A 144,179-nucleotide genomic window follows, 5' to 3' on the forward strand; every position below is an offset into this window, starting at 1 on the left:
CTTCCTCGTCAACTCTAGATCCAAAGAAACAGAGAAGCCTTGAAGCATCCTGTAACCCAAATGCCACATTTTATTGCAAAGAAGATGTGATTGCATGCTAAGAAGTTGTCGGTTTGAGAATTCAGGAAAAAGAAATCACGTTTCTCTAGAAATTATATATGAAATATGTGCTTTGATATCTCTACACATCATGCTCCTGCAAGGTTTAATTTTCTTCCTGGATTCTCAAGTCCAGACACCTTGAAAAACATTTCCTCATATTGATTTAAACCTTGATTTTCTTTTGTAGGAACTAATAACTTGGTATTATGATGACCAGGAAAGCATTCACCACTTTCCCTGCCTTATATCAAAAACAACTCACATTACCATAACAGTGACTCTCTAAACCCAAATTCCAAGCCTCTAATCCCTGAAAAAAGCTTAGTCAACAAGACAAAATGTTAGTCATGCATTATTTCTAACTGAAGGGAGGAATTATACACTTCAGATTATTTGGAAATTGTGAGATATTGAGACAAATTGGTCAGACATAAACAGATGAATTTGTCAGCGTGCTTTAAAATAAAATCTCTATTCCAAAATAATAACTAGAAAATAGCGTGTGTGTGTGTGTGTGTGTGTGTGTGTGTGTGTGTGTTTAGGTTAAAAATTGATACTCAGAAGCTATTGACATCAGCCATTAAACATTTTTAAAAATTGGTAAACTGCCTGTATCTTTCCTATCCACAATGTATTTGAATAATTCTTAAAACGTAACAATTCGTTTTATTCTGAAGGTTACCGATTCTTTTTAGGTTTCTAATGCAATTTTGTCCATTAATCCAGGCTTTGAAGATATTTTAACTTATAATTCTAATATTTTGACATAGACGCACACCCGCAGAATAGAAGAGAAAGAATTGGCTTCAAGTCTTTTCCTAAAAGCATGACCTCTGGTTTCCTGATTCATAATGAGATTTTTTTGAAGGTTTAAAAGGTACCATTATTTTTATTTAGCGATCATATTTTATGTCACATTTCAACTTCTGTGCCTCAGATATTTGTCACCTCAACGTGGCTTTGTCAAGTCTTCATTGTAGCATGGCTCCCTTTTCATTCTGCACATAATGAAAAAGAGCACTGAGGGAAAACTGACACTTATATGAGTTTATCCTGAGGTAGGGATCATTTACACTGTATCAACGATATTTCAGCATCACACTGGGTACACTGAATTTCACAGATGAGAACATTTAAAATTAATAATGCTGCTGTTCGAAAGAAAGCTAACTGGGACAAAATGGCCGTCTCTTTTCACAAGATCTCTTTTGATTTAAGTGCGTGCTTTGAGTATGATTAAGGTAATCAACTTTTTTTACAATGAAAAGGAGAACAAAAATAAATTGAAGAAAACAATATCATAAATAAAAGAAACATTTTATTCATTGCAATAACAATACACTATAATATGATAAATGCATAATAAAAACATTTGTAATATTTTATTTTGTAATTATGCTTACATGCCTATTAATTTTTAATAATAATTGTAAGAAAAAAGTACTCATTTAGATACAAATACGTCACATCACACGCAATGGATTGACTCTGCATTAATCAAATACGGACATTTACAGATTAGTCTTCCAGTATCAAAAAGGAAGACATGTAGGAGGATGCTCTTCAAGGGAGGATGGAATTTACAAAAGAAGGACTGTCCTCGCTAAAGGAGGATGATTGGTCACCTTAGTATGATGCATAGAAGGTGATTTGTTTTAAAGGCTCACACACATTTCCTGCAGGACATCATGTGCCCATTAGTCTGCATGTTTGCTTCCTTCTTCTGGATATAGGGGCAAGATACACATAGGATACTGTCCATTGGGAGCCCACAGGTATTTGTTCACCCTGTTCCACTCCCTGTTGACTCCTTGGTTCATGCTAGTTCTCTTTTTAAGATCTTTTCAGACTCAATGCCCCACCTTCTTCAAGGAGCCACCACCAACTCTTCCTACACTGAGCTCCATGGATTCTTGGTTTTTGTCTCTTTAAATTTAGGGACCATGTCTTTAAAATCTTACACTCTTATAGTGCTGGGTGCATAGTTAATTCGTTTTACTTTTGCATTTATTCAATCAATAATTCATGTTTGTTGAGAGCCTTCTAACTGTGAGGCATCACTCTAAGTGCTTATGAAGGCAGCAGTGAACAACACAGTTACTACATCTTATTTAGCATAATGAGTGAACCTTCAAAAAAAAAGTGTTCCTTAGGAAGGAACTGAAGATGTGCTGTCTTCATTTCTAGCCTCCTGTGACCCCACAGAGGTCCTCTTTGCCCTTAGACTCCTCTTCATCCATCTGGGGTTATATATCCAGGTTCACCATCCAGAAAGTTGTCAAGGTGGTGGGACACAGCCACCGACAGAGTCAGGACGCTGGGACACATCTTTGGATGGTCCCATATGATCACAGTGTTAGGAATTTGTTGTGATCATCTCCTCCTTACCACATTGTTAAGAAAGAGATTCTTGTCTTATAGAGATGACCAAATACTAGATATCCAACATTGGGCAAATAAGGTTAACCACCTTTATAGGCATATACAGTCACAGCCCAGGGGAGGAGAACATTTCATATGTTATACAAGGTTACACAGGGACTGTACTTAGGGACGGAGGAAACCACCAGGGGCTGTGTGCAGTCTTTATAGAAGTAAGAGAATGAGGCACCCCTGATTCCCATGGAGGGAAGTGATTGACTTGTTTCAGTAATTCTGTGGCTGGCAGGAAGTGGAAGCCCACTACTCAGGGAAGTGTAAAGACTATGCCTGGTCCTTATGCTAAAGGAGGATTGTTGGCTAAGGGTTCTTATCCATGGTATCAGAGTGTTCAGAAAGAAAATTAGCTGTTAGGTCATTTATGTCCTTTCCAATTTCACCAGATGTCAAAGCAGCACATAATATTGAACCTAAATCTTAGGTCTTATATCTACACACTTGTATTATACTACACACTTGACACACAATGTTTTGTTTAACTTTTGTAATAACCCCCCGTAGATAGTTATTATTATCATGTCTCACTTTACAGTCCAAAAACTCAAGTTCACAGAATTTAAATGACTCCAGGTGACTTACCAGGAAATGGAAAATCCAGGATTCCAAGCTAAATCTCTCTCACAGTATAGCTGTGACATATGTAGTGATACAGCTTTTGAGGGAGGATTCTTTACAAATCATACCGGTCCACACTTCTGATTAACAATGCATTTGAACACCAGATGTAAATGAGGAAGCGAGGTGGACATTCTTGATATCTGTAGCACCTACTTAGTATCTTCTGAATGAGCTGCAGCTCAGCAGATGGGAAGCCCTTGGGTACAGTGAGTACTTTGGTCCTTAAACAAAGTGCTAATTATTTTGCAAAACCTCGACATGTTTAATTCCCCATGGATTATGTGTCCTTTCAGTTTAATGAAGTTTTCAGGCAATCTCAGGGAGATACTTTAGATAAAATGTAGACCAGTGACTTGGAATGATTCTAATCAACTTATATATGGTGATTTTTGCAACCGAGCTAACCATTTGCTGATATATTTGCCTACAGTAGTTTACCTTTTATATGAGAATCAGACTGACCACACTAGAGTGACATTTTGTATTGATGATCTATCCAAAGAATTTTACAAAGGAAGAACTTGGGTTGTTTCTATGCACATGATATACATAGTATATATCCTTTCAAAAATAAAGGGTATCCTCAGGCTTAAAATACAGTAGCATTAATCTTTTTCCTCCTCATTTATATTGTGGACTATTCCATTAAAGCAGTACACAAAATTATTGAAGGGACTCTTTTGTTCATTCCTTTAGCATTAGATGAACTTTTAGGATTATTTCTTATGGATTGTAATAGTCAGCTATTGTTGCCATAATACTGCATAACAAGAAACCTAAGCATCTCAAGGGTGTAAAAATGTTATAGACTGAATTGTTTCGGTCTCCTTAATATCCATATATTGAAATGCTACCCCCAAATGTGATGGTATTACTAGTGAGGGCCTTCAGGTGGTAATTAGGATTAGATGAGGGCAAAGCCCTCAAGAATGGGGTGAGTGCTATCTTAACAATCCTGTGAGAGCTTGTCTCTGACTGCTCTCTGCCATAGGAAGAGGAGCAGACGGTTATCTATGTACCAGGACGTGGGCTCTCACCAGACACTATCTGCCAGTGTCTTCATCTTAGATTTTTCAGCCTCCAGAACTGTGAGAGTTTGCTTGTTTGTGATTTAAGACACTCAGTCTATGGTATTTTTGTTATAGAAACCCAAGCTGACTAAGACAAGGAGGAAGCATTTCTTTTTCTTGCTTACAGGTCTAAAGGTCAACAGGGGCTTCAAGCTACCAGGTGATTTGCTTCAGGAAGTTCAGGAAGTTGGCTTCATGGGTCTCCAGAGACCAGTGGCTACTGGAGATATATGCTTTTTTCATGATGAATAGCAGGAGCACAGGAGGGTGAGTGGAAGCATTTGCTGTCTCTTATGACCTAGACTCTGAACAGGTACACTGTTACTTCTGAACAGGAAGAGGTCCAGAAGTCATATAACATGGGATCGAGGTCCAATCTGCAACAGAGGCATTTTTTCCCCTCCTATAGGCTTTTTACATGGTGCCTTATGATTCATATATATATATATATGGAAAGCCATTTTAAATTTAATTTAGGTGGGGCTAAAACTCTAAGAAAAAGAAAAAGGTGACCAAATTTACATAAACGTAACTTCTTTATCCTCAAAGCTGCTATTTTTCTGATTTTTTATTTATTTTTCTCCCAGATGAATCACAAAGTTGTGTTTTAAAGATATCTCTCTTGTTTAGGAAAATAACAGAGCTAAATATTCTGCATCCTTCTCCATAGAAAAGATTGGACATTATGGCTAACAGACCCACTCTGTGATGGAGAAGAGCAATTAGGATTCAGCATGTACCCACAGTGTGATCATTGTGGGTTATTGTCTTAAGTAAGACCTTTTGCCTTGACTACAAAATCTCAATATTGGCAGTATAATGTAGTATAGGTGAAAATTCAGACATCCTCATGGTTATTAAACTGTATAGTCTATTACTTATAATGAGCAAGAATTTTAAGTCATTGCAGCTTGGTTAAGACAAACAAATGATTAACTTTGGTGAAGTTCAATGTCCCTTAATTTACAAAATTCCCAGCTACGCCTCTCTATGCTATGTGGTAGCTAACTTCAGACATGATGGTCAGACTTGGGATGGGACAGGTGATGTTGACATAAGGAGGATGTTCCTGTGTGAGAAGAAAGAAGTTGTGATCCCTGTTCTGCCTTACTAGCAGAGGGACCGTGGGGGGTCATGAAAAGTTTTGGGTACAGAGCCTTACTTATGGAATGAAGATAACGATGATGCAGAGTGTTTTCAGGTTTAAATGAATTAACCCAAGTGTTAAATATTGTGATGACAAAACATCATAATGTAGACCGGGTTTTTCTGGCAAGGGGCATCACTGCAAAGCTGCAGCTTGGCAGTGTGGTCTCTGGAACTGGGTTGCTTGCACTGAAATCACTGCTGGACCCTGGAGAAGCAGTGACCTCGCAAGAGTTCATTATCACTCTAAACTTCAGCACACTCATTTATAAAATGGGAAACATCACAGCATCTACCTCAAAAGGTTGTTGCTCTAAAGAGAAACCAAGAAAGGCATGAAGGGTGCTTAGCATGACACCTGGCATATATTAATTGCTAAATAAATGTCATCATCTAAAAATAATGATTTTCATTATTTTGGGGTATGTATTAAATTTTGGTAACATAGAGCACCCCGGAGAACATTGTATTTTATTGAGTCTTAAAAACAATGCACTTTATTTTATTTTTGGATAACGACTTTAACCCTTTATGATGTTTAATTGGCTTTTTAGACTTCATGATATGAGATTTGAGTGGCAATGGGAAAAAAGTTTCTAATTTTCACCCATCCTTAGAGAACATCTCTTTTTGTGGACACAGGTGCGAGCATGTTGTAGCTCCGCCTCCTGACTGAAAGCTCAGAGGGTGGCCAGGCTGCCTAAGAAACAGGTCCTCGCATGTGTGGAGAGGTGGGAGGAGGAAGACAGAGATTCCAGAGGATGATGACTCTCGGGTCAAGGATTAGACAAAAAATTTAATAAACTGCATTAGTATGAGCTCAGTCATTTCCCTGCAAGGTGACAGGCGGGTGCAGTTTTTGATTTAAAGCCTTCATTAAAGGAGGTCATTTAAAGAAAATGAACTTCATCTCTTACTGACAACCAGTCTTAAAACCGTTTAATCTCTGATGAAGTTTAAATCAAATCTATTTTTGGATACCTCAGGTTAAACTTGACATGTTGCCTCACTAGAAGAATTAGGCTGGTTTTATGAAGCCTCATTGGTTCCATGTATTTGATTGATTCTATGATTTCCATGTATAATCATTAAACTCTAGGGCCAGAGCATGACCACAGTAATGACTATGATAAGGATAATAATGACGACGGCAATGATGAAGATGATGATAATGATGACAATGATGAGAATTATAATGGTGGTGGTGGCCCTGGCCGGTTGGCTCAGCGGTAGAGCGTCGGCCTGGCGTGCGGGGGACCCGGGTTCGATTCCCGGCCAGGGCACATAGGAGAAGCACCCATTTGCTTCTCCACCCCCCATCCCCTCCTTCCTCTCTGTCTCTCTCTTCCCCTCCCGCAGCCAAGGCTCCACTGGAGCAAAGGGCCCGGGCGCTGAGGATGGCTCCTTGGCCTCTGCCCCAGGCGCTAGAGTGGCTCTGGTCACAGCAGAGCGACGCCTCGGAGGGGCAGAGCATCGCCCCCTGGTGGGCAGAGCGTCGCCCCCTGGTGGGCGTGCCGGGTGGATCCCGGTCGGGCGCATGCGGGAATCTGTCTGACTGTCTCGCCCCGTTTCCAGCTTCAGGAAAAATAAATAAATAAATATAATGGTGGTGGCACTGACCCTGTGCCTGACTGCATCTCCCACACAGCTCTCAAATTCACCAACTCTGTCTCCATTGCCACAATCCTGTCCAGGCCGCTAGCTTTTTCACTGGAATTTGGTGCAACAAATACCTGGGCTCTATGTCCTCATAATCCCTGGCCCCCGCCATGCGTTCTGACTACTGCTGCCTGAGTGTTAGCTTCCGGGAATGTGAAGTTGATCACACTCTCATCCCAGCTTGAAACTCTTCATAGGATCCCCTGAGGATTGTGTGTGTGGGGGATTTCAATAGTTCAAGATGGGAAAAGGTAGGAACCTAGTGAGCTTTGAAGATAGAAGCAAGAGATCATTCTGGAAAGCTGAACAGAATTGATCAGGAATGGCCATATTAACATTAAGGAATTTGGTCTGGACATTATTAAGGGTGAAAGGGGGTGCCAGCTAACGTTTCTGAACAATGCACACAGTAATCCTTTCATATAAAGTGTTACACATGTTTCCACACAGAGAGAGGCCCAGAAAAAAGTTCAAAGATATTAAGAGTATTTACTTCGGAGTAATGGGACTTAGAGTCATTTATATAAGGTCTACCGGAAAGTTCTGTCCGTTTTTGGAATAAAACAAAATACAAATTTTTCTTACCGTCAATAAACTTTATTCAATAATATAATTGCCATTATTATTAATGATTTCTTGCCAGCGTGAGGGTAATTTGTATATCCCATTTTTGAAAAATGTTTTATCTTTTGATGCAAAAAATTGGACCAGTGCTTGTTTGATATCTTCTTCATTTTTGAATTTTTTGCCCTTCAAAAAATTTTGTAAGGACAAAAACAAGTGATAGTCGGAGGGTGCTAAGTCCAGGGAATATGGTGGATGCAACAGACATGCTTCTGTAGCATTTCTTCCTTGATGAAATTCGTATACAATACAGTGGCATAAGTGAACTTTATCAGTAGCCATGGGTACACTATCGCTTCACACATAAGACTAATGTGAATCTACTTTGTTTTAGTTAATTTGCTACGTCAGTATGTATACATTAAGTGATAAAAATAGAGAGGCACACATGCGCCAAATAAACATGTGCTTACGTGTTGAAACTTGTTGTGACAGAAATGGACAGATCTTTCCGGTAGACTTTATACTTTCTTCTTCATGCTCTTTGATATTATTCTCATTTTCGATGGTTCTATAGTCTCAGATTTTTAAACATTGAAGTTATTGTCATTTTTCAAGCAAAATAAAACAAGTCCTGCACTCCTGTTTACCACACCACAAGGCAAATTAAAACAAAGCATTAATCGGGCTTCTGCACATTAGGTTCTCGTAGTAGCCACGTCTGTAGAGCCCAATGAACTGTTTTATTAGGTAGGCTTCCCATTGTCTCTGATCTCTAAGTGTCTTGCCTGCAGAGATCTTCCGAGTCTCTTCCTGGCTGAATTGTAGTCACTGCCAGTGCGTCATCAACCAAATGGCAACCTAATTCTAATTACAGTGTTGTTATTGCTCTTGGAGAACTGAGATATAAGAGCCATCTTTTACCATCCTGGTTAGGGTTTTTGAACCCCCTAATCAGAGAATCAGTCACTGGCTTTGTAAACTTGGCTAATCTGTGAAAACTGTTGGAAGTGAACTGATTAGAAACCTTCCCATTGTAAAGCCCCGGCTCTTCAGGACAACTGATGGAGTTGTTGGGTTTTTTAGCTCTGAGGGAAGTTCCTAATGAAGCTGGGACAGGAGGTGAAGTAGAATTTCAATGTAATTGGGATGTAATTAAATATGGGTCACACAGATAATTATAGCGTTCTTCTAATTAAGATGCTTTATTACTTATAGCCAATGTTCCCTTAAAAATTGTTATCTGGAAATGAAGACAGCCCATCTGATCATTCACTCCTCGTTGTCTCATTTGTTCTTGAAGATCTACATGAATATCCACACTTCTCAGACTTATTATACTTACTTTTCAGCATGGAGGCATTTTCAGAGGACAGAGGTAAATCCATTTCAAAAGCAAAATTGTCTGTAAAAACTAAGGGCAGGGCCTGGCTGGGTAGCTCAGTTGGTTAGACATCATTCTACATGCCATGGTTGTGGGCTTGATCCTGAGTCACAGCACATACTCTCTCTTTCACCTTACCTCTCTCTCTAAAATCAATAAGTAAAAAAAAAAAAATTTTAATTTATAGAACAAAACAAAAAACCGAAGGACAGGCCCTGGCCGGTTGGCTCAGTGGTAGAGCATCGGCCTGGCGTGCGGGGGACCTGGGTTCGATTCCTGGCCAGGGCACATAGGAGAGGCGCCCATTTGCTTCTCCACCCCCACCCCCTCCTTCCTCTCTGTCTCTCTCTTCCCCTCCTGCAGCCAAGGCTCCATTGGAGCAAAGATGGCCCGGGCGCTGGGGATGGCTCCTTGGCCTCTGCCCCAGGCGCTGGAGTGGCTCTGGTCGCGGCAGAGCGACGTCCCGGAGGGGCAGAGCATCGCCCCCTGGTGGACAGAGCATCGCCCCTGGTGGGCGTGCCGGGTGGATCCTGGTCAGGCGCATGCGGGAGTCTGTCTGTCTGTCTCCCCGTTTCCAGCTTCAGAAAAAAAAAACAAAAAAAACCGAAGGACAACACAAATATCCTTATATGTGATGGCATTGATTAGTTGCATTTCCTGAAAAATACTCCTTGGAAATCAAGAGTTAACGTGTTAGTTTGTGGAGGCTGACTTAATAAAACTCTGCTGATGGGTGGCTTAACAACAGACATTTATTTTTTTATTGTTCTGGAAGTCTAAGACCGGGGTGTCAGCAGGCTTGACTTCTTCAGAGGCCTCTCTCCTTGGCTTATAGAGGGCCACCTTCTGCTGTGTCCTTCCATGTCCTTTCTGACACACACATCCCTGATGTCTCTCTGTACGTCCTAATCTCCTTTTCTCATACGGACACCAGTCATATTCGATTAAGGCCCATGCTACAGTCCTCGTTTTAACTTAGTTATCTTTTTAAAGGCCCTCTCTCTAAATACATTCATTCCCATCCTGAGACATTACGTGTTAGGACTTCAACGCTGGAGAGGAACAAAACTTTACTAATAACAGATGGCACCAGTTAGAAAGAGTAAATGGACAAAAAATCCCCACAAGTAGTAACTATTGCTTGGTGTCTTAAGATATCAAGAACTACCAACTTTTTTATTTTTTATTTTTATTTTTTTACAGAGACAGAGAGAGAGAGAGTCAGAGACAGATAGGGATAGATAGGGACAGACAGGAATGGAGAGAGGTGAGAAGCATTAATTATTAGTTTTTCGTTGCGACACCTTAATTGTTCATTGATTGCTTTCTCACATGTGCCTTGACCATGAAGCTACAGCAGACCGAGTAACCCCTTGTTCGAGCCAGCGACCTTGGGTCCAAGCTGGTGAGCTTTGCTCAAACCAGATGAGCCCGCACTCAAGCTAGCGACCTCAGGGTCTCTGACCTGGGTTCTCCGCATCCCAGTCCAACGCTCTATCCACTGCGCCACCGCCTGGTCAGGCAGGAACTGTCAACTTTGAATAGAGATAAATGTGAATGTTTTGTACCCTCAAACAGAACATTGAGTGTTCTCCTGAACCAGATCATTACTCTCCTGCTGTTCCTGAGGCTTCTCCAAAGGCATTCCTGCCTCATACGTTAGAAGTGGCTGGAGCAAGAGCTTTGCTGTCAACTGAGCTTCCTGCAAGTCTCAGCGCTCTCCCTTGTTACCTGGAGACACCTTGAGCAGGTAACTTAGCATCTCTGAATCTCAGCTCCCTCATTCAGAAAATGATGTTATCATACCCCCTATCTCCTTTCTTCCAAAGCGGGTGGGGTGTTTTATGACAATCAGCTAATGGAACAGTGAGGCTTGAATTGGTGTTTGAGCCTGAATCTTGGCAATTCAGGCGTACTTTCATAGAAAAGAATGATTGGATATCAAACTGTTTCACAATAGGGAAGCATGAGGACACAAATTATAAGAAATTGGAACTTAGGCAATACGGAACAGGTAATGAGTCTGAGGAAAATGTAAAAAAAAAGGCAGGAAATAATCTTAATTTTTTTTCCTGTTTCATTAGACAAAGGATCTGAGGGGTCTTAAAGAGATACTTATGATACAATAGAAGAATGCAAATAATAAATTTAAAACAATCAGAATAACTGATATTGTCCATGTCGCAGCAGATGAAAAGCAGAGAAAATTGACCTGTAGCCTGATGGGCTATGAGATAATAAACAGTTACTAAGTTTCCTTTTGTTTTTCTCTTACTTACATGGTGTGTGAGGCAAAAGAGGAGCTTCATCATGGGTTCATGTGACCCTTACTCTCCATGATGGGACAGGAGCTTATGTTCTAAGACAGCGAAGTTATGTCGAACACAATGTTTGAGAAAAAAAACTCAGCACAGGATGTCTTATTGGTCGGTGATCACTGACCGATCACCCCAGATCTCCAGTGAAGAGAAGACCCTACAGCAAATACAGAGGTCTGAGCCCAGCCTCCAGGGACTTCAGTGCAGTAGGTCTGGGGAAGGCATAGGAACTTATATTTTTCAAAAACTGTCTCAATCTGTCAGGTCATTAGCCAGGCATGGAAAGCATCGATGTAGGATAGACTCAGGTGATCTTAGTTTGGGTCCTTCCCATTAGCAAACACTTGAGTACAAAGAGTTTATTTGAGAGATGAAGGAGACGCTGATAGGGCAATGTGGAAATGAGGCAAGTAAGGAAAGACCCCTCAAATAGTGCCTCAACCAGTCTGTCACCATGATAGGCAAGCAGAGCTTCATCATGCTGGGGAAATCTGCAACACAGAGTAGAATGCATGCTTCAAAAGCTAAGGAGTGGGTGTTTCTACACTACATCCCTGGGAGTCACCCCTTGAGGGCTGCTCCTAGAGGCTGGCAGCTCCCTAGCACTCCCAACCTTCTTTGTAAGTGGCACAGTGTGCTGTGGGGGCCAGAGAAAATCCTCAGGCGAATGCATGCAGGAGGTGCCAGTGGGAATTTGCCTGGTGGACACACAAATGGTAGGGGTGAGTGTAGATGCAGCTACCACAACGCAATGCATCGGCCACCCCCTTCACCACTACTCCAGGAGCATCAGTGAAATAGAGGGGATCATTTCCATGCTTGAGAGCTATCTACATGTCTGCCCCTCCCTAGAGCAGGGTGTACTGCCTGTGCATATGGGATTTCAGGCCTAGGCACAGAGAGAGGGGTCTGCAGAGAGGGTGAACCACTGCATTCCCCAAACACCAGGCTCTGCTAAATGGCTCAGTACGTGAAGGCTTGCTTTTAATTTTTGAACCTCATTTTTCTCCTGAGAAAATTAAGAAAAATGTCTTGTCCTATCCTTTTCCATTGATTATCATGGGCCTTAAGTGAAACTTCATAAAACTGAAAGATGGTGAGTAACTAGGAAGTATGGCTTAGGTAGAGCAAAGGACTTTGCAGGTAGCTGGGTCTGGCTCCGCTCTGGCACGTTAGCTGTGTGCTCTTGGTCAGAATACTTCCTGGGTCTTAGTTTTCTCATCTGTAAAATGGGAAAATGATAATGTCTACATGGCAGGGCTGCTGTCAGAACCAGGGAAGGGAGGAACAGAGGAAAGGAACACTCTGCCAAGGAAAGGATAACGCTGGTTAAGGAAGGGGAAAAGTATTTTACAAATGGTTCTTTGATTTGTAGAAGGTTCTTATCTGCAAAGACAGTGGTCTTCCTCAGTTCATGTTTCAATGAGAAGATAGGTCGTGTCAATGGCAAAGTGCTGAACATGTCAGTCTAAATCAGCCCTGTATGTTTCCCTAAAGCAGTGGTTCTCAAAGTGTGTGCCAGGGTGCATTGGTGCGCCATAGAAGATTTCCAGGTGTGCCCTATGGTATTCCAGAGAAATATATGCTTGTTGGGGACCAAAAAACCAACAGGGTGTTTGGAGTTTAGATTTTTGGGCGATAGAGGTGTGGAGAATTGGCTATAAGCTGACAGTCTGCCCAACCCCCCACCTCACTTGCCTGCTTAGGTTGCAAAAGGCTGTTAAGCTGTGGTGCTGGATTGTTTACACTACCCTCCATGTTCCCCGGAAAGACTGGAGGCAAGTTTCTTCTATCCTTTGTTTAGTGTAAAGTTAAGATGATATATATGGTGGGGTTTTTCTGCACTCAACACAATTAAGAGTAAAAAGAGAGGAATTCTTCAATGTATTGATGAGGAAATGAGAGTCTGCCTATGCCCAAACATTGAAGAAATCACTAGGACACATCAGGTTCATGTTTCTCCTAAACACAAGAATGAAAAAACTTAACATATTTGGGCTGGGACCTGCCGAATTTACTAAATCATACTAAGAATATATCTATATGTATAAAAAGATAACTTTTTTGTAAATTTTTAATTTTTAACCTCTCTTTTTTATGAATTCTAAAAAAGCATAACAAAAAAATGTAACATAAAAATGTTTTTAATGTCAGAATAAATTTTTTGTTATATTAATTCATTTATTATAAAAGCACAATTGGGGTTTATTTTTTTCTTTAATATTTGACTTAATTAGTATAGCATACTTATCAGAAATTTGTATATAGTGCACCTACAATTATTTGTAGGATTTTAAATGCTCCCCCACTTCAAAAAGTTTGAGAACTACTGCCCTAAAGCCTTGCTCCCAGGTAGCACTCTCCCAAGTCTTTGTTCTTCGTGTCTCATTTCATATTCTCGTCTTCTTCCTGAGCTTGCTCCTCAGAGAGACAGGGAATTGTTGCAAGATAGTCTGGAGCATGAAAGAGTCTGAGAGCCGACCAGCATTGTTCATGTATTTTCTTCCAGAAAAAGTGAGAACACCCCTAAGGAAGCTGGATTAGCCCCCTCCAACTGCCTATGGGCCATTTTTAAAAAAATTGATTCAGCAACTAATATCATTAGCTCAACAGCTGTCTTGTTAATCTTTAGACCAACAGCCAGATTTCAGACTGCCTTCCATTTTACACCGTCTTCTGTGAAGAACAAGACAATAAGTGAAATCTCAAAGTCAAAAGTAGAGTGCTAGTCCCCCAGAGACCTGCGATGTGTTCTTTGAGGCCTACCTTCTAAGGTCAGATCTGGGCAACTTTTTTCAGTTGGATGCTCACACATCCACAGGCAAAGAAAGTAAATGCATTTGATTCTCTCTCTCTCTCTCTCTCTCTCTCTCTCTCTCTTTTTAAATACTGAGCAAAATTAAGAACAGTTATCAGCCAAAGAAGGAGCACAAACTTGACCAACTCAGTTGCTGTTAGTAAGAAGCATCCATGTTTTCACTGAACTTGGGGACAGCCTTGAAATTACATCACTAATTTCCCAAGAAACCTGGGCCACCCCTAAACCAAACTACTGACAGGTAGACTTTGTTTTCAGTGTTCTTACTATCTTTTCTTGATGCTCTCAGGACCTAATTCTCCATGTTACTGCAAGGGGCACTCTCTCTCTCTCTCTCTCTCTCTCTCTCTCTCTCTCTAAGTGGTTCATACTAACTCTAGTTCTTTCAACGTTGAAGAAGTGAGAGCCATAAATAGAAGTGAATTTCCTTTTCCTGTCATCCCACCCCTCTTCCCTGGGTTAGAAGAAAAAAGCCTTGGATCTTGAGAAGTCCCCCTTGCTGTGTCTTTGTGACCTAATAATTCATTTGGTTCTTTTGGGACCATCCATATAACGAGTGTGGAAAAATGTGGAATGAGGCATTCAGTCTTATTTTCCCTAAATTCTGATCTCCCTACGTGGCTTTGGGAAAAGGCTGGGGAGGGCATTTCCAAATGTGTCGTAAAAGAGTTTGCCTCTGGTTTGCTTTGTCTGGGTCAGACCCAGCCAACTTATGCACCAATGGGAGACCATGCACCATGTTGGGAGACCAGGTTGACAAGAGCTCTGGAAACAGAACATGGTTTAATGGCGCTTGCTCCCCTCCTGCCAGCTAGGCTGCACTTGGTCACTCAGGGTATATGTTGCTACTCGGAGAAACAAACACTAATCAGCTCTTCTTCCCTAGGAAGTTGCAACAAGGTCATGTTCTCCATGTCCCCACTGGAAAACAGGATCGTGCACTGCATTGAGCATGTGACTTGGGGGCTACTTGTGAAAGGGAAATGAATCCTCTCATCATATCTGCAAGAAATAAGAAGCTCTTTAGAATCATAGATATTCTTTATTACAACTCTGTGACAGTGTAGAAACCTCAAATGCCTTCTGAATCCTCAAAGAAACGGCTGTTGATAGCCAGTGATATTTGCCTGGTGTTTATTATGATATTGTTTCTTTGAAGATTGGGAAACAGTTTATCGGGAAAAACAGTTGGTGTCCTGAAAGGGACACTTGGATGGGGACTATGGAGACGTGAGTGTCAATCCCCAAGCCTGCAAAGTTTCCAATTTTAACACCTGTAAAATCAATGGGTGAGATTATCTCTAGGATGCTTCCAGTCCTGACATTCTTGGACTATGCCTATCTCTGGTACCCTGAATATTTAATTAAGTAGGGTTTTTCATTCTCTAGCCATGTTAGATAAATGAAAGAACTTACTGTAGGAAGAGAAAGTCTCGAGCTGATAAGGGAAACCTACCCACATCCCAGACTTCCTTATGTTTGTTGATGTCACAACAAGAATCATTGTGGGTAATCAGAGGAAGACATGGAAAAGAACAGCACAAACCAGGCAGAATAGTATATCAGTGCATTACAGTTTGCCAGAGTGTGCTTGAAAGTTAAGTCTTTCATTACATAACTTTTTATCCCTTTGTTTTAAATGTTCCATTTGGGTTGGCATGTTTGATGATTTCCTTTGCTTCAGAGATGAGCACATTGTCAATAATCAGACTAAAATGCCAGGTATTTTTTCCCCCCATTGATTTGAAAGAGAGAGAAAAGGAAGAAGGAGAGAAACAGTTTATTGGGAGGAAGGAAGGGACAGAGAAAAAGAGAGAAGCATCAACTTGTTCCATTAGCTGTATACTCATTGGTTGCTTCTCGTAGGTGCCCTGATCAGAGATCGAACCCATGACCTCGGCACATTGGGACAACACTCTATCAACTGACCCATCTGGCAAGAGCCCCCCAGGTATTTTTTAATTTAAAAGGTTGAGGTTACGATGCTAGAAGAGAAGGCTGAGCAAAGAAGCTGCTATTTAAAATATTTAGAGGATAAGAAGGTATGTGCCTTAGATCAGTGGTCCCCAATCCCCGGGCCGCGGACCTGTCCGCAGAGAAAGAATAAATAACTTACATTATTTCCGTTTTATTTATATTTAAGTCTGAACAATGTTTTATTTTTTAAAAATGACCAGATTCCCTTTGTTACATCCGTCTAAGACTCACTCTTGATGCTTGTCTTGGTCACGTGATACATTTATCCATCCCACCCTAAAGGCCGGTCCGTGATAATATTTTTTGACATTAAACCGGTCTGTGGCCCATAAAAGGTTGGGGACCACTGCCTTAGATAATGAGATGGGAGTTAATTTTGAAAACCTTACTGTCCTGATATAGGCAGCTTTCTTTGTAGATATAAACATCTACAAAGGTTTGAAAAATTAGGAAGCATGTTGGGATCCAAACCAGAGCATCCATGTCTGCCCCTTTTCTGTAGAGCCGTGAGCCTCAGGTAAGCGCTTCCCACTCGCTGGCGTCATGAGCTGTCGGTCCATCTGGGGTGAGTGGACGGGATAGCACTTCCTTTCAGCTCTGGTCACGAAGGGGTCCCGCAGCTTGTTATGAACAAAAGGAAACACATATTCTCCTCCAATTGGTTTTAAAATGAAAAAAATAATTTTATTATTAAATAGTGTAATGGATCTAACTTATTATTTTAAAAAAATCAGTTGTACTTGTGGCATTGTTAACTAAAAACATGCACATGGGAGTCAAGCAGTGGGATAATTATTAACCTAGGAGGCCCCTCTTCGCTGCTTGGGTGCAGAGTATTACAGCCTGCAACGTGGAGGTTTAGCTTTGCCGCCTCTGAGCCAGAACGCGGCTGCGCCGTGACACCCCTCCGAGGTTCTGCCTCTGCAGACGCTTTCCCTGGCGGATGCTTCGGGTCATTAGCTAAATAAGCTCTTATTAGTCGAATTTTAGAAGGAGCAACCTGAAATGGATTATGTACTTTGTGAAAGCTCTTCTAAAATGCATGTGACTCACACACTCAAATAGATACAATGTATTTAAAAGGTTATTTTAACATAGCCTTGATTTTCCTTTTTTTTTTTTTTAAGATCAAAAAGATCAGTTTTATTCATGATAGAGAATAGAGATCTCTGGGCATTCCTTGGCCAGTTTGCTCTCTACCGTGTGCGGTACTGGCTTGAAAAGTCTCTTGTCTCCAGTGGAAACTTGGAGCAAAGGGAACCAAGTTCTCCCTAACAGGGGGAGTATTCAGGTAGGCATCTTCCCATGGTAGTACTTACAGAGATGTATTATAATGTTGTCCTCCAGGGGGCATTCAATCTTCAGCAAAGCTCCAATTGCACAGGAAGGTCTTCACAGCCAGTTAGCAAAAGCAGACAGTCTGGCTTCCCTGTCACTGGAATACAGGAGTTGTGGGGCCCGTATCCTGAATTTCACATCTCAGGTTTCTAGACTAGTCTTGACACTTTCTAGAAAGACTAGGGTGGGCACAAAACACCCCAGGTCCTGGGATGAGTGTAGCCTGGCCACGTTGCTCTGATTGCACGACAGCAGGTTTTGGATTAGCTGGACCTCATGATCCATGCTGATATCTCTTTTAGAGACAGTTGATAAATTTAAAAACTGTAATGCTTTCTAAGGACAGAAAGGTGATTTCCTGGAGGCCCAAAGGTAACCTAATATGGTTTGGAGAAGGCTGGGTGGGTCAAAATGGCAAGAAATACCTCCTTCCTACTTAAGGCCCACAAAGGGCTTTTCTCCCCCTGTTATTTCTAAACAAAATCACCACTTAGGAGCCTGCAAACGTCTAGGTCTGGGAAAGCAGCACTTGGTGCAGTGGTTAAGAGGTCTATACGTTCTAGAGTGGACTGCCTGGGTTTCATTTTCTGTGCTACTCATTTATTTACTTGTTTAATTACTAGGGTCCTGAATTTATTAAACTTCCATGTTTTTCATTCCTCATTCACAAAAGACTATCTCACAGGGTAATTGTTAGGACTACTTAAGAACCTCAAAAAAGTACTTGGTGCATGGTGAGAGTTCCATAAATACTTGTTCTTATTCCTGAGCCTGGGAATCCCCGTGGGATAGCTTCACCTTGTCTCTCACTCTCCCCTACATAGACTCCTCCACCCCAAAGACCTCCACGCCTCCCTGCACTTTCATCCCTTTGCTCCTCTGCTTTCTCTCCCATCTTCAGCTACGTCACCATTTGATGATATTCCACCCAAATTTTAGAGATTATTTGTAATGGCACCTTAACCCACTCCAACACACACACACACACACACACACACACACACACACACACACACACACTTCCTTAACCCACCCCAACACACACACACACACACACACACACACACACACACACTTCCCTACTCCAAGAACCAAACGAGCTCTCTCCTGTCTCTGACCAATATCAGGGACATAATATCTTGAGGTATATACATTGGTTAAAACTTACAGAACTGTACACTGAATATGGGTGCATTTTTAAATATGGAGATTATACCTCTTTAAACCAACCCAGTAGAAACATAACGAGAAGATCTCAATCTTTGGACAGAGGAAAACTTCTTGGTTCAAATTCAAGTGCTCCTACTTTCTACCGGCAGGTCATCGAAACTCTTTCACCTACAGTTTCTTCCTATGTAAATGGAGTACAGTTATCACTTTATCCTCTTGTAGAGAGAGAGAGTTGAGAGACAGAATGGCAGGATAAAAATGCCTTGCACAAGGCTTGTACACAATTGATGCCACATGATTATTAGAACCTTCCTTTTTTTTTTTTTGTATTTTTCTGAAGCTGGAAACGGGGAGAGACAGTCAGACAGACTCCCGCATGCGCCCAACAGGGATCCACCCGGCACGCCCACCAGGGGCGACGCTCTTCCCACCAGGGGGCGATGCTCTGCCCCTCCGGGGCGTCGCTCTGTTGTGAACAGAGCCACTCTAGCGCCTGGGGCAGAGGCCAAGGAGCCATCCCCAGCGCCCGGGCCATCTTTGCTCCAATGGAGCCTTGGCTGCGGGAGGGGAAGAGAGAGAGAGAGAGGAAGGAGGGGGGGGTGGAGAAGCAGATGGACGCTTCTCCTTTGTGCCCTGGCCGGGAATCGAACCCGGGTCCCCCGCACGCCAGGCCGACGCTCTACCGCTGAGCCAACCGGCCAGGGCCAGGACCTTCCTTTTTAGCATAGCTATTTCTATGTTTGTCACGCACCCCTGTCCACCCGAAGGTAATGTTGAGGATAGAATATGTGCTACCTTTTTCTTTTCTATGTTTCTAGCATAGAGTAGAAGTAGTGTATTTAGCTATAAAATGGCCTTTATAGCTAAACACCAACAACTTTTAGGTAACAAACTCCCAGAGGCAGCCCAGTTGATTGAGCTGCAGCAGGACAGTATGCTGCGTGTTATCTCCTGGGTTTACTAAGGCTCACTATTCTAAAGTCTGACAGATACTTTACTTAGTAAATAACTCAGCTATGGCTCCCTGGTGTACAGTAGAATTTACTAACATATTTTTCATTATGACAGTTCTTTAGGTTTTACCAGGGTTGTCTATTTTTCTTTATAGCAATGAAATGACCATACTGTTTTCTTGACCAATAAGTCACTCCGTTTTCCATGGTTCAAAGTTAAGCTTTTATTTGGTTTTTAAATTAAAAAAATAAATTTCATTATTAAATAGTGGAATGGAGCTAACTAATGTTCATAGAGTAGCTGACTCGGGAATATACCACTGGGGGTACAATGAAGGGGTGGATCACCTAAACTAAAATCATTTGTTATGTTGTCATGTCTGTTAAAAGTTCAACAGTGGCATAATTCAAAAAGAAACTGAGATACAAAGTTTTAAATGTTTACAATGAATGGGAGAAGTACACCACTTATTCTACTGCAATCGCAAACAAATTTCTTTCCCAGTGCCGGTCGGTCGGTTTGGGGACTATACCACAGTGCTAATGTCGTCAGGTTCATCTGCTTTCTTTTGCCTACTTGGCAGGGACTTCAAGTATTCAAGGTGTCTCCGGGCATCCTCCTGATTTTGCCTCACGTAATACACCACATACGAGATCACCATGGTGAACCAGCCAAACATGGTGACCAGCATGGCATAATCGGTGGTTTTTTTAGGGAGGTTACAAAGGTCAGCATCATTGGCAGCATTGAGAAATGGCCTCCCCGCATGTTCATCCAGCACAGAAGTCTTACAGATCACATTATGGGCTGTCTCATGATTGGACGCCATGCTCCGCAGCACTTGTTGGAGAGTACAGTCACAGTGCCAGGGGTTGTTGGCGATTCTGGCCCTGGCCTTCAGGTTATTGAAGGCATTTTTGTGTACACTCTGAATCCGGTTGTCAGACAAGTCCAGAGTCTGCAAAGTTTCAGCTACTCCTTTGAAGGCATGCTCATCAATAAACTCAATGCCGTTTTTGGACAGGTTGAGAACTCTTAGTTGGTGGAGGTCCTTAAAAATCTCATTGGGAATAGAGGTGATCTGATTGGAATCCAGATACAATAAGACAGTTTCAGGAGGAAGATCTCTAGGGATTTCTTTGAGATTTGCGTTGCTGCAGGTGACATTTAACCCCCCAGAGGAAGAACAAAGACAGCCCTTGGGACACATACTGGCAGAATGAAAGCACAGTATCATCAGCACAAAACTTTGGAGGAGGAGACACATGGAGAGAGAACGGGTCAACCACAGGTCTACCAGATTCATGCTGGAATGTCAGCATAATCACAAGCCCATTCCTCATTTACTCCAACAAATGAGCGTGGCAGTGGGTCCAGCCTTGTCCGCCTCGTTGGTTTCCTTCTCGCGAGGTTCAAAAGGCTGCCACTAACACGTGTGTCTCTTCATTATTTCTGTCCTTGCTTGGATACCTGAAGGAAAAGAAAGCAGATGAAATTAGCCTTTTTGGAAGAGGAAGTAAGTACAGTGCAATTAAAAGTGCTCTCAGGCGTCTGGCATTCTATGTGGGCAGGAGGGTTGGTATGCAGATAATTTCCATTAACACCATTGGGAGTTATGGAGTTATCTACGTAATGGGAATCTCCTGTTCAAATCCCAGTTGTTGGCGAAGAAAACGGTCAATGAATAACAACGTTCCCAAGTTGTCTGATCTTGTTTTCAGTTGTGCAGAATTAAAGCAGCCAGTCCGGATTTCTCTTGTCTCTTCTGGTTCTTCCCCTGAACCCATTCTAAATTCTACTGCAATAAAATTTAATGACACCTTTCTCCCTTTTTACAATAACATGCATTAATGTAATTTAGCCCTGCATTTGAGTGGCAATGAGAAATAACAATAATGCTTCACAGGTAATGACCACAGAGAGCAGTAGTATCTATGATGGCTTTTCGATGGATTTCCAATTTGGAATATTTTCTCTAAAGAAATATCTTACTTGAATTAAGAAATGAATGCAGGCCCTGGCCGGTTGGCTCAGCGGTAGAGCTTCGGCCTGGCGTGCGGGGGACCCAGGTTCGATTCCCGGCCAGGGCACATAGGAGAAGCGCCCATTTGCTTCTCCACCCCCCCCCTCCTTCCTCTCTGTCTCTCTCTTCCCCTCCCGCAGCCAAGGCTCCATTGGAGCAAAGATGGCCCGGGCGCTGGGGATGGCTTCTTGGCCTCTGCCCCAGGCGCTAGAGTGGCTCTGGTCGCGGCAGAGCGACGCCCAGGAGGGGCAGAGCATCGCCCCTGGTGGGCGTGCCGGGTGGATCCCAGTCGGGCGCATGCAGGAGTCTGTCTGACTGTCTCTCCCTGTTTCCAGCTTCAGAAAAATACAAAAAAAAAAAAAAAAATTAATGCATGCATTCCAACCTTCACAACAAAGTGTTGCTAGGGACTGACAACCTAGGGAGGCTCTCTAAAGAAGCAGCCTCCCCTGTGACTTCCCGAGATCACACAATACCGGTGAGGTCGCCCTTAACTGAACTTTCAAAGGATTTTCTCTCTGTCTTCTAAACACCCTATCCACCCCCCTAATAGATCTTCCAATATGACACATACCTCCAAGCCCTTTTAAAATATAAAAAAATGATAAATAAGAAATAATAGCCTCTAAGCCTTCTCCAATAGACTATTTTTTTCTTCCCAATCATAAACAGGCTGGGGCAAAAGTAGGTTCACAGTTGTGAGTGTGCAGAGTTTTTATTCTTATATTATTATTTATTAATTATTGTATTCTTTTCTGTATGGACAGTTGGAAATTTACTTTTAGCCCATCTTGTATATTATTAGTGTTTTAAGGGGGTCTCAGAAATTGCCAAAATTAAGAAATATAAGTTTCTGAGCTTACTCAAAAACGGAGACAAGAATATAAATTAACCCTCAAAACTGCTCTCTCAAATTGGAGGGACAGGCATTGTTGGGGCCAGTTTGCAGAGCAGGTAAGCCGATCTTGGCGAGATGATGTGACTTGCCCAAGGTCAAATAGCGTGTAGGTGGTAAAGAATGGACTCAAGCCAAAGACTTTGTTCTGACTCATTAATCTCACAACCCTTTCTCCCAATTCCATCTGTTCTATGAGGAGAGTCAGGACCCAGGGAGCACTGCTTGTTGTGATTTCTGATTCTGTTATGCTGCAGCTCTATCCCAAACGGGGGATGCCATGGAGCTTCATTGAGGGGGCTCCCTGCATTGTGTAGAGAATCCATGCCTGACTTCAGAGGACCCTCTCTCAGGAGCAGAGAAACAGCCATTCATTCCTCTTAACGTAGTGAACAACAAACCTCTTTCAGCCTGAGCAACAAATGACTGCGCAAACGTATCTTCTCTAAAGATCCCAGATGGATAAATACAGAGGGAAATGACTCCAAATGTTACCAAACTTGCAGAAGAGAAGATTAATGTGAGCTGAAAACATAATGAACTGGGTTGTTAATCATGGGGAAAAAAATGAAATTGGCAACAGCAGAATAGTGTGGATGTGCTTTTGGAATCCCGAGTCCCTTAAATGCCAGACGATGCTAAAAAGGACCCCGTGGCTCACTGAGCCATCCATCTAGAGCTCGTTTCATTCGCAGTGAAATTTTCTCTCCCTTTCATGTTTTCCTTCAAAAGTGCTTTGCATGGCATTTAGGGAGTCTAATAATTGTCTAAATGGGGGAGAGAGAAAAAAATAAACAGGTGTGGAAGGGAGGACAGTCAGAGAGGAAGGAAGGTGGCAGAAAGACAAAGCAAAGGATGCTAGGAGCAGTGCATGAGAAGGATCCAGGAGATGGGAGAAATGAAGGGGACTAGAGAAAATGAAGGGTGTCTACGTCCTCCAGAACTTCCATCATCTGAGTCTGAATGGCTAGCCTACATTCTCCGAACAGGTGGGAATTCTCCTTTCTCTGGCGGAACCTCCACATCTCTCTCGAGACAGATTAAGAATCTAGCTGTAGAGAAGTGGTTCTCTAATTTAAACTATAAGCTTCCTGAAGGCAGAGACTTGTGTTGCCTCACAGAGAAACAACAGTAAACAAAAAGTGGAAAGTACTCTGGGCCTGTATTGCAGCTGTCATCTTTAGTCACAGCATGCTGCCAGGCAAGTTGTTTTTTTTAAAGATTTTATTTATTCATTTTAGAGAGAGAGAGAAAAGAAGAAGGAGAAGGAGAAAAGAAGAAGGAGGAGAAGCAGAAGAAGGAAAAGAAGAAGGAGAAAAAGGAAGAAGAAGGAAGAAGGAAGAAGGAGGAGGAGGAGAAGCAGAAGAAGGAGAGAAAGGAAGGAGAAGGAGAGGAAGAGGAGGAGGAGGAGGAGGAGGAGGAGGAGGAGGAGGAGGAGGAAGAAGAAAGCATCAACTCCCATATGTGCCTTGATCAGGCAAGCTCAGGGTTTCGAACCAGCGACCCCATTGTTCCAGGTCAATGCTTTATCCACTGCACCACCACAGGCCAGACCAGGGCAAGTTGTTTAACCTCTCTAAACCTCACTTCCCTTGTCTTCCTATAAAGATTCAGAAAGCACCTAATTACAAGGTTGATTTTAGAAATATATGAGATAATCTATGTGAAGCACTTAGTACAATGCTTAATAGTAGTTAAGAATCAATGCTTATTAACTATAGTTACTATTATTCTCCTAGATACATTCCCAACTCCAAGCATAGTTCTTGACACATAGTAATTGCTAAATATCTGTTGTATGAATGAACCAATGAAGTACTGAAGAATCTAGATGTGTTTTTTCCCCCCTATGGTAATTACTTTTATTATTTTTAACATAAACATTAGCCCAGGAAATGTGTATTGGTTTTTATGTCTTAACATGATGGTTTTGGGAAGAATCCTGAGTGCAGACTCCTAGTTGATGAAAGGCAGAATGGAATTCTTTCTTAGTAGGCTCCTCTAGACTTAATTATGGTTTCTTCAGAGTGGTCAATCCAATGGTCATAGTCACAGAAAAGAAATGGTTAGGTTATATCTTGATTTCTCTACATCATAGTCCAATCCCTCTTGATATAGAATCCTTCATGCTCCAAATGGCCCACCTATGCCTTAGATGGCATGCCTATTAGGAGTACAAATTCAGAGTATCCCTTGTATTCAGAGAGGTTGGACTCAAATGAAGTCTTTCATTTTTCTCTCTGTGATGTTTGATAAAAGGGAAATAAAAGTTTTGGGATTGGCTAGATTGCTGAACTGCTATGACTCAGCCTCTAGAGCCTCTACTGTCAGCCAGGACAAAGTGACAAGACACACAGGATACAGAGAGCTGAGCCTTTGGATGTCCAGGAGGCAGACTGTAAGGCCAACAATATTGAGTCAAGGTCATCTTCAGCAAGGAGGACAGAAGAGGTGCCTCTCCCCTCTTGATTCTATTATGCTTAAATACTATATCCCAAAGAATGAGCATCTTGTCATTGTCCTAAACTACTGGTTAGGTCAACAGTGGATCTTGGAACAGAAAGATATGTGGAGATGTGCCTCAGAATAAAAACATGGGGCATTCTTCTGATAGAGATTGTTGTGCAGCAGCATACAGAGCTAGAGGGGAGTCTGGAAACCTACCACTTTCTCCTGCTATTCCAAGCCAGGTCTACCCACAAGCCCAGTAGCAAACAAGCTATCCTGCTGGGGGGCGGGGGAAGTGCCTCCTTACAAATTTCAAGAGTGAGTGGGCAGAACATAAAGAAGGCCTAAGATCCCACTGGTCTGGGCAGCAATAGCAGCAGCAGTCGCTGCCTGTCCTCCTGATAAGGAACAAGTACCACCAATGGGACAGACCAAGTTCAGCAGCATCTTTTCCACTTCCTAACTCACCATCTGCAATTCTCAAACTCCTTAGACTACTCTGTCTGTATCCCCTCATCCCCTTCAAATAGGTCTGGGGCAATCATGAAGCTACTGAATTTAGGGATGCGACATCCAGGGATGAGCTATGCCCCCAAAGAGGGTCATGTTGTCCTTGGACCCATGCCTTGCTTACATTGTCCTGTCATCCATGTTTCTGAGCTACAGAAATTAGTGCTGGGATTGGGTGTCAGCCGTCAAATACTGTTTTCCAGAAGGGAAATACAACAACAGTGCCCATAGCAGACTGCCTGAGAAGACTGATCTTTCAGTGGCTGATTAACAGTTCTGTCTTGCTTCCTGTGTCTTTCTTCTCATCGTTAGCAGGTACTCAGGGCTTCTAAGCTCAAAGCTTTTATGAACTCTTCTGAGATAACAGAGTGCACCAATTGAGAGAGAAATACCAGACAATTACATTCTGTGCAATTCTGCCACCAAACGGAAGAATTTGATTAAAAAGAAAGAAAGAAAAAAAAAGCAAAATGGGAAGGCTTTTCAATTTGGGATACAATTCAAATCAACGAGGAAAAATACTCATAAATTTAAACAGTTAAAATGAAAACTTCTGCATGGCAAAAAGGGAGACCATAGAAAGTGAAAGAACAGATGATAAAATAAAGGGCTGATTGTTTTTAAACTTACAGGAAGTTCTTACAGAGGAATAAGAAACTGATGCAATGGAAAGATGGACAGACAAAAGATGTATACAAACTGGCCAATAAATCAGATGGAACCATTCTTCATCTCACTGACAGTAAAATAAATTCAAACTAACGTACCTATCATCTTGGTTTAAATTGGGAAAAATACCTAATGTTAGTCAGAGTGAAGAACAGAGCGTTCTCAAACACTTGATGAGGGAGAAATTGGGGCACTCCTTCTGTGTAAGCAATTCAGGAATTCTCATCAAAGACTCAAAATTGAAGAACGAGACAGACTGACTTGTACCCATGTAAAGGTCTCCAAAAAGGACCACAAAGAGCAGCATGTATGTAAAGGATTCTTATAGCATAATTCCATTTGTGTAAAATTTTTACAAAGAAGGGATAAATATGCAACTGTAAGTATATATGTTTCCATATGTTTAGAGCATTTCTACACAGATGTAATAGAACCTATTCACAGTGGCTCACTCTGAGGGGTAGACCTTGGGGGGCCGGCAGGCGACAAGGAACTGTCCTCCTCAGTATGGTTTTAACCCCTCGTGATATAAAAGTGTTTTTGTTTTACAGTAAAGATTTAAAACATTTAACGTGAAAAGACAAGGGATTATCTAAAAAACCAACCCAAATGTACACCTTCAGAAAGCAACTTTTGAGCACGTAAAAGAGTTGAGAAAACAACAAATTTTTAAAAGCTGAACACATTTCAACCCGAGACACTGAATAAAATGATGGACCACTGTGCAGGCCCCATACGAAAACAGAACTCTTAACTCACAACCTGCAGCCACGGGCTCTGCAGCAGCCAGCCCAGAGCAGCCACGCTCTTGATCCGTAACTGATGGCTTCCCTCAATTCTGTCCCTGTTTCCAGCTTCAGAATCACCCGGGAAAGCCACATCGGTTTGCCCTAACCAATCGCAGCGGATGCTCTGGTTCTAATTAGCCTGTTGCCAGCTTCCTCGTGCCAGGAGCCTCCATCGCGGCATCTGAAGGTTTTAATTTTTTTTCCCCCCCCAATAAAAATCTTTTACACTTTCTTTCCTGTGTTTGAGTCTCTGCCAAATGCAAGGGATGGTGGCAAAGTCCTTTGCTATAAACAGCTTGGGGAAAAAATGGCCTTTGCTTGTTCTGATTTGGGTAGTATTTATTTTCACAAACACTAAGATTGGAATAAGTGATATTTTCAATGCAACATTTCTAAAATTACTTTATTACCTATAATAGAAATTAGGTACTTATTTTTTTTTAATATGCTCAGATTTTCAATAAACTGTGGGTTGCATAAACCATCGGTGTACAAAATCCCTGACTACTAATTTAGGGAGAGGTAGGGACCCAAATAATTCAGGTGAACAATCTGTATCGGTAATTCTCTCTATTGCTGCTCTTCGAGATCATGTTCATAAATAAAACATCTTAATTCACATCTTTAGCACTAAGGCTTGCCGTACATTTAGTTTTACGTTTCTCCTCACAGCCACCTGTCATGAGACTTCACCAGGGATCCAAACTGGGTATACCTAAATATAAAGTAATTTTTACCCATCATCTTCAACCAATCTTATTCCTGCTCTGCCCCAAGTCACCTGTTCTTCTCTCCTGATTGTTTTTAAACAGGTTTCATTTTTATTCTCCCTTCTATCTCTGCTATGCTTTATGTTTCCTCCATTACATTATCCTGAAAAGGGGGGGGTGGTTCTACACAGCCTGTGTGCAGTCTCACCTTGCTCCCATTCCTTTCAAATGTCAGGTTAAAGTAACACTCTAATCATGTATTCCTGCTGGTCAAAAAGCATTACTGGTGCCCTGTGGTCCGTATCAATCCTCCTTTTCCAATCCTGTCTCCCTCCCCACTTCCTTACCCAGATGCAGAAACCTGAGCTCAGTCAACACAGGTCAATAATCATCAGAAAGCGGATGATGAATGACACTTGAAATACGAGATTTATCAAAAACCATTTTAACTGAAGAGCTCTGCAGCTTGGAACAGCTTTCCTGGTTTCAAATCTGACCATGACGATCAGGCCTGTGAGTCACTTAGACGGCCCGTTACTAATAGCCGTGTGATCATTTAGTTTAGGATATGAACTGATGAGGTACACAGATGCAGGAAGAAACTGAGGATCCTTATATTTAATAAAGAGTATAATCTGCTTGCAGATCCAGAATTGTTTAAGGTTGGGAGCTTCCCAAACCTACAAATTCTCCCTTCTCTAATATCCTAGCCCAGTGGTCAGCAAACTCATTAGTCAACAGAACCAAATATCAACAGTACAATGATTGAAACTTCTTTCGAGAGCCAAATTTTTTAAACTTAAACTCTATAGGTAGGTACATTCCTTATCGAGGTAGCGCCCGCACGTGGTATTTTGTGGAAGAGCCACACTCAAGGGGCCAAAGAGCCGCATGTGGCTTGTGAGGTTTGGGTTTGCCGACCACTGTCCTAACCCCTACTATATTATTTTACCATTTTCTACTCAAATGAAAGGTATCGGTTCATGTTTACTACCAGACCATGAGCTTTCAGAGGGTAAGGTCCGTGTCCAAACCACTTTTGTATTCTCACATTGCCCAGTGTAAAAATTTAATAAATATTTATTGCAATGAATGAGGACCCACTCTCATTTCATCATAAAACAGTTGTCATTTATTTGGCACTTATGACATGCCAGGTATTAATTGATAATTTCATTTAACAGGATGCTACATTTGGAATTCTGACCAGGCTTCCGGTTAAATGGATAGAGAAATCCAAAGCGAGATGTCAGGTTGCCACGTGAAGATTGGCTTACACATGTTCTGGGAGGCTGACAACTCCTTGGCCACTTCGAGAGTAAAAAGCATCAACAGGTACCTAGCCTGTCGCTTCCCCAAGAAGAAAAGAGAGTTGTTACATGACCCCTGGAGCAGGGGGTGCAGAATGTCTTAAATAAGAACCAGGTTAGCTGATTATTGGGTGGTGGAGTTGGTTTTGATGTTGGGGTGAGTCTTTACTCCCAGAGTTTGTCAGACAAGACATGGGGACCTATTTCCTATAAGGTCAGATAGGGCCACCTGGGCGAATGACATCCACGATGGAGAGTATCCTGTGTCCTGTCTCACTGTCCCATCGGATGCCTTGATAGGGTAGAAGGACCCCGGCAACAAGAAACTGAAGGATAGAGACTTAGATTTTGGGTAAGTGACTATCTGAAATATATCCACAACCAGGGGAGACTGATGAGTGGGGTTGGGGAGTGTGAAAGAACCCTGGGAGAGAAGTTATCAGACATCTCTATGAAATAGGCTCATCTTATTAAATCTCTCAGTGAGCCTCTGAGCAGAGTACCTAAAACCCAGTTATGTCAATGGCCTGGGAGACGAAGGGTGGTGGAGAAGCAGAGAGAAGTCAAGCAACTCACCACATCCCCTCCTTTCCCTTTGGGCTTGGAACATAGAGGAAGGGAGAATAATTAACATTAAGTGAAATTCAGAGCATCGGTTAGCCTCTTGAACTATGCATTTTAATTATATTTAACTTGTACTTTAGTTTACATTCACTGAGTTTATGACAAAGTAATTGGAGGACAATCTATTACTTAAGACTAAGTACAAAATTATGAGACCGACTGACCTTTTCATTCAGGAACTAGAGGACAATGATTGCTCACACAGAATAGAGATTGAGAAAATCGTAGAGGCAAGAAGTTGCATTTTATTCTGGATAAACATATATTTCCTTATGCAATCCTCACAATAGCTCCCAAAGGACGTAATTAATGACCCTTGAGCAAATTGAGGCATCAAGAGATTATGCAACCTGCCCACTGTCATAGCTGCTCAGTGACAGAGACAAGATCTTAACTCAAGTCCTTTGGCTTCCAGAGCTTGTGTGGTCAAACACGGCACCACATGCCTTTTTACAGCTAAACTAGAGTAATTTTCTTTCTCCTTCTCAACTGACATCATGAGGATGAGGAATAAGAACCAGGGCAGATTTTACACTGGAGGAATTCTTGCATGCTGAAAAGAATGACAGGTGAGACAGTAGGAGAAAGGGTTTGGTAGATGGAGAGAAGTTTTACCCCAGAGACTCCCTATATGTGCATTACATGACTTAGAGGATGAGATTTGGGACTTCTGTTTTTTTTTATTTTTCACTTTTTTTTTTAGTGAGCAGAGAGGTGGCAGAGAGACAGACTCCCACATGAACCCTGAGTTGGATCCACCCGGCAAGCCCACTAAGGGTTAATGCTCTGCCCATCTGGGCCCATTGCTCCATTGCTCAGCTGTTCAGCAACTGAGCCATAGTTTTTTTAGAGCCTGAGGTGGAGGCCATGGAGCCATCTTCAGCACCCATGACCAACTTGCTCAAGCCAATTAAGCCATGGCTGTGGGAGGGGAAGAGAGAAAAAGAGAGAGAAGGTAAGGGGAGGGGTGTAGAAGCAATGTCACTTCTCCTGTGTGTTCTGACTGGGAATGGAACCCTGGACAACCACATGCCAGGCTGATGCTCAACCACTGAGCCAACTGGCCAGGGCCAAGATTTGGGACTTTTGAACTGATGGTATTTAAATGAAATTTTGGAATTTTAGGTTGTCATTCTAATAGATAATGAGTTTTAGAGATGTTGGCATATGATTAATATATTTTCCATGGGGGATAGATACGAATCTTTGGGGGCCAGAGAATAGACTGTTGTAAACTAAAAAATGTCCCCGAAAATATCTAGGTCCTAGTTGCTAGAAACCATAAATGTTATTTTACGGAAAAAGAGACTTTGTGGGTATGAATAGAGATTTGAGATAAAGGATTATCTTGGGTTATCTGGGTGAGCCCTAAATGTAATTACAAATGCCCTTACATTAAGGATAGTTGGGGTAGTTGACACGGAAAAGAATGAAGCAATATAACTACTGAAGTAGAGGTTACAGTAGTGATGTGGCCACAAGTCAAGAAATGCTGGCAGTCACCAGCAGCTGGAAGCAGCAAGGAATAAACTCCTCCCCTAGAGACTCTGGAGGAAATGGGCCCTGCTTGCAAACTGATTTTGGTCCAGTGAAATTGACTTCAAACTTCCGACCTTCAGAACTGTAAGACCATAGATATGTGTTACTTTAAGCCCCGAAGCTTGTGGTAATTTGCTATAGCAGCCACAGAAAATGAACACAGTAGTAAGTGGGGAACAGAACTCAAAGTCAGTTTTACTCGACTTCCATTGCACTGGGTTAGAGACTTTTGCTACAACTCAATGCCTGGTTGAGCTCAGAGACTCCTGGTAACCAAAGGAAGAAGACAAGAATATCAAAGGACAAAATGGTTATTATCTGCTACAGTGAAAGACGCTAAGTTATTAAGCATCTTTTTAGAATTTTTAGAATTTTTAAAAGGCCCTGTAAAAGGGCTACCATACAACATAATGGACAATATCTTTACATTTTCACTGATGATGCATGTATATTCTTCTTTGGCTTTAGGCATAAGGTGAAATCACTGCTCTGTGAAAGTTTTTTACTTAATTATTATCTAGGGATGATGCCTAGTAGAGATGCATAATGGAACAGGAATAGAATAAAAATGTGGTAGGAGAGTTAGCATGTCCCTTATGATGTATGTGTGTGGGTGTAGGGGGGTTGTTCACAGAACTTATTATGTAAACAAAGTCACTCTAACAGCAGAAAGCGGTGCTGGTAACAATTGTACTGGGACAACAGGCTCAAATGGAAACGGTTCCAGACAAAATGAAACACATGGTCAGCTTATTATATACATCATCCTTAAGAGTTAGGAGAGAGCCTACCTAGTCCAATCTATAGTGGGCCATTTTAAAGAATATGTCAATCCAGAACTAAGACCAAAATAGATTTTTGTTCAGGACTCACAGTCTTCCTAGGCATCAATATAAATTTTCTTCTGTGGACTGTTAATTTTTAATTTTACAAAGAATATTATCAAACAAATATAATTTTTATAAGTTAAAAAGATTCTCTTGAATTCAAACATATTACAAAGCAAATATTTTATTCTTCCTGGCCTTATAAAATATGCATGTACACATATTTTATAGTCACCATTTTTGCATACATAACTGGATTTTTTTCTTTTTTAAAGATCCTAAATTGTCATGATATTTATCATTTTAATACCTGCATAATGCCCTAGAGAATGGGGTTATATATTATATCTATTTAAATATTATTCTTTTGTTAGATATTTTGGTCTTCTGCCATTTTTGCTAATAATTCACCATCAGTGATACAGAATTGAAACGCATGTTTTGAGTCAATAAATTTTTCCTGTCAGACTGTTTTCATAAATTCCTAGAGGTGAAATTACTTGAGTCAAAAGATTCTCAGTTTCTCATCTGCATTCTGTTCATGGTCTATATCATGGAAAGGGCCATTTCATAAAACAATGGGCAATGTTTTTAAAATGACAGAGTTGGTTACATCTGTTCAGTTTCTACTGAATCTGTGTCCACAGTGCCAAAACCAAGCCATGTAGAGTTGTTCCATGGGGAAGGTGGCAGCTCCAGGAAGCTGATTCTCCCTTTCCTGGTTTTAGCCATTGTGTATCTTAGTCATAATGGCAGTAGACAGGACCACTGCCTCAATCCCTTTCCTCCCTGGTCAGAGCACAGCAGAGCAGAGAAGCAGGATACTATTTTTAGTCAAAATTTGTATTTTAAAAAATTATTTATTTACAGTTCCTATAACAATTTCTTAGCAATAGTCCACTATTTTTCTTAAGAGGAGTTACTAGGGAAAAACAATGTCCTGTATATGTTTTTCTGTATTTCATTCAAAGCATTACTGTGTAAAGGTGTACGTATAAGATTGTTTCTTCACTGAGGCACTGTTTGTCATAGCAAAAGAAAAAAAAATTTAAATAACATAGAATTACCCTAAAACTCTATAAGTCCATCACAAAAAATAAAATACGGTACATTGATAATTAAAGGAAAAAATCTACAAATCCTGATTTAAAAAGACCTCAAATATATATCAGGAGAAAAGTATACATGTATAAACCCATTTGTGTAAAGCATAACAGAAAGATCTACACACACACATATAATAATAATGTTATGGAAAAAAATTGATAATCTTACCTCTTGGGATGGTCCTGGAGCTGATGGTATGAAGAACAATTTTTACTTTTTATCTTATGCTCTTTTCTACTATAGCAACTTTTGATGATGAGCATGATCAAAATAACTATATAATAAACAAAGGGATTGTCCAGCAGGCATTGCCTGATAATCCATTTTTTATTAGGAGTTACAGAGATTACAAAAGTATGCAAGACATAGTGTCTCTTCTAACTGGCTGAGTCACCCTGGGAAGGCACTGAAACTTGAATCCCGGCAGAGTGTCTCAATTGTGGTACCACTGGGGGTATCTTGGGCATGCAGATTAACTGCTCAGTTTCCACAACTTTAAATAAGAACAGCACTTATTTCACAGGTTTTTGATATGATTCTGATAGTAGCTACATCGTCGCAGATGCTAGACAAATACTATTCCTTCAAAGAGATCACATACGTACCTTCAAAGAGATCAGAATCAGATTCAGATTTTCCAGGGCTTCTGTGGAATACTAAGTATCTAAGGGCTTTACCAAATGAATATTGTACAGTCACATAAGTCTGAGAAATCCCACCTTTGAGAGTCACAATGGGCATTAGCCTTTCAAAGGTTCTGAAAAATTACAGCAAAATAACCTATTAACTCAGAATTTCCCAAGAGTACTTGGTCCCCCTGCCGAAGGACTCCCCATGCTCCATCATTTTGCAGCATGACCACCCACAGAATATGATAGTTGTGAATCAGATCTAATTAAACAACATTTACTACTACTACGACTACTACTGTGCTCTTATTTTACCTAAATAGTCTGGAGACGACAAGATTTGCAAATAAGAATTTTATTTGTACTTGATTGTCTCAGGCTTGATAATATTACCAAAGAGAAACACCCAGCACTAACTCTGTCTGCCCATTGAAGGCAGAATTGAAAAAGCTAATAATCCACACAGCTATCACTAAGGGTAATTTTGTTAAATTAAGGAAATGCACCTTGATTAAAGCTATTCATGCCTGTTAGTAAATGAAAATGGATGTGCTAAATTACGTCTGAATTTTATCCTTCCTATTTCCTCATCCTCAGACAGCACTTTTATTTTTGAAAAAGTAATTAATGGCATGATCTTTAGAGGCCTTGCAAACCTCACAGAGTGGTCTTTCAAACAAAGGGCTTTGGTGTTAGACGTACTTTAAGTTTGTCTAACTTTGTCATTCAACCTACTTACTAGTTCCTGATTAGTGCCAGTAATTTATGACTTATTAGTTTTAAGAATGTTAGGGTCTGTTCTTAACATTGGACCTTAATTTTTTTTAATTTATAAAATGGGCACGATAATACTTATTTCATGTAGTGTGGTAAATTGTTTTTCAAAAATGGCTCCCATTATTTGCAATCCAGTATTATCCATCCTCTTTTGCAACGTAATCTTAATCTTAAAGCTCCTCCCATAAAGAGGTGGAGTCTATATCCTCACCCCTTTAATCTAGGCTGTCCTTGGGATTTGCTTTGACCGCAGATGAGGCAGAAGTGATATTATGCTAGTTCCAAGCCTAGGCCTCTCTAAGAGGCCATGCACCATCTTGCATCTTGCTTTTACTCTTGGAATAGCCTCTCCACCCCTGGCGCCCCCTCCAGTTACCATGCAAAAATCCCTGGCTAGCATGCTGGGTGATGAGTGATCATATACATAGAAAAGGCCAGTTGTCCCAGCTAAGGTACTCCAGCCTAGAGCCATCACACTCCAAACACATAAGAAAGCCCAGCTTAGGTCCTCAGAGCCAACCATCTGACCTGCATCTGACAACAGATTCGTGAGTGAGCCCAGCCAAGGGCAGAAAAACCACCTACTCACGAATTTGTGAACAATAATAAATGCCATTGTATTTGGGGATACTTGTTATGTAGTGAGAGATAGCTGATACACATGACTATTTGACCAATTTAAAAAGTTAATATATTTAGGTTTCTTATGACAAGGTTTACTGATATTTGTTTAACATATATACACTAATGACTAATTAGAAGAGTATGGTTCTTAATAAAAGTATAATAGAGACTCCTTTCAAGAATGTTGTAGTTGCTCAATGCTGAAGGACATTAGCAATTACATTACCATTAGACATTGAATTATTTCACTCTATTTGCTGACTAATCAATATGTTCCAAAGCGTTATGGTAACCTCCAAGTAGCCCATGTGATACACACATGAAAGATATCCATCCAGTCCCAAGGTCAAGTACAATATTTCACCTTGAATAAAACATTTAAATATTGCTTGCTCACCTTATCCCTAGTGCCTAGCACAGTACCCAGCGTGGAGTCCACATTCTATCTAGTTTGGCCAAGTGGTGAGGAGCAAGGCCTCAGGTGTCAGATGGAATCCTAGTTCCTTCAATCATTTTGCCTTGACTCAGTTTCCTTGTCTATAAAGGATAACAGCATCACTTTCTTTTTTTATCTGCAGTAAAGATTAAGTGAGATTCCTTCGGTAAATTACTTATATAGAATAGAACCCAGCCGTAGTCAGCGCACAGTAAGTGTCGGTTATTTCTCTCTGTTGAGTGATTTCTGTTTTAAACATACTCCCGGACACAGAGCCTGTGCAGCAGTTCTGGGCATGTGGGTATAGCCATCCCAGTGCTCCCCGGTTCTCTCAGACTCTCAGAAACTACTCTGTAACACAGAGATAGATATCAAAGAGACAACTACAAAGAAAGCAGCGTTTCTAGAGATTCGATGAAGAACTTAAATGTCACGTCTTAGCCACTGTGATGAAACGCAACTGAAGTAAATAACACTATTAATTCAGGACCTGTGGCCAGCCTGTTGACACTTATGGCTTCGCAGCTGCTGCTTTGTCTGTAAAAGGTTCCCACCAAACAAAACCCACTCTCTACTACACGGGCACAGAGGGCAGGGTAGAACCCCAAGGGACGGCTTTCTCCGATCTCATTTTGGCCACTCACCCATCACCAAGCCTGCCCAGAGGGTGCTTTCCCACAAATTCTCACCGAATAGCTCAGGCTGAAGACCTGAGAATGACACGTGGGCCCAGATTTCACTTAAAGGTGAATAGAGAACTCTTTTGCACTCAGATTACCGTTCCTCTAGAACCTCATACTTTTACCTTTCCAGAAGCCCTGTCTATCAAACCAAGTAGAACTGCCACCCCTACAATTTGTTAGCAGACAACAAGTGGTGTATACATCATCCCCAACCTTCATGTAATTAGCTCTTGATTTCGCAGTTAGATTCTTTATTCAGTTAAGCATTTTTACATTCCATCTGGAGGATTGTTTAAGATAAAGTTTACCTGATTTATTTAATCCCATGGTACATATTTTTAAAAAAAATTAAGTCCTCTTAAAGGAAGAAGACAGAATGGAAAAACCAACCACTATCTGTAGAACAATAAAGTCATACAAAGAACTCTCCTGGGTACTATTGATTTAATTCTACCAGGAGGATCACCAAACAAGCTGCCTTCTGTTTACCTAACTATGCTAATAATAAATGAGGTGGCCCTTTTTAGATCAATGGATTGCATATAATCTAGAAATATTCTTGTTTCTTCCTGTTCTTCACCGGAGCCTTATCCATGAGTGAAATATAGGTTTCTCCCAAATATAAAAAACAAACTTCCTTTCATAGTAAAGAAACTCCACAAAACCAAAAAGGAAGTCAGGACTACGATGAATGGTTTATCTTTTCCATATTGTGTAGTTCACTGATGTTCCACAGGGAAATGTGCAGCTTGATTTACCTCTGGGAATGACCCGGAAAAATTAACAGCTACCCAAGGACTTAGCTTGTGTCAACAACAAACCGAATCCAACTTTCCGAACTCATTTAATTGTCTGCAGGAGGACTTCCCCTTCCGCCTTACTCAGACACGATATGCCAGTTTATTTTTGTTTTATTTTTTTTGATATGCCAGTTTAAATAAAACTAAATTGGTGTCTCTATCCTAGAATTACTCTAGAGCTCGGTGAAGCAACCAGCCAGGTAAGAGCAGTGAAATGTAAGACACAGTCCAGCCAAGCTAAGAAAGTCAAGCAGAGGAGAGAGAGCCATTTCCAGCAAAAGATACCATAACCCCCCTAGCCAGTCTCCTCTAAATGCTTGCACAATTTTTAAAAAGAAGACCATCCCTCCGTACCTGAGTACTTCTTTCCCTTTCTCTCTTTTCACTTCAGCAATTCATAGTCACAAATTGGGAGTGAGGGGGCCTGTTGGACAAGAACACAGCAAAACATCCACGTGTGGGTTAGCCTGTGGACCATCTGAATGTGTCAGCTGTTGGAACGCCCACAGCTACCTTGGGGCCAACGACACCATAGTTGCTCAGGACATGTTTGCTCAATGAAACATCAGAGAACTAAAAACACAGCAAAAGCTTCTCGAGAACCGAAGGGCTTGATGGGGTGGGGGCTGGAGTCCTGGAAGTGAGCCACCCTCCCTTAGTGCAGACTTCCGACCCCCTCCCGTTTGTATGGCGGTCCCCATGGAAATGGAGGAGACCCACTAATGGTGAGCTGCTGCTTCTGCTATCAGATGCAAAACAGACACAGAAAGCCTCTCACTGGGGAAATGGAGAAGGCAACATCCAGTTCATGGAGACTGGCGTCTAGCAAGATCAGGAGAACGACACCTCTGCTCCCCACCAGCCACCCAGGGATGGCCATGGCCACATGCTTGAAGATGGCTTGTTATTATTAACGTCAGGATGGGTCCTGGTGACCCAGAGGCACTGTCGTCAAGCCTGTGACACTGGCATGGCCCATGAGTTTTAGAAACATATAGTCAAAAGTAGGCATGGGGAGCAAGCCGCAGAGAGAGACTGAATCTGTGCTAAGTGGATCACTTTAAATTTCCAGCACTTCCCTCTTTGCCGGGACTGTGTCTCAGCTCTAGCAGGTAAGCCCGCATCACCGACCTTGAGGGATATTGAGTGTCTGAGTGTCAGCGAGGCCTCCCTGTGCTCAGCTGCCGGGAGCTCCCTGCAGTGGAGACAGCTGTGGCGAGGCCACGGACACCGACTTCCCTCCAGCTGCAGAAACAGATGGCTCTCATCCCATGATGGGGAAACCATGGCCACATGAAGTGCTGATTCTTCTACTCTCCAGGTAGTAGATTCATGTCTGTTTGGAGGGATCCAGGTAAATCTGTTCCAGTATTTATATAGGGCAGGGGCTGTCCTCACCCTTCAATAGCCAGAACTGGGAGGAGTGAATGAAAAGGGTACTCCAGGCAGTAATTATGGGAGTGGGATGGAAATGGTCATTATTCTCTCCTGGTGCTGCAAATAGGCTGCAATGAGACTGGATCTTTGCCTTGGGCACAGAGAACCAGCAGTACCTGTCTCCCTGCGGTCCTTTATCTGAAATCTGTGCCTGTTTTCTGCAGGAGAACATGACTTCTATCTCCTGACCCAAGAAGGACAGATCTCTGGCTGTCTGGGTCAGAAAGTATTTTTAAAGGTTCATCTCTTTTCTATTCATCTATCATTCTAAAACTTTCATAGTTTGTCTTCCCATGTGCACCTGGGACACCTGCGCCCTTTCTGAGTTGGCCAAGATGGAAGAGAGAGATAACACAAAAGAAGAACATGACAGAACTATTTCCAGAGGCCACTTGTGGAACGTCTCCTTGTTTGGCAGCAGCGTACAGTCCAGCGGCCGCATGTGATAAAGCCTTGGGAAATGCAGGAGCCAGGGCTAATTCTTGATTATTCAAACTACAGCTTATCTCAACCCCTGTGTTCTCTCCCCCTTCCAACTGCCTCCTGGGTCCTGGGTCATTTGCACTGCCTGTTATCACCAGCTCCCGAGGAAAGGAAGGGGTAATGAGGGAGGTGGGGGATGAAATGCAAATGAAGCCTTTCAGCCACTTGTTAGCAGCCCAGCGCAGAAGTGTACAGGGGGAGGCAGCTGCAGCTCTTCTGTGGGTTTCAATTCTTCATGCTATTCTTGTCCCCCCTGCTGCCAGGCAATATCGAGTGGGCTGCATGGCAGTGCTCTGTGGGATGAGGGAAGAAAGGAGGGGGGAGCTCCCTCCTACTGTAGCTTCTTCAAAGAAAAAGGAAAAGGAATTATATGCTCAGTGGCAGCATGCCACACAGAGTAGTCCAAATTCTATTAAACAAACTCATGTTTGGAAGCATCTCCCCCCTACCCCCACCCCACCCCCCAGTACTAGAGGAACAGGGATGCTGAGGCCACATTAAGATCAATGATAATGCAGAGGATGCACTGATTGTCATAGTGGCAAAAAGAAAATGAGAAAGTATTCTTAAAAGATTATGCCGGGGATAGCAAATGCAGAAACAAGCTAAGACTGTGCCTCAAAACCTTAAAGAATACTGCAAAGAAAGAAAAGCGCATGAAGGTGTTTAAACCTGCCATCACCAACACAGGTCAGAGGGCAGGGAGCGGATGGACCCCTCAAGCAGAGAAAACGTTCTCCTCTCTCTGAGCTTATGATACAGGAAGGGGCTGAGCTCTGGTTACCAATGTCCTGTTCTGCTCTGTGGTGGACATTGAGACGTGCCACACAGATGCCCCTGCACTGAAGGGCTTAGCCCAGCTGCGGGGAATGCTGGTAGCAGGGTCCTTTGCGGTGGTCTTCATGGCAGAGAGTTACCTTTCCTTCCGGCCAAAGGACTGACCACACCTAATGACTGACCAATATAAGAAGATAAAGGCCTGGCCACTTTGCCCTAATTTGGGTCAGCATTGAAGAGCCAGTCTAGATCCAGGGCTTTCTGTGGGGTTGGCTGAGGCTCCTGCTGGGTCCGCATCACAGCTCAACTTTTCCTCCTCTCTAATCCATGCCATCCCATCCTGTGCACAGATGTTGATCTTAAGGGTACTTAATAAACCTCTTACATGTGGAATCCCATCGCCAGAGTCTTCTCCATTAGAAACTCAACATGCAGTGGTCACTATCTGGTCCTCATCCTGCCTGGGGTGTGTAGCTTATCACTTTTTCTGAGCTGGAGATTCATGTTTGTGTATGATGGTGGTATATATACTAGAAGAGCAGCCATGAAACACATCCAAAAAGAAATGCAAGTTCGGGGAAGGTGAGCAGGAGAGAAAAAGGCTTTTAAAGAGCCAAATGGAAATAGAATAAAGAGATTTGGCTTCAAATTTAATATTAAAAAAAAAGCAGTGTTGACGTAACCATAAGAAACATGGAGCACTAATAAGACACAACTACATCAGTCAAGCAATGGTTATGGCACCCGTATTAGATCCAACCATTGGGAAAAGAATAGTGAAGGGGACAGCATGGTGTTTACTTGGTGAAGGTGAGGGTCATAGTCTGTGTGAATCCTCTACCATAGCTGAATCCATTAATGGGCAAATGACTTTCTTTTGCCTAAGCCTAAGAACATGCTATTTTCTATTGGGGGAACTTTTTGCAGTACAATCTTAGAGAATGCTTGCCACCAGATAAAGATATCAATAGCAGAGAGACTGGACTACATTATTGATTGATCTGGACATACTCTTCCACTGAATGTCAGTAGACACAGCCCTTAGAAGCTATGGCTGAGAGGAATAAAACAGGAAACAATGCAATCAATGGAGATTCATGAAACCAAGATCTTCCTGAATTGTCTTACAGAAATTTCTCATCAGTTGAACTGCCTAAGAAATTTAAGATACAGACAGAAAACCAAAAAACAATGCATGTAGCTATTTTTAAAAAATAGGTGAATGCATGCACCTGTACATATGCATACACATACATACATATATACAGTCTACCACATCCTATTATCAAACGAAAAAAAAAAAAAGCCAGTGGTAGAATAGTGTGGATGGTAGTATAATTCCATTGTAATCAGCAAATACATATATGGTATCAGGAACAACATCTGATAATTTTATAATCACTAACTCATTTTACGCACATAACCACCTTTTAAGAAATTTACAAATATAGCCCCCATTTTCTGGGTGAAGAAATGGAAGCACAGAGACATTAGCTAATGTGCCCAAGGGCACAGAGTTAGCAAGTAGTTAAGCCAAGCCAGAACTGGAGTCCCTCTCCCTCTCCTCAGCACATCGAAGCTGGCCCTTGCAAAGAGGAACGATAGTGACACCACCTAACATCTGGATTCTGTCTTAGGGTTTACCACGTGTTCTACAGAGGTGTGATTGGCATTATAGCACTTCACAAAACTTTCAAGGCTCCTTCTGAGAAGTAGTAGGATGGCCCTTCCTCACTCTCTTTAAAGTTAGGTGTGGCCATGTGACGGCTTTTGCTGTTGAATTCTAAGTAGAACTTACGAATGATTTTTTTTAAGTGCCTTCCCTCCCTTTATCCCACCCCTATGCATCTTCCTGGATCAACGAGTAACTGGGAAACGTAGATACCCTCACTAAATCTTGCTGAATGTGCAGTGAAAATGAGAAATAAGCCCATATTTTTAAGCCATTAAAATGGGGTTTATTTATTACTGCAGCATTACCAAGCCTATCCCCCCCCATTACAGGTGCTTAACCTCTTTCTACAGATAAAGAAACTAAGGTTCAGAGAAGTTTAATAACTTGTCCGAGGTTACATACTAGTAAGATGGAAAGCCCTTTAACAAGCAGAAATTGAGGGCTAGGATCATTTCAGAAAAAAAAAAAAAAAAAAATCGAGCAAAGTAGTCAAGAAGCCACAAAAGTATATGTGAGCAAGTACAAGTATCTGGTGTGGGTGGGAATGTTGAAGTGCTGACCAGGGTAAAACCAGAGTGCTGAATGCCACAAAAATAAGAAGTTCCGTGCAAACTTATTAAATATGTTTATAGAAAGTTATAAGAAAAGTGGAGCAAAGGACCAAAAATTTTCAGAGCAGAACCAGAGAAGTGTAAGCATAGATACAGTATGCGTCATGGTCAAGGCCACGACACCACCAAGAACTTTCTACCAACCTGCCCGATTCCCGAGACTGTGTGGTCCTCTCACTGCCACGCAGGTTGGGACTCAGACTTGCTTTCATGGGAACCAGCTAGACTGACCAGTCCCATGCCATCTGCTTTCACCTTTGGGGCTTTGGCCACTATCAGAAAATACCAACCCTTCCCGTAGAGGGCTGGAACTTTTCCAACTTTATTTTTAAAAAGAGAGGAAAAAATATTCCAAGGGAGCGCTCATCCAGCCATGATCCCGAGTGAATAAACAGCAAGCCGTCTACACGGGCTGATCCCGCGGCGGAAATGAGACCAGTCTAGAGCGTCCCGAGACAGTCCTGAGAGGAACAGGCCCGCAGAGTAAGGGGCAGCCAATGTCCGACTTCACCATGCCTTACACTCACAAGAGCCAAAGAGCTGGCACCAAGATTTGCCTGGTAAATTTCTGGAAAGTGAGAATAGAAGTTTATTCACGAGAAATTCTGCTACAGGTAAATTAAGTAAAGTGGATGTCCCAGCACCACCTAAATAAGCAGAGGAATACAAAATGGAAAATGGAAGTCTGGCCAGGTTGCTCCTGGAGCCAGAAGAACTGATGAGTGCTGGGCTGCAGAGCAGTGGGAGCTGTCCTGCTCTGAGCAGGCAGTGTGGTAGGAAGGAATGGAATCTGGAATTGGCTTCACTGATTCAATAGGGTAGAAACCATGAGGCACCTCTGGGTCCACAGAGCCACAGCCCTTCCGTATTGGACCTTTGGAAATGGCTAGGCGTCCATTCCTGATCCTACAGTCCCTGACCAGGTGCTGCTGTGATGCTCTCTGCGCCTTAAGAATCCAACTCCCTGCATATCCTTGTCAACCAGCCTCTTCTTTATTTCTCTAGTCTAGACCTTGCAAGAGTTTATGCTTGCTCTAAATCAATGGGGCTCCAAGAACTGGGAGGCTGCAACTGCTCAAACCTGGCTCTGCTAACATTTGAAGATTCCAGTCCCTGCTGCTTCCACTTACTCAACAGATGAGGTGACTATGGTGTCAGTGACATGCTGCACCAAGCCAGTGTTTGCCACGCCCCTACAGGTGTGATCTGAATGGTGGTCTCCTTCATAGATGGAGTGAAACAAGCCCTATAACTCATTCATTTCCCTTTCCCAGATCTTGACTTTTCTAACCTCCTTCCCAAAAGGTATGGCTGGAGTGTCAGCATGCCTTGGGACTAAGCATGATTAGAATATATAAGAGATCTCAAAATTGAGATGCCTGGGTTTAATTGGTATAAGAAAAATAAAGACAGATTGTTTTTGTGTATCATTTTTAATATACGCTGCGTAAAATGCCTGTGTAGAGAAACACAGGGTATAAATTAGGAACTCTCAGATCTTGCATTGTTTTGGGTAAACACAATGGAAAAGTAAAATAAAAAAATAGAGAGCTAATCGATGTAGAAGAAAGAAAACCAGCAATCTTCTGACGCTAACATTCTGTGGGTGAACACCAGACAGGATACGATCAGCAATGGGAAGGGAAAAGCCCAGCCCGCTGCGCTGCGTTCATGACAACCCCGGCTGAGAACCCAGACGTTGGGGCACTTCACGGAGGTCCGAGGTCTAGAGGAGCTTTACAGTGAACAATGCCGCGACCAAAGAGAATGTTTGATTTTTCTCAAGGCTGGGGACTATCTTTCTAAAAGGTGGCACCTAGCCAGGAAACATATTTTTCCATCTCAGTGACAGAACTTCCTGGGGGAAAATAAATAGCTCTTCCCACCAGGAACAAAAGCAAAAGGCAATGCAGTTATGCAGTAAACCAGGTGATTACAGAGCAACCAAAGAAGTCCTCCTCCGCAGGCCACAATGTGTGCGCAGGGGTGAGGGGGGAGGGGGGCGGGGCGAAGCAGAAAGAGGAATAAACGTGAGAAGTTATAAGAGAAAGTTGGCAATAATGGGACACAGATCACGTGTCGAGGAGGTCTCAATCCTAGGTAATGTATAGGAAAAACAACATCAGCATGAATTAAATGGATTGGCCAAGGAGGGGTTGGCTGGCTGCAACGTGGTTGCCACCTCCCGAGTGAGAAAAGGCTGAGGGTTAGCTGTACAACTTGGCTACGGTGTAAATGGATCTGGTTAACTGCAAAATTAAGTGAACATTGCACATACTAATATATTAAGTGAATGATTTCGTTTAAATTTTCAATTCAAGAGGCTTTACCTGTTTCAGAAATACTTTGATGCATACCATGTTTTTCAACCACTATAGCTCCAGACAGTGATTGACATTAATGACTAATATAGTGATAATGATGATTGTTATAATTGCAGTGGATGACATTTATTTAGCCACTTCTTTGGACTCTATACTTTGAAAACATTTTTTTTCCATTGTCTTGAGAGAGACAGAGAGAGAAGCACCAACTCATTGTGTTCCATTTCAATATTCCATTTAGTTGTGCACTCATTGATTGCTTCACCTACATGCCTTGACCGGGCTCAACCCCATGATCCCTGGCATACTGGGTCGGCACTTTATACACTGAGCCACCAGCCAGGGCTGGACTCTATGCTTTATAGACATCAGCTCATCCTATTTCACCCTCAGAGCAATCTGGAACGGTGGGAACCACTATCATCCCTTTTTTACAGATGAGAAAATCAAGGCTCCAAGAAGTTTGCTTGAGTCAGTTGCAGACCAAGATGATGACTGCCAGGCCTGAGCTCATAAATATTATAGACTATTTATCTCTCGCTGTGCAGAGGTAATAGATTTGTGTCTGTTCTTCCTTATTAGACTGTGAAGAAGAAAGTTTCATGTGAAACAAATAGGTCCTCATAAGTATATTTTATTTAGCCTTAGTTTTCAAATTGATTTCACTGTTATACTACATATTCACCTTTATGCTTTTTATAACTATCAAATTTACACCTATAATTTTTATGTGTTAACATAATTTAGTGCAATCTCAAAGTATTAACATTAGGTTATCCCTGCCTGAAAGAACTTCCATCTGCACACGTGTGTGCGCGCGCACGCACACACACACACACACACACACACACTCAAAACAATGAAAAGGACAAGCAAATGCCAACCAGAATAGAATCTATATCTTAATTATCTCCCTTCCTAACCTTTTCCTAATTCTTTCTTACTTCCTCAAAAGCTATATTTTTAAAAGTCTGATCCAGACCCCATTATTTAAATTGTCTTGTGTAGTATATGACAAAACCATATAATGAAGAGGACAGAAGACTAGGTTTTTCTCTTCTTGGTCCTATGTTACCTTTGGGTTGGAGCATTCAAAGGAAAATCCCATGATTAATAATAAAGTAGGAAAGATAAAGCTGTATTTCTAAATTAGCATATTTCTATGAACTATTTGGAAATCTGTATTTCAAGATATACAGAAATAGGTCCCTTTTTTGGGGAGCTGGACTGTACTTTGAGTCTTTTGATGAAAATGAAACAAAGCATCTGAGAGATCAAGAATGTGGAGCCGGCTACAGAGTCTCCCTGACCAAATGCAATGCCCAGGCAATTTTTACACAGGCTTTTGGCATTCTGTGTGAAGGCACAAAACATCAATTGTTTGAACAGCTCTGGACTACAGAGTAGGAACTGCATGTTTGTGACTTTGAGTGACAGAGAGGCTTCAGGAAAGTAAAGAGGTGCCCTCTGTGTAACATTCCTGGTCCACCTTTCCAATGAATGGATGAGATGTAAAATCACATTTCTCAGAATCCTCAGGAAGTTTACAATCTCTGCCCAGGGCATCAGATCTCCTCGTAGCACAGGCGTTGCTGTATCCCATGAGTCCAGGACAGTGCCCCATGAAATGGAATGTTCATCTTAGCTAATAGTCATGACATCCATTCATTCAATGGTTATTTATTGGGAGCCTACTCTGTGCCAGGCACCAATTAAGGAGCTGTGAATGCAGAAATAAATACACCAGCATCAACTCCTGCCTTCAGAAGACCACAGACTTCACACAAGCAAGACGGGCACCACTGCCCTATTTGACAAATGGTTCCTATGTCTACATCTCAGTGATGGCAAGGCATCATGGGAGGAAAGTAAGAGCTCAAGGCTGATGGACTTGCAGTGAGATTCTGGGCAGGTGACCCACAGTGCTCTGAGAAGCTGTGAACGTACCTACAAAATAAAAGCAAGACCATATGGTCTCTCATGTATCTCTTTAAGTCTTCACCTGTCAATTATAAATAAAATACAGAGAAGAGACTCTTGTTCCAGCAAGAAAATCTTTAGGATAATCAATATAGAATGCTTGACACTACAGATCTAGGATTTTTTTTTTTAGTCTATATGTCATTTATTTCTGCTCTGATCTTTTTTCTTTAATTATTCTTACTTATTCATTTTAGAGAAGAGAGAGAGAGAGAGAGAGAGAGAGAGAGAGAGAGAGAGAGAGAGAGAGAGAAAGGGGGGAGGAGCAGGAAGCATCAACTCCCATATGTGCCTTGACCAGGCAAGCCCAGGGTTTTGAACCGGAGACTTCAGCATTCCAGGTTGATGCTTGATCCACTGCGCCACCACAGGTCAGGCTCAGATATAGAATTCTTAATGCTGTCCAACACACTCTTTTTGTAAAGAAAATGATGACCCATTTCACTGGCCATCCCAGGATGCTGAGCTGTTCAGGAAATTATTCAATCATGCTAACACTGTACCAAATTCCTAACCAGACTGTCACAGCGGGTGGCTTTCTGCACTATCAGTAGAAACAGAGTGAAAAGGATAAATAACTGTTTATAAATTGATACCCACATGCATTAAGGAACTATCCAAATTAAAAGCTTTTCTGTTATTTTGGCTCTTCAGCAAAGATGAGACATGTGGACACTGAAATTATATAATTTTAAGAGAGGAGGAGGACAACCCAAGACAAGCTATTTTTTTTCTTTCCCCTTGGAATACAAAATAACACCTGGGAAAACAAAACAAAACAAAACAAAAAAAAGTCAAATAAATGTAAATCCCAGAATTCCAAGTAGTCTGGGTTTTTGTTATTTTATAGTTTCCTTGACCTTTTATAAATTTCTTAAAAATCAAAAATATACTGCTCACAAAACGTAGGAGATATTTTATTGCTTCATATTCATATTGAAGTATCCTCTAATTTTTGTGAACAGTATATTATGGAATTAAATACTCAGGAGAACTAATTCAGGGGCCATTTTTCTTAGTCGCCCTTGGGTGAGAAGCTGATTCACACCCGGACCCAGGCCTTTCACCCATTATGACTCCATCTCACCTGAGTCTCAAAGGTGCAGATGGGGGGTGGACGAGACCACCAGGACTGGGAGGCCCCTGTGCCGTAGGGTGGCTTTGTTGCCCTTGTCCTCTGCTGGCTTGTGGACCAGCGGCAGTAGTATTCTTAGAAATGCAGGTCCGACTTGAGACCTCCTTGATGAAGACCTGCATTTTCACGGGATCCAGGGGACATGTTGTGCATGCAGGTTTGATTCTCTCTGCCCAGGCCTCCCTGCAGGTTGAGGGAAGAAAGTAAGTGGGCACTATAGGAAGTGGGGTGGTGGCTGATGGAGAAAACAAAGCTAAGGGAATCTGCTCTTCTGCATGTGACATTCCTTTTCTTTTCCCCAAATTCAGTCCTAGTATCATTCTGTAGACATTCATTTGCCCTTTCAACAAATATTTTCTTATGAGCCCCCTATGTGCCAGGGACCACTTCCCAAGTTGAAGATACAGCAGTGAACATAACAGACAAGGTCTCTGATCTCAAAGCTTCACATTCTGGTGGAGAAGGGTGGGACAAACAAGGGGCAAACAAATCATTCAAAATCAGGGAGCAGCCACTCCTATGCACAATAATAAATCAAAACAGAGGAATGGAGCATGTTAGGGTGTGATGATGTTATTTCAGATAGGGGGGTAGGGGGAAGCCTCTCCAAGGAGGTAAGTTTTTAGCCAAGAGCTGACTGGAGTAAAGAAATGATCTATGAAGATAGTGAAGGGAACTGTGTTCAAGCAGAAGGAACAGAATGTGCCAAGACCCTGAAACACCCTCAGCTTCTTTGGGCACAAGTAACAAGTTCAGTGCAGGTGAAGCAAAGCAGGCAGCAGCAGAGTGGTAGAGATGGCTTTGGAGAGGGGGAGAACACAGAGATTTCAGTTCCATCTTAACCATGATGAGAAGCCACTGAGGACTGTGAGCAGAGAAGCAAGATGGTCTGATTTTAACATTGAGAGAATGATTCTGGCTGTTGTGATCACACTTAAGCAACTCACAATCACCTCTGCTGCAGAAGCACCTACACTCCCAATGGTTGTCCATTGTTGAGGATTTTGTACACTGTATTCGAGTATTTGATGACTGAATAACTGAAGTATACATGAATGAAGGAATGGTTCCAGTACCCAAAATTTAGCCTACCCAAAGGCACGTGATCCTATGCTCTGTCATTCACTAAGACCTTTTCTCATCAGATCTATGTGGATTTGCTACAGGACAACCGATATGTCAAGAGAAAACCTGCCCAAATGTTCCTGGAAAATCTCAACTTCTTAGAGGAAGTCCAGCTTTCACTTCAATTTCACAAATGTCTATGGCATTGACAGGGGTAAATAACTCTGACCAAACAGCAATAAAACAGCATTGAACTCTGAAGCTGACATCTCTACACTCGTTCAAGAAACACAGAAACAGCCATTATTTTTTGTCAAAAACTTATTAGAGCTGGCACAGAAACTCAAGGGTCTCAGTCCTGGGAGAGATATTGAATAGCCATTCAACCCCCAGTAGTTTGATTAGTTTGGCCACAGATTTAGATCAGCTGTTGATTAGTTCAGTGGCCAATCAGATGAGTGGCTGATACATCAGCGGCCAAACGGCTGGTGGTAGATTAGATCAGTGGCCAATGAAATTTGTGATAGATTACATCAGTGACCACTCAAAAAATGGTTGATCACATCAGCGGCCAATGGATCAGCATTTGATTACATCAGCAACCAATAGATCAGCAGCTGATTACATCAATGTGTATCAACCAGAGGTCAATTGGGTTAGTGGCCAATCAAATTAGCAGCTGATTACATCAGTGGCCAATCAAGTAGCAGTTGACTAGATCAGGGGATCAATCAATCAGCAGTTGATTACATTGTGACCAATCAAATTAGTGATCGATTAGATAAGTGACAGGGTAAAAATACTGCTGATTAGATAGTGGCTGATTGGATCACATATTGATTATATCAATGATTGGTTAGATTAGCATCTGATTAGTTTTGGGCCACATTCGATCTGTGTTAGATTATATTAGCACTTGATTAGGTTAGATGATGATTACATTACAGCTGGTTAGCCTTCCAGAGTAGGTTGGAACCAGGTGACAAGCTTTTCTCCCGGCAGCCTTACTAGCTCCATGACAGGTGCACACACCCTTCCCCCTCCTTTGTGACCATTACTAACATTGGATGGACCTTCCTCAGCTTCACCCTCAGTTAGAAGCTCACGGGAAGCACAGTCTTATAGCACAACTCTGGTGATAAAGTATTTTTTATATCAACCTACACACCTACCCATCACCCCAAAGGAAATCATGGCATCCTTGTGTGGTTAATGCCTTATTTTTGGTGTGGTACTAAACCATTTTCTTTTTTGTTTTTTAATTTTATTTAGAAAATTAACTTTAACAAGGTGACATTGATTGGTAAGAATACATAGGTTTCAGGTGAACATTTCTATAGCATTTGAACTGTTGATTATATTGTATACCCATCAATCATTTTCTGTCACCTTATATTTGTCCCTTTTTACACCCTTCCCCCGACCCCTTGCTATGAACTCTCCCCCATGGCTCCTTCCCCTGGTAAGCACTTCACTCTTATGAATGTCCATGAGCCTCAGTTTTATATCCCAACTATGTGTGAAATACAGTTCATAGCTTTTTCTGATTTACTTATTTCACTCTGTATAATGTTCTCAAGGTCTATCCATGTTGTTATAAATGACACTATGTCATCATTTTTTATGGCTGAGTATATATTCATTGTATATATGTACCATATATTTATCCAATCCTCTATTGAAGGACACTTTGGTCCCTCAATATCCATGTCTTGGCCACTGTGAATAATGCTGTGATGAACATGAGGGTGCATGTGTCTTTATGTACCAATGTTTTTGAGTTTGGGGGTATTTTCTTTTATATATATATAAAAGCATTTTTATAAAGCATTTTTTATCACTCTATTTTAAAAAATATAATTACTCAAATTTAATTTTTACTCTACATGTTTTATATAATGGTTAATTGACACTATATATATATATATATATTTATTTATTTTTATTTTATTTTATTTTTTTAGTGAGGGGAGAGGAAGCAGAGACAGACTCCCACATGTGCCCTGACCAGGATCTATCTGGCAAGCCCACTAGGGAGTGATGCTCTGCCTATCTGGGGCCCTTGCTCCATTGCAACCAAAGCCCTTTTAGTGCCTGAGGTGGAGGCCATGGAGCTGTCTTCAGCGCCCGGGGTCAAGTCGCTCTAATTAAGCCTTGGCTGCAGGAAAAGAGGAGGAGGAGGAGGAGAGAGAGAGAGAGAGAGAGAGAGAGAGAGAGAGAGAGAGAAAAGCAAGAGGGGAAGGGGTGGAGAAGCAGATGGTCACTTCTCCTGTGTGTTCTGACTGGGAATCCAACCTGGGACATCCACACGCCAGGCCAACACTCTACTATGGAGCCAACTGGTCAGGGCTCATAGTTTTGGGGGGGTATTTTCAAAGTGCTTCATGCACATTATTTCTTCTCTTTGTCCAACATCCCTGTGAATAAGGCGAAAACTGTTTTTATCTCCAATTTGCAGATGAGCAGATCAATAGCTCATCTTCATGACTAGTCTACCATCAAGCTAAAACCCAAGATGAATGCCATTTCTACTTCACTTTAACATCTCCCCCAGATCCTACTTTATGCTGTAATTCTGAAGCACAGACATCTCCATTCCACACATCTGTCAATGGAGTGTCTGCAGTGAAGCCTAGACTCACACTTTCCTAAACCATGCTTCTAGACCAGCATTCATGGACATGCAAAATTTCAAAATTAACCAAGAACTGATCGAGGGTTGCCACATTGTATTTTACCAGCTATCATCATCATTTCCAAGAAGAAGTGACAGCTTTAAAAATGGAGAGGGAGGCCTAGCTGGTTGGCTCAGTAGTAGAGTGGCATCCTGGCGTGTGTAAGTCCCAGGTTTGATTCCTGGTGAGGGCACACAGGAGAAGCACCTATCTGCTTCTCCACCCTTTCCCCTCTTCTTTCTCTCTATATCTCTCTTCACCTCCTGCAGCCAAGGCTCCACTGGAGCAAAGTTGGCCCAAGAGCTGAAGATGGCTCCATGGCCTCTGCCTCAGGCACTAGAATGGCTCCAGTTGCAACGAAGCAACTGCCCAGATGGCCAGAACATCGCCCCCTAGTGGGCATGCTGGGTGGATCCCAGTCAGGTGCATGTGAAGTCTGTCTCTCTACTTCTCTGTTTCTCACTTCAGAAAAATAAAAAATAAAAATAAAATAAGGGAAGGAAAACATTTTAGAATTAAGGGCTAGTCCTTCCCAAGAAACAACCACTAGAGCATTTTTTATCACTATTTTAAAAAATATAATTACTCAAATTTAATTTTTACTCTAAATGTTGTATATAATGGTTAATTGACACATGTTTATCAACCCATATCTATCTATCTATCTATATCTATCTATATAGCTATATATATAGATATATATATCAACCCATATCATCCCATATATATATGTGTATATATATGTGTGTATATATATATGTATGTACACACACACACACACACACACACACACACTAAATGACGCAAGGAAAAACAGTTATTCCAAATAACTTCATTCCTATCAATATCATCATGAAACCTCCCATTTCACAAAACTCTTTGGCAAAGATGGAAACAGTACTTGCTAGGACTTCTTGACACAGCTTGGAATATTCTAAGAAAACTGAAAGAAGTTGAGAATTCATAGTTTCCATGCCACCAGCTGCTTCTCTGACCGACTCGCTCTGTAGCACCAGGAAAGGAGGGGGTAGTTGGCGGAGTGTGCATCTGGCTGACAGTAGCGAGTGCTTCAGGAAGAGGGGTGCAGCACCTAGAACTGCTGCTAAAACCCAGGGCTGCTGGCATGGGCCTGACTCAGCACCTGCCAGTAGAGAATTCATTGGATCCGGGTATCACGGGATGTACATGGCAGACCTGGTTTTAATAGTCACTGGCTTTGTTTACCTGCAATGCTTCAATGTCTTCATTTAATTTTAACAAAATGACACAGGTTCCTATCTGTATACATAATACCTACCTACCTATACAGGTGTCTACTTATATATGCAATAGAAATCAAGAGGGAAGAGCTCCACAGGGAAGACATTCTACTAAGGTACATAGAAAAAAATACACCAAATACTAGAAAATGTTGAGAGAAGAACTTTTGTCCTTTTTGCTTGTGATATTCTAAGGTGTTTCCACTTATTTCAAGTCATGGAACATAACAGAATAGCTCAATGTAAAATTCTTTTAAATACATTTAAAAAAATTTTTTTCAATTACAGTTGACATTCAATATTATATTAATTTCAGGCACAGAGCATATGGTTAGACATTTATATAACTTACAAAGTGATCTCCCCAAAAAGTATAGTACCCACCTGGCACCATATATAATTACAATATTATTGACTATATGTCTATGCTGTACTTAACATCTCTATGACTGTTCTGTAACTGCCAATTTGTACTTCTTAATGCCTGGATCCATTTTAAATTGTACTTAAGGTCATGCTATTTTATGTAGTCAGGAGGGACAATGGACAAGGCTTGGTCCATGTTGACACTCAAATGTCAGGCCTGGTGACTCTTCATTGATAAAGTTGAGAAGGCTGTTGTCCCATGAGCTAAAGCCAGAATGGAGAAAATCTCAGGGAGGTGGCAGTTGCCACCTTATGGGGCATATTGACACAGTTGGAAGCGGAGCAGCCAAAGAGACCCAAGCCAGAAGGCAAGATTGAGTGTACTGCTGCCACCTCATCCATACCAGGCACCTGGGATCAGTGGAATAGTCTCTTCTGTGTATAGTGTAGACTGGGAGTAAGTATGGAACTGGCAAGAAGTCACTTGCCTGACCTGTGGTGGCACAGTGGATAAAGCGTCAACCTGGAAATGCTGAGGTTGCTGGTTCAAAACCCTGGGCTTGCCTGATCAAGGCACCTATGAAAAGCAACCAATGAATAACTAAAATGGGGCAACTATGAGTGATACTTTTCACCCCCCATCTCTGTAAAATCAATAAATAAGATCTTAAAAAAGAAAAAAGTCACTCGTCGTTATTTGTATCCATCCCACCCTACTGTCCTCTGCCTTTTTTTCTGAGATTGCCATTCAAAACCTCCCCAAGTAGCTGGGGTTTGAAACCTTAACAGAAGCGTGCTTCCAATGTATTGTGGATAAACTCGGGCGCCATTTTTTTCTATCTACGCATTTCACAATAGCCCCTGGAGCATCTCTGGGTTATCATCTGATACAAAGTATGTCTAACAGCGCAGCACTTAGTGACCACTTGAAGTGACAGCTTGAGCAGAAAAGAAATAGGTGACTGCACAAGCTCAGCTTTAGATATCGCATGTTTTTTTTTTCAAGTTATGTATGAGTTCTAGAAAAAAAATAAAAGCAATCTGCGAGCTTTGATTTGAAAAAAAAAAAAAGCAAAAATGTCATGTCAAAGCAATCCTGACTTGACATTTGAGCAGAAAAGATTACTCACTACTGCAACGGTCCTTCGTTTGGACTATTCAAGAATGATCGCTAAGATTCATCTCACATGTGATATTTAAATCTGTCAAGGCTAGAACTAGAATTCCGAGTGCTACGAAGCACAGTAAGTGAAGTAAAACTTTTGAACAGCAAGTGAACCTAGCCCGCTACCCAGTATCCTATGTGCAACCTTGTGGGTCTCTGGGTTATTTGTACAGTCACTTTGGTGAAATGACAAAGAAAGTGACCCCTAAAAAAAAGCACGCTATGAAGTTGTTTATAAATAAAGTTGTTTAAGAAGACATGTGTATATTCTATTACAAATGTATTATTGATCACATAAAAATCTATTCTAGACAACGACATAAAAAGGAGGAAAGATCAAATACCGTACATTCAATGCAAAAATCTTCAGTAGCTGCTAGTGCAGCTACCATAATTGAGTTATACATTTGGGCTGCAGTTGCAGTTGCTGAAGGAAACTGGATAATATATTTTAGATTTTATGTCTAAGAATAAAAGTGCTAGTACCTTTAGACTAACCAGGTTGGAGGTTGAGAGCAGAGATGAGTATGAGCTTCCAGTTCAGGAAGTGGATGGTAGAACTAATGTTCTTTATTAAAAGGTGGGTGGTCTTCTTTAAGTAAACACCTATGTAAAGGGATTTGGTTTTTTATTTATTCTTTACAATTACCTCGAAATTAGGGGGAGACATTTCCATATGCATGCATCACAATTAATTCCTATAAAAATGTTAAAAACTGACCTAGTGACTGAAGAATGAAAATAAGAAATCAGATTGGTGACAGTACATGGCTTGGTGCCACCAATTTTTCAACACCCTGATTCCCCAAATTACTGGCTCTGAGTTCCTAGGATATTACATCATTAAAAGATGTGTCCCTCTTTCTTGATATCTTCTGCTTGCTCATTGAAAAGTGAAGATTATTCTCTTTAAAACATATTTTGTCTTCCAAAAAACGTACTCAGTTTTCAATTTAAGAATTGCATTTAAAAAGAAAGACGTTGCCTTAGAAGATTATCTATTTATTTACTTCTCTATTATCTATCATCTATCTATCCATCATATATATATGTATGTGTGTGTGTATATATATAGTAATTTATACATGTATATACTCAAATAAAAATACCTGTGTGTGTATATATTAGATTCTTTATATCCAAATTTTCCTATAATTTAAAGTATTTACAGAATGACACAGTTGTTTAACCAGAAAGCAGGGTTGTTGTGTTTTCTGGTGGGATGAACATCTTGGTTACTGGACAACAATGTGTTTCAATGGATTGAAGCCTAGAGCTGGAGAGAGGGAGAGCGCACAGTCACCAGGTCTCTGAAAGTGTGTTTAACAATGAGTCATTGTTACTTTATTGGGTTTTCAAATTTATAGTAAGTATATTTAAATCTTGCCTTTAAAATCCACATTTTAACTCTTGGCCTTCCTGTGAGGGAAGGATGTGAAGCTCAAGCTTGCAAATATAGAAGAAAAAATTCTCAAAAGCCCTGAGTGTGGTCCTGGTTAAAATAAATTGCGTCATATTCCTGAGCCTCAATTTCTCTACCTGCAAAGTGGGGCTAGTCTTAATACTCTAAATATAGAAATTATTTTGGTAAACTACAGAAGAGGTGGACGTGGTTTGCTTCCAATGCTGAGCAAACCGTGATGACATACATGATGAAGGAACATTAAATAAAAGAACTGAAATATCCGAATTCTCTGGCTATTTTTCTTTTTTTTTTTTTTTTTGCATTTTTCCGAAGCTGGAAAAGGGGAGGCAGTCAGACAGACTCCCGCATGCACCCGACTGGGATCCACCCGGCATGCCCACCAGGGGGCGATGCTCTGCCCCTCTGGGGCGTCGCTCTGTTGCATCCAGAGCCATCCTAGTGCCTGAGGCAGAGGCCATGGAGCCATCCTCAGCACCCAGGCCATCTTTGCTCCAATGGAGCCCTGGCTGCGGGAGGGGAAGAGAGAGACAGAGAGGAAGGAGAGGGGGAGGGGTGGAGAAGCAGATGGGCGCTTCTCCTATGTGCCCTGGCCGGGAATCGAACCTGGGACTCCTGCATGCCAGGCCGACGCTCTACCATTGAGCCAACCAGCCAGAGCCTCTGGCTAGTTCTTTCTATGTAATAATAAAGACTTCAATGGTTGCTAAGATTCTATTATGCTCCCAAAGCCACACTGACTTTTTAGGTGGATTATGGCTTTCCATTCTCCGAACCTAATGAGGTAGTAACTATGATTATCTCTATTTCATGCTTAGGGAAACTGAGACTCAATAACTCAAAAAACCTGCCTCAAAATCACAGTTAGCTGGGGGGACTAGAAATTCATGCTGAATTTATTATCTCCTTCCAAACACAAAAACAAAAACAAATGACTTTTACCTTCAGCTTATAAAAGTTTTGATGATGCATAATTCCTGATATTTTTATAGCATATATGGTATTTCATGGGATTCCCACCCAACCAATAAGGGACTATCATTAGCTCCATTTTATAGATTAAAAACCCAAAGCTCAGAAAGAAGAAATAATTGACCTAAGATCTAAGTGGCAGAATGAACAAGAATTCAAGCCTTCATAAGAAAAATACAATAAACAGCCTCCTGTGTCACCTACTAGGACCTTCAAGTAAGCAGTGAGATAGGAGGAAGGGGACAGGACTCAAAATCAAATCACTTTAGGTATTTTGGGAAATATACTACTGTCCTTATTCTAGGAGACTGTTTCACGTCTCCCATTTCTGAAAGGCAAAGTGATGTAATGACTTCTCTTTGGAACTGAGCATCTACCAGGAAATGTACATCTTTTTATAATACATCCTCACTTCTCCTGTAATGAAAGTAATAGATTAATTACCAGCACACACAAGATAAAAATGAATGGGACAAAAGAGAGAAATGATTAGAATGGGGTCTACACTGATAGCAAATCATATACAGAAAGGGAAAGGATAGTAATTCAAATAACTTAAAAAAAAAAGATAAATGACATCAGAGTAATGGTGGCATGAGAGATATCCTTGATCTCTCCCCTTGAAATTTCAACAAATTGAACAACTATAACTCATTAAAAGAACCCCAGCTGGGCTCCCAGGTGTGCCTGAAAGATCTTCACACCCAATTAATGACAAGTAGAAAGGGTAAAAATGGGGGCTCTTGCAGTCAGGTTCTAGAGAGGAGAGAGGCCCAGACTGCTCAGCCTTTTGTTCACTGGGGCTCTAAGAAGTGAGAAACCCAGAGTGACTGGGTCTCCTTCTGCTGGGAGGAGTGGAGAGATTGGGGGGAATTCAGTGTGATACTGAACCAAAGCAGCAGAGCATGGTGTCACCACCAGCATTTTCATGGTCTGCTCGCAGTCCTCACTCAAACAGAGACACAAAAATACAAAGTGTGACCCCCTCCCCCAGCCTCCCAGATCCTGCCTCCTTCCCCTTGTGGATACCCAGAGTGTCAGAGACATACCCACAGCTGAAGAACAGAGGTGCTCTGCATCTGGTCACCTGCTCTGTTGAGACTTGGGAGAAGCACCCAAAGAGACTGCCATTGCCAAAGCCATAAAACCCTCACAAGTACAACCCATCATCATCACTGCAGCCTGCCTCTACCTTTGTCATAGTAGCTTCTCAGCAAGGTTCAGCCTGGGATTTTATAGAGCTAAAACTTGTAATCCAATGCCTCCTACTGGAAAAGAATAGAAAAACCTCTCAGAAATTTTTCTTCTATTTTTTTTATTTTCCACTAGTTTTTGTGTTGTTTTTTTTTGTTTTGATTTTTTTGTGTTTTTCTCTTTAATCCTGATTTTAATTTAATTTAATTTTTAAAGTTATTTTTATCTTTTTTTTTGCTTGACTTCTTAATAATACCACTCTCAAATACCCTCAATGCAAAAATAAAGGAATACTGTCACACCTCAAGAAAGAGGTGCAGTTCAAAAATAAAAATTAAAAAAATTCCAGAAAGCAGTCTCAATCACATGGAAACCTTGGAGTCAAATAATAGAGTATTTAAAATTGAAGTTCTGAAAAAACTCAATGAGATGTGAGAAAACACCAATAGGCAACTTAATGAGCTCACCAAGGAGATTGAAACTTTAAAAACAGAGATGAAGAACTCAATATATGAATTGAAAAATGAGATAGCAAGTTTAGCTAATAGATCAGGTCAGATAGAGGAGAGAATCAGTGACATCAAAGACAGTCAACTAGAGATGATAGAAGAAAAGGGAGGCTCAAGAATTTTTTAAAATGAGAGAGCTCTACAAGACTTGTATGACTCCATCAAAAAAAAAAGCAATATAAGAATAATGGGTATTTCAGAAGAAGAAGAGAGGGAGAAGAGAATGAAGTTAGTGTGATTTCTCCTATTTAGAACTGGAGGAAAAAGAAATGGACATTTCTAGTTTGACTTCTGGGCTTTAGGGACTGTGCTTCCCTCTCATCATACCAGGCTGTGTGCCAGGCACTTTATAAGGATTAACTCAAGTCTTACAACAGCCCATTTAACAGGTCAGAAAATTGAGGACCCAAAGGGGATGTTAAAGTCACATAGTTTCAAGGATTCAAACAAGTAATTGATGAGAACTTCCAAAGTTTATGGACAGAGTTATATTCTCAAATCAAGAAGCAAAAATAATACCAAGTTACCTCAACACAAATAGGCCTTCTACAAGGCACATTGTAATAAAAATGTCCAAAATCAATGACAAAGAAAGAATCCTAAAAGAAGCTAGGGAACAGAAGAACTTAACATATAAAGGAGCACCCATCAGGTTATCATCAAACTTCTCAGCAGATACTCTACAAGCCAGAAGAGAAGAGACCCAAATATTCAAAGTATTGAAAGAGAAGAATTAGCAGCCAGGAATACTATATCCATCAAAGTTGTCCATCAAATATTAAAGAGAAATAAAAACTTCTCCAGACATACAGATGCTGAGGGAATTTATCACCAGAAAACCTCCACTTCAGGAAATATTCAAGGGGATTATTCTACTACATACAAAGAATGGAACAACACAAAACTACAAGTAAAAGCTCCAATAAGGTTACAATACAGTGTGTCCGTAAACTCATGATGCACTTTTCACTGGTCACAGAAAAGCAACAAAAGACAACAGAAATGTGAAATCTGCACCAAATAAAAGGAAAACCCTTCCAGTTTCTGTGGCAGCATGTGTGCATGCACAGATGATGACAAAACACCCTGTATACAGCGGAGCAGCCCATGGCCATGCCAGTCGAGATGTGGACGGTACAGAAGAAAGTTCAGGGTATTATGTGGCTTGTTAAATTTGAATCCATGACCAAAGTGCAACGTGAATATCGGCGCATTTATAATGAAGCACCACCACATAGGAATAACATTACTCGATGGGATAAGCAGTTGAAGGAAACCAGCAGTTTGGTGGAGAAACCCTGTTCTGGTAGGCCATCAGTCAGTGACGAGTCTGTAGAGGCTATACGGGATAGCTACCTAAGGAGCCCTAAAAAATCTGTGCATGAGCCCACATTGAACTGCACTGAATAAGTATGAAACTGGGAGAGTTTTCCTTTTATTTGGTGCAGATTTCAAATTTCTATCATCTTTTGTTGCTTTCCTGTGACTGGTCAAAAGTGCACTATGACTTTACGGACACACTGTATAAACAAGGATAATCTGTAACAACAAAAACATAAAAGGGGAGAGGATAAAGGTCTAAAGTAGCAAAGGAGAATGAAGTGCAGAAGCACTTATAAGGCAAAGGACTCCTGTATATATGAAAGTTTCTTTTTCAATAACCTAATGGTAACCACCCAAGAAAATTAACAAAACTGAGATACATAGCTTAAAAAATGAGGAAATAGAGGGAAAAAAGCATAGAATAACACCAAACAGAAACAACTAACAGAAACATAAAGAAAAAAAAAAAGGAGACACAGAGCTACCAAAAAACAAAATATATATAATGGTTATAGAAAATCTTCATATGTCAATAATTGCCCTACATATAAATGGACTGAACTCACCAATAAAGAGGTACAGAGTAGCAGATTGAATCAAAAAGCAAAACTCAACCATCCAACCATATGCTGCTTTCAGGATACACATCTAAGCTGCAGGGACAAAAGTAGACTCAAAATAAAAGGTTGGAAAACAACTTTCCAAGCAAATAATACCCAAAGAAAATCAGGTGTAGATACACTTATATCTGACAATACTGATTTCAAGCCAACAAAGGTAACAAGAGACCAAGAAAAATATTTTATAATGATAAAGGGGACACTATATCAAGAAGACATAACACTTCTTAATATATATGCACTGAATCAGGAAGCATTAAAATATATAAGGTATCTACTAATAGATCTAAAAATACAAACAGACAAAAATGCAATCATAGTTGGATAACTCAACACACCAGTGATAGATTTAGAGAGATCATTCAAACAGAAAACCAATAAAGAAATATCAGCCTTAAATAACAGACTAGACCAAATGAACATAATAGATGTTTACAGAACATTTCATCCCAGAACATCAGATTATACATTATTTTCCATTCTCAAGGATAGACCATATGTTGGGCCACAAAACTAACCTCAACAAATTTAAGAAGATTGAAATTATAACAAGCATATTTTCTGACCATAAGGCTTTGAAATTAAAATTCAACTACAATAAGGAAATGTTATTAAGGTTGGAATTAATGAAGGGATGAGCAGAACTTGATCTGTCACCTGGGGCCCAGTCCCCACCTTCCAAGTAACAGAACTGAACCCAAACAAACAAAACAAAAATAACTGGCTCAGAAGGGGTGCCTGTTAACACATTCTGCTCATGGAAAATGTAAGAAATCATTTTTCACTAGCAGCCATATGACTTTAAGTAAGATCCAACTTTGGGGAGAGAAAAGTAATGAAGTGTGTAATAGTTTTTTCTTTAGAATGGCAAATGGGAAATCTCTTTTATTTTCCATTTTTTTGGTTTGCTCTCTTCAAATAAGATGGATTTAACTAAAAGAATAAGTCTGAAAGAATAGAAAAGAAGTACTAAAAGTTGGGGTTCAGCTCCATGACTCTGAGGGTTATAATGAGGTAAATAAGTGATAATCACCATCTCCTTATTTTATAGATACTGATACATTTATACAATATTTTTGCTTCAATAATAAAATCTTTCATTTTTTCTGGGTCTAGCTAAGACAGCTCGGGTTAATCCAACTATGGAAGACGAATTGCCTAACTATGGGAGCAATTTGCTTCTACTTAGTGAAAGAAAATAAATAAAAACCAAAGGCACAGGCAGTGGTTCTGGAAGCATGTGATGGACATGGCTAAGGAGCGACATGGTGGAAGCAGCAATAAACTTGTACATCAAATTTTTGTTTCCAGCTTCACAACCACAAGGAACTCTTGGGTACATTAGTGGCTCTGTGAACATACTATTAAATAATAGAACTTATTTAATATTCAATGACTGAAAAAAAAAAACTATTGGCAGCAAGGTACTCTAAATTTACTAGTGCTTTTGAAAAAATTTGCATTTATTAATCTCACCAAATAGCATCTTTGTATGTTTACCCAGTGGTTGAACATGTGTGTGTGTGACATATTAAATTGCTCAATCTACAGACAATGTATGAGGACCCTGATAAGTAATCTGTAACTCCCCAGGAATCTTCAGCTACCAGATGGGAACTATTAAACCCTTTCTTTCTACTAAAGACTCCGTGGTACAAAAATAGATTTTTAGAAGGCATTCCAGCATGTTATCCTGCAAAAATTTCAGTCTATATGCATTGAAAAAGAGCTAGAGGATTATACACTAAAATGATAACAGTATTCATTCCTGGCTTAGAATAGTTTAGGGAGGTTTATTTGTTTCTCTGTATTTTCCAAATCTGTAACAATAAGTATTTGTCCCTTTCACAGTAAAAACTAACAACAAAAAACTAAGCAAAAAAACTTAACCAGAGGACTCTATACCCCTACATCAGGAAGGCCCTATCCGTCCCCTGTAAACTTACCAACACAGATCCCTAGAAAATATCTCTAGTAGCTCAACACTGACAGTGCACTGAAATTGTTAGTAACCCAATTATCTGTGTTTATATATGCAGGAGGGGTTGTACAACAGCAGCAAGTATGGCAGTGATCACTACTTCTCTCCCAATTTCCAGTCAGTTTTTGCTTGGCACATGACCACCTAAGATAAAAATCATATCCCCTAGTACCCTTTGTAGTTGGGTGTATTTATGCGACTAAGTTTTGGTCAAGGAAATATAAAGAGCAAGTACTTCCAGAAAATTCTTATCAGTGAAAAGACATACAAGACATACTGGCTCTTGCTCCATCCTACAGTGTGGAATGTGGGTGTGATGAGTGATGGACAGAATTTTACCAACCCTTCTGAACCATAAGGATGGGGGCATGCTCTAGAAATGACAGAAGAGTGAGTTGGCAGGGATTAGACCCCTGAATACATAACATCTATATTTCTCATTCCAGCTCTGGATTGCCAATGCTAGATTGTTTCCAGGTGAAAAAAGAATAAATCTTTAAGTGTTGGTATTTATAAGATAATTTCTTTTTTAAGATCTCTATATGTGTAGTCAAATCTAATCTTAAAGGATATATGCAACTTTGTATGAAAACCAGGATTTTAGCTCAATACAGAATTAGAACCCTTGATAAAAGTCATGATGCACTAAGTTCACTTGGTGAATATCACATATTAGGGATGCTTTGCAACTCATCTAGAAAGTCAGCAGCATCATCAAATTTCCCAGGGGCTGAAAGGGCATGAGACTGGGTATACCTGTTTAAATTGAGTTTCCTTTTTTCTTTTTTTTCTTGAAAAAGAAGCCTTTACTAATAGTGAAAATAAATCACAGAGGTAGAGTTCCCAGAATTCAAAGAGCCCCAGTAGGCATCACTACAAAAGAGTTCAAATTCATTCTTAGTTTTAATGATGTTGCTGACAAAAATTATTAGTGAAACCTCTTTTTTTCAAGCCTAAATCCCTATCTTTGAAAAAAAAAAAGGTTAGAGTTGATATATTTCTAAACTTTCAAAACAGCAATTTCCATTCCACAATATACCTAATATTCCGTAAAACTGTCATGGTCATGAAAAACCAGGAAGAATTAAGAAACTCACGGACCAGAAGGGGAAGCATAGCAACTAATGGTGGGAGATGTGGGTTCTGTGTTGGATCCTGGGAAGAAAAATACATGGTGGTAGGAAAATGGTGACATCCAAGTAAAGCCTGGAGTTTGACTAATAGTGATAGACCAATATGGGAGTTTCAATCATGAAAAATGAAAGCTAATACAAGCTGTGAACAGTCAGGGAAACTGGGTGAGGGTACACAGAAACTCTCTGTTCTATGTCTAAAATATATTTTTTAGATTTTATTTATTCATTTTAAAGAGGAGAAAAGAGAGACACAGAGAGAGAGAAGGGAGGAAGCATCAACTCCCATACGTGTCTTGACCAGACAAGCCCAGGGTTTTGAACCGACAACCTCAGTGTTCCAGGTCAATGCTTTTATCCACTGCGCCACCACAGGTCAGGCTCTACAACATTTTTTTACACTTAAAATCATTCTAAATTTTAAATCTTTATTTAAAATATTACAATATCTACTGATAATCGGTTAAGAGAACTGGTTAATAGGTATAAAGCCAGGGGATTGTGGAAGGGATCCAGTAAATGGTAATATCCTTCCTTCCAAGAAAACCCTTAAATTCCACCAACTCTTATTATTTGGTCAATTCTTTGACATGTACTTCAGTCTTGGTATGGCTAAAAAACTGATTTTCTTATTATAAACTTGTATAAATTTGAAGACTTTTTTTTGTCCTTTTTCTCTTCCATCAATTATCACTTTGTCATCAGCTTTTCCTCATAGTTACTCTTCCTTCTTCCTTGAAATCTTACTCTCTGTAGTCTTTCTAAATTTCCCACCCAAAATTAGATTTAGGATCTAAAATATACAAAGTTTCCTCACAAAGACATTGCATAGTAAGCTCCTTAAAGACAAAACTCCTCTTTTTTTCCATGGTTCTTCCTTCCTTCTCTACTGCCTGAGGTTTCACACAGAGGAAGTTCTCAGTAGGTTTCTGTTAAACTAATTTAAATTAATAAACATGGACCACAGTAAAAGAACTGTTTCACGATTCTTGAATGATTTTTTACCTTCACAAACGTATCAGCATGATGTCAGATTTATTTAAAACACTAAACTTTTATCTCTCTCATATTTATTTCAAAGCACCAAGTTAAGACAGATGTCCCAGTACTCCTGTGGACACTGGATGCCTCCGGGAGTTCCAGGAACTCTGTCCAACATCCAGGATGAAAACAGTGACAGCAACCCTCAGTTTATAAAATAAAAGCACACCTAAGGCTTGGCCAGAATTTTCACAATTGCCAAAAGGCTGCTCACTTATTTCCAAAGAGTATCTGGAAAATCAACAAATTATTATTTTTTAAACTTCTAGGTTCTTTCTACCCATCAAGCCAATTTTAGTGTCTGGTTATAGATTTCTTATACCATATATATTTTATTACCTATTGTTTAACTCTTTTCTGTAGTCATCAGTAATAAATTCTACTCTTTTCTGATAGATAACACTATGTTGAAGTTTGTTTTGGTAAATTATGATAAAAGGGAATACACTGAGTCACTCAGGAAGAAAAACACATCAATAAGACACAGAAGAGGAAATATTCCTTTTAGGAGGACTGAATAAGGAACACGAAAAGAGAGCCAAAGATGGTGACAAATAGTTCAGTGTGTGTGATTTTTAATCACAGCCAAGTGATGTTTGATTTAAAAGTGAAATACTCAGGTCAGTCGGTCTTCCAAATCCCAGTTGGCCGTGGATTGGAAATGGAGCCAGCAGCACTCTGCTCTGGGCAGCTCAGATCCCCACAGGCGTCCCCAAACTGCGGCCCCTGAGGCCATTTATCCGGCCCCCCACCGCACTTCCGGAAGGGGCATCTCTTTCATTGGTGGTCAGTGAGAGGAGCACTGTATGTGGCAGCCCTTCAACGGTCTGAGGGACAGTGAACTGGCTCCCTGTGTAAAAAGTTTGGGGACCCCTGCTTGGGTGTTAGTCAGGACCCAGTCCCCAGAAGCAGACGCTCTACCGTCATCACCATGAATCCCTTGATGTCTCGAGTACACCAGCTTCTGGTTGTGGTTTCACTCCTGGCAACCTACACTCACGCCTTCATTGCAGGAGGACCCTCAAGGTGCTGTGCCCTATGTTGTTTAATCCACTGCTTTTCAAAGTATGATCCATAGACCAAGAGATTCAGTGTTACCTGAGGACTTGCTGGAAAGGCAAATGTTTGGGCACTGCCCCAGACTTACTGAATCACAAACTCTAGGGGCAGCGCTCAACCATCTGCATTTTAATAAGCCCTCTACTTGATCCTGACACAGGCTCAATTTGAGCTCACTGACCACAATTGGAAAGCCAAGTGACTGGGAACGTATATTTTTGGGAAGAGGCAGCCCTTTGCCAACGCCGATAAAGGTGGGAATATCAACCCAGCAGATGCCTCACCCCAGGTGGGGATAAATCAGAGATGAAACCTAAAACTGTCTTTGGAAGTGCCCTGGAGAACTGAACTGACAATAGTAAAACCCTCAACAGTGCTAAGGAAACGTTTTTCCCAAAATTCCGGAAAAGTGGCAATAGGCCAATCTAACTGCTGAAGTGTGGACAAGAATGAGTGAGTCAGGATATGAAAAGTGAAGAAAATATTTCAGCCCAAACTATGAGCTAAAATGTGGAAATGAGGAACAGAGAAAGGCCATGCATCATTTGGTGCTCACGTGATGTTAAGTTGAAACTGAAGATAGGCAGGTGATGAACTTAAGGAAGAAATGGAGAAGTTCTAAACATAAGAAGACTTCTATACAGTGTGGGCTTTATTGTATTGATGATGGATATCTGCTGATGAGTTTTAAGCATGAGAGTGACATGCTCAGAGGTACAGAGAAAGATCCTTCTGGCTGAATTAAGAGGGGTAGTTCTATCAGCAGGGAAACAAAGTCCAAGACTATAGTGATTGTCTAAGCAAGACATAACAAGGGCCTGAATTAGCAGTGGTTTTCAACCTTTTTATACTTGGGGACAGGTAAAAATAGGAGAATTAGTCCGGGCACCATTAAGGCAGAAATCACCGTGAACATAAGTGAATTTGACCAAGATCATTGGGTCTATAATTTTGATACAACATCAGGGTGGTTAACTCTCTTGCAGACTGGCACAGAATTTCTGGTGAACTGGTCCACACACCAGTGGTTGAAAAACACTGAACAAAAGGAGAATACGGACCCAAGAAATAGTTAGGATGTAAAACTGTCAACACTTTGAGCCAGGGGTCCCCAAACTTTTTACACAGGGGGCCAGTTCACTGTCCCTCAGGCTGTTGGAGGGCCGCCACATACAGTACTCCTCTCACTGACCACCAATGAAAGAGGTACCCCTTCCGGAAGTGTGGCAGGGGCCGGATAAATGGCCTCAGGGGGCAACATGCGGCCTGCGGGCCATAGTTTGGGGACCTCTGCTTGAGCAAATGTAGCCTTGAATGACAAGGAGGAACCAGCCAAGGACAAATCCAGGTTTTCTGGCCTGTGATACAATAAATTTAAGTATCACAATTATTTCCCTTTTACTAGTTCAAAGTGAGGATTAAAACAGGCATGCTAAGAATTGCTCCCCTGCCTTAGGAAACCCACATACAACTAATATGGTAAACCAACAGTCAATAGAAAACTTTATCAGGATTAAAAGGCACAGGCAGCATTGATTAGAACTGATACGAAATTGCCACTGATGTGGAGGGGCTAGGGTCTCCGGGATATAGAGGAAATTAAGGGCTAAATGGGGACCCCTAAAGGGAATATAGGTGCAGAAACTATTTATTAATCAGTACTAATGAAATTCAATATTTCAACAACTGGCCTGCTTGCACCATGCATATCAGATGAATATCAGCCCCAGCAAACAAGAATGTTTTTCTCATATTAAATCTCCAAATCTCAGAATGCAGAGTACGGAAGGAGTCTAAAAACAGTGATAAATTAAGTTAAATTAAATCAACAAAACACCAGGCACAATCAATAAGCCCTTTCAGTTAAACACAATTTAGTTATGATTACTTTAAATGGAAAGTTTATGAAAATTTTTAGCCATCTCTTGATTAATAAAACTCTAAGTCTGGAGAAAATTAGACATGGAGACAGGCAAAAGTTTACTAAAAGAACAAACAGTAAAATGAAGATGTATGTGTGTGTGTTATATAACGGAAACAAAAAACATAATCAATGTGAGCTATCAACAACTCAAACTACAGAATGAATTCCATCAAATTACTATTTGGACAGAAGCAAACACAACACCTGACTCTGGTACATAAATATTCCCGTCAAATGCGCCCCTTTTCTCAAAGGCAGCACATGATTTATTAATCAGTACAGACTATTTATTATTCAGGCGCAGCTATATATTAATCAGTACTAATGCATTTTGATATTTCAACAATGGGTCTGCTGGTACCAGGCATATCAGATGAATATCCATCCTAGCAAACAAGCATATTTTCCTTGGATTAAAATCTCTTGACCAAGCCAAAAGATATTTGCAAAATGGGATATTTGCAAGCCCGCAGAAACGGCTTGAAAGAGGTTTTTCCTGGTGTCTTTGTGTCTGGAAGGCCTAAAGTACAACTCAATCTAGTCCCCTCCTCTTGATGCACCAGGAGGAAAAGTGATGAGACGGCAGAGTCAGCACAAGAACTCGGTGCCCCTTGTGCCCAAGGGTTCAGTCTGTTGATTCTTAGAAAGACTCCCCCTGAGTGTCAGATGCACATGCTCACATCTCTCCTTTCCCTCTGCTCCATTTGACTTCAGCTCCTCGGTATCCAAAAAGAGAGAAAGGCCAGTTTTAGGCTTTCACAAAAATGACAAAGATGTCAATGGCTTTCATCTTTTCATAATCCATGAAAAGACTGTCTGCTAGAGAAGCAGGCTGAATTGGTAAGAGCAAGAGGCAGTGGTGGGAACCAAGAGATATCCCCACCACCAAAGGAGCTTACACTACACTCGCTCCAAGAAATTTATAATTACAGACTCAAACCCCAGTTTGAAAAAAGCAGAGCACAGTGTTACACACACACACACACACACAAATGCACGCACACGCACGCGCATGTTTATGTCACGTTTATCTATCTAAAGACATGGACAGAGAGCAATCAGCATGGGCAATGTGTTAGCTATAGAAGAGTTGAGGAGCTGGATGGTAGAGAGATTGCAGAGGAGGGAGGAGGGTCTGGGATTGCCAGGGTATAATGGAAACTGGAGGAAGTTTAGGGCTCAATGGCAGCCTCTTGAGGGAACATAGTGTCAGAAACTATTAATCAGGATTAATACATTTCAATATTTCAACAACTGATCTGCTAGCACCATGCATATCAGATGAATATCAGTCCCAGCAAAACAAGAATGTCTTTCTTGTATTAAACTCTCTAAATCCTAGACTGTAGAGTCCAAGTAGGTCATGGAAAAGAGTGTAAGGACAGTAATGAATTAAATTGACCATAACGATCTAGAGAACAAGAATGATAGGGCAGGCTAGCATTAATAGATAGAAGAAATAATTATCTAACTCAAGAGCAAGCTAGAGGAGGAGGGACTCTCACTAAAAAAATCTGAGATTCATATCTCTTTAACGGTGAGGTTAATGGTGAGTTTTCTGGAGCTGATAAGTAAATGCTGGGGTGATATGTTAAGGACAATGGCATTTCTCAGAAGAGCGTCAGAATCCCCAGGTAATTACTCGAAGTTTTTGAGGGATCACAGAGATCAGAACCTATAATGCGGAGAACACTCTCTCCTTTCCAGATCTATCTGCACTTTCCTGACATTGCAGGCTTTGAAAGATAAAGAAATGTCAGACACCAACTTTGGGCTTTGGGCTTTAGCTGGAGGCATCTAAGAAAATTAGAAAATATGGTATAAGAAATTGATGGCAGCTGCATCAACCAAGTTCCAACTCTAATGACTTGCACAGATTTAACATGAGCAGGACATGGGTGACCACTGCCATAAATGTGGCAGTGTTAGTTTGCAAATAGATGTCTATGACAGAAGTATTCATGATAGCAAAGAATTGGGGGCATAAGTGTTTTATTCTACAAAGTTGGTCAAACTACAACACATCTACTCAAAGTGATGTTACACAGCTATTAAAAGGATGTTTATGGCCCTGGCTGCTGGCCCAGTGTACGGATGTCCTAGGTTAGATTCCCGGTCAGGGCACACAGGATAAATGACCATCTGCTTCCCTGTCCCCTCTTCTTCTCTCTCTCTTCCCTTCCCACAGCCAGTGGCTCGATTGGTTTAAATATGGCCCCAGGCTCTGATAATAGCTCTATTGGAATGCATCAGCCTCAGGTGCTAAAAATAGCTTGGTACTTGAGCACCCACCCCAAATGAGGTTGCTAGGGGGATCCCGGTCAGGGTGCATGTGGGAGTCTGCCTCACTATCTCCCCTCCTCACCTAAAAAAAATGATGTTTACAACATTTTTATCATAATGTTTATTTTTTTTCAATGTAGTAGGAAGGGAAGATATATAATTAGTGTACAGTATGCTTATAGCTGACCACAACAAAATATATAAAGACAGAAAAATCACCAAAATATTAATAGCATTTGGGTGTGGGATTGAGATTTTCGTGGCATTTCTTTATCCTCCTAGTTATTAGTATTTTTCCAATTTATTTCAATAAGTGAATTGAACAAAATAATGTGCTTTGGATAAACAGAGGGTATTTATACTACTTATAGAATTCTGTAGATAGTACATGTGGTCGTCAGATACAAATTACCCTTTTGGTTTCAAATTAAAGCCATACCACTTTTCATTTTCTTCACAAGACCTTCCCCTAAACAAAGGCCAATGCAATGTTAGTGTGTGTGTGTGTGTGTGTGTGTGTGTGCATGTGTGTGCAGTAAGGGGATTGCAGTTAAGGATGTACACAAGGCCAATGCAATGTTAGTGTGTGTGTGTGTGTGTGTGTGCGTGTGTGTGTGTGTGTGCATGTGTGTGCAGTAAGGGGATTGCAGTTAAGGATGTACACAAGGCCAATGCAATGTTAGTGTGTGTGTGTGTGTGTGTGCGTGTGTGTGTGTGTGCATGTGTGTGCAGTAAGGGGATTGCAGTTAAGGATGCACACACCTTTGGGGTCCAGAATTGCATGGACTTGTTTAAAAGACACCCATAATCCACTCAGGGTGTTTTTAATATTGTTCAAGTACTTAAAAATAATATTGGAGCTATTAAGATCACACATGGATGAACAGTAGGCCAAAGATGAAACTATCTTAAAATTAACTCTTATGAATTTTTATTTTTTTCAAGAAATATACAATATGTCACACACTATGACAGCATAATCCCCATCACCACCCCCAGAGGTTGGTATGCTTATCATCTCCATTTTATGGATGAGAAAACAAAGTTTGACACACTGAAAGACAGGTGACCCACTGAAGGTCATATGGCTAAGAAATGAAAAAAGCAGCATCTGAACTGAGTACTCTCAACTTCTACATCTCTGACCACTATTCCATAATGTCTGCATTTTTAAGCACGAGAAGTACACACCTAGGCCTGGGCCAGGTGGCTCAGTGGATGATAAAGTGTTGACCTGGCGTGTCAGAGGTCGCAGGTTTGACCGCCAGGCAGGGCACATATAAGAAGCAATCAATGAGTACACAAATCAATGGAACAACTAAGTGAAACAAGGAATTGGTACTTCTCTCTCTCAAAATCAATGGAAAAATTATATATATATGAAAACAAAAGAAACATACACCGAGATACCTCAGAAGTCAATAGACCTCAGGGACTATCCTTCTCCATCAATGTTTGTTTTAGAACAAAGCAGAGAAGGTTAGTGATGTGCTGGATGACACAGACACATGTTAACTATTAGAGCCTCTTACTCTGACCACAACAAAATCTAAATGAACCCTATCTGAGAAGCCACAGTTAAAGAAAAGCAATGGTGCAATCGACGTGCTCCTTTTATTAAATAGTCTTGAGTGTTACCTATTTGCATGCATAAAATTCATTCTATCTTCTGTTTTAAATTTGCTCATTCAATTAAGACAGCTAACTGTATCTAACGCTTAACATTTACTCGGAAAGACTTATCATTATCATTCGCCTAAAAGGAAACAAATTCAGTTCTGGCTAAATGCAATGAAATAGAATAAAGTTCTGTTTTCAAATTTACTTGCTTTACCACCGTGGCTTTCTGACAAAGAGAAAAGAAAATCTTTAATTATTCCTTTTTCATTAAATAATCAGGAGGCACCTTCCACACATATATCCAGAAGCCAGAAATAAAAGGAAAACCCTCCTAGTTTCCGTAGGATGATGTGGCAGCATGTGCGCATGCGCAGATGATGACGTTAACACCGTGTATACAGCGGAGCAGCCCACAGCCATGCAAGTCGAGATGTGGACGGTACAGAGGAAAGTTCAGTGTGTTCTGTGGCTCACTAAATTCGAATCCGTGACCAAAGTGCAACGTGAATATTGGCGCATTTATAATGAAGCACCACCACACAGGAATAACATTACTCGGTGGGATAAGCAGTTGAAGGAAACCAGCAGTTTGGTGGAGAAACCCCGTTCTGGTAGGCCATCAGTCAGTGACGAGTCTGTAGAGGCTATACGGGATAGCTACCTGAGGAGCCCTAAAAAATCTGTGTGTGAGCCCACATTGAACTGCACTGAATAGGTATGAAACTGGGAGAGTTTTCCTTTTATTTGGTGCAGATTTCCCATTTCTATCGTCTTTTGTTGCTTTCCTGTGACCAGTCAAAAGTGCACCATGACTTTACAGACACACTGTCGTTCCCTATTCTCACTTGCCCTGAATTCCTGGGGTAAGGACATAGCAATACAATGATGAGGGGAGCCCTGTATTATCTCTCACTAAAATTCAGAGGGAGAAAAGTGTGTTCAGCTGGAACATTAAGAGTCTAAGAAAAGCGAGGGTTTTTTTTTTTTTTTCCAGGATGAGAAATATGCTGGAATGAGACAAGGCAACAAGAAAAATCATGGGCTAAATCTAAGTGTAAAATTCAGGTGGTGAAATTGATTTCATGATGAAACACCTTTCCAAATGAAGAGCTAAATGCAAGAGGCACTGGAGAATGATTTCATTTCAGATGGGCTAACGCCTGAGAGAAGAATCTACAGGGAATAATAATGCAGAAAATGGGAATGAATGAAAGCAGCTGATGGGCCTTCCAGAGGTTTGTAGCTTCTACAGAACATTCTGTTTTCAGAAAACTTAAAGAAAACAAACCCAAAAGGTGTTGTTGTTGTTGTTTTTTTGTAACTTTCCCAGCAAAGCAAGCTCTTCCTGAGGAAGCAGCAAAAAATATAGAAATATAAACTAAAAAGAAACATACTTTGGCCATTTACACAAGACTATTTAAAATACCCCGATGATAGTCAAATGCTTCCGTCTAATCCTAAAATCTGTCTGCACAGTTGTATGTAATGTATAAATTTCCCATGCATTATCCTATTGTGACTTCCCAACAATTCCAAGAGGTAGCCAGGGCGTCCTCAGGCTCATTCCATAAGTGAGGGAACCGAGACAGAGAGACTAGAGTACTTATTAAAGGACAAATGTAAATCGTGGTATCTGATCTTAAACTCACACGTCCTCGCCTCATGTGAATCCAGGAAAAGCATGGTAAGAGATGACGCTCAGCAGCCAGCATGCCCAGATCCAAAATCTGCTCTCTGCTGATTTGGGCAGTGTAAGAAATGAACTTTCCCATGACTCAGTTTCTTTATCTATAAAGTGGAGACAATAGTAGTGCCTACTTCATTCGATCAAGGATATAAATGAGTGACTATTTGCAAAGTGCTTGACGCTTCATAAGCACCACCTGCTGCTATTAGCAACATACACACAGATACTTGGTTCCACCTACCCTTTTAAATGTCAATATTTTTTGAAGTGATGTTTCCCATATTTATACTTATATATATACTAAAACGCTAATGTGCTGAGCAAAATCATTAGCAAGTTAGCATCTGACACCAACCCAGAATCTTAATTATCTGTGGCTCCTGATACACCCCTGCTCTGACCAGCCAACCATCCCTTCTGTCAGATCATTGATTACAGTCATGCCCCTCCCATTGCTCAGATGGCATGAGATCTGTTATCTTCCTGTTTATTGTCACCGTAGATGCAATCTTAGAATTGGAGCTGCCTGAATTATGCAAACTCACAATGACCCAGAGGAGGCACTTTGTAAAATACTGTTGATTGAAAACACAGAAAAGATCCCTCTTTCCTCCTGATTGCAAACGTTTATCCATTTCCACCAGTGCAGCCTGGTCTGCACTCCTTGTCACATAGACCATGTCATCCGAAAATGTTTTGCATAAAGATGAGGCCTTGGTGAGAGTGGGCCCGCCTCACCCACTCTGCCTTCTTCTCAAAGTGTGGTCACTGGACCAGGACCAGCAGGTCCTGGGGACCCTGTGAGAAATACCAAGTCCCAGGCCCCACTTCAGACCTACTGTATCAGCAAGTTCACTGCAGATAGATCCCAGGTTCCTGTACACACAAAAGATTGAGAAGCGCCTGACCTGTGGTGGTTCAGTGGATAAAGCGTCGACCTGGAAATGCTGAGGTCGCCGGTTCAAAACCCTGGGCTTGCCTGGTCAAGGCACATATGGGAGTTGATGCTTCCAGCTCCTCCCCCTTCTCTCTCTCTCTCTCTCTCTCTCTGTCTCTCCCTCTCCTCTCTAAAATGAATAAATAAAAAATTGAAAAAAAACTAAAAAAAAAAAAAGATTGAGAAGCACAGGCTACCTCTCTGCAGGGGGTTGTTTGGAATTTCTCTTTTATGGGAAGGTCCATTCAAAGAGTAACACTCTGCTAATTGTTCCGTGGCTGGGGACAATCAAGATCAGCCTACATCGGACAGGCCAGAACTCTGATCACTTCAGCAACCATTGTAGAACGAAAGGCTGCCAGTCTCTTCCTGATTTTTCTCTAATGCCTCTTGTTATTTACTTATTAAAGCTTGAAATAGCAGATGCGGCCTCACCTGCCATCACCCAGAAAAATACAAGAATGAGTCATCCCACTCCATAATTAGAAGAGCAGGCTTGCCTGTTGATTCATAGCTGGATGAGCCCAGAAATGAATGAAAAGCCGGGCCACACAATCATCCATCTGCAAAGCTGGGCTCAGAAGGCAGCCTCAAAGGTAATAAGCACTTTGGCTGGAATAAAAAAGTTTCAAGGGACTCCAAAAGGTAAAAAAATAAAGGGCAGGGGGTGGAAAAAAATAATCACTCTAACTCTGGAACTGCTCAAGGCATGGAAGAAAGTCTGAGTCTGTTTAAATGACTAACACACCATCCATTCGTGGAAGTGACTTAGTAGATAAGAGAGTTGTAACGCGATCACTCCGAATAAGCCCTACTCTCAAAGGGAGAGGTGGGAGTTGCAGGAGCTTCAGCTTATGTCCCAGAGGGGTTAGTCACTGACCATTATTGCACCAGCCCCCTGGTCACTTTGTCTTTGGCAAGAAAGTATATTTTTAAATTGAATATAATTCAGTAAGCATCAATAGGGCAGCAATTACATCCCCAGCATGGTGGGGGTTTCAACAACGGGGGTGATTCAGGCTGTTCTCTCAGGAATTTGCAGTCACTCATGGTGTGTGTTAAGAGTGAGTCTCTATTACAGTGTTGTGAACAAAAATTATTATTATTATTATTATTTTAATTTTTTTGTATTTTTCTGAAGCTGGAAACGGGGAGAGACAGTCAGACACACTCCCACATGCGCCCGACTGGGATCCACCCGGCACGCCCACCAGGGGGCGATGCTCTGCCCCTCCGGGGCATCGCCATGTCGCGACCAGAGCCATCCCCAGCGCCCAGGCCATCTTTGCTCCAATGGAGCCTTTGGCTGCGGGAGGGGAAGAGAGAGACAGAGAGGAAGGAGAGGGGGAGGGGTGGAGAAGCAGATGGGCGCTTCTCCTGTGTGCCCTGGCCGGAATCGAACCCAAGACTTCTGCATACCAGGCTGACGCTCTACCACTGAGCCAACTGGCCAGGGCAAAAATTATTTTTACACACAAATATTTTACTTCAGTTTTTGAGGTGGGGAGAGAGCAAACCTGGGACTTTGGGGGTTTAGAAAGCATGCTCTATCTAGGCAACAAATCCTTAAGCAGCAGGCCCAATGATAATTAAAAAACAACAGTTGTAATATCTCTTTGATATTTAATGGTTTTCATACACTTACACATGGACTACTGATTTATATTATATACACTCTGGCTCTCTATAAAGAAGATAAGGGAAGCATTTTTCCTCCTGACTTCACAGAAAATGCTTTGCAGCTCCGAGAACTGAATGAGTAAGCCGTGCTAACATAGCCATGAAAGGGCAGGAGAAAAGAATTGGAGCTTGAATTCTGTATCCCCATCCAGGTCTTTGTCTACTCTCCCATGCTAAGTCCTAGGTTGCTTGCCAAGAATGTCTTACTCTAATTTTGACCTTAAATTACCCTGTAAGGTAGAAGGCAGCAGGGACGAGTGATTCTGACTTTCAGATGAGAAACTTGAGTACTCTCTAAAATCTATTTCCTAATCTTCTTGGATACACCGGCATAACTATAATGGCCTTCCTTGCAATTGGATGAAGCCATGTGACTTAATTCTGGCCAATGGAATGAGAGTGCAAGAGATGTATGCCTCTGGTGCAAGAGATGTATGCCTCTGCTAAGGCTTGGTCCATAAAAGGATCACATGCACAGTCCTCTAAGCCTACTCCCCTTCTGGCTAACCGGAATAGAGACATCAGCGACATCCTTAGAAGTCATGTATTGATGGAAGCAGAGCCACAACCAGCCTAGGTCCCTGAGTGACTGGATGGACTAAAGTCACCTTCTCCTTCCACCTTTCCACCAATTTCAAATTGCCTTGCCCAATCGTGTGATTAAGAAATAAACTTTTGTTGTGTTGAGTCATGACATGTTTGGATCCATTTGTTTTAGCACTTAGATGATCTTGGCTGTGATCCACCACCAGCCCTACATGCCAGCTCCTTTGAGCAGCAGCAATAGCCACGTACCCCTTGCTCTGCTTCATAGACTATCAAATGCATCCCTGGCAGTGATTCTTTAACACGCTCATAAATCATTGCATCAAAAGAACCCAGGGAGATGAGCAACTAGGCACAGCCATTCAGAGGCAGGTGTGGAGAAGTAGATGAGATCAGGCTTTGGGAACGAATCTCAGTTTGAAGTCCAACGCTATCATTAATTAGCTGGGCAAAGCCTGGCTGGTCCCTTAGCCTCTCAGAGTCTCGGTTTCCTAATCGGTAAAGTGGTGATAATAAGCAGCAATAATGTGATGGTGAATTTTAAGCCATGTTACATAAAGGATACTTGGTAACCTATAGGCATTACTAATATATGTAGCATGTGCCCCGCTGACCTTCTCTGTCACCACAGCACAGCTTGAATTGTAACTGCAGGGAATGTGGGTGGTTAATAGTGGAGTAGAGACATGAGCTCTTCTCCATCTGGAATTCTATTATACAGGACACAACTACAGAAGACAGTGAAGACGGAAAGATGAAGGTAGGTGCTATTGATGCAAGAACTGAGTGAGTGAAATGAACAGCAGCATCGCTGTCACCAGCCCAACTGGATTTGACTAAAACGCTAGGTCCACCTGCCAAGTAAGATCTACTGATCAGCAAAGTGCCTATGTCACACAATCATAGAAGGCTCTAGATTGGATTTTACCAACAGTCTACATAAACCAAGCAGCATGTAACTCAAGATATAGACATCATTATGCTTTGAAGAGGCTTTAAGAGAAGTCCAGGGGGTACTTCCTGGGAGCTGCATTTTTTTATTAGCTGGTTACTGGCTTTAGGATAAGGTCATAATGTTTGCTCTATGACTGCAGGGTTATTTTTTTCATTACTGCCATTGCTTAGTAATTTAAAACTTGACTTTGGAAGCTTCCCATTTACTATAGTGCTTTGTGAACATAACAGAGACAGACAAACAGACACGTAGATACCACAGGGCTTCTATTGCTTCAAACGTACTCAAACCACTGTTAAAATAAAATGTCCCCATATGAAACCATAGCCATGCAGTACACTGTTTTCAAATTCCACAACATTCCAAATTCTCATGTTACTCGATAGTGCACTTTAAAAATGGCAATCTCTAAGTTCAAGTATGTGCGGTGACATTCTACATTGCCAGTTACATTCATTCACATGGAGAGCAGGTACGTCCTTCCTGGGGTTATCAAACCATCAAGAGCTGCCTTTTCCGCAGGCAGAATAAAAGGGGATGATTAGATCTGAAAGCACCTTCAAAGGTCCGCTGTTGTGATTTTTACCGTGTCTCTCAGCCATGTCCCTTGCCGGTACTTTAGCATTAAAGCTGACACGTGGTGGACTGTGACTCCATCGTCTGGGGTAATGCTAATAAAATGCTCATCACCCCCCCCCCACACACACACACACACATACAACATAGATCCAGCAAGGACCGCTGGTGCGTCAGCTGCTGAGCTATCATCTGATTCCTTTCCCTCTTCACCATCCGCGGTTGCCACCCTGCTCAGTGCTAGTCTGCCTCCAACAACACTGACACATCCTCCCTTTCCGCAAAGAGACTGGGCCTCAAACTCAGAATCTTCGGCAGGCGAAAGTACCTAACGAGAAACAACTCAGTTTTATTTTTGTAGCAGTATTTCCTAAGACTGAACTTCTATTTGTGAAAAGTGATACGAGTTTTTCATTGAGGGTGTTTTAGAGAGTATTCGATAGAGGGATAGATAAGCAGATAGAGATATATGTCCTTTAAAGATATATTTAAGTGACAATAAATAGGAAAAAAAATGTTAGGAAATTGTACACACACACAAAAAGATATGAAGATATAAATTAATAACAAAAGTCAGAAAATGTCATTTTAAAGCAACAGTAGCCTCCTAATGCGATACAGGTTTATTGTTTCTGCTTTCTTCTAGGCACTGGATACACACTGGTGCTCTATTCGTTAAAAATAAAACAAATACACAAAACACCCTCTCTCCAATGGCTACGTTTGCCTGTGAGACTGAAAAGCAGTTCCCATCTGCCTGGCATCTGCCCCTTCCAGCGCACTCTGATTCTCCTGATAGTCTCTCGCTATCCCTCTATTCCTCCAGGCGACAGCTCAAAAGGATTTTGTGCTGTGTCACCACACACTTTCTTATCTGTGCTTTGGCTTCTGTTGTCCCTCTGCCTAGAACACCCTCCTTGCTCTGCGCCAAGGAGGCCGGCCTTTGCTATTCCTCCCGTCTCTGAAGTGCTCCTAAAGCGTATCCGCATCGCTCTGCGGCTTTAATTATATCTCACTTTATTTTACAGCGGTGTGTCAAAACCTCCTGGGGGATTTTTTTAAAAAATGACTGATGCCCTACCCCCCAGCCTTAGAAACTCTGCTTTAACGTGTGGAGAGGATAGCCTGGGCCTGGGAGGATTTCAGAAGCTCTGCAGGAGTTGCTAGTGTGCAGCAGAGTCTGGGAAACATTGCTACAGTTATAGACACTTATGATCCTGTCCAGGCCCTGGCTGTAGACAGTCAGCTTTTTGTGTGTCCATCCACACAGCTGGAATGGCAGTGGGGAAACACTCAAAAATCCATTCCAGCATTCTGAACAGGTCTGGGTCTGGGCTTGCTATGGCCGACCTGGTCTTTTTCCACACATACCCACATCTCCGACGGATTTTCCGTCACGATGCTACCACATTGCTGCACAGATTATTAGAAACAGATCACCAGAAACAGGAAGGCATCACAATAAATTCAGCCAGGCTGCGGACGGCTTCTGCATCTAGGAAATGTATCATGCAGGCTATTTTAGGTTGTTACTTAGACACGAAAAGAAAACATAGTCATCTGGTGTCCCAAGGTATGGACACCATAAACTCCTCAATATCCACACGATACAATTCATGTCTTTTGAAACCAAATGCCGCCAATGAGATGAACCATTGTTTTCAATGTGGCATCTTTCAGTACGATTGGGGCTAATTCTTCCTGGCACACAGTTGGGTAGAGTCTGTTCTCAAAAAACGAACAAGAGTGAGTTTAAATGGGTAACATTATAGGTCAGAGTCGAATCTAACACCTGACCCCTGAGTGGTAATCAGAGAAGCGATTTAAGGGTCTAAGACAACCAGCATGATCAAGGGTTCTCCAAATCCTGCTTGCCTTCAGGTTTTCTGTTATTTAAGGACACTGTCAGCTTTGTTTTCTGTGAGCCCTTCCTCCTGACAGTCGCAGATTTTGTTTTATTCTCCCCCTCTCTCTGCCTCCCAGAGGCTTAAATCGGTGAGAAATGACATGTCAGTTTCTCTGAAAACATTATTAATGACAGACCGATTTCTGACCTCACATGTATAACCAAGCTCATCTTCGAGAATATTTCAAATCAGTCTTTCTGCCATCTTTGTTATTGTGCCTGTAGAGAAATGACAGAAACCGTAGATCTCATAGAGACACCAGCCGCTCGAACGCAAGTCAGCCAAACTCCGCACCAGAGAGATGGGTCATTTTCCTTGCACTAATTTCCACTGTCTTCACCTTCCCTCATTTTTCTCTCTTCTCACCTATGTCTCTTCCAATCTTTTCTTAAATCTTGTCTTGTAGGCGCTTTAATTCTCTCTTCCTAAGTCTATCCACTGATACAGCCTTTGGTTTTGGGGTGCCCTCTTCTCACCCCTAAACATGTATCTACCAGTGGACGCTGTCACACCTTCCCCTTCTCCTTGGCCGTGGAGGTGCCTTGCAGTGGTGGCAGTGACCATGACTCCTTCCAGAACAGATTCCAGCACATTCAAGATGCAGGCTTATGCCCTAGTAAAAAAACGTGCATGCATATGGACCAGAATTGAAAAGGCAGGAGCCCAGGAAAAAAAAAAATGGAAAAGATCTTATAGTACTGTAAAATTTAGAGAGATTCTTTGTTTACGTTCCTTAGTGTTGTTCTAATTTTGTTATGTTGTTATAAGTGTGTTTGTTGAGGTTTAAGCTTTTAAATAAAAAGTATGCCTGGCCGGTTGGCTCAGCGGTAGAGCGTCGGCCTGGCGTGCGGGGGACCCGGGTTCGATTCCTGGCCAGAGCACATAGGAGAAGCGCCCATTTGCTTCTCCACCCCCCCCTCCTTCCTCTCTGTCTCTCTCTTCCCCTCCTGCAGCCAAGGCTCCATTGGAGCAAAGATGGCCCTGGGCACTGGGGATGGCTCCTTGGCCTCTGCCCCAGGCGCTAGAGTGGCTCTGGTCGCGGCAGAGCGACGCCCCAGAGGGGCAGAGCATCACCCCCTGGTGGGCAGAGCATCGCCCCTGGTGGGCGTGCCGGGTGGATCCCGGTCAGGCGCATGCGGGAGTCTGTCTGACTGTCTCTCCCTGTTTCCAGCTTCAGAAAAATACAAAAAAAAAAAAAAGTATGCACTTTAAAAAAATTTTTGTCTTAAAGTCTCTAAAACCTCTATGAGTGGTTTTGAAAAAGTGGGTTTGTAAGTGAGTGATTCCAAGGGTGAGACAACATAATGACTACCTTTGCAGAGGTATGCTTAGGACATGGACACATGAAATGGCTTGTCTTCTTTTTTGCACAATTGGCTCTTTGGACTAAAGGATTCCTGCATACCCACCCCCAGATGGCCTTTATTCCTGCAGAATTTTAGCTGACCCTGTTCTCCTCAGCTGCTGAAGTCCTGCGTTTCGTTCCCCGGCTCCTCCGTGCTAACTGCATTTGCTGCTCTGTTCTGCCCCACTTCACAGCTGTGCGGTGACACCCAACATGTCTCAGCAGCAGATGCTGGTAGGAGCAGGTGTCAACGCAGCAGAGGCTGCGAGAAAGGGAGAGGATCCCATGAAGGTGGGGCACTCTGCCTCGCAGGCCCCGGCTGTCCTTCCTTCCCAGGCTTGGGGACAGGACAGGCCTAGATGATCACATGCGTGTTGTCGTTTTTCTCATCTCTGAAATGGCCTTTTTGACAATCCATTGAGATAATATACATTAAAGGGCCTAACTACAGTAAACTCTCTCTACAGGGTCACTTTTACTACACTGCTACCTTCTGAGTTAGGTTTGCAGGCTGAACCAATAGGTAAGGAAGTTGGGGAAATTTTCCAACTATATCTGAAGAGAACCATATTCTTTGAGATAGGCAAAAAGGTACTTCTGTAACACTTTTGCTGGTGTGCTTACCTGGGCTCCAGAGAGAAGAAAATAAGTGGAAGGTGTCTGCGGGATATATTATGACACTTCTCTCATTCATTCATTCATTCATTCACCCAACAAGTATTTATTGAGCACTGATTCCATGTCCAACTACCATACAGATGTCCAGGATACAGCATCGATTAAGCAAATTTCCTGACCCCATGGAAGCTGAGACTAGCAGAGAAGACACATACTAACAAGTGAACACACACACACAAACGCAGACACACACGCTCATGTGTAATATGTCAGAAGGGATAAATGCTGTGCAGAAGAATGAAATGGGATAAGAATGACAGAGTGGGGCGGGTCGGGGGAGGGGTGTGATCACCTATCTCAGATGGTAGTTCAGAGAAAGTTTCTCTACTAAGGTGACGTTTACACTTGTGTGGAGCCTTGTCTAGAGACCTCAGAAATTGTTCTTCGGTAGAACAAGCATATCTTATACATCAGAATTCTTACTATATATGACTCCAGGAGTACGTACTGTTTAACACACCCCTTCTTTATCAGGAGAAATGATTTTCCATGATAACTGTCACCAAACAAAATCATATGCTTAGAAATATCCAAAAGTTAAGCACAAACAAAACCCACAACTGGTCCCAGAGAATGGCAAAATTAATGGAACTCAAGGTCTATGAATTTTTATAATCACTGTGCTCCACTGTTTGTTCCATATCTACTTCCTAACTGCAAGGTCACATGCACGAGTCCATGGGGCTGGGTCCACAAGTTGGCCCTGGAGAGAGAGAAGGAGCTGGCACCATCTGCCCTCCTTGTTGAGTGGCTATGCGTGCCAATCTGTACAACTGGGACTTCTCCACATTAACTTCCATGGAGAATACGGCATTTATTCAATAATAATATTAATAACAATAATGTGCTAATTTGGAGCTTATTTATATTATTAAAATTTAACAATAACAGAAATGCACATTTGGGGGAGGAAAAATAATTTTATGACGGATATTGTTTAGAAACGCTAGTATTTCATGATAAGCAGCAGAACAACTCTTAGCTGGTTTCATGATAGTTTGAAATTCCCTATGTGCCTATTTGTTGCCTGTGCCCAGGGATGCTGCTCCTCCTGCCCACCCTAGATATGCCACTTTGAGGGTAAGATGGGTGACCTCTCTCTGCTCATTTCCAGAGATAGCATGCTCCCACTTCCAAATACATTTCACATTCTCTCTCCTGGGCCTTCCAGACTCTGAACACAACTGCCCATACTCTGGGAGTGAAGTGATCTGACATGGTTTCTGAGGCTTAACAGAAAAGCTTCCTTGACCCATTAGTCAGGCAGAAAAAGTCAAGAACCGTATGATTCCACTCATATGTGGGATATAAAACCGAAAGCAATAAATGAACAAACAAGACAAACAAACAAACAAAAACTCACAGACACAGAGAACAGTATGGTGGTAACCAGAGAGGAAGGGAGTTTGGGGATAATAAAAGGTGATAGAAGGAAATTTGACTTTGGGTAGTAAACACACAAGGCAATATACAGACGATTCATCATAGAATTGTACTCTTGAAACCTATATAATTTTATTAACCAATGTCACCCTGATAAATTTAATTAAAAATAGGAAAAGAAAATGAGAGCCACCTAGATTTCCTGTTTATTAGAAAGAGATTTACCTCACTTTTGAGAATAACAGATACTTTCAGAATACTTATCCTGGGTAAGATGGCAAACTAGGCAGTGAGTAGAGATGTTATGACACATAGTCATGGGCCGTAAGACATTTAGTCTTGGACACAGCTTATAAAAGGCAGGAAAAAAAAATAGAATAAGTAAATTCAAGAGATAAAAGCTTACTTAAAAGGAATGATTACATTTGAGACAGGATAGCAAGAAGTTAGGAAGTAGTTTGAGGGAAATGGAGACAAATAGTTAAACAAGGCCGTGCAATTAACAGCCTGCTAATAAATCGCAAGATCTTATCTTCCCTGACCAAGGACACTTAGTAGCAGATGGTTTATACCTCTTCTCCTCAGCCAGAAAATAAATAGCTTAGATCACCCTAGTCAAGGAGATAGATAACAGAGACCCAGTTGATGCCATTAGGACCAGCAAAACCCCAGAATGGATGAAGTCAGGGAAATAAATTGCAAAAGCCGATTAGAGCCACACAAACTTAATATAAAAGTAAAGAAAAGAAGCTGATCAGAGAATAATCCCAAAGTCCCTATATATGCTCATTTTGATGCATAAGCATACTAAAAGACACACCTGGAAAGCTATTAAATATTCTCCCATGGAACCTCCCTAAAACTCCTGCCTTTAGATAAAAACCCTCAAGACAAAGAACCCAGAGCAGCTCTCCTTTGAGTATGCCTACGCCTATCCTTTCCTCAGGCATGTACTTCTGCATTCTTTCTCTTAAGCTCTAAGGGTCCTCACAAGACTTGCAACCAGGGGAGCAGTGGGCAGTGGCATCTCATCCCAGGCTAACCCCGTGAACCAAGGACTTTTCTTTTGTCTCTGTAATTTCTTTTCCTGAGTCCATGCAGCCCAGCGGTTCACTTCTTTAAACTGTGACTTCCTTTCTTGAGCCTAGGCTAACTACTGTAGCTGTGATTTTTCTTCTTCTATCTTAAACCTTTTCTTAGTTTCACTGTCCCCTTACTCATGTCATCAAATCTTTTCTTCACAAAGTCAAGAACTCACATATTCCAGAACATGCCAGGGTAGAACCACCTTGGCTCTGGTCCCTTTCTGGTGCTACTTTAATCAGAGGTGGTCAGTTGCTGCATTTGTACTTGAGTTAGGTATGAAAAGGATGCAATAGCACTGAATAAGTTCAAAGAAAAAGGAGGGAGAAAGTCTTCAGTAGAGATTATATCAGGGATATAGAGAATGTAGAGTATGTTCAAAGTCCATCAGAAGTGTGGATCATGTCCAGCATGAGCCCTGAGGTGCACCATGAAATATATTAGAAGAAGGAGATCAGAGTTGGTCTGAAATGCCAGGTCAAGGAATTCAACTTCATGGATACTGAGAGTCACCAAATGCATTAAGCAAGGAAGTAACCAACTCAAAGTGGTATTTTAGGAAAATGAACCTCGGGGTGATTAAAGGAAGCACGGTGGTAGAGGAAGAAGGTGAAGAACGAGCAAATGACAGAGTTCTGAACCCAGGAAATTCTCCTTTCCAACACAACGGGAACGTATGACCTTAGGTCAAACATCAAAAAATTAAAACTCAGAGTTCGAATTTATTACTTTTTTTTTAATTTGGGGAATATAGAGATAAGGGCCTGGGGAAATTGTCATATAAATGGCATCTAAGAAAATTCTCTTAATTTGTTGATTTGGTGTTCTGAACTAAAGATGAAATATTCTGAACCAAAGTTTCCCAAAAAAACAGTACAGAGAAGTCAAAGAGGCAAAAAGCATTCTCTTTGACTCTCAGAGAGCTCAAATGTTAGTTTCTTCACAAAACCCAGCGGAAGCTTTTCATCCTCCAAAACAAGCAAACAGAGGAAGAGTCACTTGTGTGATGTTTCAAGGAAATTCTGTGTGGTGGTTGGTCCTCTCTGGGGCAGGCTGGCCTTGAAGTAGACGGTGCTATATGCAAGCCTTGGACACCCTTAGGAATCTAAGATCGACCTTATATTTCTAATGGTTTTCTTAAAAACATAAGGAGTTTTAAAAAAAAAAAGTGTATTTAAATCCTCTGAATGAACTATATTTTAGGGTTGCACTTAATTTGTAATTTCTCTTGTGCTAATTCACCTCTCCTCTTTAAACAAGACTCCCTACAAGAAATCCTCAGTTCTTCAAAACAGAAAAATGCCCATTCTTATTTTTGTTACCCTAAGGGAGAAATGTACATTTACATTATATATTATCTTTATTATAGAGAAAGTGCTCATGTTAAGGTATAGTTCATATTACAAATAATTGGTGTTGCATCTGCTCATCCTTTAAGTCACTTGTTAAATATATAATTAAATTATACTGCTCACAAAAATTAGGGGATATTTTATCACTTCATATTCATTTGGAAATATCCCCTAGTTTCTGTGAGCAATATATTTTTGCATCAAAATCCTTGTGCTATATATGCTTATTTTTCCAGTAGATCTGAACATTCTTGTGAGGGTTTCTCTTGGGAGTCTAACAAAGAGACCCCGTGTCCTAGGTAGTGTGGGCAGGATTCCGGCAGTCCTCTGGGAAGGGGAGAGGAGAGGACAGATTGAATCTGCATGCTTCTTTTCTGACTCAGTTTACCAAAATTCTTATACTTCAAAAAAGAGGGAGAGGATACAAGGGAAGTAATTCTCCAAACATTTAAATTTTGTTTTCATTTTCTTAAACTAGAAATTTTCATTTCCACTGACCCTTAAATAATCCCTTCTAACTTCCTGGAGAAACAGACCCGGAAGGCGAGAAGGCACGGCGCCCTTGAGTACTGTTCTGCAAGATGGCGGCCAGGGAGGGGATTCATCCTCCAAAATCAACGCACTTCACTGCCTGATTCAGTTCCTATCAGGATGATTTTCTCACTTGTTAAAAAACAACAACAACACATCTTTCTAAACATCATGAATAATGGACTGAGATTTCTGAAATCTTCCCCTTCCTTTCCCTCTACAATTTAAATCAAGCTATTTGAAAGCCAACATACTACATCTTGATTGAAGACTGAAAATGTTATAAATAGTTAAGGTTGAAATTTATCCACAAAGGTAGGTAGATGGAAAAAAGAATCCCTCTCCTGTCCATGGGCAAGATGTCCCCAGCAACTCATTATCAGCACTACCCTCCTTTATCATAGAGCTGCTGTCTGGAAGGAACACAAGGAACATAAATGGGCCATGGCTGTGGCTGCGGCTCCACAGTGCCCGCCTCCAAGCTGAACCCTCTGTGTTTGTCCCCTGTCCCCACCACCCAAAGCAGGCCCGTGATGCATTTTCTTTAAGCCTAAACTGACACCGGGAAACTGTGTGTAGCTTGAGTTCCTAATACAGTCTCTCTCTGATGCCGGGCATTGTTTAAATGCTGCCTGCTCGGTGTACTTACATCTGTAAACTGTGTGCTGAGTACCAATTTCCAAGCCGGAGAATTTGCCATCCTGTTTCAACTTCCTCCAGGTTTCACTCGAAATTCCTGCCGATGAAAGGGATCAGGAGTTAGATTATGCGTCAGAAACATGAGACCTTTACAGAAAATGCCACGAGAATGGGAAAAAGACACTTCAGGCTGGGGCAATGGGAAGGGATGTTTCACGGGTGAAGTGAAGAAGGCTTAGTAAGAAGTGTTGGATAATTTCCAAAGGACTCTCTGAAACCTGTATCATCTGACCTTCAGAACAGCCATGGAAGGCACCTCCGCCTCTCACAGAGGTCCCAATAACTTCCATGCAATAAATATTTATTAAGCCCCTACTATGTACCAGGTGCTGGTTTACCCATAATAGTCAAGGCCTCTGCTCCCATAGAGCTCAGGGTTGAAAGAGGCGAGATCAATAATAAAAACAAACAGGTGCTCAAGGTAACATAAGATAGTGAGCCGTGAAGAAAACCCATCAGGGTGACAGGTTAGAGCAGTGGTTCTCCAACTTTTTGAAGTCGGGGCACATTTAAAATCCTACAAATAATTGTAGGCGCACTATATACAAATTTCTGAGAAATATCTTATAATAATTAAGTCAAATATTAAGGGAAAAATATAAAATCCAAGCGTGCTTTTGTGGTAATTAAACAAAAGAAATATGACAAAATTAAATGTATTATGACATTAAAAAACATTTTTATGTTATATTTTTTGAGTTATGCTTTTTAGAATTCATACAAAAGAAGAGTAAAAAAATAAAAAAAATCCACAAAAAGTTATCTTTTTATATATATAGATACATTCTTAGTAAGATTTAGTATCACAAAGATTTAGTAAATTCGGCAGGTCCCGGTGCAATGTGTTAAGTTTTTTCATTCTTATGTTTATGAGAAACATGAGCCTGATGTGTTCTAGTGATTTCTTCAATGTTTGGGCATATATTTGAAAGGCAAACTCTCATTCCCTCATTAATTCATTGAAGAATTTCTCTCTTTTTACTCTTAATTGTGTTGAATGCAGAAAACCCCCACCATACATATTATTTTAACTTTACACCAAAGGATAGAAGAAACTTGCCTCCAGTCTTTCTGGGTAACAGGGGGGGGGGTAGTGTAAACAATCCAGCACCACAGCTTAACAGCCTTTTGCAAACTAATCAGGCCATTGAGATGGGGGGTTGGGCAGACTGTCAGCTTAGAGCCAATTCCCCACACCTCTGTCACCCCAAAATCTAAACTCCAAAAACCCTGTTGGTTTTTTTTAGTCCCCAACAGGGCACACATTTCACTGGAATACCATAGGGCACACCTGGAAATCTTCTAGGGCGCACCAGTGTGCCCTGGCACACACTTTGAGAACCACTGGGTTAGAGAGTGACCAAGGCTGGGATGGCTGCTCAGATGGTGACATTTGAGCTGAGAGCTGAAAGTGGTGTGATCTGTGGGAAGGCCATCTCAAGCAAAGGAAGTTACATTCAGCAGCTTTGAAGCAGGAATATGCTTGACATGTTCTACAGACAGAAAGGCTAGCCGAGGGAGAGACTGGTAAGGCACTCCATACACGAGTGTGCATGACCAGGCATCAAAAAAGAGGATCGAGGAGAAGGAGGAAACGACTCTCAGATTTGTTGAATATTTACAACAAGCCAGGCCTTGAGCCAAGTTCACGGTCACAGGCGGCAGGGCTGGGACTCCAACCAGGTTCTCTGGCTCTAAATCGTTTAGTTTTATACTAGACCATGCTGCCTGGCCCACACCCTGCCATCTGGAAGGCCAGCTTTGGTTCCCCCAAATGGAAACAGGGAAAAGAGAAGGAATAGTGATATTTGGAATCCTACATAGTATCCTTTTTACCTGCCGGCCGAAAATCACTTGAGTGATTTTCTATGAAGGGCATGTGTTGACTTGATTTTTAAAAATTGGAATTTCTCTAATGCTGGAGAAATAGCGTTTCCACTTCCTATTCTCGGTGGCCTCTGAGCTGGAGAGTCAGCTGATGGATTTTACACCCTGGGGTAAACGGAAACATGGCAGAGAGAATGTAATTATCAGATGTTACTGAAAAGGTGACTGAAAAAGAAAAAAATAAAACATATTTCATGCCTCCAGGAGATGAATCCAAATAGATCTTGATCTGTGTTACAAGGATATTGCAGTATAAGTTCTTTCCCCACCCTCCTCTAAGCGAGTTTGAATACTCTCTCTGTCACTGCTTTCACATGACCTCAAATTGCTTTAGAAAACTGTCATATTGAATTAGCCAAAGCAGATAGTAATTCAGAGAGGTGCCAATGTGGCATTATTGAAAATTGCTGGTTGGAAGGCTTCCTCGCAGCATTATTCAGGAACAATAACTCACTTTCATCACCATGTGTCGGGATGAGCAAATGATGAGCTTTGTGTGGTTTTTGAATTAAACTTTCTTAAAAGTCCATCGTAAAGATGAAAAGCGCACAGGGAATGGCTGCATTCATCAACAAGAGAACAGGGGAACGTGAGCACACCTGTGCGCCGGTCCCAACTCTATAGTCACTTGGCGTGAAATACACCAGACACACGGACCCTGTGATGTCCTAGCAGAGTAGCCAGGTTTCAGAAGATCCTTGACTTTGATATCAGGGGCAAGCTCAAAGTCCAGGGGAATAAGGAATAAATGGCAGAGACCTGTACAATAAAATAACTCTTCCTTGTGATATTAATAATAGATCATCTCCTCAGAGAAGCCTTCCAGACACCTTGCTTCATCACATCCCCTGTCATGTTACCTTCATACTTTTTTTTTTCTTTATAAGACTTAGAAATTTTTTATATCACCGGATTCACCTCATTATTTGCTTGGCTAAGTCTATCCCTCCCACTTCAGATCATAATCTCCATGAGAAGTAGGATCTAAACCATCTTCCTCTGCCCCTAGGAACAATACCTGGACCATAGTAGGCACTCAATTATTTATTGGAGAACTTTTGAATTCACAAAAATCTGATAATACCAGCACAGGGGCTATTCTGTAACAGTGTTGTTTGATCATCTGTAATAGGAAGGCCTGTAAAAGCTATAATCCAGGTGGTCACCACAAACCATTCATCCTTGGTTCTGCTGACCAGAGATGGGCTTTGTGTCTAATGGTTACTTGGCAGAGGGGTTATTCATAGTGGAATAGCTGTGTAGTTACTGTGGGTCTCTGTACCAATGTAAGCATGTTCCTTAGTCAGCTCAGGAAAAATGTTACACAAAACCATCAACAAAAGAAAAAGACATGGCCCTGGCTGGTTGGCTCAGTGGTAGAGCGTTGTCCTGGCATGCGGAAGTCCTGGGTTCGATTCCCAGCCAGGCCACACAGGAGAAGTGCCCATCTGCTTCTCCACCCCTCCCCCTCTCCTTCCTCTCTGTCTCTCTCTTCCCCTCCCACAGCCAAGGCTCCACTGGAGCAAAGATGGCCCGGGTGCTGAGGATGGCTCTATGGCCTCTGCCTCAGGCACTAGAGTGGCTCTGGTCGTAACAGAGTGACGCCCTGGATAGGCAGAGCATCGCCCCCTGGTGGGCGTGCCAGGTGGATCCCGGTCGGTCGCATGTGGGAGTCTGTCTGCCTCCCCGTTTCCAGCTTCAGAAAAATACAAAAAGAAAAAAAGAAAAGAAAGAAAAGAAAAAGACAACCTACTGAATGGGAGATTTTTGCAAATGATATACCAGATAAAGGGTTAATATCTAAAATATATAAGGAATTCCTATAACTAAACACCAAAAATCAAACAAACAACCCAATTAAAAAATGGGCAGAATATCTTAATAGACATTTCTCTAAAAAGGACATACAGATGGCCAACAGACATATGAAAAGATGTTTAACATCACTAATCATCTGGAAAATGCAAATCAATTGTAAATTGGTGTAGCCAATATGGAAAACAGTATGGGAATTCATCAAAAAAAAAAATCTAAAAATAGAGCTGCAAAACAAGCCAGCAATTCCACTGCTGGGTATTTATCCAAAAAAACAAACAAACTAATTTAAAAAGATATATGGCCCCTTATGTTCATTGCAACATTATTCAAAACAGCCAAAATATGGAAGCAACTTAGGTGTCCACTGATAGATGAATAGGTAAAGAAGAGGTGGTACACATATATAACAGAATATTATTCAGCAATTCAAGTGAATGGAATCTTGCTATCTGCAACAACATGGATGGACATAGAAGGTATTACGCTAAATTAAATAAGTCAGACAGAGAAAGATACTGTATGATCTCAGTTATATATGAACTCTAAAAGAATAAACAGAACAAAACAGAGACAGATCTACAGATACAGAGAACAAGCTGATGGTTGCCAAAGGGGAAATAGGAGATGGGTAAAATAGAAGAAGAACAACAACAGAAAATTTTAATAGGCTGGGGTAAGGAATAAAATATATATATAAGGCCCTGGCCAGTTGGCTCAGTGGATAGAGCATCAGCCCAGCATATGAACATCCTGGGTTCGATTCCTGGTCAGGGCACAAAGGAGAAGCAACCATCTGTTTCTCTCCCCTCCATCTCCCTTTTTATCCCTCTTCCCTTCCTGCAGCCAGTGGCTCAACTGGTTTGAGCATCAGCCCTGGCACTGAGGATATCTTATTGGAGTATGAGCCTCAGGCACTAAAAATAGCTTGGTTGATTCAAGCATCAACCCCAAAATGGGGTTGCCGGGTATATCCTGGTAAGCGTGTATACGGGAGTCTGTCTCACTATCTCTTCTAATTTAAAAAAAATTAATCAATTAATAAAATAATTTTTAATTGTTATTTATCTAATCCCTGAACACCTACTTCTTGAGTTACAATTAAATTCTTAGATGATTTCTGTGACCTATATCAAAAAGTCTAATATTTTCTTGCAACTTTTTATTTTGAAAATTGTATAAATCTAAGTCTCCAAAAATGGTGCAAGAATTGTATGATGAACACTCTGGATTGACCAACTATTAATATTCTGACACATTTGCTTTCCCTCTCCATGTACATACACCTATGGTATGTGTTTATGTATGCGGACACATAAGTCTATGTATCTGTGTGTATGTGTGCATATGTGTTATGCGCAAGTATGTATCTGTGTGTTTATATGGGTGTTATGTATACACATGATTATATGTGTATGTGTATTTTGGCTTAAGCTGTTTGAGAGTTAGTTTAGATATTGATATACTTCAACCCTAAATACTTCAGTACGAATCTACTAAGCCCAAGGTTAGTCCCCCATACTACAATTATCATACTCAGGAAATTTAAAATTCAAAATATACTATTTTATAATATAAAGTTAGCTTTCAAATTTCCTTCAGTGTGGCTAAGTGTCCTTTATAACTTATTGTGTCTCCAGGGTCCAATCAAGGATCATACATTATCTTTAACTCATTTCTCTTTAGTCTCCTTTTCACTCGAATGGCTCCCCTGACTTTGGGGGGGGAGGTTCTGTTTATTTTTGTTTGTGTGTGGTTTGTTTTGGTCCTTTATAACATTGAGATTTTTGTAGAGGCAGTTGTTTTACAGAATTCCCTTCATTTTAATTTGCCTGATTTTTTCTCTTAATTACACCTGCTTAAAAGCTCACATTCAAAGTACTTAACATGACTAATATAAAGTGGATGTAAAATAACTCAAATTTCCAAAAGGAACTTTTAGACCAAACTATCAAACCAATCAAGAATAAAACACTTCTGACATGGGTATCAGATACCACCTGAGACCTTTTCCAATTTTGCTACAATGCTCATAATGCAATTAGGTTAGTGCTTCCCACATATTAGTCACTCACGTACTCCATTCAGAATTTTACTGCATTCAAATTCTATCTGTATTAGCTTTTATACAATCTTTTACTTCAATTCAATTGATTTATTTAAATTTTTTCTTATCTTAAGAATTAATATTGATATTAGTGGTTTTGCTACACTTACTATATTTTTCTAATGCCTATGAAAATATACATAGTCTGGCCAGGCAATGGCACAGTGGATAGAGTGTCGGACTGGGATCCGGAGGACCCAGGTTTGAGACCCCGAGGTTGCTAGCTTGAGTGCGGGCTCATCTGGTTTGAGCAAAAGCTCACCAGGTTGGACCCAAGGTTGCTGGCTTGAGCAAGGGGTTACTCAGTCTGCTATAGCCCCACGGTCAAGGCACATATTTGAAAGCAATCAATGAACAACTAAGGTGTCACAATGAAAAACTAATGATTGATGCTTCTCATCTCTCTCTGTTCCTGTCTGTCTGTCCCTATCTATCCCTCTCTCTGACACTCTGTTAAAAAAAAAGTATACAAAAATATCAAAAAATATTTGTGCATATCTAAAACTACCTGCTAACCACAGTGGAGTACTTAGGGAAACTCTGAGTAGAGTGTGGTCAAATTGGTGTGTGTGTGTGTGTGTGTGTGTGTGTGTGGCACGCGCGCGCACGCGTGCGCATGTACATAGATGCAGAAAAGTCCTGCCCGCTCAAGAGCTAAGAAAACAAAGACTCAAAGGACAGATAAAGAGCTCCCCAAAGAAGAAAAAGCTAAAGGACTTCATGACCACCAAACCAGTCACACATGAAATGTTACAGTGTCTTCCTTAAGAAAAACAAAAGATTGAAGATATGAACAATAAAATGGCAATAATTACATATCTATGAACAATTGAATCTAAAAAAAAACAAAATAAATAAACAAATAGCAATAATTACATGTCTATCAACAATTGGATCTAAAAAAACCCCCACAAAATAAATAAACAAACAGGGCAGAAAGAGCCTCATAGATACAGAGAACATTTTGATGGTTGCCAGATGGAAGGGGGTTTGGGAGATGGGTAAAATGAGATGAAGGGATTGAAGATGTACAAATTAATTGTTACAGAATAGTCCAGGGGATGTAAAGCACAGCGTAGGGAATACAGTCAATAGTATTCTAATAACTATGGATGGTGTCCGATGGGTACGATATTTATTAGGATAATCACTTAACAAGTTATATAATGTCTAATCATTGAGGTGTACACCTGTAACTAATATATTGCAAGTCAACTGTAATCAAAAAATTAAAAAATGATTAATAAGAAAAAAAGAACTAAGGAAACAAAAAGGTGCCAAGCCTGGCAGGGCAAGCCGGGGACAACATCCAAACAAGTGACAAGATCTGCAGCTCCTGAGACAGAGCTTCTCTCTGCTGTACACCGATGTCAGATTGATGGCTTCTCCATTCATTTCCCAACCCCTTAACAGGCAAGATTGAAAACAAGGCTTAAAGAAAATGCTTCTTGGGCAAACTCTGACACTGATAGAGCCACTGTGTCCTCCAGAAGATCACTCTTGGTGGCTTGTGAAATATGCACATTAGATCTCAGGATTCCTGGTATTTCACATCCCTCTAGATGTCTCAGAAGGAAAATGAGGCTTAGAAACACCTACTGGGTTGTCCCAGGTCACACTGTCAGTCGGTGGCAAACCAGGAACGTCATCTATGATTTCAGATGTTCACACCAGTCCATTTCACTCCCCATGCTGAGGCCTGAGCTTACGTAATTACTTATATATAAAACCACCTATATATATAATATCATATACATATAAAAACCATATTTATACACACACACACATATATAACCACATAGATATATACACATATACACACACACATACATACATATAAATGTAAAACCACACCCGGCTTCTTGAATCGGTCCTAAACTCTCTTTCAAGCACAAATGTGTCTGGCCCCAAAGAGAAGATCTCTCTCCAAACTTCACTCCTGTCATCTTTGCTACTCACTGAACAGCCAGCCATCTTTCTCTGTGCTCCTGCATGTGTGAACTGTGAAGCCTGGGCCAGCCCACACTCGCATGCTTTTAGTAACTCTGTCCATCCAAAAGTTCTACCAATATATAGTCATAAAAAAAAAAAGTCAGATTTAGACCTCCAGATAATTATTCTAGGGCTGGACTTTCCGCTTCCTGCCCACCTAAGGTCAACCCCTATGGAATAGAAGGCTGGCTCAGGGATGGGTTGAGAACACCCCACACCTGTACTGGCAGCTGGTGGGTATCCAACCATTCATTGGCTTAGGATGTTCTCAGGGACTCTCCCTTCTCTTTCACCCCAACAACTAATTGGTTACTAAGTTCTGTGGCATCTGTCTCCTGAGCACCTCTCTCCATCTTTGCTTCTCCTTCCCAGCTGATATATCTTGGTGCAGACCCTCATTTTCCTCCCTGAGACTGTAATAAGATTTCCTTCCTGTACCCCTGTGCTCTGCCTGCCTGCCAAGTCTCCCTAATGACTCTCAAACGGTGGTCCAAGGACTCATGGAGGTCCCTAAAACACTTACAGGGGGTCCAGGAGGATGAGACAATGTCCATAATATTGTAGACACGATTTGACTATAGATATGATATAGACTATTCCCATTATATTATATCATAGTACAAAAGATATGAGTTGCCTTTTCTACTCTTATTGTACCATAAGTATACAGTGATTTCCCTGAGTCTTTGTGACATGGGATATCACAACAGAATGAATGCAGAAGCCGACGCGAGAATCGGACTATCTTCTATTAAGCCAGACACTAAAGAGATGTGCAAAAATGTCAAATAATGCCACTCTTCTCACTGAATTTTTGTTTTTAATATAAAAATGTGTTTTCATATTAACATGTAATGGGTTTATTGTGATTGTTAATGAATAAGTCAACATGTTTTAAATTTTGGTTTTAATTTCTAGGATGGCAAATATGAATAATATAACCCACACAAGCAAACGCTCTTTGGGATCCTCAGTAATTGAAGGTTTCTGACATCAGAAAATTTGAGAACCACCGCTTGAATTTTTTTCTTAAAGCGAACTCACTTTATCATGTTACTCCTCCATTTGTAAACATTAGCTATCCAGAGGACAAAGTCCCTAATATTTAGCAAGGCCCTCAAGGCTGTCCACTGCAGCTTTGTCTCTTCGCAAGGCTGTCCCCTGCCTTACAACATCACCAGCCACCCCAATCCCCCCATGCCCATCCAGCCATTCCCAGCAAAGGTTTCCTAAGCCAACAGCAGCGGTTCTGTATTGTGTTGACTTAGTTCCACTTGACCAGGTAAGGTGTCCTGGAATCCCACTCCCTGTGGGGGGCAGGTTAAGGCTGGCCACAATGAAATCTGCTGGAAATTTGGAAGCAGAAGCGAAACCTCAGCATCACATGTGAAAGGCAATGTGGCAGCTCCCACACATTGTCACTGATCGTCTAACTGACCTCATGGGTGAGAGCAGAGGTGGGCTCACATCTCGCCCAGCTCCTACCGGGACTTCCACCCTTGGTTTCTGAGTGTGTGTGTGTGTGTGTGTGTGTGCAGCTCCTGGGTCAAGGGCACCAGCGCCTTCCACAGGCACAGGTTTCTGTCTCTCCTCCCAGGTTCCAGGGTCCCCTTGCTTCCCGTCACTAGAGTCCTGCTTTCCCCGCTCTGAACCCTGCTGACCTCCAGCAATGCCAGGCCCACCACTAGCAGCAGAGGCGATGCCTTCTGCCAACCTCGTCATCAGCTCTCTGTCTGGGCCTTCTGCAGTGATGTTTCCCTGCTCCTCTACCTGTGCCCTGCCAGACCTCCACTCCATAAGGTCTGATCCGTACAGTAAACCCATTATTCCGTTACTCATAATGGCTCTGCTTCCTTGTTCGCTACCTAGTTCACACTAAGTCTCGAGGTATCTTCCCCATCCTAATGGAATATCAATTTTCCCTTTTCTAAATCAACCCAGGGTCTCAGAAGCCCTTCAAAACCATTCTCACCAACTCACAATCCAGGTGGATCTGACTCTTGTCTTCTCCGTGTCCCCACTGCAGCCAGCACACACCCGTAGCCCTCCACCTGCAATGCTATGGGCTGTTTTCCACAGATCTGTCTCTCCCTCTTAAGTCTGCAAGCTCTCTGAGATCAGAGGCAGGATCTCATGATCTATATCTCTGTATCCCCAGAGTCTGGATGGAACACGTGCTTGTTCAATGACCCGAGCACAGCAGAGGCAGAATCCATATGACACCGTGGATTTCTAAATGTCCAACATCGGGGAAGAGGATGAATGAGAAAGGATGGGGTTGAAAAAAATTCCATTTTTCTATGCTGCAGGATCTGCATAGAATTTAAAGGTTTTAAAATCTACTGGGCATACGATTTCCCAGGGAGCTTATTAAAGATGCAGATTCTTCGGGTCACAGATATTCTGTGACGATATGGATACTTCAGATTTTCTGATGTAGTTGGTTCAAGGTAGGGCCTAGAATTCCTCTATTTAACAAGACATGGCATTCTGATAAAGGGGGTTCTTAAAACACAGCTTATGAACCACTAGCGAAAAGAGTGTGTGGGAGAAGGGTTCGTGGGGCTACGAGGCTGCTCTGAAGCACTTGGCAGGAGGGAGGTAGGAAAGTAGGAAAGACTTGCTAAACATGCAGTTTCCTGGGAGCCACCTAAGTCTTCAGAATCAGAGGCGTTTTGAGAGTGGTGGGTGCCCAGTGGGGCTGAGAGATAGGAAACAACTCCTCTGGTTTAACTGCTTAGTCATAAAAACCTGGTGCAGAGGCATTAACTTCCTGTGTTCATCTAATCCTCTAAACTCACCCCCGAACCTTCCACCGGCAAAGCAAAGACCGGAGGGTGCCCCTAGAGGTAAGTGATGAAGATGCATAAGGAAAGGCCCTTCAGGGGACCACGTAAAAGGACCCTAAGGAGAAGAGCGGAAACTTTTGGAAAAACATCAAATTGACAAACTAGCAGCATTGATTTATAGAAAGGATAAAAAACTGGAAGGCAAGCAACTCTCTCTGCTCTTTCCAGAGTTTAACTGTCCCCATGGTGCCTATGGATTCCTCTCCTCGTGTTTCCCCCTGTAATCTAGATCAGCGCCACCCAATATGGTCACCGCTGGCACATGTGTCTACGGAGCACTTGAAATGTGGCTAGTGAGACTAAGGAGCTCAATGTTTAATTTTGTTCACGAATAATTCAAATTTAAATCTAATCACTAATACTCGATATCACTACCGGAAAATGTTTAGTTATCAGGGCAAAAACTTGGATATGTTAATCTGCTTTTGCAACTGTAAATTTTATAAATTCTAAATACAGGCCGAGTGTTGCTGATGAGAAGCCAGTGCCCAAGTGCAGTGTGCCTCGAGTATAAAATACACACTGGACTGCAAAGACTCAGTATGAGAAAAAAAAAAAACTCAGAAAATTTTATTTGGACTATATGTTAAAGTGGCAATCTTGGATACATTGGGTTAAGTCAAATATGTTATTAAAATTAATTTTATCTTTTTTGTTTTACATGTCTAATGTGGCTATTAGAAAAATTTAAATAACATAAGCAGCTAGCATTTTAATTCTATTGGAACGTTCTATTTAAGAATGTGTAGAGCCCTGGCCAGTTGGCTCAGCGGTAGAGCGTCGGCCTGGCGTGTGGGGGACCCGGGTTCGATTCCCGGCCCCCACAATATTTAAATTAAATTTAAATTATTTGCTCCAGTTTTGTAAAGCTGAACTGTTTAAATGAAAATTTTTAATTCTCTTCAGTTTTGCCTTTTGATAGGCATGTGAGTTACAAGTCTAGAGAAAGTTCAAATACATCTGACGGGTAAGTTAACTACTGAAGTGTGTTATTTAAAGTAATTTTTAAAAATATTTTTGACACGATGGGCAGAGATATATAGGTCATGCAAAATTCTGTGAGTTCTGTGAGAATCGGGTGTGCTTGTGGGCTTTTCTTTTAATCCTATGTACCTAAGTTTTTACATTTAGAAACAGTTTTACATTTAATTTAAACAAATTTAAAAATATTGCTTTTACATTTTAAAAAAATAAGAAGGGTTTCCCTAGACTGCCAGAAGGAACGGTGATTAAATAAACCCCCCCCCCTGACCATTAGCATTACATTCCTAATCTAGGACCCTGAATATCCATGCGGAATCCAAAAATGTTACCTCGCACTGGTCACAGTCATGCTCACACTTCCCACTCCACCCACAACTGAGTAGAGAGGTTTCTCTGTATTCTTTCTCTATTGTCAGTGCGCGCGCGCACACACACGCGTGCACAAAGGTAGAGAAAGAAACATGCATTGTTTTTGGGGGGTTTGTTTTAGTCATGTTGCACAGTTCCACATACAAAGAGGTTGAAGATGACTTAGAGACTTTGAGCTTGGAAAGCAAGCGGTAGCTTCCTAGGAACTCAAGAAATTGCCATTAATTTTTCTGGAAATGAGTTGACTCTTCCACTTTCAATAGGAAAAGTGAATCCAAATCTTGCCTGGTATTACTAAAGCTATTTCCTTCTGTCAGTTGAACACAATATGAATGTATATTTAGAAACACTACAGCACCAACCACTTAAAAAGAAAGCTGTGCGGAGCTTAACGCAGTCAAGTCGGGCTAGGCAGAAGAGAGTGACGCGTCTCGGAGGCCCATATTTCTCAGCACTGTTGTCCCAACATTTAGAAACACCCTGGCATAAAAACAACACTGTCAATTTTAGAAATTTTGTTCTCGTTCTTTAAAAAAAAAAAAAGAAAAACCAAAAAACAAGACTCAGCCCACGATTGAATACTGTCGATACATACTCTTCATTATACAACTGGCACGCCAACTGTTACCTAAGCGCTTCAGACTCTTCAAATCCCATACCCACACATTCTGAACTCATCTGCACCCAGATCTGAAGAAAGATGAATAGCATCTTGAGGAAATAGTGTCTCCATTCTCAAATGGCAAAAGCCATGGAGCAAACTCCTCGTAGTGTCTGAGGGATTTCTTAGATGGACATAAAGGAATCTGAATGCCGTTTTTGTTTTGTTTCGTTCTTTTTTTTTCAGAAAAATCACATATTTCTATGGCAACCTGCCCACTGAGGATTTAACATGAAAAGGTACCTCAGACGTCCTTTCCAATATTGAGGTTCTATGATTCTCTTATTAATAAAGTATTATTTTATTTTGTTAAACTTAAGTTAATTAGGTTTGGGTAGCCCAACTCAGTACCAGTTGCTTGCATGCTGGATAAATAGGAAACCATGCTGACTGTATTTATTTTACTATTGTTACATCTCCGTGGTGTGAGCTGGTAAAAAAGTGCTGGCTATTAGCACCTTGGTGATACACACACATGCGTGCGCGCACATGCACTTACACACACACACACACACACACACACGCAAACAATATGCTTAAATTATTTTTTCTTCATCTCAAGCCATGACTTCAGAAAATCCCCAACAGCTGAATGAATTGTTTTCCAAATGTTTGTTTATAAACTGGATGTTTTCATTCCATTCATTAGTGTTCATTCATTCATTTAACAAGTAGCTATTGAGTGATTTCTATGTGCCAGGCTGGTGGTGAACATCAGGTACAGTGGCATAAAAACAGGCACATCTTTGTTCAAAGATGTGCTTCACAAGGTGGCCAGGAGCTTCTGTAGCTGCAGATAGGGGGGACAGGACCCCAGACAGCAACAGGGGATGAGAGCTACAGCAACATCTGACACCTCAGTACTGTGGGCCCAGGTGGCTTGGGGTTTGGAAAAGAATGAACTAGACTCTGAGTCTCAGATCAGCCTCTGAGCAGAGGTGGTAAAATCTCTGCAGCGGGGCCCAAATCCATAACTGATGTGCTGTCCTTACATCAAAGCCTGACAGCATCTTTTAAACTTCTCAGGATCAAGTTCAATCAGGCAATACAACAAAATACATACAGATAGCACAGAATCAGAATAACACCAAGATTCACTATATTGTGACAAGCCTGGGTTATTTTTTTGTTTTTTTTTTTTGTTTTTTGCAAAATTAATGTTACACAGTGCTTTTAAACCAGGCCTGATGAAATAGGCTGGACACATAGTCTCCTCTCTGCTGTGTGAAAGCCAACATTCACCAAACTCAGCCCCTCAACTAGAAATAATTCAACTCTGCTAAGATCTGATCAATTTCCTTAAAAGCCTGCATGATCAAAACCAGTCCAGAATGGATAGAGATCAAAAGTGGGAAAATTATACAAATGTAGATGCAGATCTGGACGTGACCTAGACTAATACCTAGTCGGGCTGACTACTTCTCAGAGGATCCTCTCTGCTCCCAGAGGAGCAATCAGCACACACTGCACAGAGGTTGTGTGCACCTTTCTCCGTCATCCTGGACCCATGCTGAAGCAATCAATAACTCCTCACCGGATCTCTGACATACAGACTTCCAAAATGGAACATCAAGCTCCTTCTGATGTTTTTAACAGAAGGAAGGGGAAAAACTACTCCTACACTTCTCTTCCTCCATCTATTGTTGAAATTAAAAAGGCAGGTAAGCACATTCAGGTATCTTTGTGTGACTCAAATAAGGCTTGGGGCTTTACTGTGTGCCTGGCTCTGTCACAGCATGTAGGGTCTACTGATAATTCTAATGCATTTCTGGTTCTTTGCAAGGTTCATAGTCCAAAGGTTCCTCAGAGCAAGGTGTATAGGATAAGAAATATTATAACTATCAGGCAGAAAACCAGGACTCAGATAGCTTAAGGGACCCTCACCTGTGGCCATGCAGCTAATGGCAGAATTCTATTCAAAATCAGGAATTCCAATTGTAGGTCTTATTTTTATATAAATACAAGCTTTGAAACCTGGGACTCCACTCTCTGCAGGAGGCTGAATAGAGTCTGTGTTTTGTTTTTAGTTGAATTACTTCTACCATTAAATATCAGGAGCTTTCATATGAAAATCTGGCATTTCTGATTTTATTTTGGAAAACCCCACGGTCTGACCTGTCCTGGTGCAGGCAACAGAAAGATAGGGCACTGTAGCTCACTTCTTCGTGGATCTGTAATAACCCAAATACGATCAAAGACCTCCTCCCTCTCCCTCTATGAGCTCACGCTCAGCTACACAGAACTCTAATAGGCCATGCTGTTCCCTCTTCCATGCCTGCGCTCAGATGACTTCCCTCTCCTGGGACGTCTCTATCTGCCTTGCCAGTTTGGTGGGTCTATGTGATCAGTCTTCCAGGATTCAGTTCAAACGTCCCGGGCTCCCTGAAGTCAATTCCGGTATCTCTGGGAAAACGAACCAGGCTTTGTTTGAGGCTCTTGACTATTTCCTGGTGCTTGTAATATTGAATCTCTTTCCACACCATGTGTGCATATTCAATGCTGGGCACAAGGCAAGCAATAGATAATATGTGATAATTCCTAAAAACAAAGACTGAAATAGTATTTCTCATGTGCCAGACACTGTTCAAAGCACCTTATACTTATAAACTCATTTAAGCCTCACAGCTACCTATTAATATACCCATTTTACATGGAGAAAACTGGGGTCTATTAAAGGTTGGGAAATTTTCCCAGAGTCCCTCACTCAGCTATTGAATGGTAGAAGAGAAACTAGAACTGAGTCTGGCTATCTCTGGATAGACGGGTGGATGGTTGGTGGATGGACGGTTAGACGGAAGGGAGGGAGAGAAGAAGGGAGAGAGAGAGAAGAGGGAGGGACAGATAAAGTGTCAGGAATAGGCAATGGCAAACCAAACAGAGAGAGATGTGAAGGAGCACTTTCCACTGTAGACACTTCAAGTCTTGTGGTGAGGTGGGCCAGTGCTCTGTGTTGGTTGACGTTAACAACAGACTCTCGGGGCGGGGTGAAGGGGAAGCACCTCTTTGTGCTGTCGGATGGTTTCTGTGCTGTGAGTATTCTTACCATTCCTGATTTCAAGCTACCAACACGATGTCACCAAATGCAGTGTGGGAGAGAAAACATGAACAATTGCCTGTACTAACCGGTACTACCCCACCAGCTTTACCACATGAGGGCATTGTACACGCCAAGGAAAATGACAGATGACGTAACAGGCTGGAGCGGGTGATAAAGGTCCTATTAAACTGCAATAAGGATGGGATCCTCCTCTATGCAACCAGGGGTAATTCACAAGTTGTGAACAGGGAACATGGGCATGGTTTGTGGTTATAGAGGTGTTGGACAGAGGATGGACACACAGTCAGAATCTTAGAAACCCTTACTTCTCTCTCCTATGTCTTTAAGGAGTAATAGTATTGCTGCAAGGTTCCATTTCCTTCCTATTCTGTCCCTTTAACTGTCAGGCATTTTCCCCTCCAATTCCCTACTGCATCCCCTTATCCTAGGCTCCCAGACATGCTCCAGGTGTCACAGGCCCTCAGGATTGCAGTGTCCGCCCACCACTGGAGGATCTTCGGCATCTAAGGGCTGGGAGGCCTAAGCAAAGAAGTGGGTCAGAACCAGCTTAAGCAGAGTATAAATAAAACCATGCCAGACGCATCTTTAACATTACAGACCGTGGAGCTGGAATGAATGGGTTTTAGGAACCATTGAGCTTCCAATCATCTTCTTCCTGGGGAAGTGGAGTAGAGGGCAGTCAACCAGCCCCCACGCCACCAAGCTGGTTAGAACCAAGGCTGGAATTAGAACTGGGTCACCTGGTTCCTAAATACTCTACATGTACATAAAGACAGTGTTTTCTGAGATGTTGCCTTTCCTCTGCAAAGTCAAAGGCTTTCTTAAAAGAATTCTTTGCTTGTGCTAAGCAGGTTCCACTTCACCAATCAGAACAGACAGAAACACGGTGATATCCGGGAGCAGGGACATCCTGTCATCCTCCACCAACAAAAGACAGTATGAGCCATCTGTTTACGAAACACTGCATGGCCCCAGTACCCTCATGATCACTGAAGGATTTATTGTCCAGTTCAAGAAGTTTCTTGATCCTGGTCTTTTCCCCTGGGTTTCCATCCACCTGCCTGTACCGAAGCCATTTCCTGATAAATAGGAAATGGGCAGGGAGAAAAAGTAAACCTTTAAAGGCCATCGTGGCAGCTCTACTTTGAACAAATAAATCACTAGAGGGAAAGTTAAAACTTTTGGCTGAAATGCAGGGTAGTCTGATCATTCAAACCTACTTCAGGTATAATTGGACAAGGCTACAGGGCATCTGGCCAAAGGAGGGAGAAGGGACCATTGGAAACTGAAATACAGGCCGGCGTTCACCCAGCCGGAGGCCAGAGCCTTCTGTTCTGATGAAGCCCATTTTCCAGTTCTTACGAAGGATGCCCACAGCCTGGCTGTGGCCCTGACATCTGACCCTCTTGTCAGCTAAAGCTATTCTTCACCTCTGGTGTCAGTATCCACAACCATAATCCGAGAAAACTAATTCTTTTTAGGCCAGAGAAGTGAAAACTGGTCGGGGAGAAAGATCTACCTGAGAGCAACAAGCTACTACGAGGACCTATGTTACAATATTCCCAGGCCCATCCCGATTCACACCTGCTGCCCCAGGGTAACAAGTAAGATCCCTTTCATTCTCAAAAGTACTTCCGTTGGAGATAGTACATTAAACAGTCACCCTAGCCTTTCATTCTCAAAAGTACTTCCGTTGGAGATAGTACATTAAACAGTCACCCTAGCCTTTCATTCTCAAAAGTACTCCCATTGGAGACAGCAAGTTATACAGTCACCCTAGCCCAGGGTCCTTAGGGTCACAGACCTCCAAGGCATCCATCAATAGGATTCCAGGGATCCATGAACTCAAATGGAAAACGGTCCCAAATTTGTTCCTAACACTGAGCGACAATTTAGCATTTCATTTTATTATAAGTACAGGCCGCAAACCTCAAATGCCATAGCAGTACTGATGATTCTGTCAACAACATAAATCAAGTATTTTCCTACCAGGACAATATAAATCAAAGCATATATAGCTGTTACTAGTATGGCTGCAGGAATCTCATAGCAGCTTTTATGATCATCCCGCCTTCAAAGTAATGGCAGCCATTAGTCCCGCCATTAGATCTGGTTACAAAGACATAGGTAGGTCATAATGTTTTATATATATATATATGGCCTGACCAGGCAGTGGTGCAGTGGATAGAGTGTCGGACTGGGATGCAGAGGACCCAGGTTCAGACCCTGAGGTTGCCAGCTCGAGCGTAGGCTCATCTGGCATAAGCAAAAAAGCTCACCAGCTTGAACGTAAGGTTGCTGGCTCAAGCAAGGGGTTACTTGGTGTGCTGAAGGCCCACGGTCAAGGCACATATGAGAAAGCAATCAATTAACAGCTAAGGTGTCACAACGAAAAACTGATGATTGATGCTTCTCATCTCCGTTCCTGTCTGTCTGTCCCTATCTATCCCTCTCTCTGACTCTCTCTCTGTCCCTGTAAAACAAATATATATATATATAACTATTTCAATAAAATTTGAACTATAATCATATGTATTATATTTTATGTATTTAAACACATCATTCTGGAGTCCCTAAGCTTGTCACACCACCAAAGGGCACCAAGACATTAATAGGACTAACAGCCCTTGACCTGGCAGTTGAGAAGCCACATCAACAAGGGACAGGGGACTAGAAGAAGAGACTGTGTCCTCTAGCTGAGGAGCTAGCCAGCCTTTGAGTCATCTAGAGCATGAGGAATTATTTAAGTATGTTATTTGTCCTTACATACCTTTTCTTATTTATCACTCCTATTAGCTTTCTTTATCTTCTTTTATTTTTATGCCTTTCTCTTTCTTATCCTTTAGCTTCAGCTTTCTCTCAAATGTCTCTTCATCTTCCTAGGCTAATTGCTGGGTTCCCTTCCTCTGGGTGGTTTGTGTTCCCTGATGGCCTGCCTCTCTTACCCCCTCCCCCTTTTCCCTAACTCTCACCTCCAGCTGCTTCTCTGTTGCCTCTCTGGGCCCTCATGACATGGCTGGCTATCAGCCACCCCTGTCTCATGAGTTTTATAGCAGATACTTTGGGCACCAAGAGTTTATACTATCCCTTCCATCAGGGAAGGGGATTACTTTTGTCTCTAGAAGGTGTTTTTGAGAAGTAACTAAGAAACAGACTGACCACCCAAATAAACACCTATGAAACACCGCATGGCAGATGGTCACATAGCTTTGCAAACTCAACTTTGAATAATAGCAGTTGTAGAAAGGATGGAAAAGATTTCTTCTTGATAATCCCTGATGACCAGACATGTGGGAATGGTCAGCAGACTGGGCCAGGATTCTTCTCAGGGCATAAATTCCAGTCTACTAATAGAGGAAAGTATATTGCTTAGTCACTGCAAAGAGGAGAGCCCTCCGTAGCAAGCCTCAAGGAATCTTTTTCTAAACTAATGCAGAACTGAGGTTAGAAGACTAGAGAAAAAGCCAGTGTGACTACATGACCTTTGTGTTTTAGCTTTGGACAAATATATAAGTACCTTCTCCCTGCCCTCACTAGGGGAAATATTGTCCTGAAACAGCCGTCTCTCCCAACCAGGTACTGAATACTTACATGCAGACTGAAAATTCTATCAATCACCTAAGAAAAGAAGGAAGGAAGGAAGGAAGGAAGGAAGGAAGGAAGGAAGGAAGGAAGGGAGGAAGGAAGGGGGAAGGACAGAAGGAAGGAAGAAGGAAGGGGGAAGGAAGGGGGAAGGAAGGAAGGAAGGAAGGAAGGAAGGAAGGAAGGAAGGAAGGAAGGAGGAAGGAAGGAAGGAAGGGGGGAAGGAAGGAAGGAAGGAAGGAAGGGAGGAAGGAAGGAAGGAAGGAAGGAAGGAAGGAAGGAAGGAAGGAAGGGGGGAAGGAAGGAAGGAAGGAAGGAAGGGAGGAAGGAAGGAAGGAAGGAAGGAAGGGAGGAAGGAAGGGGGAAGGACAGAAGGAAGGAAGAAGGAAGGGGGAAGGAAGGGGGAAGGAAGGAAGGAAGGAAGGAAGGAAGGAAGGAAGGAAGGAAGGAAGGAAGGAGGAAGGAAGGAAGGAAGGGGGGAAGGAAGGAAGGAAGGAAGGAAGGGAGGAAGGAAGGAAGGAAGGAAGGAAGGAAGGAAGGAAGGAAGGAAGGAAGGAAAAAAGGAAAAAATAAGCCAATCTTTCTTTGAAGAATACTTAGATTTGTCGAGTGTTTCTCCATATGTGAGAATGACTCAGAATTTTTTATTTTTTATATTTGTTTCCATTTTATTTATAATAAAGGCACAAGCCTTTTATAAAAACTGAAAAGTAACGACACTTGCATTACACTATACCAGTGGTCGGCAAACCGTGGCTCGCAAGCCACATGCTGCTCTTTGGCCCCTTGAGTGTGGCTCTTCCACTAAATACCATGTGCGGGCGCAAAGGCCAGCTTAGGAGTACCCTAATTAAGTTAATTACAATGTACCTACCTATATAGATTAAGTTTAAAAAATTTGGCTTTCAAAAGAAATTTCAATCGTTGTATTGATATTTGGCTCTGTTGACTAATGAGTTTGCCGACCACTGGACTATACTGTTAACCTAAAAAGCAGCTCTGAAAGTGTAGGATAAAATGAGAACATAAGTTTCATAAACTTTATTGATTCCTCTTAAAGAAAAAATGTACTTATCAGTGTGTTTTAAAAAAAAAAGATGTATTCAATTATTCGTATTAAATGAATTATAGGGCTCTTATTGTTAACTTTTTCCCTTTGAGGAAATATAAATAGTACGTTCCAAGCCTTTAAGCTATTGAAAAGATTGCAGATGTCATTCTCATACAAAAGGAGCATTTCATGTGTTGTGTTGTGATGTTTAATTCACTAAGTTTTTATAAAGCATATACAGCTGTTACTAGTATGTTAGATATAAGAGCTTCCATTCTGTCTCTCAACACTTGCAGAATAAAGCTTGCAGAACAAAGTGCCAATCTGCAGATAAAATACTAAATTTAATTCTCTTATGTTATTCAAATATAAATATAAAGACATTATATATTTATTTAAAATAAAATATATGAGGGGAAAGCCTCTCAGGTTCCACTTGGTCCTCTTTTTATTTTCTTTGCTAACATCTTCTTCAAATTCCATAGAACCTTATTATTGGCTTTTTTTTTTTTTTTGGTTGTTGTTGTTATTAAAAATAGGTCAAGTTCAGATGCTCTGGTTCTTGATTTTTTTTTCATTTTTAAATATCTAACCAAAACTGAGAATTTTAATTCATAATATGTATTGCATACAGACTTATTCATTGTGTTCTGTATAAAAAAAGGTTTTTTTTTCCATAATCTTTTTCCCAGAGCATGTTGCCTAATAGTAATTGTTATTATAATAGTCAATAAACTAATATATATATATACATAATATGTACATACATATATAATTGAAGGTAAATATTTTCCCAAAGAATTGCCACAGCAGCAGTGTTGTGTGGGCCCAACACACAGAAGTTAAATAAGTAGAGGGGATGTGGCCCCATAAACAGGTTGAGGCTACAGCTAACTTCATCTCACCCCTGGAAAAGCTAGAAATTGTGAACCAGAATGCACGCCTGGGTGCAAAAAAGATTTTCTTGCTGTGATAGAACATTTCTTTTAGCTTTTGCCATACCTGACTTCAATGCTCCATCTTTGATTTCTCTAACACTACTGTCATCCAAATAAACCAGTATCTCTACCTTCCGAAGGTTACCCTTCTGGGATGATCTGATGTCTAATGGTTCTTCTTGAAGAGTGGGACAGCTGAGCGTATCTTCTTCTACCTGTGTAAAAGCAACGTTCATCTCTAGTGAGTTCTCTAGAGTGAATGCTTCCCTGAGACAACAGGATGCTGGCATTCACTTCAGCCATCCCAACACAGATGGCAGACTGAGGTGGTGGAATGGAGGGACAGGGAGAGAGCATCCCTCAGCGCAGCTGTTCATGGCCATTTCTGTCGCCCCAAAGCCCTGATCAGCCACGCCCATCTCCCCGACCCGACCCCACGCCTCTTCACCAGCACTGGTCCCTCTCCCTCACCTTTTCCTCCTCCACCCCTAGTGGCTGGTGAGTCTCTGCATCTCTGCCCCGGCTTGTCACAGCATCAGGGATGAAAGTCCTGTTCCAGGTAACATAAATGCATCAGTGTCCACTATCTGCCTGTAATTCTTAACCCCCACCAGGTGATTCTGAGAAACCAGCTTTTCTGTTTACTCCAGCTGACTGTTGGCATGTCCCCAGGGGGAGGACATCTTGGTAATCTAGCTACATAGGAAAGGCAGGGGATGTTCTGAGAAACCAGATTTTGGTTCTACAAGAATGCTAGGGCTCTACGGAACCCTAAGCTCCTGCAGAAAGTCCCCTTTGTAAATGGGCTCAGTGGGTGAGAAAATGGCAAAGAACTATTTTTCCCCTTCCTGAGCCCCAAGTATCTTTTGCTACAGATTCACATCAGCCCAAAGTTTAACGCAAGGGTCAGAAATCCAGAAGAAATAATAACAGATCATTTCATTGGATTCAAAAGGATTTTTCCCTTTGATGTACTACATTTTCTCTCATTTTCAACAATAATTCAGAGTGGAGCAGGACAGATATATTCAACTTGACAGAAGAACTTTGGTAAAATGGTTGAGAATCCATTTAATTTTTATTTAGAATCATCTGAAAAGGTTATGTGCTTAGTTGATTTTTGCTGATTTGGAGACTTATAAATATTCTGCTGCAATCTTTTGCAAAACAGGCAATTTGTGGTAGTTTGTCCATTATATGATGGTAGTTTTTTCTGGTTATGCTGATTGAGGCATTTGTGAAAAAATCAGCAAAATGATCTATTTTTTAACAAACACTTTCCCTAATTAATTTTTTCCTAATTAAATTTAAGATACTGAGAAACAGCTGCAGTGAACGTAATGTATTTTATGCACACAGTTGATGTTGACCAGGGTCAGAAGACAGTGGTTCCAGCACCAGTTACGCTTACGAACACACTGAGCGCCTTGACCCCATCACTGAGTCTCCTCCCTGCCCCTGGATTGGGAGCGGCGACAGCTGAGACCCCTTTAGCTCTAATACTCTGTGATTCCTTCACTTAGAAACTCATTTGCAGAATACAGTGTCTGCAGTTTGTGACCAGAGAGCAAATCTCTCCTCACACTGGGATCCCTCTTTCCATTTCTCCTCACGTTTCAAAGGGGAATGTCTACCAAAAGGTCTAGAAAAGAAGTTCAATGTCAGCAGCCCTAAATCTGCTTCCGATACTAGGATCCCATTCTACCAAGATGCACCCCAACAGACACTGAAGGGGGCGAGATGTACCATCAGTCTCCCCAGTGCCCCAGTCACAGGGGCTCACAGGCCAGGGCTGGCACTTATAATATGCCCCCTGGGTTTGGAGGAATGAGCTGGAGGCCTCACCCACACTTCCTTGTGGACAAAGGGTCTTCAGTACCAGTTAGGGCAGGGAGTGTGGCTCACACCTCAGGTTCCCTGCTCACCAGAGGAACCAGCCCACCACTTACTGGCTGAGTGACTATGAGCAAATAGTTTCTCCACGGCTTAGTTATCTCACCAACAAAATGGGAAAAATAACTATCTTTCACGCTGTTGTGAGGATTCAAACGAAAACAACACACATATACAATATCTACAATAACGCTCAGCACAGAGTAAGCACTCAATAAAGGCAAGCGTTGGTTATTATTACCACCTGTCTCCCCAGATTAGTTTAGCCACCTGAGAAAACCACCTTGGTGTGGATTTAAGGTCTTCCTTCAATAGTTCTCAAAGGACCTGTTCCAACCCGTTTCTACACAGAAAGAAAAGTGATCTGAGCACAAATCCAGGTGATAAGCATCTGGGTTGGGGGTGGGGTTGGGGTTGAGGGTGGGGGTGGGTGGGGACAGGGGGGAGGGAACGGACCCCGGGGCATCAGAAGATAAATCTTACAGAGTGAGGGACTCACTTCCGGGGTCCTACCTCGAGAATCCAGGTGATTCCGAAGAAGCCAAGGCTCTGTCCCTGATGCCTGGCCTGGGAGGGTGTGGCCTTCGTGCCCAGGAGCCGCACCGGAGCCCGGAGCCCGGAGCCCGTGCGGAGGGAATCCCCGTTCCCGCTCCTCGGGGCTCTGAAGCTTGCCTAGAGGTGACAGGGAACTCGCTGCTCCAGGGGTGTCCCGGGATGGGAGGAGCCAGCTGGGAGCTCCTCCCCGGAGCCCTTGGGAGTAGACTACTCTTTTGATAGGGTTTGGCCAGGGCGTGCGGCCCCCGAAAGGGGACTGCGTTGGGCTGTGCTTTCTCCCAGTTGGTACAGGAGAGCAGGAGACCTCTACAGGGCAACCGCAGAGACGGCTGTGCCCCTAGATGCCTGCACGTGTGAGGTTTGACCAGGGAGAGACGGAGGTTTGTACATGGCTCCGGGTCCACGTAACCTCCAAATTCCCTATAGGCGCACTAGGAACCGAAAACGGAACTCAGCCAGCGGCGCCGCTTGGAAAGGGGCGTGCACCAACTCAAGCAGAGAAGGTTAAACGGGGTGCGTTCAGGCCTTTGGCTGCCCAGTATGTTTCCCACCAGGATAACTGGGACCCGGGGATGCTTCCCCCCCCTTTTGCAACAGCAGTCTAGGCCCCCTCCCGCAAATGCCTTTCCATCCCAGATATCTGGGGTGCAAAGGAGCACAGAGCCACGCCTTCTGGCGTCTGGAACGACCAGAAGGATCTACCTCGGGGCTGCAAAGTGGACAGCCCACCTCCGCACTAGGTCTGCAGGGTCTTCCCTCCCCCGATGCCCACACCCCAGCGCCCTGCACGCCCTGCACGCTCCGCAGCTCTGCGCTCCCGAGCTGCAAGGGGCTCCCCCACTCCTTCGCTCCGCCCAGGTGCGATTTGCGGAGGGGTAGGGGGGGGGGGAAGGTGGCTCCCACTGCAGCCTCCGCCCCTGCACTCTCCGCCAACCCGTTTGGACCCCTGTCTACTCCTCTGGCTCTGGGGACTGTCCCCACATCCCGCATATACGTCTCCCCTGGGGGTAGGAATCCCCTTCCCACCCTAGGGCTATGGAGACGTCCTTAACTCCAGAGAACCCCTCAGGGAAGGTGGGCGTGGGTCTACCGACTGGGCTGAGGAGACAGAACGGTGTAGAAGCCGGTGCCTGAAAAAGGAGGAGACTCAGGTCCTCTTAGATCCAGAAAAAGCATCTCTGGCCCATGATCTAAACCACTCAGTCACCGCCCAAGACACCAACGCATTCAGAATCTGGCCGGGAGGTTTGTTAATCCTGGGCAGGGATAGCGCCCCATTCCAGTCACCCGAAAGAAGGCTACCTTCCCCAGGTCCCCGGGGCCCCCGCATTCCAGGGCTCCATTTCCTCTCTCTGCGCCTCCCCAGGTACCCAGCCCCTCCCCCAGCTGTATTAACACACCGGAGCCCGCACCCTCCCTCCGGATTCAAATCCCTTTTCCTCCCTCACAGATGCCTGCTCGGGACTGGCCCCTTGCCCACGTTAGCAGAGCCTCTTGGTCCTCCCTCAGTCAGATTTACCCTGACACTCAGCTTCTTCCCTACCCCCACCAGCAACCTTTTCCCTCCCCAAACCACTTACTTCACCCGCCCGGATCTGCACCTGCCGGTCCCAGGGCGCACAGCCGCAAGCCCCTCCAAGGGTTTCATTACCGAGTTGGGGGTGGCCTTACGCAAGGACAGACCGACTCCCGCCGCGCAGGACAAAGCCCTAGGGTGGCCGCAGACTTCCCCCACTTCCCACCTCTCCTACTCCACCATCTCGGCTCCTAAACTGCCCCTACAGGCAGGATGAGCACTGCTAGGTCCCAAACCCTCGCCTCTCTCTAGCGGGAGCTGCAGGGAGTGAAAAGTCGACTGACAAGAACACAGAGAGAAATGGGTAGATGTAAAAGGCAAGGGAGGGGTGCTGGGGGAAGGGCGCACGCCAAAAGTAGACGTGCAACTTGCACGGCACGGGGTGAGCACCGCGCGGAGAGGGGGGTGCACAAAAGTTTGCAGACTATTGCGTGGCAGCTGGCTGCACGCGAGCAGAGAGGGTCGACTCCCCCTCGCCAAGGGAAGCAGAGGTTTTGGACAAGGCTCGAAAGTGGTGTTCGAGTTCTCGTCTAGTTATTCCCGGAGGAACGGCCTAGGCACCCAGGCGGAAAGACCGTACCGCGCTTTGCAAAAAGCAACAGGCGGCCGCACCTTACCTTGCGCCAGTCCCGGGCTGGGGTGGCTGCTCCATCCTCGTGGCTCGGGGAGGCGGCGTGGGGCGCGCGTGCCTTGGGGTGTGGGCGCTGTCGGAGCTGCAGCGGTCGCTCTACCGCCGCCGGCTGGAGCCGGGCTGCCCACCCCGGGCTGGGCGGGCTGGTTCCCCCGCCGCGGCCGCGGCGTTGGTGCGCGGAGGCTGGAGCGCCGGACGCGGGCGGGCGGGCGGTGCGTGGCTCCGCTGGCGTCCTCCTGCGCCTCCAGCGAGCGCCGGAGCGGCCCCGGGCGGCCGTGCAGGGCACGGCTGGGCTCCGGCTGCTGCGGCGGCGGCGGCCGCTGCAGACCCTGCGCCGGGCCCGGGAGCCTCGCAGGAGGAAGAGACAAAGACGGGAGGGAGGCGAAGCGCCGCTTGTCCAGATGCAAACGGCTCAGTCACTACGGGGGAATCGCCTCCAAACCTGGGCTGGGAGGAGGGAGGAGTGACGAGGAGGCTGGGCACTGGAGAAGCAGCAGGGAACGAACGTGACGGAGCCCTGCCACAGCCTCGCCGGCGCTGCCCTCTCACCTCCCGGGTGGGGGTCCGGAGCGCAGAGAGAGGGCGGGAGCTGAGCGTTTGCGGCGGGAGCAGAGCTGGGGTGGGAGCCTCAGCACCCTCGGCCGCCCTCGCCTGCCTTCCTCACACCCCCTTGCATAGCTCCCCTCTCAGGCTGCTATGGCCCCATTCTTTCTCCTGTTTTCCTAACTACTGAGATCAGAGCTAAATTAAGCTGGTAGAGAAGCATAAGGTGGTGGTGATGGGTTGATTGTCCTCTAAGGGGGGCGGGGGGAGGAGAATGCTTAAAATCTATTTATCTATTTGACAAATGATTGTCGACCAGGTGCCAAGTATTGCCCTGGGTTATTTGAGGGGGGAGGGATGAGTACGGTGAAGGCTCCCTGGTCAGTTCTCAGAACGATCCCCAGCAATTCCTGAAGCCTAAAATTTTGGAGGTTGAGTCTTGGTCCCTGATCCCCAATCCCAACCAGTCCAGTTTCCCAAAGTAGAGGAAGGTGTTAGAAGAATTCAATTCTTCCTCACCTTCCTGGGATAACTGTAAATGTGCAGCTGAAATGGAGTCTCCATGCCTCTTAGGAAAGTGTGTGTTTTCAGATTAAAGAAAATTATTAGTAATGTTCTTAATTTTTTTTTTTTTAATTTTTTACTTGTTGATTTTTAGGGAGAGAGGAAGGGAGAGAGAGAGATATCGATTTGGTGTCTCATTTTTCTATACATTCATTGGTTGATTATTGTATGGGACCTGAGTGGGGATCAGCCCACAGTGTTGGGGTAACCGAGGAGCATGCTCTAACTGAGCTACCCAGCTAGGGCATAATGTTCTTATTTCATGCTTTAAATTAATCAGATCTATGCCAAAACAAACACACACACAAAATTGGGGCCAAAGAACTGTCCTTCCTAGCCATTACAAATACCACCTTTCCATATGGCCCTTTCTCACCCCACACCTCACTCCTTACCCCAGGCCACTTAACCTTAACCTTGTCTTTGCTGTGACGGTTGTATTTGCTAATCACTTGCAGAATTTACGTAGCTATAGATTTTAAAAAGAGATTTGTATTGCCTCACTCACCTGTATTATTTTTGTTTCCACTGCAACATCCAGCATTGTTTTTTATCTAATAGTTATTCCAGAAAAGCTTGACCAGTTGAAGGTCATTTTCTCTTTTAAATAGAGTTAAATCCTTGTGTCTCTAGAAATAAAGGAAGTTGGTGATAAAATGTTTACCAGTCTGGGGGAAGTAGAGGACCCATATCATTAGACTCACAGCCCATTTGACCTAGAAATGTGAAACGATCTAATTTATTTCTGTTTCTAGGCTCCCACTGACCACCCTACCTCTGTTTGCTGAATTCCCAGAGGCAAAGGAAACCAAGCTGCTTCTCAACTGCATGGAGCAAGAGATATGGACTCAGCTGCCAACACCTAGAGCTAACCCATTCCAGGTGGAGAGTGACCAAAAAAATCTTTATCATTTTGTGACCTGTGTCAAGTGTGTTAAAAGCCGGCCAAGGTTTCCTCATTTCTAGTGACACTCTCTTATGCTGGATGAATTTTATGACAGTTTGGGCAGTATTTTGCATTGCTGAGAATTCTTTTTTAAAGTACTTTGTAGTTAAGGGCTATTTAAAATCACTTATTTTTTTTTTCTGTCCCTAGAACTTTCTATACCCTAGATCAGGGATGCACTATGAAAGGGTTTATAATATGTAGGTTGGGAAAAAAAATAATTGCTAAGATATCTTCTATTTCTAAGATGATACTATGATTAGGAAGTTGTGGGTTTGAAGTTTTGTTTATTTTGTTTTGTTTTGCTTTTCTAAATGAGATTTTAGGACCCAGGTATATGTACATTTGGATGGTAGGCATGTAATTTGGTATAATGTCTCTGAAGGGAAATTTGGCATTAGTATTGAAAACAAAATTTTTGCATGCCATTGTCCCAATAACTAGACTTCTAGAAATTGACCCTCAGGATATAATTAAGGATGTACAACAAGATTTATCTACAAGGATATTCATTAGAGTGTTGTTCATACTGATAGAATATTAAAAACAAAACCAAACAAATGTCTAACAAGAGAGGAATAGTAAAATATTTTGAAAAACTGTAAATAGAATACTAGTCAGCCATTAAACTATCATTGTAAGTAAATAGATAAATATTATCATGAATGATGATTATAATATAATTTTAGTTTAAAAACTTCAGGTGCACAAAATGAAAGATAGAATAGTAAAAATTAAAATCTGAAGTTGACATATCTAGGTTTGGAGCCAGACATTTCTACTTGCTAGCTGTGATCTTGACCTTCAAGATCTCAACTATATAATTGGGTTGATATTTATCTCAGAGTATCACTGTACTTTAAATCAAATAGTATTTATGAAGTACAGTACCGAGTATGTAGTAAAGTCTAAATACGTTTTGGGTTCCTTTTGGCAATCATTAAATGTATATAGGTGAGTTTATGGCACAGCACATTTTTGTTACATATGTATGTATTTAGACTCATGTCTGGAATAATACACACCCCAGTATTAATAGTGTTTATGGCTACTAATACTGAAATCTGTACAATAACCAAAAGCAGTGGAATTTGTTTTCAATTTAGTGTTCTTTTTATTTAAAAAAAATTCTGACAATTGACACAGAAAATCTGTAGACTTAGATATTTTCTGCTTTAGTTGATTCACATGATCATCAACAAGACTTGCAGACTGTTGGTGTCACCCATGCTATAAAAAGGATAAATGACAGAGCATGGAGTTTGTCACCTCCGATATAAACTTAGATTTGTTTTGTAGCAACCAGGAGTCAAATCCAGCTCAGCAAAATACACTATTTCATATAAAAATCTGATTGGTTGCTGCCCTGCTTTGTCTTGATAACCAATAAAAAAAGAAGAGGAGAGAGGAGGTATCAGAAACCACACAGTATTTGTAACTTTTGATGAGTGAATTAGAGAAGAAAGCCTAGTATTAAAGGCTCATGAGATTAGATGACCTTCACTTATACAGTAGTGGCCCTTCTGGGTCAGGGGTGGAGAGTTTGCAAACTTTGTGTATATTACAACTGTTACAGATATATAGAGGCAAATACCATTTATTGGTACTTTTAGTTTAACTTTTTTATTTTAAACTTTTTTAGAAATAGAGCATTATTTTACAATTAATGTTTTAGAAAGTTCACATATTAAGGTAACCCCTTGAAGTTTGCATTGTACTCTTTCTTTCAAACTCTATAGAGAAATGGAAATGCCCTTCTCTGAGCTCCTGAGTTATGTTTCTGGAATCTGAAGACTGGGGGGTTTCTAAAACCTTGCCGTCTAATGAATGCATGGAATCAAGGCAAAAAGGCGGTACTGTCGTGAATTCTTTGTGGTAGCTGTTCCAGTTAGTGTTCTTAATAAGAAACTACCCTAGAACTTCTCGGCTTAAAATAACAACAATATTTTATTAGCCTGACTCTAAAATTTGGACAAGCTTCAGGGAGGATGGCTCACTTCTGACCCACTCAGTGTCAGCATAGGGCCATTGAACTCAGACCTGGAGGACTAGCTTCCCAAATGGCTCACTCACAGGCCTTGCAGACTGTGCAGGCTATTGGTGTTCAGCAGGAGCTGCGGGCCAGGGTCCTCACTTTCCCTCTACACAGGCTTCTCCATGCGCATTTCCCCCACAGCGTCTCATGGATTTCCTCACTTCATGGCAGTCAGGTTCACAAAGAGAGCCCCAGTCGAAATCAAACCTTCCCCGGGTTTTGAAAACCTGAACAGTTAATGGTTGCCCGTGATACAAACAATCCAGTCTTCACTCACTATTATAAATTTTAATCCAGAACTCACAGGGCAATGCAAACTAGGGCACTAGCTCATCATTTGAATGATCTAGGCAAGTGGATCAATTTTTCTTTAATTTGTTGAGATCTTGTCATAAGGAAAGGGAGGAATAGCTGGGAATGTAAATTGGTGGAACAATTATGGAAACTAGTATAGAGGTTTCTCAAAAAATTAAAAATAGACCTACCTACCATATGATCCAGCAATTCCATTTCTGGATATTTATCCAAGAGAAATGAAATCCTATGTATAATCATATATGTTCATGGTAGCATTATTTACAATAGCCAAGACCTGAAAACAAACTAAATGTTCATTGATGGTTGAATAGATAATATGAGACACACACACACACAAGAATGTTATCCAGCCATAAAAAGAAGAAAAGTCTGATATTTGCGACAACATAAATGGACTTCAAGGGCACATGCTAAGTGAAATAAGTCAGACAAGGACGAATATTGTATGATCTCACTCATATGTGAAATTAAAAAAAAAACAAAAAACTCTTGCATACAGAGTAGAGATTGGTGATTGCCAGAGGCAGGGGTTGGGGGTGGGAGAAATGGGTTTATTATTTATTTAAAAAATAATTGGAGGACTAGCCATTTAAATGAATGTATAAACCTGTGTGTGTGTGTGTGTGTATGTATATACATACACACAATTTATTGATGACTCTACATAGTGAAGACCAAATTCCTTATGGTTTTCATGGTTCTCTGCAATTTAACATTCTTCCCAGCTCTCTCTCATAACTTCCTCTAGCTTTTCAAGCTTATCCATCTTCTCTGGGCCTTATGTTGACTTGGATTAGAGCTAGCTGTTGACAAGTTCACCTTTCCTACTAAACTATAAATTCCATGAGGGAAGAGACTTTTTACTGCAATCTGTCTATACCCCCCACCATCTACCAAGAGCCATGCATGGAGTGGTGACACATGCTTACTGAAGAGATGAGTAATTCAACACCTCTTGCCTTTCCAACTCAATCATTCCATCTCTGAAATGGCAAGATTGCTCCTGCGCTGTTCCACGGGGGAGCTAATTAATTCTATGAAACTGGAAAGTGTTCTGAAGTTCCACAGTACTTTGGAAGCACTCAAGAACATTAATATGTGCAGTAAAGATATTATTACTTCTCTGGACACATAAATTGTGAATAATCCATTTTAATGTGTTTGTTTTGAACATACTTGGTAAGTTTGCTGGAAGTAATCTACTTGTACATACTTATGTGGACTGAGTAAGATGTGGCCTCTTCTAGCTCTGTTTTGTTCATTTCTCCAGCTTCCAGGGTGGCCATTTATACATGCTTCAGGCCAGAAAAATGCCCAAGATGTGAGAATCAGCCTTTTGGGGGTTACATGTATTCACAGGTAGTATGGGTACCTATGCAGTTCTAAGAGTGCACTCTTAGTTTCCCCAGCCACAAAATTACTGTGGGAAATGTCATGCAACTACAAAGCTGAATGATCCAATAGAAAAACTCTGTCTCAAGCTGTGACTATCAGATATTCTTCCCTGGGAATTTGAGATGAGAAAACTGGGAAAGTTGGTTTAGTCTCTTTGGTGGCTAAAGCCACAAAATGTAATCTGTAGGAGCCATGAGCAGGCATGCTGTCTTCCATGTGGAGAAAGCCGCACAGCGGTGTGAGTGATAAAGCTGCCACGCAGGACAGATGTGAGAGGCAGAGCGATTATCCGTAGGGTCTCAGTCCATGGTCCCAGCTGTTTGGCGGGCCAGCCACGTGTCTGCATTTCCCACAGCTTTTTTATTCACCTTCTGTTTTCAATAAATTCGCCTTTTCCTTAAACTAGTTCAAATTTGGCTTCTGTCACTTGGGACCAAAAGAATTTCAACTAATGCAATAACAAAGAAAGATTTGAGAACTGCTTCTCAGAATATGTTTGATGAAAGGTTTGAGAGAGAACACTCCGGGATGTTTTGATATAAAGCTTGTATTTTGAGAAGTTAAAAGCCCAGTGAATAACATAAATTCAATCCTATTTTTCCAGACAATAAAAATAGGAACTGACATGTACAAACACTACTCTAGTATTTGTGATTGACTAGAATGGTGACTTCATGAGGACAGAGATTTCAATTCTTTGCCCCTCTACGCTGATGACTATAATAGAATTCTCCCTCTACCATACCACCATCACATATAAACATATTCCACTATAGGGCAAAAATCTCTTTAGGGTCAATAAGCTGAAAGGGGTATGATTGGACTAGAATATTGCTTCTTTTTTAATTATTAAGGATGTATTGAAACACAGAAGTAGTCCTCATTTTATAGACAGGTAAGCTCAGGATTATGGTGCTGCCTCCAGGACTCACAGTCAATGTCCCTTAGAAAGTCTAATTATTAGGATGGAAGCCCTTCTCTTCTTCTTCTTGACTTTTCATAGGGAGATATCATAACACTCCCAGTCACTTACAGCTCTTGGTGCTCCACTATATCACCTTGACATCACCATTCCCTGTTTCTCAGTTCCCTATAGCAAGCACCTGCTACTCTGTGCCTGGCCCCTTGAGGGGTAGCCTGGAAGTGCTGCCCAGGGGACTTCCTGCCCCACCCTCAATGACTTCTAAGAATTGAACTATAGAAACCCTACAAACTACTTCTTTGTTTGTATGACTCTAAGGTATGTTCTACACCAGCGGTCAGGAGCCTATGGCTCGCGAGCCAGATGTGGCTATTTTGATGGCTGCATTTGGCTCACAGACAAATCTTTAATAAAAAAAAATAATAATGTTAAAAATATAAAACATCCTCATGTATTACAATCCATTCATTTCCTATCGCTCATGTTCATGGTTGCAGGTGGCTGGAGCCAATCACAGCTGTTCTCCGGGACAACACCAAATTTTTATTGGATAATGCATAATGTACATGGGTCGTTGTATGGCTCTCACAGAATTACATTTTAAAATATGTGGTGTTCATGGCTCTCTCAGCCAAAAAGTTTCCCGACCCCTGTTCTACACTGTCCCCTAGATGTTCTCATGTGACTGTGTCCCATGTACCTACAGCACTAACTTGCTCAAATGTCAGCTCCTTATTGGCTTTCTTTTTTTCCATGCCTCACTTCCTTAAACCTCTACCAGAATTTCCAAATAAACTATTTGAAGTCTCACCTTAATCTCAAGGGTCTGCTTCTAGAATAGCCCAAGCTAAGTCATCTCTCTGCCCCCTCCACTATGTTCTCAAAGGGAGAGGATTCATGTGTTTGATAGAAGAAACTGAGCATTACTCATTACATTCCTCTCTGGGACATGCATGTTTGAACTCTCCTTTGCCAGGTGTTTAAAGATTTGCGCTCATGGGAAGTTTCATTCATTAGCAACATAATAAATAAGTCAGTTTAATTTAGAAGTGACATATTAGGACACTTTCCAGGTTCTTATAGATCTAAACTTTTAATTTTCAATCAGCTTTATTATCAATATGGTAGAAACTTTGATTCCATTGAAATTAGGTCAACAAGATTAGGCCAACATCAAGATTAGCCAACAGGTAGAAACAACTCAAATATATATATATATATATATATATATATATATATATATCCATTAGCAAATAGATAGATGAAATATTTTATACCCATACAATGGGATATTATTTGGCCACTAAAAAGAATGAAGTACTGATACATGCTATATTATGGCTGGACCTTGAAAACACTATGATAATTTTAAAAATTCAGTTACAAAAAAACTACATATCGTATAATTCTAATTCATATTCAATGTCCAGGAGTGCTACAGAAACATAAAGTAGATTAGTGGTTGCTTAGGAACAGAGAGGTTGGGAGAGGTGGTTGGAAATTGATAGCTAAAGGGTGTGAGATTTCTTCTTTTTTTTTTTTTATAATAAATTTTTATTAATGGTAATGGGATGACATTAATAAATCAGGGTACATATATTCAAAGAAAATATGTCTAGGTTATTTTGTCATCAAATTATTTTGCAAACCCCTCGCCCAAAGTCAGATTGTCCTCCGTCACCCTCTATCTAGTTCTCTGTGCCCCTCCCCCTCCCCCTAACTCTCTCCCTCCCTCCCTCCCATGTCCTCCCTCCCCCCCCACCCTTGGTAACCACCACACTCTTGTCCATGTCTCTTAGTCTCATTTTTATGTTCCACCAATGTATGGAATCATGTAGTTCTTGTTTTTTTCTGATTTACTTATTTCACTCCTTATAATGTTATCAAGATCCCACCATTTTGCTGTAAATGATCTGATGTCATCATTTCTTATGGCTGAGTAGTATTCCATAGTGTATATGTGCCACATCTTCTTTATCCAGTCTTCTATTGAAGGGCTTTTTGGTTGTTTCCATGTCTTGGCCACTGTGAACAGTGCTGCAATGAACATGGGGCTACATGTGTCTTCACGTATCAATGTTTCTGAGGTTTTGGGGTATATACCCAGTAGAGGGATTGCTGGGTCATAAGGTAGTTCTATTTGCAGTTTTTTGAGGAACCACCATACTTTCCTCCATAATGGTTGTACTACTTTACAGTCCCACCAACAGTGAATGAGGGTTCCTTTTTCTCCACAGCCTCTCCAACATTTGCTATTACCCGTCTTGTTGATAATAGCTAATCTAACAGGAGTGAGGTTTCTTTTTGAAGTCATCAAAATGTTCTAATATCGACTGAAGTGATAGTTGCCCGTATCTCTTAATATACTAGAAACCATTGAAAGGTACATTTTATTTTTTTGTTCTTTTATTGCATATATTAGGATGATATTGGTTCATAAAATTATACAGGTTTCAGGTGTGTAATACAGCATCTGCAAATTGCATTGTGTGTTCACCATCCCAAGTCAAGTCAACATCCATCCTCCCGCTACTCTCCTCCACCTCCCTAACCCCTTTTCCCTCCTGCAATCCCAACACTCTTGTCTGTGTTTGTAAGTATTCTTTCCTTTGCTTAATTCCTTCGCCTTTTGCACAGCCCCTCAAAGTTTATCTCCTCTGACAGCTGTCAATCTGTTCTCTGTATCGATGAGCCTGTTTCTATTTTGTTAGTTTATGTTGTTCATTAGATTCCACACATAAATAAAATCATATGGTACTTGTCTTTCTCTGACTGGCTTATTTCACTTAGCATAATACTTTCCAGGTCCATACACGCTGTCTCAAAAGGTAAGATTTCCTTCTTTTTTATGGCCGAGTAGTATTCCATTGTGGAATACCGCAGCCTTTTTATCCACTCATCTACTGATGGGCACTTGGGCTGCTTTCAAATCTTGACTATTGTAAATAACACTGCAATGAACACAGGAGTGCATATATTCTTTCAAATTAGTGTATCAGGATTCTTTGGATATATTCCCAGAAGAGGAATTACTGGATCATAAGGCAGTTCCATTTTAAATTTTTGAGGAAACTCCATACTGCTTCACCAGTGGCTGCACCAGTCTGCATTTCCACCAACAGTGTACAAGGAATCCCTTTTCTCAACAGCCTTGCCAACCCTTGTTTGTTGATTTATTGATGATTGCCATTCTGACAGGTGTGAGGTGATATCTCATTGTGGTTTTAACTTGCATCTCTTTGATGATTAGTGATGTTGAACATCTTTTCATATGTCTATTGGTCATTTGTATATCTTCTTCAGATGTCTACTCAGGTCCTTTGCCCACTGCTTAACTGGATTGCTTGTGTTTTTGGTGTTGGGTTTTTATAAATTTTGGATATTAAGCCTTTATTAGATGTATCGGCAAATATGTTCTCCCACTCAGTGGGTTTTCTTTTCATTTTGTTGATTTGAAAGGTACCCTTTAAATAGGTGTATTATGTCTCAATAAAGCTCTTAACGTTAGATCCACAGGGTGATGCAAAATCTTAAAATTAGGGAATCCAGGTGAAAGGTATATGAAAATGCTATGTACTACCTTTGCAATTCTTCTGTGAATGTAATACTATTTCAAAATAAAGTTTTTTAAAAAAAAATTAGGTCTAAACTTGGGAAAGCCTAAACTTGGCAAGGTTCAAAACCTCTTTGACTCAGCTAGTACTCATCTCATAAGGTGTTTATAAGAATCAGTTGAAATAGCATATGTGTATATGTGACACCAATGTACCTAGCAGATAGACTCTCTCTTTCTTCCTCTGCATCTCTGTCTCACTGTCCCCCATCCCCAACATAAGAACTTAGGTTCATAAGTCAGAATTGCCACTATTCATTTCTTCCTGAGTTCTCCATTATCCTCCCTGTCTCCCTGTTAACTTCAAAGGTCAGATTTGTCCTAATAAGGTGTGGTCAGTGTTCAAGCAATGAGGTGAATGTTCTTATTACTACAATTTAATGGGTACAATGAGTCAGCTCAGTTTTCAATGCCAGAGATTTGTGGGGGGAAAAAGTAGAGTGACATTAACAATTGATGCCAAAGTGGCCCTCCTTAGCAATTAGGTGTTCTTTTTCTTTCTTTCCTTTTTTTTTTTTTTTTTTTTGCATCTCATGCTAGCTATTTTCTCTTTTATTTGTGTTTTATGAAAGTGGTATCATTCCATCAGACCCACATCGAAGTCTTTAATTGCTGATATGGGCTTTTCTTTCCTCTTTCTGTAGCACTTACGCAAGCTAGCACAATATTTCTGCTAGTTGGTCTAGAGTTGGTTCTGTATATAATTAATGGGGTTGATTTTTTTTTTTTTGGTATTAAAGTTTTCTCCACCCTCCAGGGGTGTTAGGGATGTGACAGGAGCTTTCCCTATCCCCATTGTCTCTGTTTCATTGTACAAAGCCCAGGGCATTGCAGAAATACCCCTGTTGGAGTGGAGGCTTGGTTTTCAGTTCTCTCTCGAAATTGAAGGGACAAAAGAAGCCATGGACAAGCCATTTAATTCCCCAAACTTCAGTGTTTCCTTCTGAAAATTGAGAGGATTGGCCCAAATCATCTTTAAAGTTCCTCCCTGTTCTGACATTCTCCAAAATGCAAGCATTATTTTTCTGAAGTTTACTGACAAGGAGTTGCCAAACACCAGAGGGGTGCTGATGGGTTGTTAGCTAATATTATCTCTCATCTGTTTGCAGCGCCTGGATGAGAAATCATCGCTGGGAACGGCTCTGCATTCTGGTGTCTGCCTGGGGAAAAGGTCTAGAGAACACGGGAAGAAGGAATTACAAAGAGGGTGGGTCCCGCCAACGTGGTCAGGAATGGTATCCTTTTGTTAAGATGCTGAAACTTATACACAGAAACCAGAGGAAGCCTGGCTTCTGTGCCTGGAAGATGAGAATTACATAAGTGCAATTTTTACTTTCTGTGTTAATCTCTGCTGAGCTAATCGCCGTCATTCTATTTTCAGTGTGTTGTTGGCAATGCTGCATGGCCTACTGACAGTTGTTCAATAAAAATAGAGATCGTACTCAGGAGGGAAGTGCAATACTCACATGTGGCCAATGTTCTGTCTCTATGAGCCATGGTACTCAATTCCTCAAGAGTGAGGTGGCGAGAGGCACTTGCCAGCGAGCTTTACCAGGAATCGGGGCTGAGTTCTGTTTACAGGTCATTGAGTGTGTCTAAAACTCAGCTTGGTATGCAAGGAGCCATGCAACAATGTCAGCAAGGGGGGGAGTCTTTCCATAATGAAGGAAACTGGAACTCACATTCTTCTTTGCTTATTACATATTCACCCCTAAGTCATATCTATCCTTATCCTTCATATGTACCACTAAATACAACCAAGTTTACCTCCTAAATATCTCTCTAACCATCTATACCGTATAATCAACCTCCTACCCCATTGCTGTTTTGGTTCAAAACATTATCATTTCTTACCCAATTACTGTAATATCTTCCTACAATGTTTCCCTTTCCCCAGCTCTCTATTCACCCTCCCTTTCTTTTCAGTACAGAAGCTGGAGGGACCCCGGCCTAGTCCAAATGTGATTGTGACATACCTTACTAAAAATTCTTCATTGCTTCATACTAAAATCTTCACTTTATTCTACAACCAGCAGTCTCGTTATAATCTTCTGTGTACCTATTTCAATAGCTCTATCCTCTGCCTCATCCTCTTCTCCTAGGGTCCAGCCAAGTTAAGATGCTCACAGACTCCCCAAATTCATCACACTATTGTGCCTTCTGCTGAGATACTGCCCAGCGTCTTAACCTCATGCAGCCAGCTTCTTTCTGCCTTTGAGGTGTCTCTCACCATATCATCCCTGATTTGCCTTTCCAAACTCTTCAGGAAGACCTAGAGACTATTTCCTCCCCCTTCCCAATGGACTATGTACATACTTTCAGTATGGCAATAATCAAGCTACTGTTGTCACAGTGAACTCAAATCTGATCATTTAAAAGCTGGGACCATGTATTGGATTTTCAACTCTACCACCAAACCAGATGAGAGGTGCTTAATAAATGTCTAAGGGAGAAACTGGAAAGAGCATATACTCAGCACTTATTAATGTGTGTCAGGCTCCATGTTTGTGGTTTTGGGTGGTGGTAGAAAGGAAAAGTAAGCAGTCTGTGACCCACATCTGGCAGAATGACAGAAGTAGTGAGAGGATGGGCAGAGATATCATAATAAAAACTGTGCATATTAAAGATTCAATAAGCCAGAAAGTCCTGAAGACTTGGGTAGAACTTAATAAATCATGGAAGAAAAGGCATACTAAAGTTAATATTAAGGAAATAAAACCTTTGACTTCTAATGACTTCCAGTTTCTCAGTGAGTGGAAAGGCCTTCGTGACCTCAGTATTAAATCTTACTGAGATATCTGAGGATGACCTTAATGATCAAGCATCTAAGATATGAAGCAGATTTGAAAATACTGATGATCCAAATCAAGGGAATGCCAGTAATCATGCTTTGTGATCTGTGGAGATATTGAAAGGAATTCTTAAGTAGATGATTTTATACCCATAGAATTTAAACATCAATTCTAGAAAATTACTCTCTTATTCTCTTTAAATCAAAGACTTTGACTTTTAGAAAGGAATATCGGGAGTGAGGCTGGACAAGTAGCAGAGAGGAAATTATAATGAGACATAATGACCATACTATGGAGTTAATATTTTATCCTGAAGGCTATAGAGAACCATGAATGAATTCTGAGCAAGCTACATCACAGTCACATATGCAGGCCAGAAGTCTCTGGCTGATGTATGCAAGATCGAAGGGAGGTGTAAATAAATACAGGGATGGAGTAGATTATTTAACACTCTGTTACGATACTCCACATGAGAAATGTTGGTTGTTCTGAATCAATACCATAGAACAAGGGATCGTAAGTCATGGACCAATAGAGGGAGATGGTGATGAGGCAAATTAAGGCATCTGACATTAAGTACCTGCGTTATAATGGATTCCAATCATCCCCTCCATGTGTGAACTCTGTGAAGTATCACTAGCATGTCAAGTTGCCCATGGCCAACAAAACCGAATCCCTATTGTGGCAGATGCCAATGGCTATCCAACTAAATGGCCATTCTCTTGCCCACCATTTTGCAACAGAGCACATTTCTCACTATAGAGGTTGAAAAATGTCTTTCCCAGAAGCCCTTACTGTGAAGTATGGGCGTCAGGCATGATTCTAATCAATGGAACCATAGGGGAAGCTTGTTAATAGTAATTTTTTAGTAAAGGCCTTTTTTCTTTCAAAAAGAATCACAAGTGAAAAAAAAATACTCCTCTTCTACCAGTCATGCATTTTGCCGTGCCTGCGCGTGATGCCTAGAACTGTGGCAGCCATTCTGAGACCATGAGGAAGACAGGAGCCAGTATGTTGAGAAGAGAAAGAATGAAAAGACCCTGAGCCCTGTTAACTACCTACCTTCAAACTTTTGTTATGAGATAACAAATAGCCTTATTTTAAAAGGTTTTGCCGCTCTAAAAGGCAAAAGGGTGGTCAGTGGACCACCTCTATTAAAATAACCTAGAACATGTTCAAACTGCAAAATCTTGGGTACTTTCCCAGAAATACTGAATTAGAATGTGCATTTTAACAAGATTTCCAGTAGCAGTCTAGGCTACTTTTAATTAGGTATTCTGTTACTTGCAGTTGGAAGCATCCTAATTAATATCATTCACTATAGAGTGTGTTTGTAAGTGAATTAATTATACTTTCTTCTGTTATCCTATAATACGTGACCATCCTTCTACCACAGTATTCATGTTATTCTGCCACATTTAGGTAGTACAGTTAGAAATATCTATGAGAATCTGATCCATATGACTTTATACATTTCTTAAGAGTAGACCCTGTGTTGTTTTGACCTTTGTATTCCCTTTCTGCCTAGCATTAAACTGTGTGAGAACAAATATTCAAATATGTATTGAACAAAATAATAAAGAGAACAATAATTGCAATTCCTCTGGCCAATTAAAATTTTAGAGCCTCCTAATAATAGCCATACTGGATTCTAAGGTACTTTCCCAGAAATACTGAATTAGAATGTGATCTGCCTTAGGCTGTAAATGTATTCTGTTTTCTAATTCAACCACTTTTCCAGGTGGAACCCTGCTCCACAGAGTTCTTCAGAGTTGGGATGCTCAATAAATCCTGGGCCTTTTACATGGTGGGTCACGTCGCTGCCATCTTCCCAAAGCTTAATTGCCTTATTGTCACTAGAATAATGAGAGTCACACCTCAAGGTTTTCCCTAGCAAAGTAATCAGATCTAGCCCTCTTGGGATCACTTTATACATATGGTGTGCTTAATTTAAAAATAATCAATGCCATAGATCAATTTACCATTTAGCATCCAGCATTGACCACTGAATATGGGCAGGAAGGAAATCCCTGACCATCTAGAATTCAGAAAAAGCCAAAAAAAAGGGGGGGGGGGGTCTGGCACATTAGCTGACTCTGCTTTTATTCAAAGGCTCTGGCAGTGGCCAACTTAGTGAAGCTAGAATGCTGGGATAAATATAGAAAATTGATTTATCTTTTTCATTTAATAAAAAGCATCCACAGATTTTATCAAGTAGAAGCCCTGTATATAGGTCATCCAAATGGAGGACACACACACACACACACACACACACACACAGTGAATAGATCTTAGCCATCTTACAGCACAAACACTAATATACAGTGATATGGTTTGGTGTCTTGCTTCATCTACTATTTTGTAAATAAACTTTCATAACCAAACATACATCTGTGTGCTGGCCTGCTTCCTCACTATCTGGCAAAGAAACAGACATTATAAGTGTGGTGAGCACAGTTGAAGACCTAAGATTGAAGAGACCTAGGCTCTGGTCCCAACTCTGCTCTGCTTAGAAGAGGTGAGCCTACATCATGTCAGCCTCAGTTTACTCAAATGAGTACCATCCTTTTGATTAGGAATGCCCTCAATTTCCAATTTTAGAGTGGGTAAGAAAAACCACATCAGGTCCTGGCCGGTTGGCTCAGCAGTAGAGCGTTGGCCCAGCATGTGGAAGTCCTGGGTTCAATTCCCAGCCAGGGCACACAGAAGAAGTACCCATCTGCTTCTCCACCCTTCCCCTTCTCCTTCCTCTCTCTCTCTCTCTTCCCATCCCACAGCCAAGGCTCCATTGGAGCAAAGTTGGCCCGGGAGCTGAGGATGGCTCCATGGCCTCCATCTCAGGCGCTAAAATGGCTCTGGCCACAACGGAGCAATGCCCCAGATGGGCAGAGCATCGCCCCCTGGTGGGCATGCCGGGTGGATCTCGGTTGGGCACATATCTGTCTGAGTGCCTCCCCGCTTCTAACTTCGGAAAAATAAAAATAAATAAATAAATAAATAAATAATTACATCATTATTTAGAAAAAATAGTTTCACAAAACTCTTGGAAGATTTACAAGATAGTTTAAAGGTTGCTACAAATTTTTTATGTTTCAACAACTTCATCTATTTGTGCACAGCTCTGATTGGACAAAGGAAGAGGCATGGTGTAGCAAATAATCCCCAGCAGTTCCTGCCATGATTCAGTATTGTCAACCAAAAGCTAAACTTTATTAAAACAAATTGCCCAATAAGACCCACAAAAAACCACACATAGACAGCTGCAATTGTAAGACCTCGATTGTCCTTTGCAAATAGGGAAACTGCAGAAGCTATTTCAGAATCTAGGAATGCCTTTTAGCAATGTTTCCCTGTTAGCTGTAATTGCTGGGGGCATTTTGTCACTCCCAGAAAGAGAACTAATTTTATGTTATATTCATGAGGTATTTTTGAGAGACTATTGATTTGAATTTCAGTGGAAGTTAATTCCTCAGAAAAACAAAGTTTGTTAACTAATTTATAAAGTTTCCAACTTGGGTTAACCAACATTCTACTTATATGTATGATAAACACATTGTGGAAATAAATAGAGCTCTGGGAAGTTCGGTGTCACTCAGAGGCAGAATCAGGACCACAGCCTCATTGTCACTTTTGCTTAGAGCAGTGATTCTTAACTGGTGGCAATTTTGTTCCCCAAAGGATATTGGAGAATGACTTGAGACATTCTTGGTTGTCACAGTAGAAGGAACATACTATTTGCATATACTCCTGGGATAAAGGTCAGGATGCTGCTAAACATCTACGATCCACAGAACAGCTTCCTAGCACAATAGTGTTGAGGCTAAGAAACCAGGGGTAGAAGTAACATTCAAATATAGAGATTTTCTTGCCCCCCCCCCACACACACATGTGTGAACACAAAAATTACCAGAAAAGGATGAGGTATTTGTCTACATTTTTCTAACACTTGCTTATAAGCAGAACAAGAAGAGTAATAATAACAGCAAACCTTAGAGTTTCCCATGACATGCCTCTTTCACTCACTTCCCTTCCAACGTAAGCACATCCTGCCAACACCACTCCCAAGTTATATTCTCAAACCAGCTGCTTCTTACCACCTCCACTGACCTCCACTGATAGTTCTGACCAGCGGTACCTTTCACCTGGACCACAGCAATAGCATTCTAAACAGTGTATCTTCTTCAGCTCTCCACCCTTTCAATCTGTTTTTTACTCAGCTGGTGCAATGATTTGACTATTTTTTTAATTATTATTTTTTTACAGAGACAGAGAGAGAGTCAGAGAGAGGGATAGATAGGGACAGACAGACAGGAATAGAGATAGATGAGACATCTTAGTTGTTCATTGATTGAATTCTCACGTGTCTTGACTGTGGGCCTTCAGCAGACTGAGTAACCCCTTGCTCGAGCCAGCGACCTTGGGTCCAAGCTGGCGAGCTTTTGCTCAAACCAGATGAGCCCACGCTCAAGCTGGCGACCTTGGAGACTTGAACCTAGGTCCTCTGCATCCCAGTCTGACGCTCTATCCACTGCGCCACCACCTGGTCAGGCAGCAGGTGAAGTGATTTTAACAATGTAAACCTGATCATGTCCCTTCCTTGTTATTAAAGCTTAGTCCTCCACCGGGACTAATTCCAATTCCAGTATGCTACCGAAAATGAGTAGGACAAATTTTTGGTTGTATCGTAAGTGTGGGAGGGTTACTAGCCTTTGCTAACTGGGGTTTGAGGAAGCCATTGTTCTATAATAGCAGGGAGTATGAAGAACTGACTGACTTACCCGCACTGTTCAGCGCCTCTGGTAAGATGCAATAGCCTCATTGCCTACCGCACTCTTTACCTTGCTCTCTGTGCTCCTGCTGGTAACCTTGATGCTTCTTAAACCTGTCAATCATGCTTCAGTCTCAGGTATTTGGCACTAAGTGCTCCCTGCCCAAAAGCTCTGCCCCGAATATCCATATGCCTGGCTCCCTCATTTCATTCAAGTCTTGACTGAGTTGTCATCTGATCAGAGAAACACTATATCATAATCTTATCTAAATTAGTATCCCCTTCATTATGGTGAGGTGTCCTTCTGCTAAATGTTTCTTCCTTTCATTTATCAGTATCTGATATAGTAAGATGTTTATCAATGTGTTCATTTTCTTATCTGTCTCCCATTATTAAGTGAGTTCTGTGAAGGGAGGAATTTTGTCTGTTTTTACTTATCTTTGTATCTTCAATGGCTAAAACAGCACCTGGCAGATGGAAGGTATGAAATAAATACATGTGGAATTAATACATAAATGTATGTCTTCACTTGGACAAATAAATATATTCCTCTAAAATATGTGGTCAGTATAGAGAAAAATTGTACTTTCCTTTTAATTTGATGGCTGTCTATTTTAAAAACCTAACATGTCTGGGGGGAAAAAAATACTATATTCACCAAGGACTGCTTAGAAAATTAGACTTAGGAAGTAGTCTTAATTGCTATTTTAATTATTTTGTGACCAAAGTCTGCCTTGGTGGACTGAGTAGTAGAAATAGGTCAAGTATGTTTCAAGAACTTCGGAAATCACGGAAGAAAAAGAACCGAAAACGTCCATTTACATAAGATATAATTAATAGTCTTATTAAGGATGCAAAGTTTCATGGACTATTTTGTGCTGACAACCTCAAATGTGAAATTCAATAAAACGGTGAAGTAAGAAAAAATTTTCTCCATTAACTTTGATGGGAGCTGGGAACCTGGCAAAACTGAAATTTGCCTTGAGGCCTGGTTTCAGGCCAAAAAAAAAAAAAGTGCTCCTCTCAGGGAAAAGCTTGAGTTTGGAAAGACAAGCTCCTTAGCCATCTTGATCAGCAGACTGAACTTGGCATCCTCTCTGACGATACGCTTCTGAGCTTTGATTGCCTCTCCATCTCCTTTCCCCCCAGCTAAAGAACAGTGGAGATGTGGGGGGCAAGGAGAATGTCACTGTGGAGGCTCGTCGTCATTTGGATGTGTTGAGCCCACATATTTTGGGTCAGGTTCTATAGACTCAGAGCCCTAGTGGGCATTTTTGTTAACGCAATGGGGCTGCTCTCGGGAGAAGGGGAGTGTAGGAGGTTTAACAGGGCAAGGGAAGATATCTCAGCAAGGATGCAGACTCAGTTGGAGTCTAGCTTCAGCCTGATCCCATAAGGAGCTCTGGAGAAGCAATAGACCATGGAGTTGGTCTTCCTTCAGACAAGAAGACCAACTTTTCATATCCCTTTGTTGTCAGTCTTGAGCCTTTAAGTGCTCGGTGGGATGGGGAATGACTTCTCTGGGGACAGCTGTGTACCCTCAGCAGCAACAATCATAGCAGCTGGGAGTGGGGTGCCGCTACCCTGAAAAGGGGATTTGGGTAAAGCGCCAGCAGCATGTTCTCCCTGTCTGCCAGTCCTAAGGAGACATGAATCACAGTTTTTTAAAGAAATACCCAAGAGTACTTTCTCTCAGTATCATTGCTTGACACAGCATTATTCAGGGTGGCCTTGAGAATCACGTCTGGCATCTTGAGTTTCTTCTGAGGGAATTTTGCTAATGTAGGGCAATGTCAACATGGTATTTGCAACACCAAACAGCATTTCCATTCTCCTTGAAATGTGCCAAGCATTTTACAAAGAGCCGTATTAACAAGTCTCAGAAAGCGGTGGAAGAGGTTAAAAATAGATGTTAAAGCAACTAAAAGATATTTTTTAAAAAGACCATTTTCACAACAACTTTGAATAATAATCAACTGAAACCATTTTAGCAAGTCCTTTAGAAATCTTGTTTACATATATTTTTTCTTTCTTTTTTAAAAATTTAGGTATTGATTTTAGAGAGAGGAAGGGTTAGAAAGAAAGAAAGAGAGAGAGACAGACAGACAGACAGACAGAAACGCTATTCTGTTTCCCTATCTTTCCCTGACCGAGGATCGAACTGGCAACCTCTGCATATTGAGATGATGCTCTAACCAACCAAGGTATCCGGCCAGGGCACATTTATTTTCTTTAAGAAAGAATATAATCTCTGAAGTAGCATAATATGGCCCAGGATTCTCAACTTCAGCACTATCTACACTATATACAAAGAATTTAGGTTTATCCTCTGCATTGTAGGGTGTTTACCAGCATTCCTGGCCGCTCTACCTACTAAACATTGTAGACATTAGTGGTAACCATGCCCCTCCTCTCCCCCTTCACCTTGCCAAATATCTCTAAAGCTCAAAATTGCCCCTGGTTGAGAACCATTGATAAAGCAAAACAAACCCAGAACAATCTTTGGAGTTATGGCAGGGCCATCGACTAGATAATATGTCCTTTATTTTTAATATTAAAATTAACTTCTATTTTTTATTTATTTCTTATTGAATTTATTGAGGTGACATTGGTTAATAAAATTACCTGGATTTTAGATGTATAATTCTATAACACATTGTCTGTATATTATATTGTGTGTAGCTGTGTGTCTTGAGCAAGTTAAACCATTATTCTAAACCTTGGCTCTCTCATATGTGAAATGCAAATACTATGTCCCTTATAGGACTATTGTAATGATTTAAATAGAGAACATGGCGCAGCATGAACCTGGCACAGTAGCAGTGTGCGTGTGTGTGTGTGTGTGTGTGTGTGTGTGCACGCCTGTGTGTGTGTGTGTGTGAGAGAGAGAGAGAGAGAGAGAGACCCCCTCCTTTCCTTCTGGACTAAAATTCTTCCCAAAGGGATTTGTGTTCTTACAGGTAGACTGGTGATCAAAGGACTATTTGATACAAATTAGGACATAAAGCATGGTTTTACTCCAAGATCTAGGTTGATAGAGGAAAAAAACCCAAATTCCTTCTAATTGGAAAAGGTGTCACTCCCACGTGTTCACTTCCAGTTTTTACTAAATATTCTTCGGGGAAAAGTATATTAGGAATTTAAGTAATAATTTAAAGTAACATTCTGAATGCTTCATTTTGTAGCAGATAGTGTTATAAGACTTCGTGTGGCATATCTCTGGAATGGAGACTACTATCTCCAATTTGTAGGTGAGAAATAGCACCAGAGAAAGGTTAAGAAGTTCCCTCAAAATAATAGGAAATGATGGGACATTGAAGTCGTCTGATGGGATATTGGAAAGTAGAAGAGCCAGGTCAGGAGGTTTGGGAAGAGGTAGGGTCTCTAAAATCATAATTCAAGGAATAGAAGAGTTGCCTCCATATGCCATATGCAGTTCAAATTAGAACAATTAAAACGCATGAATAAAATTTAAGAAACACCCAAAGAAAGTCCCAATTTTTTCTATAATAAATCTATTGATGTTTTTTGGAAAACATCTAATAATTTTTTTCAAAGATATTTCCAACATATTTAGCTAGTCTATTGGGTGTCCAGTACTGATAACTTGGAGTTTTTTCATCCTCCAATGTCTTCATACTGAGTTAGTGAACTTAACCATGGAATCAAGGGTTAATGACCTTGGATTGAAAAATGTAGCTTCACTCTTCTAACCTTCCTTTGGAGCCTCCGGGTTTCTTTTGATCTAGAGGAGCCACCAGCAAACTTCTTCTGTAACGAGCCAGAAGTTAATCTTTGTGGGTGATGGCATCTCTGTCACAAACATTCAACCCTGCTACTGTCGTTCAAAAACAACCACAAATAATATATAAACATATTGAAGTAACTGTGTTCCAAAAATATTATATTCCCCAAAATAGGCAATGGTTCAGATTTGGCACGTGGGCCATAATTTTTGACCTTTGATCAAGGGCCTTTTTATTCAACATGATGCAAAATTATGCAATAAAAACAGCAGGATTTAAGAGAAAAAAAAATGGGGTTATGGAAACAACATTCAAAAACTCTACTCATGATACATAGAAAAAGATAGGCACCTAGTTAAAACAATGTTAAAATTTACAAATGTTAAATAGTTAAGAAATACACAAATACTACAATAAATATAGCACTTTACCTTGAAAATACCCTGAAGTTTGCCTGTAGAAATGTGCTTTGAAACCATTGTACTTTGTGAGTTATTGTGAATGCTGGTATCACACTGGTACACCTGGCCACCTGAGTGAGGTGCTCATAGCCTGTTTGGAATGGCAGGAAACTATGACGTTTTAACATTTAATAAGTCCTGGCTAGGTAGCTCAGTTGGTTGGAGTGTCATCCTGATACACCAAGGTTGCCAGTTTGATCTTCAGTCAGGGCACATATAAGAGTCAACCAATGAATGCATTCAAAAGCGGAACAACAAATCAATGTTTGTCTCTCTCTCTCTCCCCCTTTTTCTTTCTCTCTAAAATCAGTCAATAAGTAAATTTAAAAACATTACAACACAGCATCTTTAGAAAAGAGAAATGGTGCTGTTCAGTCTACCTGAGCAGGACACCTCACCGGAGTACGGGCTTTCATGCTAAAACTTTCGGGCCCTTTAATCAAGCTAAGAATCTATCTGTGGGGATTTATATTAATATGCAAATGAATCACGGGCTTCCTTCTGGACCACCAGACATCCAACATTTTTACATGCTTCCCACCATGACATCTGTACTAATCATTGTGTGCTTACTAGTAAATAGGTTTTCTCTATCTGCTTACCTTAAAAGCAGTTGTACACCAAGAGGTTATTTTAAAATATTTAGATTTAGCCTGACCTGTGGTGGCGCAGTGGATAAAGCGTCGACCTGGAAATGCTGAGGTCGCCGGTTCAAAACCCTGAGCTTGCCTGGTCAAGGCACATATGGGAGTTGATGCTTCCAGCTCTTCCTCCCCCCCCCCCGTCTCTCCTCTCTGTCTCTCTCTCTGTCTCTCTCTCTCTCTCTCTCCTCTCTAAAATGAATAAATAAAAAAAATATTTAGATTTATATTTTGATATTTGGGTTTGTTTTTTTAAATTAAGAACTAAAGAATACTGAACTATCACTAATACTGGACAATCCAGGATTAAGGTAGCACATGCATCTTTTCCCATTTAATCATATCTCTTTGAGGTAAAACTTATTTGATGAAGTCAGTACTGTTTAGATGAGAAACCTGGGACTCAGAGAAGTAAAGAACCCAGAGGTCACATGGCTAGAAAGTGACAATGCCAACTCAGTCTATTTGATTTCAACCCCTTGATCTAACTACAAAGTTGTACTAAATATTTCTGTATAACTTACCCCAAAATTATACTTAGCAGTTTAAAATAACCAGTATTGATGATCTCACTTGTCTGAGGGTCAGGAGTCAGGGAGCATCTCAGATGGATGGTTCCAGTTGAGGGTCTCTCTTAAAGTTGTGGTCCAAGTGTTTCGTGGGTCTGCGGTCATCCCAATGCTTCACTAGATTAGGGTCCAAACTCACTCACGTGAGCATTGGCAGGAAGTGTAAGCTCCTCACCATGTAGGCTGGCCCATAGGGGGAGCTCCTGATATGACAGCTGGCTTCTCTGGAGTGCGTGCTCTGAAGAGAGACAGACCTATATAAAATTAGAGTTCTAGAAGGTATTTAACTTTATATAATGTCAGAAGTGACATGTCATAACATTGGTCATACAATTCTATTGGTCACAGAGGCCAATCCTAGTACAATGTAGAGGTCAGTGTACAAACATGTGACTCCTAGGAAGCAGAGACTCCCACGGGTCAACTTGGAGATTGCCCATCATTACCAACCAGAGTGAAGTTATCCCATGAAAGGGACCCAACAGACCCCTTGGCTCCAGGTCTCCCTATAAGCTACATATCAGCATGGGGAAAGTAGGGGGTGAAGTCCAGGAAAAAAGAGAAGAGCAAAGTATATAAAGTATTTTTGCATCTTTCCCAAGTGCCTTAGATAGCACTAATTGAGTTTGATAAGTTGAGGATAGTTAACCATTCTCTGGACACATGCACCCATTTTTGATGTGTGTGGGGGACGGGGGTGGGTGGGGGCTTACTCTTCCAGACTCCCTAAGCACAGAGTCACCATCAGATTTAGCACTGTTTTTCTCATATCATGGCAGGACATAATCACGCTCAGGTGCTGAGAAAACCCAACGGTGGGGGAGAAAGGGAGAAATGAACCATAAATGTTGGAATTATTCCACAGCACCAACAAATGATAAACTCCTGCTGTTCCTCTCATAGATCTGTAACCACAATTGCACTTATCCCTTTTAAAAATAGCAATTGGAGCCAAGAGTATTTCTAAGGTAGTAGAGTGTCATCTTCATTTTTAAACATAACTAACCTACACAGAAGAGCATGAAGGGGCTAAAGCATTAGACAGAAAGAGACGCAGGGCCAAGAGAGGGGAAGAGGCAGATTTTATCAGGGGTTCCAGAAAAGGGTTGTTTATTCATTCACTCCTTCAACTAACATTTAGGTAGTCTTTATTATGAAATGGCTCCTAAGGATTTGAAATCATATAAAAATATACAAAGTACAGGCCCTGCTTTCCGTAAGTAGAATGTTATTGATTGATTTCCATAGATTTAATAGACAGACACAGCCTCAATCCCTTATTCATTCATTCACCAGATTTTTCTGTGAAGGCCATTGTGCTGGACACTAGTATGTCAAAGATTGATAATATAGCTGTCAGTTCTCCAAAGTCCATAGACCAGTGGAGGGTCAGGAGTGAGGTGGACCCAGAACGTTAAGAGAAGAAAGAAGGGGGCACCTAGTTTGGTTTGGGGGAAGAGGATGGGCAGGTGCTAGGAGAAGTTTCTCAGAGGAAGTAGTTCTGCAGCTGAGTCTCAAAGAGAAACTTGAAATCAATCTTTAAATAGGCATCTGTGTAACTGACTTTCTGTCTGTCCATTAAAAGGGTGTGGCTTAGAGATTATAATCATGGGCTCTGGTTTGAATTCCAGCTCTGACACTTAATAGCTGTGCAACCTTAGGTAAATGAGCCTCTTAATGCCTCAATTTCTTCATCTGTAAAATAAGGATAATAATAGAGATTACTTTCTATGATGATTATGAGAACTAAATGAGTTAATGTCTGCAAAGTGCTGAAAAGAATACCTACCTAAATAAGCTCTGTGTATGTATTAGTTATTTCTCTCCATAGATCTTGCGATTAAAATGAGGGCCCATAAAAGGGAAAAGCACACGCCCTGGCCGGTTGGCTCAGAGGTAGAGCGTCGGCCTAGCGTGTGGAGGACCTGGGTTTGATTCCCGGCCAGGGCACACAGGAGAAGCGCCCATTTGCTTCTCCACCCCTCCGCCGCACTTTCCTCTCTGTCTCTCTCTTCCCCTCCCGCAGCCAAGGCTCCATTGGAGCAAAGATGGCCCGGGCGCTGGGGATGGCTCTGTGGCCTCTGCCCCAGGCGCTAGAATGGCTCTGGTCGCAACATGGCGACGCCCAGGATGGGCAGAGCATCGCCCCCTGGTGGGCAGAGCGTCGCCCCTGGTGGGCGTGCTGGGTGGATCCCAGTCGGCGCGTGCGGGAGTCTGACTGTCTCTCCCTGTTTCCAGCTTCAGAAAAATGAAAAAAAAAAAAAAAAAAGGGAAAAAGCACAGAATGCAATTTTGAGAAGGATTTTGAGAGATAAGGTGAGGAGTCTTTATGGCTGCCCATTGGGAAAGCCGGAGTTGTGAACTTTTCTTCAGGGAGCAGGGACAAGAGCCAGGCATCTCAGATTCTTCACAGTGTCAGAGACCTTGAGGAGGAAGCTGTTGTACTGACACATGCGTGTATGTCTTTACTTATATGCCACAGTCTGGAGGAGCCAGAGCGCTTTGGTGTGTCCCCAGCAGCCTTCTGCCGGGGGGAAGATGGCAAATAAAAATGTATGCTGACTTCAATCATTACGTCCTCATCATTTCTCCCCTTCCTCATGTTCTCCCTTTGGGTGGCCCAAAGACAGAACCCACTGGGGAAATTTAGGGTGCCATCGGTGTCTGACACGTATTCAGGTAACTGCTCTACAAAGTAGAGGGTGGGCAATCTTCTTTGTTGCTAAAGAAATGAAATTAAATGTTACAGTATTTTGTTGACACTGGGGTTTGATGATATATATGTATAGTTCCATGTCATTTAGTTCCAAACTAGCTCCCCAAGGAAGCTATTATTATCATTTGCATTTTAGAACGAGTGAGGAGATATTCAGAATAATTACTAACTTTTCCAGTGTTATTATTAGCAATTGGAGAACTGTGGTATCAGAACTAAGGAGTTACAGAGTTTCAGGAAAGGGAGAGTAGGGAAAATAATCAAGACTTCCCCAGAGAGGTGGCATTTGAGTTGAAGATTGCAGATGGGCCTGGTTTACATGTGGAAAATGTAAAGCACATCATTCTCATAAAAGAAATGCTCAATGTTGGAGAGGCTGTGGAGAAAAAGGAACCCTCATTCACTGTTGGTGGGACTGTAAAGTAGTACAACCATTATGGAGGAAAGTATGGTGGTTCCTCAAAAAACTGCAAATAGAACTACCTTATGACCCAGCAATCCCTCTACTGGGTATATACCCCAAAACCTCAGAAACATTGATACGTGAAGACACATGTAGCCCCATGTTCATTGCAGCACTGTTCACAGTGGCCAAGACATGGAAACAACCAAAAAGCCCTTCAATAGAAGACTGGATAAAGAAGATGTGGCACATATACACTATGGAATACTACTCAGCCATAAGAAATGATGACATCAGATCATTTACAGCAAAATGGTGGGATCTTGATAACATTATAAGGAGTGAAATAAGCAAATCAGAAAAAAACAAGAACTACATGATTCCATACATTGGTGGAACATAAAAATGAGACTAAGAGACATGGACAAGAGTGTGGTGGTTACCAAGGGTGGGGGGGGAGGGAGGACATGGGAGGGAGGGAGGGAGAGAGTTAGGGGGAGGGGGAGGGGCACAGAGAACTAGATAGAGGGTGACGGAGGACAATCTGACTTTGGGCGAGGGGTTTGCAACATAATTTGATGACAAAATAACCTAGACATGTTTTCTTTGAATATATGTACCCTGATTTATTAATGTCATCCCATTACCATTAATAAAAATTTATTAAAAAAAAAAAAAAAAAGAAATGCTCAAGGTTATGAGGACGTGACAGTCATGAACCTCCCAGGGAAGTGGGGAGGAGCCTGGGTTGGTTAAAGCATCAGCATGTTGTGAGAGATAAAGCTGGACAGGATCCATTTCAAGGAGGGTCATTTGTTCCCTCAACCTGATGGAAACGCGAGCCCAACCACAGAGGGGTGTTAGGGGCAGGAAGAATGCAGGGAGCGGCCCTGTGTCAGATGACTCACCACACAGGCACATTCTATCCGACCTCCCACCCCAGCCTTTTCCCATAGTTGATGTTCAGTTTCTGCATCACTGTCTGAAGACAGTGGCACTGAGCCCAGCTGCTGGGACTCTAGGCACTTCAAGTGGCCCAGACGTCTGGATTGGACCTGATGATGGGAAATGAGCAGCAGAAGAGAGACCAGCAAGGAGCTGCACCTCAGACCAGAATCAGATGGATCGTGAAGGAGAGAGGGAACCTGGCTCTGCAGGAAGGAATCCCTCTTATCTCCCGTGGACACAATCCCTTTTATCTGCTGTGATGGTGTCCCACAGCAGGACCGATCTGGATACAACCATCCTATAGGGAGCCAATGATTCCTTGAATTGTGGTTCATGAATATATCAAGTCGAGGGGTTGTTTTTAATGATCCTATTCTTTTCCCACACCATCTTAAACTAGAAAGTATTGGCCTTGGCTGTTTTGCTCAGTGGTAGAGCATCGACCTGGCATGCAGGAGTCCCGGGTTTGATTCCCGGCCAGGGCACACAGGAAAAGCGCCCATCTGCTTCTCCACCCCTCCCCCTCTCCTTCCTCTCTGTCTCTCTCTTCCCCTCCCACAGCCAAGGCTCCATTGGAGCAAAGTTGGCCTGGGTGCTCTGTGGCCTCTGCCTCAGGCACTAGAATGGCTCTGGTTACAACACAGCAATGCCCCAGATGGGCAGAGCATCGCCCCCTGGTGGGCATGCCAGGTGGATCCCGGTCGGGCGCATGCAAGAGTCTGTCTGACTGCCTCCCCGTTTCCGGCTTCAGAAAAATACAAAAAAAAAAAAAAAAAAAAGTATCCCCAGGTGGCTGGCTTGTCATTCTCAGTGGGGTAATGTGCATCCAAAATAACAAAACTTTGACCTATTCAATAGGGAAACAGATGTGATAATGTTAAAAAGCAATAAAGCCATTGCAATGTTATTTACAATAGCCAAGATATGGAAGAAACCCAAGTTCCCATTAATAGACAAATGGATAAAAAAAGCTGTGGTACATATATACATTAAAGTATCATTCAGCTACAGAAAAGATTGCCACAAGTTACCATTTGCAACAGCATGGATGGAACTAGTAAGGTATGAAGGTAAGTGAATTAAGTCAGTCAGAGAGACAGATACCAGAGAGATTTTTCCTAAAGAACAACATAAATAAACTAACAAAATGGAAACAGACTCTTTGATAGAGAACAGACTGATGGTTGCCAGAGGGAGAAGGATTGGAAGACAGGGTAAGCAAAGAGAAGGGACTCAGCAGTACAAATTGGTAGTGACACAGTAGTCCCACGGGTGTAAAGTACAGTGTAAGGAATACAGTCAATAATGTTGTGGTAACTATGGGTGGTGGCAGGTGGGGACTGGAAATGTTGGGGAACACAAAGCCCGTGATTGTCTAACTACTGTGCTGTACACTTGAAACTAATACAAAATAATACTGAATATAAACTGAAATGGAAAAATAAACAATAAAACATTAATTGGTTTTGTCACCAACGGTTCAGATGCAAGCCCCAGCTCTCAGCATAAAGCGGTTCTGTAGTCTTGGACAAACAGAGCCTCAGTTTTCATAAGTGTAAAATGGGGCTAAGAAAGCATATTTCACAAGACAGCTGTGAGCAGAAATGAGATAATATGCGTGAAAACAAACTGCTATTTTAAAGCAGCGAGCATGTAGACGGCATGGAAGAGAAGCTCATTTTAAAGTCTGAGGGCAATCTCATCTGCTCGGCATTCATGAGCGCTCAGGTGTCCAGGTACGGTGCTCACAGACACATCTCTGTGCCCTGTTCTCCTAGGTCCCTCGCCAGTGTGGTAGTTGCTTCCTCTCTGGGATGAAACAGAGGAGAGAAAGATTTGGAGCATCAATGACTCCTACTTTACGCAAGGTTTCCGATCTCCTTCCTGCCCCTCTGTGTCCTCGCAGAGGTTAGAAATGGTGACATCCCGCAGGTGCATGTACCTTTAAATGTGTCTTCAACCAACAACACAGCTTAAGTCTTTCTCTCTGGCATAATTAGTTACTATGTGTGTACTTCTCTGGTCTTGAGAAACTTACTTAATCTCTCTGTTCCTCGGTTTTCTCATCTGTAAAATGGTAATCTTAGTAAGTGCCTCCTCAGTTGTAGTGAGAATAATACTTTGATATTATTATTATTGATATATATATCAAGAGTATATATATTGATATATATTATATTATATATATAATTGATTTATATTATATATAATAATATATATCAATGATATATATTGACATATATAATACTTTGATATAATTATTATCACAAAAATATATTAATATTATTGTAATACTTAAGATACCACACATAAGGAGAATATTTCGCAGATACCATACACTCAATAAATCCTAACAACTGTCCCCATTCTGAATGCTGCATCCATTGCAATTATATCATTCCCTTACAGGGGGTCTTGAGTCCCATCACACTGCTCGTCCCTGGGAACTGAGCAGGCCTTGAGTGGCATGTTAGGTAGCATGATATGGTCAATGTTTTCCAAACTCCGGTCAATATCACCTTCACGACTCTTGACAGATGCGAGTAATACAGTATCTTACTCAATATTTTCTTAAAATGACTTTACCTTTTTGTGTTATAAATAACAACCCATATCATTTTGCCATAAATATAATCTAATGGTGAGACAAGTAGTCAAGTAAAAACAAACTATGTCAGTCAATTCTTGCTAGATCATTTTTCCTGTAAAGGCTCTGAGCCGACTTGTCTGTCTCTTGTCTAAAAAGGGAAACCAGTAGGTTTCTGAGAAGCGTGGAAGCCATCAAGCACATATGGCAAGCTTTTCATTTAGGACGAGACGAGCTGGGAGGGAACGGGCTTGCTGCCGTGCGGTCCACCGTGCGGGAACACCACCATCACGAGTCTCTGCAGCGTTGTTAGAGCTCTCAGTAGCAAGGCTCCCACAATTAAGGAAATGCTCTTGGAGGTGATGGGAATATCTCTGCAGGGTTATAAGACGGAAATGTTCCCTTTTAGGACATCTTTTGGATTATATTGTTGGGGTGTGGATTTATGGGATCTGTTCCTCGTAGCTGGGAGATGAGGTCAATGGAAACTGCCGTAGCCCCCGGCAGAGGTGATGAATGCTTGATTGAGACATGTTGTCGGACCGAACCAGGAGGAGAGAATATTCAAGGACCATGGATTGTACTTGGTGATTGAATCTGCAAGGAAAGAATAATGATTGCTTCCAAGCAGTCAACTTGGGTGAGAGGAAATAACAATGGCGCCACAGTGAGACAAAGAATTCTGTAGGTGACTTTCCCACCTCCCTTCTTGGAACTTGTCTGGTCATCTTCTCCCAGGCTCCCAGACTCTTTCTGCTGACTTCCAGGATTCTCAGACCTCAGGATACCCAGACCTCAGGATGCCCCGAGTCAGACCCAGGGAAGAGTTCATACTCCATTACCCTGCTCAGGACTACCCCAAGGTAACATGCAGGCTGAAGACAAATCACTCTGCATCTCACCACTCCCATTCACCACTATTGTACAGTTCCAATCTGGTTACGAGAGTCCCACACACCCAGGCCTAGATTCAGGAACTGACCAATTTTCTGTTTCCAGTTGGTGGCTGAGTTAGGGTAGAGAAACATAGTGGCCAAGTATGCATTTGCATCTTGGATAATTTGTAAGTACTGCTGGAGGAACAATTTTCTGGGTTCCAAGCTGTCCTACTTTACTGCACAGATAGCCGTGGTTGCTGCAGTGGAATTTCTGCCCTTTTCTCTGAACGTCCGGAGGTCATCACATCAATTTGGTACATCCTGGAAATGAAACTATTCATCTTATTCTCCTGATCCAAGAAAAAAAAAATCAGCTGGCAGTCACACCAGAAAGTGGCTAACAAACTAGTTCACACTATGGTGTAAGTGACTGTGAACAGGTTAACTGCCTAACATTTAGCAAGAAATTAATCTAAAGCAATGGATATCTTATGGCCAGGATCTTCAATCCTTGGGACTTTATTGTGAAGTGGAAAATACATCTTTTCCTTCCTGGGAGGCTACCCTAAATCAACAGACACAAGGAACTTAAGTAAGTTCCACTGACTCAGTAGAGTGGTCTGTAAAAGATAGTCCCAAGAGTGTCCCTAACAGAGTACTTTCAGATTCAGCCGTAGAGTCAACTAAGTTCTGAAATAAATTCCTTTTCCTATTTCTAAGGATAATCACTTTGATGTCAACATGAAAACTCATTGGGTGATGTTATAAATTTAATGGACACTAAAGGTAGTGGGAAATGCATCAAGGGTTTCTGTGGAAGTACAGAATGTTTCCATTTAGTCACTTCATTAGTGGATGAACTAGTCATGTAATCTGACATTTCATCCACAAAAATCAAACATATTATCCGAATAGAAAAATGAAAGAAAGCACAGGAGAACGTGATAAACATTCCAGGAATTAAAGGGAACCTATGGAGTTTACTATTTTGAGAAAGTGGTGGTTTCACTTTCCCTCATTTACAAATATGTCTATTT

General features: G+C 41.7%; 1 protein-coding gene across 4 annotated transcripts; it reads right to left on the reverse strand.

Moving 5' to 3' along the window:
* Positions 1-19,785: 19,785 nt before the first annotated feature.
* On the reverse strand, positions 19,786-112,783 carry LRRC3B (leucine rich repeat containing 3B). 4 transcript variants are annotated; one of them, XM_066244820.1, is made up of 4 exons: positions 112,284-112,783; positions 86,300-86,386; positions 37,311-37,380; positions 19,786-21,027 (listed from the first exon to the last, which is right to left on the reverse strand). In XM_066244820.1, the coding sequence occupies exon 4, from the start codon at positions 20,861-20,863 to the stop codon at positions 20,084-20,086; it is 780 nt and encodes a 259-aa protein (XP_066100917.1). In that variant the 5' UTR covers positions 20,864-21,027; positions 37,311-37,380; positions 86,300-86,386; positions 112,284-112,783; the 3' UTR covers positions 19,786-20,083. The 4 variants fall into 4 exon arrangements, with proteins under 4 accessions (XP_066100917.1, XP_066100916.1, XP_066100918.1 ...); XM_066244819.1 differs by lacking the exon at positions 37,311-37,380; XM_066244821.1 differs by lacking the exons at positions 37,311-37,380; positions 112,284-112,783 and adding an exon at positions 110,049-110,356.
* Positions 112,784-144,179: the final 31,396 nt, after the last annotated feature.

Source organism: Saccopteryx bilineata, chromosome 10 (genome assembly GCF_036850765.1).
Source record: "Saccopteryx bilineata isolate mSacBil1 chromosome 10, mSacBil1_pri_phased_curated, whole genome shotgun sequence".
NCBI lineage: Eukaryota > Metazoa > Chordata > Mammalia > Chiroptera > Emballonuridae > Saccopteryx > Saccopteryx bilineata.

What these genes read in the sequence shown, in the direction of transcription:
- LRRC3B (XM_066244819.1), bottom strand. Translation starts at nt 20,863, where the DNA reads ATGAATCTGGTAGACCTGTGGTTGACCCGTTCTCTCTCCATGTGTCTC.